Source organism: Haliotis rubra, unplaced genomic scaffold, assembly GCF_003918875.1.
Source record: "Haliotis rubra isolate DU_JTF1 unplaced genomic scaffold, ASM391887v1 Scf462, whole genome shotgun sequence".
In the NCBI taxonomy this organism is placed as follows: Eukaryota; Metazoa; Mollusca; class Gastropoda; order Lepetellida; family Haliotidae; genus Haliotis; species Haliotis rubra.
Window position 1 is genome coordinate 570371 of NW_025767149.1, and position 143723 is coordinate 714093.

Below are 143723 nucleotides of genomic sequence, written 5' to 3' on the forward strand. Positions count from 1 at the left end.
GAGTTAGTTAGTGTTAGTGTGTTAGTTAGTTTGTGTTAGTTAGCGAGAGTTAGTTAGTTAGTTTCGGTAGTTAGGTAGGTAGGTAGTTTGGTAGGTTGGGTCTTTTTAGTTTTTTTAGTTGGTTGGTTGGTTGGATGGTTAGTTGAGCTATATGTTTAGTTCCTCCATGGCATGTTAGGATGTACAGAGAACGTTAAAGGATATACATAGAATGCACTTACATGGCCTTTCTTATTCCAAAGTGCTGATAACATGACGAAATCCATTACTCATTCGAAACTTATACCACGCCGTGAGACCCATATTCTGTGTAGCAACGAGCAATATTTACATGACGATGCATTTCTTATACCAGTTCATCTTAACATTAGACAGGATTTCTTAAGTGTAACTACAACATGAAGTCAAGTCTGTCTCTAAAAAATCACTTTCCTGTACTTTAAATGTGTGACATTGCTGTTAAAGGAAGTCGACCTGTAGAGAGCAAGGTATTCGTCTAATTCCTCCTATTTAGAAGCACTGATTGGTCCGTGGGAGTCCGTCGGGTGAACAGACTTTTTCACAGTTGGTTAAATATTGAGGCGACGTCGTCTTTCTGAGCGTGGTCACGTTCGCTGCTGGAGATTCCTGGTCGTCCCTCCCACGTTGCCGACTTTGCAAATGAGTGCAGGTGGACTGTAAGCAACACGTGATCTGTAAATAAGAAATATATTTTCAACCTGTGTATTTCGTTTCTGTGGAAGCGTATTAGCGCTGCAGTATAAATTTGTTTATTGACTTCGTTGGAGACACTATCACCTAGGTTTCCATACGTTGATGGTGATGATGATGATGATGATGATGATGATGATTATGTTTTACAGATTAAAAATAGTATGCAGCAGAGAGGGTTCGGGTGATTCTGGCACAGTCAGGCATATTCTGTATTTTGTCTGAAATCATTTCCAGGAATCTCCGTTAAAATGAAAAGTCAAATTATACATATTACTTTACCAAAACTTCGACACATTTGAATCAAGAGTTACATTATTGAATCTTCTGATATTACCTCAATAAAGACACATCAAGGTTGAAAGCGAAACAAACCGGTCATTATTAATTAAGCCAGAGGTTAAATAAGCAGGCCGGGAAATATTTGTCGATTTCTTGCAAAGTTGGTAATTCGATAATACTATTTGATATCTTTTCCGTAGGTTATAATATGTACGTAAATTTAAGTATAGTCTACGTAAATGAAAGTTTCAGCTACCTGGAAGTAAAGTACCACCTGCGTAGATGAAAGTACATGTATCTTCTACGCAAATGAAAGTATCGTCTGTGTCTCTGTGCGCTTTAGACCGTGGCACTATTAGGTTTCCATATTTTCCTTTTGTATTTTAACTTTACAAACCTTATACACTTTAACACAACCGTTTTACAGCAATGAACCGCCGTTGTTCGTATTTTTACGTCTTCTTGACGTTTCGGTAACATATTAACAAATTAAATTAAATTAAATTAATACAGACTTCACAGAAATTACCTGTAAAATTAAGTTTTAACACATACATAATTGTTGTTCAGTGCCACGATCACCAATACTCAAGCTATATGACGGTAATCAGTAAATAATCAAGACTGAACCAGACCTTCCAGTGACTGACTTCTTGTTGTCGGGTGTCACTATCATCAATATTCCAGCTATATACGTGGTCCGTAAATAATCGAGAGTGTACCAGAGTGAGAGAGTGAGTTTGGTTTTACGCCTCTTTTTAGCAATATTCCAGCAATATCACGGCGGGGGACACCAGAAATGGGCTTCACACATTGTACCCATGTGGGGAATCGAACCCGGGTCTTCGGCGTGACGAGCGAACGCTTTAACCACTATAGGCTACCCCACCGCCCCAGATCTGTACCAGACCTTCCAGTGACTGACTTCTTGTTGTCGGGTGTCACTATCATCAATATTCCAGCTATATACGTGGTCTGTAAATAATCAAGACTGAACCAGACCTTCCAGTGACTTACATCAACAGCATCGATCTACGCAACGGGAATACAATGTCAGCCTGACAACCCGGCTCCTCTAATTGTAGCAAAATAATGACGTCACTAATTAGTCTAAATGGAATCACATGCGATTTCAAATGCGATGCATTTGACGCATCGGTTGCAGTGTGCGTGGTCATAGTAAAATACACGGTGTGCGTTTTTTAACGCATCGAGTGAAGCATCGCATAGAAAATCGGACGTAGTGTGCATGCACCCTAAGCTAGCACTATACAACCAGCATAGGTCTGGGCTAGTACACGCAGCCACACATACACACGCATGCACGTCGTCATATGAGCAAAATATTCTTAAGTGCGAGGTTGAAACCCAATTTCACCTCACCTCCTGCAATAAAGGTACAGGACACTTAATCAAAAAGTAAAGGAACTTGTCTACATTATTTAATATAACAGATTCGAAATGTCCCCAAGACATTAAACAACACTAACGAATAGTAAGCCCTGCAAAACAAGGGTACATATGCCGAAAATGAAAAGTGGACAGGAAAGCAGAGTAATGGTTTAGTTCACGCTACGACCGTAGCTTCGTGTGTAACCTAAATTCTTCAGGACACCAAACACACGGTTCCACGGACATGTAAACGTCAGAGACCTGCATCACTGTCCCTCCACGCGCCATGACACCCGTGAACATCCGGGTTAGAATTGGTGTATACCAATCCATGATTGTCCTAAGAGGCGAATAAGGAGATCGGGTGGTCAGGCTCGCCGACTTGGTTGACACATGTCATCGGTTCCCAATTGCGTAGATCGATGCTCATGCTGTTGATCACTGCATTGTCTGGTCCAGACGCGACTATTTACAGACCGCCGCCATATAGTTGGAATATTGCTGAGTGTGGCGTTAAACAACAAACCAACAAGCCAATGTATATATGTATGGAAACCGCCTAAGTAAAGACCGCTTAACTAAACAGACCTGATAAGTAAACACTTTTCTTTGGTCCCGGCAAATTTCTTCATTAATTATCACTATTAGAGTCCGGTTAACTAAACTCGGATAAGTAAACAATACCGCTTAACTAAACGTCTTCTCACGGTCCCTGGAAGTAAATTACCTTAACAAAAGAGACTGGATAACTAAATTAGCGATCACCACATAATCCGACATGAGGGGCAGTTGTGTCAGTCTCCAGTCAAACAAACATCCTACTTACAGCTCGCTGGCGTCAAGCAGTTGACAATACACTGACAACTGGAGGCCAGCCCTGATAAGTTGTTCATTGTTACATATGCATACATATACATGCATATGGTTGTCATTTGCAGGTTTTATAAGTTTGGATAATTAAAATACCTGATAAGTAAACAATTTTGGCAAGTCCCTTGAAATTTTACTTATCAGGTTTCCACTGTACATATATCAGGAATATTTAGCTTGTCAGAAAAAATATGTCAGTAAGGATGTTTCTGCTTCGCTTATGCAAGCCCTAGTTATCTCACAGCTTGACTACTGTCATTCTCTCCTATAGGGATTACCATAACATCAACTTGAGAGACTTCAGCGAATACAAACACAACAGACAAGGTTAGGTTATTCATCGAGCTGGCAAACACGAACATGTCACTCCGCTCTTAAAGTCCCTGCATTGGTTGCCGAGAATCACTTTCAGTTGAGAGCAGAATCACTTATTGTCTACAAAGCAGTTAATCATCTTGCTCCAGCCTACATCTGTGACCTGGTTCAGCCATACGAACCTCCACTCACCATCTGCTTAAAGTACACAAGGCCAGAACCGCGAGTTATGGTGACAGATCTTTCACAATTGCTGGACCATTGCTGTGGAACAATTTGCCAGAGAAGATCAGAACAAGTCAGACACTTGATGTCTTCAAATCAAAACTAAAAACTCATCTGTTTTGTGCCCACTAAAACAAAACATAAATGCAGACTCGTGGACAACAGCGCTTTGGAGCAGTGTTACATTGGATACAAGCTCTATACAAATGAATAACATTATTATCATTATTATTATTATTATAACAACAACAACAAAACACGCTACGACGTAACTGACATTATTCCTAAAGAGGCATTCTACGATGACTTGAGTAATACTTTCTTGTGATTGGTTAATTATAGCCCATCAGAGGTGTATAATTACGTTATACAGATCTCTGATTTTCCGCTACACAATGTTCACTATTAATGCATTATTTTCAGGTGCTCGCCAATATGGTGGTGGGTGTGGGTGCGGGTGGGTTTTGACACAAAACAAACTACGATGCAACGATGGATTAGGGCGATTTTGCTGTGGGAAATCAGAAACAGGTTATTATATACAATATAGGACAACATGTCTAGTCTAACAAGGCCAATTGGTCGCCTGCTTTCCGATAAAAAAAACAAACAAGAAATAATATGTTCATGTAAACTCCATGTTATGCTAAAATAGATTAAACTGATGACTGTTAAGGGTTTTATTTTCCATATAAAATTGAGTTAAATACTAAATTTCGTTGCATAATGTATCAATTTATACAGTTCGGGTAATGAACCTAATCCGAACAAAACCGTAGTCTTAAATGTAGCAGTAGTATAAAGCAGTTATTGCAGCTGTAACCTTCACTTAAAACCGTACTAATATTTGGCTAAATATGATATCTTAGGGGGATCAGAAGTTTCTATAATTTCGTTTAAAATGATTAAATCCCATAGATCCAATACATTGGTTGAACTAAGGTAATCTGTTGAAGTATAGTATACACTATGATTCGTTTATTACTGGTAATATGTTCAATGAGGGAGAGGGCTGTGGGGTAGCCTAGTGGTTAAAGCGTTCGTTCGTCACGCCGAAGACCCGGGTTCGATTCCCCACATGGGCACAAAGTGTGAAGCCCGTTTCTGGTTTCCCCTCCGTTATATTGCTGGAATATTGCTAAAAGCGGCGTAAAACCACACTCACTCACTCAATTAGGGAGACGACTGAAACGACAAAGCCAGTAACTCCAAATTGGTTTCCAAACACTGACGAAGGAGATATAGGTTCCATTTTCCTCGAAGGGAGGCCTTCAACTACACTCGGGACTAGACATTTGGATGTTACGAGTATATGATGCCACCTACAGCTACCGTCCAAATGGGGCGGTGGGGTAGCCTAGTGGTTAAAGCGTTGGCTCGTCACGCCGAAGACCCGGGTTCGAATCCCCACAAGGGTACAATGTGTGAAGCCCATTTCTGGTGTTCCCCGCCGTGATGTTGCTGGAATATTGCTAAAGGCGGCGTAAAACCAAACTCAGTCAGTCAGTACTGTCCAAATGCCCACAATGCTAAATCAACAAATTAGTCAAATAAATCTTGGCGAATTGAATACAATTCAATGACTAAAGCTCAAAGCTTTAACTGAACAGAGTGATTTTTTGATTTTTTTTTGTTAATATATTTTATTCATTTCAACCATTTTACAATGTTTCATGACAGTAGGGGTAGGTTCTCTTTCCACAATAGACGTGATAGTTTATTGTAGCAGTTCTTTCGGCCATGCGCTTTTAAATGTTTAAATATTGTTGGTATGTTTGGAGATGCATTCTTCAATAGAGTGAGTGAGTTTAGTTTTACACCGGGGGACACCAGAATAGTGCCCATATGGGGAATAAAATCTGGGTCATCGGCGTGACGAGCGAACGCTTTAACCATTAGACTACCCCACCGTCCCAATTGAACGGAACTACGTAAACATTTACATGTATTTGCAATACCAACGATTTTGCGTAAAACATAATTACGATTCCTTCCTGAAGCCTGGTATGTATTAAGTCCTTCCGATTCAGAATGACTGAGCGAAAATGACAAATCCAGACTTCGAAACACCTCCTCCTGAAGAACTGAACAAACACCTATGGCACTACAGGATAAAGGACAGTCGAACCCCCACCCCCCTCCCAATTTATGCTTGAGGTACACCTTTACCTCCTAGTTTATCTTTTCAGAAATATTATTCAAAATTACACCCCTTGCTTTTTAAGCAATCAGGCCAGAGAACACACTTTCAAAAGGGTGGCAAACTATCCACAGAATCAAGTTTGAGCACAATGTACACAAATCACAGTGCAAGAGTTAGCAGAATCAAATGGAAAAGTTGGCACATAAATCAACAGTATCCAAATTGGTACGACACGGACTCCTCATCAGATTAAATCCCCCTCCACGATTTTGCAAGGAGCCTACAATGACAGATCGACGACTGTCATACAACCAGGTTAAAGCAACCTCACTATCATCAATATTCCAGCTATCTTCCTCTCTGTTGCTGCATCTTGCAATTTTTCAAACGTTACGGTAAACATTTACTTCCGTGAAAAGGTACCACTCATCAATATTCCAGCTATATGGCAGCAGTCTGTAATACATCGAGTCTGGACCAGACAATTCAGTGATCAACAGCATGAGCATCGATCTAAGCAATTGGGATATGTTGACATGTGTCGACCACGCCAGCGAACCTGACCACCCAACCCATGAGTCGCCTCTTACGGCAAGCATGGGTTACTGAAGATCAATTCTAGCCCGGATCTTCACGTGTCCACTTCAAGTATTAAGTATTGAAGCGTAACGAAAACAAGAGCCCCAGCTGAAAGCGTGCATTATCAAACGTCATGATAGTATGGAGATAAACCTACTGTGTTTTGAAACTAGAGATAGTATAACGGATTCATAACAGCTCTAAACTGAATGTAAAACTCATTCGATTTAAAATTACATTTAGAGCTATTATAAATCCAATATACTGCCTCGAATTTCAAAACAAAGTGGTTCATTTCATAACTGAACCAAACCCACTCACTGTTTTACAGCATGGCATCATTAAGTTATCAATAACCAAGGCAGTATTTGTAATAAAATAATTATCTTTATTTGAACAAGCAATTGAATGTGTTCATACATGTCACGGAGTCTACATCATCTGTACCGTTATATTCTTAAAGTCGTTGTTCAAAGGATCTTAGATATCAACCGCATGAATACAAGCAGCAGTGAACTGCTTAAATATCAGCAGATGTCAAACCTCATCTACTACACTAATGCTATGTAATCATGTCATGTCTACGAATACAACTGATTATAAACGATGAACGCTAGCATCTGCATTGACCGATTACTCTTCATATACTACACAAATTAAGTTACATCTCATCAGATCTATTTCTGAGTGACTATATGTGACCTGTCATTGGCACTGCAACACCCATGCTTCGGTTTTCTTAAATTAATTTCAGTAGTATTTATGAGGCCTGTTAGGTGGACATGCAAACTGACAACGTTCAAATCAAGCGTCAATTATTCAATGATGAAAACACTATCATCCGTCATGATGTTTGGTAGTAACTGTGTTCACGACAGTGAGTGGCACTGGGGTTCCTGGAAGACGTTAAAAGCTAAAGGAGTTTCCAGAATAATGGTTCGCGGATAACGTTGCTTTGTGAGAGACGTTCGATCAGCGGGATGTCCAGTCGATCCATTTGGTGTCAAGTCAATCACTGGGACCTGCAGACAATCTAACAAAGATGTCCAGTCAAACCCTGGGACGTCCACACAATCATTGGGGTGTACAGTCACTGACTGGGACGTCCACACAATCACTGGGACCTGCGGACAATCTTACAAAGATGTCCAGTCAATCCCTGGGACGTCCACATAATCATTGGGTTCTACAGACACTGACTTTGACGTCCACACAATCATTGGGGTGTACAGTCAGTTCCTGGGACGTCCACACAATCATTGGGGTGTACAGTCACTGACTGGGACGTCCACACAATCACTGGGACCTGCGGACAATCTTACAAAGATGTCCAGTCAATCCCTGGGACGTCCACAGAATCATTGGGTTCTACAGTCAGTGGTTTGAAGTCCAGACAATATCATAGGGACCTCCAGACAACCTTACAAAGATGTCCAGTCAGTTCAATGGGTTGTACAATCATTGACTTGGAAGTTCACACTATCACTGGGACCTCCAAAAAACCTCACGAACATGTCTTGTCAATGCCAGGAGCGTTCAGACAATCATTTGGGTTCTACAGCCTTTTGTTTGAAGTCCACACAATCATAGGGACCTCCAGACAACCTCAGAAAGACGCCCAGTCAGTTCCTGGGACGTCCAGACAATCGTTGGGTTGTACAGTCACTGACCTGGCAGTTCACACAATCATTGAGATGTTCAGTCAACCATCGGGATTTCCAGTGAGTCACTGGAATGTGAGTCAATCATCCGATGTCCAGTCCCTAAGACTTCCTCTCAATCATCGACTGTTCAACAACACTGGACATGGGTTTGCTTTCCGAAGGGACATAACTCATTCACATTTTCAAACGCCCATAAAATCATAATGACACGTTTACACTTCAGTCGTAATAACCCTAAAGGTGTCGTTGTCGGCACTGGTGCTACAGACATGTACCCCGGGTACGTTTCTGTAAAAGATACATATCCTAGCCATACAGAAACGCACCCTAGGACGAGTCCATTACGCACCGTTTTCTTGATCGGAACTGTCATACTGTTGTGAGATGCATTGGATAGCATTGTACAAGGAACAAATATTTCATAATGCACAGTATCACTCGTAATCAAGTATAACATGAACCGGTTTTGGTTTAGGGTGGAGAATATGGGCTCGTCAACCGCTTAGGGTAACTGGTATATTTGTGTATTATTAAACTGGACAAATATAGTTAGGGATATATGTAAATTTGAAATTATGAATAATGATCTATTTATTCATTGACACACTGATAAAATAACAATCATAAAAATGCCAATATCCCTAACTTATTTTGTCCAGTATATTTTGTTTATGTATTATGTATTATGACCTGGGCACATATCTGTAGTACACGTGCTGACAATGACCCCTTCAACCATAACAACATTGTAATTAGAAATTCAATTTTAAACTATGATAAATTCACTTTACACCTGTAAACTTCAATATGAATAACATTGTAAACTGAAATTCATGTCATGGCATTAGAAAACACAATGGTCAGGATAAACATAATAAAAAGTAGACACATAAAATAAAATAATGAGCCTAATATTCAAAATGACAGTGTAATAACTACAACTTAGCACTGAGCAAAATAACAGAATATCACATCAAGTCTAACCATATTTTGTATGAATATTGATTACTAAATGACATCATCATATAAAGCAGTACTTACGGCATCACCTGGAAGATTCAATACCAAAGCACTATTTGGCTTAGATTGTGTCCATACTTGATCGTAATAAATACTGATAATGTTCTAAAAATGACCTAAGTAAAAAACAATACATCTCAGTTGTTCAAGCCTATGAAGGTGAACAACATTTCCAAAAATCTAAAATACAAAATCTAAAGATCGTGTTGTATTCAGCATTAATCTGCCAACATAGATCCCTGTATAGGTGAACAACATTATACCTACCAGTGTTATCAACATATCTTTGTGAATTCAGGTGTATTCACTTCTCTGCAGCAATCCATAACCACCTACTGTATTTTATATTTACATACTTGAATATTTGTGCCAGCCCACCACATATAAGTAAGTGTTTTAAGTATGTGAATTCCATGTCATATCAAGATTTTTCCTGGGACAAACAGCCCTTCAAAACCTTCCACATACAAAGATATTAAATTACATTACTTGGCTTTATAAACAAACAACCAAAATAAACCATAACATCGAAAACATCATCCAGCAGCACTATCACAGCTCTCAGTTTAGCATACATATTTATTGTTTGTTGTTTAACAACACCTTCAGCATCGAAGATAATTGAGTCTGGACCAGAAAATCCAGAATCAGTATTATTAGCAAAGATTCACACCATTTCAGTAAAAGGACACAAAATGAACCTGGTCTCTGACTGACCACCCAATCTACTTGGCCACTTCTCAGGTAGAGATTAGGAATCACTTCCGCTAAACCAGAATCCCAGATGTGATACAAATGGACCATAACACCGATGGTACTCTTGAAAGTTCTGGAAAATTGTAGAAGAACTGTTCTGAGTGATCTTAGGCCATGCAGTAATGTCACCCATAGCAACCAGACAATGAAACATCTTGTCAGTCACTTAGATTTCGTTCCTCTGGGTTCAAAATAAGCATGAGACTCAGAAATATTAACAATTGTTGGATTCTCGAATTAAATTCAACACTTATATCAGTAAAACTAAAACTATCAATATCAATCTAAGAAGCATAAAAGCAAAATGAGAAAATTACCATGTGTAAAATTATACTGAGGGAAAAAATAACGGATGACTTGAAAGTGTTCCTGTATTTTTTTCCAGGTTTCTTCACAAGTTGTGCTTTCATGTGATCCCCTTATTTTTTCCCTCAGTATATCATGATATGAACTTTGATGAGATGTTAACTATCCAACTACCAATACATTTCTTGTGTATATCATAATTTGAGATGCTAAGTATATAGCAACATCCTATTATATACAAAGCAGGGGAGATAATTCTGTTTCAACGATTCATTGAACCGGAAGACTTCCTTGAGAACAGTACTGTTGAGAATGTTCACATATACAAGATCTGAACACATTGGGTATAACATTCAATCTCAAGCCATCCTAATGTTACCACATTGTTAGAAATAACAGTCATTCAAGATATTTACATCATATCATATTAAGTCTGTTTCCAACCATAAAGCAGGGATGGCCATGAACCCACATGCTGGTTTACAAACAAGACCTGGACAGAAGACATTTATCTTCAAGCAGTGTATGAAATAAGCCAAAAATCCAGCTAGACATTAGGGCTGGTAACTTCAAAATGTTACCAGCCCAAAATGGACTTAACCAGACCGAAATATGGTGACTTTACTCAGATGTATGGAACATCTAAAACTTTTACCAGACCATCGGGCTGGCTAGCTGTAAATTTATACCGGGTCCGTCAGAAATCTAGACCGTCTCGGCGGTCGGACGGGCCTTATTTCATACACTGCTTCAAGACAATGCCTTTTAGGCATATCTGAAAGCTCATTGGCCAGCACAAACTTTTGTAAGAAATAGATTTTGCAAAAAGATCATGTTAATTTCTTTGACAGTAACAATGACATAATATTAACTGATGACACTCATCTTTGTTGAAATGGACCTGATCCCATGTCTGTATTTCAAAACTTGATATTTGATAATCAGTTCAAAGATTTCTTGTAACAAGAGACAAGTCACTTGACAGCTTCTAGGGCTAAGATGAAATTCTACGTTCCCGCTGATAATTGTAAACCGTCTTCTAAAACCTGAAGAACATAATCCCTGAAAAGAGCATTTGATTGACACTGATGGTACATGCAATCTTAAACTAGTGGGAAACATTTTACATCAACAAAAATATTTGAAACATTCATTGTGAATCAGTCATCAGCTCTCTCATCTACGGTGTCATAATTTCATGAGTACATCATGTAGTGCATGAAGCATCAATATGAATCAGTAAATCCAAGTCTGACACAAGACCTACATGTTAGCCAGATGGTAGGATGAGATCAAAACCAGGGAGCAACTTATGAAGTCAGCAAAAATATTTGAAACAGTCATTGACAATGGTTAGTTACTGCTCTATCATCTACAGTATCATTATCACATGTGTACATCATGTAGCACGTGAAACATATGCATCAGTCATTCCAAGTCTAACACTAGGCTACATGAAAGCCAGCTAGTAGGATGAGATCCAAAAACAATGAGCAACTTATGAAGACTGCAAAAATATTTGAAACTACACCGACAACCGTTATTTTTTCTATTTCAAAATCTAAAGGATCATAATTATAGCAGCATATCACATACTGATCTTCAAAATAAATCATCAATGTAAATTAAGCAGTCCATGCCTGACACAGGACCTACCTTCCAACCAAACATTTACTGTTTATTGTGACCATTTTTCATTGGTTAAAGGTAGTCTAGTTCAGGCCCAAATCACTTACTCATCATATTTCATCAAACAAAAAGGGAGATCATATCTTTCATAAAGTCAAGGGACTGGTCCAGTGTTCGAAATATTACTGGGGTGGTGGTGGTATTATCAAACTTCTTACATGAAACAATATTTTTGTTGTAACAGAAAGTAGGGATGTCACGATACATAAGTTTTATGAATCGATACATATCACGATACCCATGTCACGATTCGATACACATCACGATACCTATTTTTGCAGCATTATTGTGTAAATTTACTTACATTTTGAACATTAACATTACATATTTTATAATTGTCAATGAAAAGATCAACATTTTTTATTCTCAGAGATCTAAAAGTTCTAATTTCCCATCTTTGTGCATGAAAAATAATCATTTATAACTCTCATAACATCAAAACACATGATACAATTGCAAAATGTAAATGATAAAGAAACATATTTAAACCGATACTTTCAAAACTAAATACTGATACAGTTTTGAATGTATCGATAATTGTATCATCTTAGAAAAAGTATCGATGTATCGATGTATCATGGCATCCCTAACAGAAAGCAACCATGGTAACAGTACAAACCAACAAGATTCGAACATAAAACATGACATCATTTTCTCAAGCACCGTTCATGCACATCACTTGATGATTTTACAAGACTCAGCCATGGGATCACACCCAGCATAAACCTTAAAGCGGGGATTGTCAAGGTCACCACGGTTTTTTATGATCCTTGAGGTCAGGGTCATCTGAAGGTGGACCAGTTGTCCGGACACATGCACATCTCATGTGTTGTCGGCCAGGTTCGTGAAACTCACGTGGAACACCCACCCAGTCCCTTTCAATGCCACCACTGAAATTTACAATAGTTTTTTAGTTACAACATTATTCTCTATGTTAAGCCTGATAATACCATAAGCAATGTATAAGTGCTGCTCTTCATCATACCAGCTTCTAAATGCCACTTGAACAAGTGAAGAAACTTCATACATAACATCAAAACAATATATCACCCTGTGCTCAGCAATATTCCAGCTATATGACAGTGGTGTGTAAATATTCGAGTCGGGGCCAGAAAATCCAGTGATCAACAACATGAGCATAAATCTACCGAATTAGGTTACGATGACAATTAACCAACTGGATTAACCAATATGCCTGACCACCCGATCCTTTTCGTCGCCGTTTATGACGAGCATGGGTTGCTACAGATCAATTCTAATCTAGATCTTCAGGTCAACCAAAACGTATAGTTAAGGCTAAATAAAAAATGTGTCAAAAAGGTTGATTGTAGGGATTTTCTAATATGTTTAATGTGTTTTGTAATATTTGTGAAACAATTTTTATGCTGCTTCTGGAAATATTACAGCAGGGGAAATGAGCTTTACACATTGTACTCAAGTGGGGAATCAAACCAAGATTTTCAGTGTGATGAGCAAACACTTTAACCACTTGGCTACCCTATCGCCCCCTTGTAATATTTGAGCAAGAAATTATTAATATGTTATTACCAATGGAATTTCTTAAGAACTGCATATAAATGTAGCTACAATATATAGTAAAATATCGTCTAGGGACTATGTGAATGGACATGCTGATTACTTCAACTGGAAACTGTGTATGTTAGATGTGAGTTTGTTATTTGTGTCCTTGGCATACTGAGAACTTCGTACCTTTGACTGGTGCACCACAACACAGTCCCTGTATCCTGGGCCCACTGGGAGTTGCAGGGAGGGAAGCGTTTTGTCTCAGCCTCTGTTTTAAGCTGGCTTTCTTTCGCTAAGTTAAGCTGTTCCTGATAATATTTTAGGTTCTCTGTAGGTTGGCCATTCCAGTCATAGAACTCTCCATGTACCTTGCCTGCAAACAGTCGGACAGGATAGATACCTCAATATTTATACTAAAAACTATATATCACTTAATGGTTAATCCGTTTCTTGAATATAATATCAGGGTGGTCTCTTGCAAATAAAGATTTCTAATTCCATTTAGAAATACAGGATTTCACATACATGTACTCTGCACTCTAAATGGAATTTGCAAACCCTGTGTAACTACGTCACTGATTCCCAACTACTGTTGTAAATCATCAACAATATTTATCTCATCAACAATATTTATCTCGATCATAAATTAAATTAACAGAAAAGGCATAAAATGAGTAAAAACAGACTTTGACATAATTGAACTCAAACGTTTTGTTTGTTTGTTGTTTCACGCCGCACTCAGCAATATTCCAGCTATATGGCGGCGGTCTGTAAATATTCAAGTCTGGACCAGACAATCCAGGGATCAACAATATGAGCATCGATCTATGTAGTTGGGATTCGATGACATGTGTCAACCAAGTCAGCCAGCATGACCACCCGATCCTGTTAGTCACCTCTTATGACAAGCATGGTCACAGGGATCTTCATAGGTCACAGGGATCTTCACAGGTCACAGAGAGTAACAAATACCAAGGTGTTGAAAAGTCACATAAACAAGAAGTCATTGAAACTGATAACCGAAGAAAATATATTCAAACAAAACTGCCACCAGAGAAATGCTCACCTATACATTTGTAATCTTTTTCATAGAAAGTCTGCCATCCATCAAGCCCCAGCAAATCAGGAAGTTTGAGGCCCTTTATGTCTTCCACTAGTCCATCTTCATTAAATTCTCCCGTGATGAACGCCCTGGTCCCATCACGACCTGAGTAAAACAAATGTAAAATACATTACCTATTCCTCCTTCACCATGGTTAAATGTTTAACAAAACAGACATGATCTACCCCAAATTTGTAAGTTTGGTTAACCACGGTATCATACCAAAGGTTGTTGAAAGCTACTCACTGTGCCCCTGCCTGGTTGGGAAATATTTTAAGATGTGTTTGTTGTTAAACACCTCACTCAGCAATATTACAGCTATATGATGGCAGTTGATAAATAATCAAATCTCAACCTGACATTCCAGTGATTGACATCATGAGCACCAATCTAAACAATTGGGAAACAAAGACATGCATCAACCTAGTCACCATCCAATGCTTTCAGTGACCTTTTAGGACAACATGGGTTGCTGAAGACCTAAGATGGTTATTACTTTTAAAATAAAATAGTGAAATTAGGCAACAGTGCCCTGCTTCTTCAGTCTTTGGGGTTAATTATGTAAGTGCAGGTTAACCCAAACCCTATCCATTAGGTACCCCGTGGAGTTAACAACCGCAGCTGCTTTGCAAGGCACTTGAGAGTAAACAGTAATATTACAAATGCATCATATCTGGGGCCAATGTTTATTGCAAAATGAACGGCACACTCCAGCACAGTGATGACTAACATAACATCACTGCCACAGGCTAATTTGCATATCACGTGACCAGACTTTTCTCTTGTTTGTAAAGTAACACACATATTCATAATAAGAAGAGACTGGACTCACGAAAGCTTTTCGGCGCTCTCTTCATAACGTTTTACATTGTTACATATATATTCTTCCACAACTGCGACAGTAAAGTCTATGATAGTACATATTTAGATATCAAACTGGCTGCATCGTTTGCTCTCCATCAGCTTCGATGACAGCACGTGGAGACGTACAACCTATGTAAACAAAGGATCGCTACGCAAAGCGAAAGAGTTACACGTTTTTGGATATTTTCTCAGTGAAACTAAACCATTCTGTTAAAGATGATTAGTTAGATGTGTAGACTCGTCAAAAATAAAAGAGCTAAGAAATCTGTACATTATATTGAATGGACATTGCAAGATGTGACGAATCGTCACATTTCTCTGGCCTGTGGCAGAGGTACTTCGCTGGCTTGCCGCACGAAACTCTGGGTAGGAGAGTGGGTGAACGGAGGCATATTTAATAGTCACTTGGCTAAGGATACGCCACATATCCTTACTATGGCCTGGAAATGCTCATGAGTCAAGCTGTCAAATGTGATCACTGTTACAACTGCTCTCAGTAACCAATGTTGCATCATTTTCACCTCATTGGTCACCTGTGCTACGCAAGGACCACATACCACCAGACAGCCTTACAATCCTTAGGATTAGTTGGGAGTTGGGTATGGGTTAGCTATATTTGTTCTTTTAATAATTTAATCTCAATTTAGGACCATCCATATATTTCTTTCTACTTTAGCCCAACAAAAATGGCTAATGCACATCAAGGTAAACAATCAGATACTGATCACTTTGGTACGAGCACTAAATATTTGAGATGGCACCAGTGATGGCTTTTTGAAAAACTCATTAGCCTAGCTTAACTTCAAGATTGCAACTTGGTAAAGTACAGCAGTGTAACAAAATCTACAACATTATCAAGAGGATCTTTCAGATGGATTATTTGAAATACTTGTGTTATTGCCATGTACACATTCACGACTTGACAACCAAGTTTAATGATTACCAGCAAATCCATGATAGCCTCCATCTGGACCATAATGTTTCTTTCCTTTTGTTACATCATATACTTTTCCCAAAACAGCCAGATAAATGTCGCTTCCGTCTTTTCCAACGTATTGATATAATTCGGATTTTGAAAATATTCTTTCAGACGTTTTTGATTTTCCGCTTGAGAAAACCTTTGACCTCACAAAAAATACACCAGATTCTACCGCATTTCTTGCATATTTGGGAAGGTATGATTTAACTAATTCTTGATATGGCGTTAGATGTTCAACTTCAAGCATCAAAAATACACTGAGGCAGCACGCCAACAACGAAAATATGAATATATATTTTCCCATTTTTCCTTAAAAATCGTCAGCAAATCAGGATGATTTGGGAGAAACACGCATACAGCCACAAACGGGTGTGAACCTGCAACAAATTCCCACAGCCTGTTTCTCAGATAAGCCTACTACAGAAAGTTTATGGAGGCCGCCATGATGAAAATGTAAAACTATAACTTCCGCTGGTTTGGATAATACGAAATACGAATGCAGTATTCTTTGGTAGTTTTCGTATGGTGAATAAGATTTACGAAATATGTATCCTGTAAATATTATATATCTATGGGAATTTACAGTTTTAAATGGTTGTGCGAATGAATGTCATTTGAATTCATATGGATCAGTTGAATTGAATTTTACTTGACCATTCAATGCTCGCACGCATAGCACCAATGCATTCCATAGAAACGACAACTTTAAACGGGTGCCAGTCAAATCGCCCCAGCGACAAAACGCCCCAGCAAATTTGGTCAAAATGCCCCAGATTTTTGGTCAAATCGCCCCAGGTTTGGTCAAATCGCCCCAGGGGGGTAGTCAAAATGCCCCAATTTATTTAAAATGGTTTAATATACGCCATAAATGCATAGTTTTTGTCAACTTCCATATTATATTCTTCACATAATATTATGTGTTATATTATTAGTAATATTCATGTATGGACAACACTTTAATACCAATTATTTGTTAAAGAATTACAAGAATAAAATAAAAGGTTTGTATAATATGTTTATTGTAAATGCTGTAAATGCATAGTTTTTTGTCAACAAATGGCATTGTGTAATCATAACAAGTTTGGTATAATACTTATAAAAACAATCTAGAGCTTTGTCCACTGGGATATTATAATCCTCATACAGAAGTTCCTCATACAGGAAATCATATGTCTTTCTTTTCATTTTAACTTTCGTCTGTATGACCGGCTGGTCCATGAATGCGGCTAACTTTTGACAAGAGCTGCTGGACTGTGATTTGGTCCTCCTTGAACTCTGCCCACAGAGCAAAGATCTCCTTCTGGGCTGTGGTTGATCGGTCCCTGATTCTTGCCCTCAATTTGCTCAACCAGTCTTCTCTTGCCCTTCTGTGTGCCTGTTTCTAGGACAGTCCATATGTTTCCTGCATCTTCGGGGATGTCATCTACGTCAGAAGTGATGCTGTCTTCTGCCACTGACCTTTACATACAAAGAAATATTTAGTGGTTTGTTACTAGACTGTTGCAACTATTTCATAATTAGTGATGTACCACAGGTAAATGAAGTAATAGATATTGAATGTTTTTTTTTTACCTTTCTTGAATGTCTTCTTCAATTATGTCCGAGAGGTTTTGCGTGTCTCCACTGTGAAGGGTATCTTCATCGGGGACACTGTCGATTGCAGATAGATTGACATCAAAAGTAACCATCCCCACTATCTCTGTCATCATGCTTTCCACACGTCCATGAAATGAGTGGTCAATGGGTCTGCTTTCCCTCGGTGTCTCTTTACAGATGGTGCATGTAAAGGGTATAGGGGAACCTGTCCTCTCCGCTTCCTCATACTTCTTCTTGGACACTATAGTCTGTGTGTCCAGCCTTCACATTTGTCACACGAGATTGCCCCTTGGCCCTCACTTACTACCTAAAAACTTTTCCTGCAGTTGGTGGTCATCTTGTCAGTTGGAAGAAGTGAATGGCTTACCCTTAGTCCAAAATCAATTTATACAATGCAGAGCCTCAACATTTCCTTTAACTAAACACAGCATTGTATGTCAATTAGTGAACATGTTTTGATAGCCTGTTTTTATCCACACTATTTGACAAGACTAATAAACAAAAGCTCTAAATTGTTTTGATAAGTATTATACCATACTTGTTGACCAAACCTATGCATTTACGGCCTCACATTTTGACAAGCGTAATTAACAAAAGCTTTAAGTTGTTTTCATAAGTATTATACCATACTTGTTGACAAAACCTATGTATTTACGGCCTCACCTTTTGACAACAACAGCTGTAGATTGTTTTAATAAGTATTATACCATACATGCTGACAAAAACTATGCATTTACGGCCAATAAACATTTTATACAAACCTTTCATTTCATTCAAAAGCATTGATAACATGCAAATAATTGGTATTACATTGTTGTCTATACATGAACATTATTTTTGCTCTTATCAGTTTACTAATAGAAAATTTATCAGAAATATTACTACATAATATTATGTGAAGAATATAATATGGAAGTTGACAAAAACTATGCATTTATGGCGTATATTAAACCATTTTAAATAAATTGGGGCATTTTGACTACCCCCCTGGGGCGATTTGACCAAGCCTGGGGCGATTTGACCAAAAATCTGGGGCATTTTGACCTGGGGCGATTTGCTGGGGCTGTTTTGTAAACAAAGGCAAAGGTGGACAATAATTTAATATGCACCATGTTTTTTCACATATTACAGCTTATCTTGTTGTATTTACCTTTTTGATTTTATGTTGATTTATCCGTAAAGCATTTTCTAGTTATTGATAAAGAGATTCCTAGATGTCAAATGTATGGTGCCAATGTTATAGATACGACATTTATCAGCCTTTGTGAAAAGAAATTAGAAGATATTTGGGCCAAAAAATCACACGAAAGCACACGAAGAACCGATCCGTACAGTGTTGAATGGATGAAAGAAAATATACGTGTCAATGATCTTCAGTCAGAAAAAAATGTGAAGAAAGTAAAGATTAGTCATATGTCTGTTAACTATCATAAAACTAAAACCAAACACAATAACATTGAACCGGTTCAAGATTTTGCATTGGTTGCCATTTCATCTCCGGTGTCAAGGCCTTGCATAACACTGCTCCAACATAACACTGCTCCAACATAACACTGCTCCAACATAACAAGGGCGGTGGGGTAGCCTAGTGGTTAAAGCGTTCGCTCGTCACGCCGAAGACCCGGGTTCGATTCCCCACATGGGTACAATGTGTGAAGCCCATTTATGGTGTCCCCCGCCGTGATATTGCTGGAATATTGCTTAAAAAGCGGCGTAAAACCATACTCACTCACTCACTCCAACATAACACTGCTTCAACATAACACTGCTCCAACATATCTCTAGGAGCACGCCATTCCTTATGAGCCAACGCGATCTCTTCAATCACAATCTGCATCTCTGATCACTATGTCCAAAACACGAAGTGTAATGTATGGTGACAGATGCTTCAACAAGATTGCAGCAACACTATGGAACGATCTACCATCTACCCTGAGAAATTCAACATTTTGTCACATTTCAAGATAGACGTAAAAACCCATCTCTTTAAATCAGCCCACTCTCAGTAGCGTTTGTGACTCTCTCTGTAAAGCGCCTTTGTGTTTTAGTTCCTAAGTCATATACACATATTGTATATTATCGTTATTATTATCAAGGACTGTCGAACAATCTTCGATTACTTCGTTTTTGTTTATTTCATACCACACAGTCTGTAACACACACAGTCAACCACATCTGAAACGTTACACAGCTTTTTCTTCAACGTAAGATTTATTGCTTCTCTCACACGTAAAGATCCGGGTTAGAATTTGTCTCGAGCAACGCATGCTTGTAATAAGAGGCAACTATAGGCATCGGGTGGTCAGGCTCAACTTTTTCCCTTGTTTTAGAAGTGTTTGAAGAAATATTCGCCAAAACGTCACCAAGAAAACATGCAAAGCAAAATGCACGTGCAAGTATGCGGAAAAGCATCACTATCGATCACTATAAAAAGGCAAACGTTGTATTTAATTTTGTCATTCGTTTTTGCCCAGAAAAGAGGAAATCATCGACTGAGTGCCGCCAATCGAAACATCGCAATAGGCCGCCTTGAAGCTGGGGAGTCGCAGTCTGCAGTTGCCCAACATTTCAACGTTCATCAGAACACCATATCTCGCCTTTGGGATCGTTTCCTGCAGACCAATTCCGCCCAATATCGCCCGAATAACGGCCGTCCAGGAGTTACCACACAAGTCCAGGACCGCTACATCTGAGTTGCTCACTTGCGTCATCGTCCTGGCACATGGAGACAGTGTCATGGTGTGGAGTACGAAATCCAGCACATAAAGATCTGATTTAGAGGTGGTTGAGGGCAAATTGACAGCAAATCGGTACATCAACGTTCGAGTCCTTGCACGTCACATGCTTCCGATTATGGAAGCACGCATCACGGTCCGCTACCTTGCCAATTCTAACGTCAATGTCTTGCCATGGTCTTCCCGATCACCAGATCTAAACCCGATAGAACACCTATGGGATTAACTCTATCGACGTGTACGTCAATGTCAAAACACGCCTCAGACACTTACACAACTGACCGTCGCATTGCAGGAAGAGCGGGGAAGAATTCCGCAAGAGCGACTGCGTCGACTTGTCCAGTCTGTGCCAAGACGGTGCCGAGCAGTAATTGCTGCCAATGGTGGCCATACAAATTTCTGATTTTTGACGCCATCTTGTGGACTCAGGTAAACAGAAACACAATAATAAAGGCTGATGTTGTGACGGCGAAGTCTTTGTCTATAGACGTGTGTATTTTCACAAGTTCTTCTAAGAATGGCTCATAAAAAGTTTCTTTTTTTAAAAAAGTGTATGTACATTAAGTCAATTTCTGAGAGAGCAAACTTCCTAATTTACTCCTCACAAAAAAGTTAAGCAACACAAATTTGTAGTCTCATTACATTTTCATTTATTGAAATTGCAAATCATGGAATGATGCAATAGAAAGGTGAAGCATGTGTACACACGATTAAAAAATGAAATGAAATGGTATTGAACAATAATAAGACTTACAAATCATCAAAAGCATGTGCCCGCGAAACAGTCGTGCAAAATGTGCTGCATTGATGGAACAAAGTGTTAACATTAAGGTTTAAGTCAGTTTTGGTCAGTGAAGCAGTGTTCGGTAACGCTCATGACCACCATGAGCACAAATGCAAGCTTCTGCACGTCTTTGCATTGACCAAATGAGCCTTTAAAGTTGCTGGAATGTTCTGCCATTATCTCTGTAATGCCTGCTCAAGGTCATCCAGAGTCTGGGGGTGAACATGGAGACTGTTAACACGACTTCCAATAATGTCCCAAGCATGTTCAATGGGATTAAGGTCAAGTGACCTTGCAGGCCAGTCCATATGTGTGATGTTGTTGATCTAACAACATCGCTAAAAACTCTCAAGTTTCTCGGGCATTGTCATCCATGGACGGGTATTATCATCAATAAAAATGAAGTTAGGACCCGCATGTTGTGCCAGAGGAATGATTACAGGTAGGTTTACACCGATTAGGGTGCATGTGTGAAGAGTGGAGGACATTCATGCCACACATTTTGCATGTTGTTTCTGAGGGTGGTTGGGTTCGGGTGATGTTGTCAATGTTATCAGATAAATCAATTTGACAGTCACTAAAGGTTATGTATTCTTTGAATATTTACCTTTCAGTAACATGTCGGCAAACATCGCTATCGAGATTGATAAAGATATTACACTGAAAATACTTGTTGCTTAATTTTTTGTGAGTAGTATATTTGAAGAAAGTATGCAAAAGTTGAAAGTGCTGAAATAACACGCCCCGGAATCGGCTTCCAAAAAAGCATGTACACAGGGGCGCGGCCTAAAGTTTCCAGGTGGGGGTAGCCTTGTGGGTAAAACCTTCGCTCGGCACTCCCTACAGCCGGGTTGTGACACATGATAACGATTTACGAAATATGCATTTAGAATACTTGCGTTTTACCACAGTTCATATTTATATAATTCATAATCAAACTAAAAGTAAAACCGTGTTGTGATAACTGTTAGCTTTGATGACTGTGACAACTGTTCATTGAGTTCAGGCTGACAAGAGGTTGACTCTCCTCAGTCTCAAGGGCAAGGTTCCTATAGCTTTCGTTGGTGGCATGAAACTACTTGCAGTATGATCTCAGTATTGTAGTGCTGAGCCTCCAGTATCAATGAATTTGTATAGATTTGGTCGCAATCCCGAAATGATTCGCTTGCTTCGACTCAGTGACATATCATTGTGCTTCATGACAAAGTCATATTTGGTGTTCACTGTTATCTTCGCTTCCCCAAACCTTTACTGTGGCAAATACCAGCTTCGAGATGAAGGTACAATTTTCTGAAGTAAGACAAAGTTGGGACTGAAGCCAAGGTTCGATATAATGCTGTAGATTTATATCTCGAATTCGAGGAAGGCAGGTAATATACTGAAGACACCACATGGTTGATGATATGCATGTTTGACCTTGTTTTGTCGACAAAAGATTAGGCAATCTGAGGTATAGCGTTACCGGTTCTGATCCTGTTGTAGGCGTCGATCCATCTCTTCCAAGACATGTCATGTGGGCGAGAGGTCTAAAGGACAGCCGGACAAGGCAGTACAGCAAATGTTAAGGTGCTGGTCAAAAGGAATATACACCATGTGAGCGGACACTATCCTGATGCAACGTGACGTTCCAACACTAGCGGGGCGGCGGGTAGCCTAGTGGTTAAAGCGTTCGCTCATCACGCCGAAGACCCAGGTTCGATTTCCCACATAGGTAAAATGTGTGAAGCCCATTTCTGGTTTTCCCGCCGTGAAATTCTTGGAATATTGCTAAAAACGGCGTAAAACTAAACTCATTCCAACACTAGCACAAAGAACATTACTTCGACCCACGTCATCCGGTTCGCCATTGCAATTGCTATTTACAAATATGTAGCTTCTATTATAGTTGGGATGACCTTTACAAGCGCAAATATCACTTTATACAACGACACCCTGGGTATAACGGGAACGCAAAATTGTGTGAATGGCTCTACCTCGGTGCCGGAAGTAGTGCTCCCTCAATCGGTTGCGTTCGATCAGTTCTGTCACCAAGTAGTCCTGATCCAAGAAATGTCCAAGTTGTTCATACGACTTTGTCATGCCAAGTCCGAATGTGGACAGATGAACAATAATTTCGTTTAGTGCTTTTCCTGTTTGCAGCATACCCACGGTACACAGGCGCTTATTTTCAGCAAGGGCGTTACATTAATAACGTTTAAGGAAGTGTTTCAAGATCCGGGCTAGGATTGGTCTTCAGCAACCAATGCTTGTTGTAAAAGGCCACTAACGGGATCTGGTGGTCAGTAGTGGTGATCTGATTAAATAAAATAATCGAAGATTGGTCGCAGTGACCAAACGACCAAGCAGTCGATCACATTTTCTCATAATCGAACACAAACGATTTTGGAACTTCTGTTTTAGTCTTTGAAACACTTGTCGATGGAACATATCTTCGAGGTTGTCAGGGCCTGAAAACGTGTTTAATTCTTAGAAAACTCAATTCACTAACTGAAAAGTCATGACTGGATATTTGTTGAAGACTCTGGGAAGTTTATGTTCATTATACATTAGTCACTAGTCACATTAGCAAGTTGCATCATGTTATACTTATCTACAATAACAACCTGAATAGGAAAATCTGAGAAATGACGCTAACCAATCTTTTTCGATGATTTCTCGTTGGTTAATGAAGCAATCATCAATTGTGAGATTTCAAACAATTCCCAACACTAGTGGTCTGGCTCGGTTGACACATGTCATCGTATCCCAGTTGTGTAGATCGATGCACAGGGGCTTGTATTGCTGAAAATAATAGGTCCTTGCAAAACAAGCTCCTGTGGATCGATGCTGATGCTGTTGATCACTGGATTGTCTGGTACAGACTCGATCATTTACAGACCACCGCCATATAGCTGGAATATTGCTGAGTGCGGCGTTAAACAACCAACCAACCAACAATCATGAGCAATAATAATTCATACGTTCACATTTAAAAATAAATCTTTTACGAGTATCAAGACCCCAACAAACAGGCAAGCATCCAAAGAGTGCGCCGTACATCAACATGCTCATGCTTATTGTGAATCACGACCTTAAAGTCTAGGATATGCCTTCACGAATATGTACTGAAAGATGCATATTTTAATATCACAATAAATGTACTAGTATTTTTATTTAGTTTTCACGGTTACTTTTTTCGTTATCATATTTCAGTGTCGTTGAATTTAGGTACCTGCGATCAGTTCTGTATATGAATTGGATAGTAGTATTTCTTGTAGCTTTTACTTTACATGTAGATTTTTCTTTTCTATTTTCTTCTTGGATAGTTTTAACGTGCACCATCAGACGATAATACAATGAATTATTATCATTCATCTCTCACAACACTAACAAACATTACGGTACATTTCCTTCCAAACCTTTATCCGAAGAGAATTACGCCTTTGTTGGCCTTGTTTCTAAACTTGAATAAAGTAGTAATGGTACAGTCAATCGTGGGTATGGCAACTTCGAGACTGAGACTGTCATGTTTGTGGGACTAACCCCTCACACACCCTGCAACACACCCTGCAAAAACATTAACTTCAATGTGGCTTTAGTCAAATATTCAAGGTTGGGGCGTCGGTACAATGAGTAAAGTCCTTTTCTGCTGTACCCCGCTGTGGTCTTGCTGGACTAATGCTAAAAGTGGCGTAAAACTAAACTCACTCACAATTTTTAACTGACTCTGAAGTCCTGCTTTCTTTGCTACTCACTTACATATATTCAGTATATATTCATGAAGTCAGAAGTGAAGGAAAAGTTGCAGTGACTTTTTTAAAAGTTTGGTAAATCTAGTTATTTATCTTTCATATTTTAATGAACATTTGACTTATAGGGACCGTTCATAATTTATGGCTAGGGGGAGTGATGATGATTTTAAGGGGGGTCACCTATTTTGTTCTGGGGAGCTAGGGGGTTATCAATTTTGTACACATGTACTAGGAGGGTCAGCAATTTTGTACTTTAAGATATGTTTAAAATATGCTTAGAAATTTTGGGAAGGGGAGGGGGGGTCATTGATTTTGTACATGGCATGCAGGGGGGTCACTTAATTTGTACATACATTTTAGGGGGGTAATTCACATTGTACATGCTTCTTCATAAAAATTATCATCCCCTCACCCCCCACCCCCCGCCATAAATTATGAACGGTCCTTTACTGGCTCGTTTGGAGAATGGTGTAAAATTGGTGAATTAACTCCCAAGATCAAAGGTCAATATGACACTCAGTCGTCTCACATAAGGTCGCTTAATTACCAGATACCACTTGGTGGTGAAATCGACCAGTCGCCATTGTAGCCCATATTAAGCAAATTTGCATGCGTGAAGAGAAAACCCATATTCCTATACTTTCAAAGTTAGAATACATATGTGCCTGGGGCGACATAGCGGTATTTGGAACAGGACTTACCTCCCTTTCAGTGACGTCACTGGTCAAGGTATCCATCATGGCGTCTGCCTGTGCGTTGCATTGGGTACCTGATTCGTTGTATAACACAGCCGTTTCAGCTATCGTAGCTTCATATCCAAGGGGCAGAAGGGATTTAAAGGTTCTACCAGAAAATGTGCAGTTTGATATTTATTATAAGGTAAGGCATATTTTGGTAAATATATAATATAAAATGGCAGCCTACATTCGGTTTCGTATACCTGAATTTCCTGGTATCAGGTGTCAGTTTAAGTCAACTCTTTCGTCAACAACAGCCAGTTTGTAAACTACATATGCAGATGCTATCCGATTCATCAGATATAAACCACATGTCTCTTAATTCAGTCAGTCTAAGGACCTTCACAGCCCCTGTTTACCAAGATCACAGTTTAAGAGAGATAGACAGTGAATGAGTGAGACTCAACTGGTTACTTATAGTTTCATGGTAATAACATGAATACAATTATGACCAATGTTCTAACACCAACAGATACCTTATTACTGTATCTATACAATAATTATGGTATGTTTTGATTGATACAGAGATGCGAACCACTCCGATTTTGGCAGAGTTACTCGATTTTCAAATACAAAATCTGCTCTCCGATTTCTGTTAAAAAAAATTATTTTGCAGTATTCAATTTCGTAAGTAATCGGTGATTTATTTGAGTGAACACTGGTTCAAGCATTCAGAAGCTTAGCGTGTGGATCCTTTGGGTGTTGATTGTGTATATTGCGTGTTATTGACAATGAAGTTTCACAAAGTTTTTCCAAATGCATATCATAGTCCGTATGAAAGTGAAACAAAATGGCAGAGTCAACCACGCACGCTCACCCCCAACTTTCACCTTTGGTGCTAATGGCTGGGTTTCAGCCAGTCATGACTCCGTTTTCCTTAGATTCAGAGTTGGCATCTCTGTTGATATAGTTGTGTGTCACTCTTAGTTTTTGCATGTATGTATCATAATTTAGTAAATTTACAACTTCTATTTTCCAGCTCTACAGTAAGGGAAGGCTGTGTCAGTTGGGAATGGAATTTAGTGATTTAGATACATTTGCCAAAGTTTTAAAGGTCAATGACAAAAGGTTTGTATTACTATTTTCTTATTTGTAAGGGGTGAAACAGTTTATCGCGGTATTAGTAGAACTGTGGTATTTTACCTTTGGATTGGTAATACCTTAATGCAAAAATTTGGTATTTTCGGTTTTTGTACCATTATTTTATTAACCTTTTTAAAGCTTTTCTAAAATGTCAAAATATCGAATCATTTTGTCAAAATATATGCATTTCTTTCTGCTCATAAGTTCTCATATACCGAACCGAAACAGACCAAACTGAAGGCCTTGTACTGCAATATATACCATACCGTGGTAAGAGCATACTGTTTCACTCCTAATATTTGTATAAATTATGCTTCAATCTACAGTGGTTCTGTTGTCCTTATGTGCTGCAGAAATTACAATTAAGAAATGCTTTTCATATCACAGATTGCTTCACAGTACTTAAAAGTACTTCAGATGAACCAAACATTGCAAATCATAATTGATTGATAATGATATAGCAAGTAAAAAACATGTGTCTTTCAAATTCTTAGATCTATGTTTTAGCAATGATGGGACTGGTATGTTTTAGTTGTAACCAGTATTTTCATTTACTGTTGACCCACCTGACCAGCAAGTAAAAGTGCCACGAAAGTACTGTCGAAAAAAGGAAAAACCCTGTTTTTTCGCATTTATATCTACAATTTATGTAGTTAATATGTGAAAGAGTGAAATACCTGTTAAATTTAGTTCGACCTAACTACAGTCTCAGTGGTAGGGACATAGAAAACGTAGAAAAAGGACTTTACTGAAGAGAGATTAGTGCAGAAATGAGCAATATGTCCCCCCACCCCCCAAGTCCAAAGTGACTTATTTGGAACTGACCATGGCTTTATGCCAATAAGTGGGTGATGATATTGTATTACAAAGGACACTTTTAAATGCCCATTTTGAAATTAAACTTAGCTTCATAATAAACAATAGCTGACATTAATTTTTTAATTTTACTGAAACTATGAAGGATGTAGCTACCATGGTGTCTCACTATCACTGTAATAAGAAACAAGTGAGGTCGTCTCAAAAGAACAGGACGGGTGTCGAAGACGGTGGTTGGGGTCAGGCTGGGGGACAGAGATATCACCTGAGATAAGACAATCTTTTAGGGGAATTAAACTGGGGAAGCAAACAGCATGTCATAACAATTTACAAATAATATCCAGTCCTGTCGATCTTTCGGGTGATCATGCCACCTATATATTTTGAGACATTTTATACGTTGGCAGATTTAAGCTTTTCTATGGGTATAATACTCCTTTACATATCTCAACATAAACCTTTTGAAAGAAAGACACGTAAGATGTTATTCAATCGATGAGACATATTCAACCCACATGAAAAAGCATAAAATGTCATTGAGATAACCCTTTGTGCCTGTTGGCAGCACATGCATTTCATGCCAGGTGAGTCGACGATCCGTCGTCATACTTGGCTGAGCGACCTAATTCCCATCTATAGTCTGATCTATTGTTTTCAGCAGCTATTCATACTTTTTTAAGTTTTGCCCGATTTTACGAGTAAACATGCTTTTCTGGATATCCTATTATGCATCTCACTGAACACCCAGTTAGGCTGATGTGGATTTTTTCGACATGTGCTATTTGCAATTGTGTAAATTTTAAGGGTACAGATTAACAGCCTTAAAACAGTTAATTTTTAAACTTATCCTATCTCACGACTTGCTCCAGGCCTACCTTGTCCCCATGCTGTGCATGCCTTCCTGCCTTAGCCATGCTCACTATTCTGTGACAGCACGTGGCATGCGCAGTCCTCACCCACGTGATCACCTTACATACTCATTCTCTTTCTTGTCGCTCGACAGAGTGTATGTGGAATTTTTTCGTCTGAGAATTGCTCAACATGGATAAGCCTGTTCAGGCCAGAAAACGAAAGTTTTCAGCTGCAGCAGTTCGCCTACACAGCTTCCAGTTGTTTTTCTGGGACAGGTGGCGACCTCATCTTCAAGCCAACAACCCTCAGGAGTTGATTCTGTTACCCAGGGAACTGCGCCTCGACCCTTCAAGCGCTGGTGGCCCAACGACAGTTCTGTTGGTATGGAATGTTTGTGCCGGGCATCTCTTTGGTGCCCTTCAGTCCCTTTGGTGCCCTTCAGTCGACCCATTTTTCAGACGATAATTTACCCGCTATCTCGACCAAGTGTGGACCTGTTTGCCAATCGGTTCAACTCCCAACTGCCGAGATTCGTGTCTCCAATACCGGATCCACTAGCTTGGGATCACGACGCCTTAGCCATTCCCTGGCAGGGTCTCAACGCGTATGCATTTCCGCCCCCGGCTCTGCTTCACAAGGTCATTCAGAAAATTCTGTTAACCAACAAAGTGCAACTGCTTTTGGTAGCGCCCTTCTGGCCGGCAAGAAGCTGGTTCGTCGGACTAAAAAGTCAAGTCTGTCGAAGCAGTATTCCTCTTCCCGTGCGGGACGACCTACTAGTTCATCCGCGACTGGTGTATCACGAGTCAGCACAGACGTTCAATCTTCATGTATGGCACATTTGCAGAAATCACTAATGGCAAAAGGTTATTCTCACAGAGTGGCCTCAGCTATCACTGCAGCTCATCGCACGTCTACACGCTCTTTATATCACGATAAGTGGAAGAAATTTTAATGTCATTGTCGGGTCAGAGGGATCACTTCCCCTACTACTGCTTCGCCCCAGGTTGTTGAGGAATATTTACAACATTTGCGGGCTACAAGGAAACTCTAGGGTTCCACTTTAGCTACTTACTTGGCGGCTATTAATTTGGTCTAAGCTACGACTTTCTGTACGAAGGTTTCCACGGTACCGGAACTGCAGTACTTGCTTCGATCTTTTAAGCTAGCCGACCAATCCAGGAAATTTCGTCCACCAGCTTGGGACTTATCTTGGTCCTTCGCTACTTATTGTCCAAGTTTTATGAACCCTTACAGGACAAGGATTTTGAACAGGTTTTGTTCAAGACCTTTTTTCTGATTGCCTTGGCCACGGCGGCACGAGTATCAGAACTTTATGCTCTAGATGTCAATCGTGTCCGTTTTGAACAGGGTAGACAGAGCAAGGTATTTTTTTGATTGCGCTGGCATTTTGTCGCTAAAACCAGTTGCCGGGTCAACCTGATCGCCTTTTTACAATCCCACCTTTGTCTACTATTTTGGGTCCAGAAGATGTGAGGATCTGTCTCTCTGTCCAGCTAGAGTGCTTTGCATTTAAAGCATCGCAAGAGCGCCGCCACTTGCGTAAGTGACTGTTTATACCCTTGTCTACTGCTTCCAAGGCAGAAGTCTCTCGCACAATTCTCTCATATTGGCTACGATCTACAATTCTACGAGCCTACACTTTTGCCGGTTTGCCACCACCTACGGCAGTCAACCCTCATGAAACCAGGGCATTGGCTTCTACTATGGCGTTGCATAGTAGCTGCTTGTTAACTGCTATAATGGAGGGTTGTTTTTGGCGTTCTGACACTGTATTTTCGTCTCATTACCTCAGAGATGTGTCGGTGACGGATATTCAAGGCCTTCATCAGTTTGGACCACTCATCCTTGTCCAACAGTTGTCAGCAGCGCAACATCGCAGATACTGAACTTCCTTGTGCTACGATGCTATATGGATACCCATTAGTGCAGATGATCACCAGTCGCGATCGTTTCTGCTTGTGTACAATCTGAATAAATCTGAAACGTATTTTCTGTTTTGCGTCTTTGATTCTTCCGGGATTTAGATTTCTCCTCCCATTTTGTTTTGAGACTCTGGAGAGTCGCCACCTCACTTACTGTCCTCTGCTCCACGGAGTAATTACCTCAGTGAAGTGAGTCATTCCCGAAGTGTTACACTTCGTAGCGTTCATGCTCCTAAGTACGTATACACATCTATATGATCTTACTGTGGTAAGTAGTGGCAGTCAGAAGATGTTGTTGTGGTACTGAACGTTAAAATTGTGAGTTTTCCGATTCAATTACCCTTTCACCCTCCATGTGGGTGTGTCTGTGGGGGTTGTTTCGAAGCAGGGGCTGGCCCAATACTAGTCGTTAGACTTTTATTACGGGGGTACCTTGGAAATCGTGGCGATGCGACTGATTACACTCGCTAAGCTGCGTCCTTTCACTTTCGTGAAGGTAGTGATTGAACACCACATTGCTCGGGAATCCCGGTCCCTGGGAGCGCTTGTCCTTAGTAAGTCAATGGGTTCGAACTAACCCTCGCACGTAGTAACTTTGGTAGTTATTGGCCTGCCTTGTTGTTGCTTCCTACGTTTTTTTCGGCATAACGCTTAGCTGTTATCGCTTGAACTTCGGGTAATCTATGACCCACCTTCCTACCGTTGGATAAGTGCAAGTCGTGAGATAGGATAAGTATTAAAATTTCCAAATTTTTAAACTTATCCTATCTCACGCGATAAAGTCCCACCCTACCTCCCCACTACTTAGATTACTACCGTTCTGGTTTTGTCCTTTTATGGCTCCAAGATCGAGAATGAGTATGTAAGGTGATCACGTGGGTGAGGACTGCGCATGCCACGTGCTGTCACGGACTAGTGAGCATGGCTAAGGCATGCACAGCACAGGGACAGGGACAAGGTAGGCCTGGAGTAAAGTTTAATTCGTTTCCACTCATGGTCGAATGAAGAGAGAGAGGTGCAAGTCGTGAGATAGGATAAGTATATAAATATACAATTTATAGTTAAAATTTCCAATTTTCTATTTCCGACAGTACTTAAAAAAGCACTGGTTTTGTCATAATAGTGATTTGTTTTGCTAAACCACTTATTTATCTAATCAATCCAACATCATACTTGGGTCCCCTTTCTGATTTTGTTCCCCAATATGAAGACATAGGTTAGGCACCCATTTCAGTTCAAACATATGTTAACAAAGCTTACCAAGACAATTCTTTGTAATCATTTACACCTTCACAGTACTAAGGGTTGAGAACCCCTTTCTGTTCCTCTTGGTTACATTTAGGTTAGGCTTAGGACTACATGTTTGTTTTAAGTTTTAATATAAGTTATGTTAAGAACATTCACCCTTAATTTTGAACACTTCTGAGTCTTTAGATTAGTATTTATTCTTCATCATTCATGATAAGGTACATGATGTCCGCTACATGGGGTAGTCAGGTGTGTAGCAACAATGTTGGAGGATTTTCATTTTACAGCATGGTAATGAACATTAACAATGAACAGTTGTAGTAGCAGATCACCAGTTAGCCAGTCAGCCATTAACCCTGACAAATAGATACTTCTGTCTTGATCTGTCAGTCATCATATATAGCATGTATAGTGCTGGAGCGATTGATCAAATGATCAGTCAATTGATTGATCTCACTTGCATCGGTGATCATCAGTGGGCTCAAGAGACTATTTGATATTCGTAAATTATAAAGCATCGAATTATACTTTAGAAAGTATGTTTCTATTTTTGTGTTTGTTAATTCAAGACATATACAATTGTTTCCTGACTCTTAAATCTGCTATGTAAACATACTTGTGTGCGTGTCTCAACAGGAAGTATCCTCGTGTCTGTTTTGTTTGCACAATGTTATGATTGTGTACCGTTATTGCCCACATAAGTTCTGTGGTGGGGTTTACGATTACAATTATTATTGATCAATTACTAACCTTGATGATCAATCTGCATATTGTGAGCGATAACCAGCTCTAGTATGAATGCAGATTGACCTTGGTACTTGACATTAGTCAGTGATTTATGCTTAGTGGCCTTGTAATGTGTCTGAGTGGGGTACTCATGCTTCACTGTGGCATTGTATCTCAGTGGGCTAGCACTATAAACCAGCTTAAGTCTGGGCTAGTACAAGCAGCCGCACATACACATACACACGCATGCACGTCGTCATATTAGCGAAATATTCTCAAGCACGACTTTAAACCCAATTTCACCTCACCTTGTAAGACAGTCATACTGACTGTCACAGCAGGTCATTGTATGCTATTCCGATGAGGTAAATCGCTAATTTAATCAATGTAAATACATAATAGCATTGGTTCTTTCATTCTCTTGCAACAGGGGTTACTTGTCATATCTTGGTAGGAAGATATGACAAGTAACCTCTGTGGGAAGAGAATGTGGTACTTTAGCAACCAGGGAACTTGGTGGAGACTAATGACTTTAGGACATTTTCGTGATTTTGTTAACTTTCAATTTGACATTTTGTCAGTATCTCTTTGAAATTTGAAAACCATCTATAGGACATTTTGGATGTATGCTTATAAATTAACCTGTTAAACCCGGCTGCAACACATTAATATTACCAAGATTACATCATGTGTACAGATGTACACACAAGTGTTTCTTTGTTTGTGAATCAGTCCTCAGTCATTAAACACACTTGCCATCTATGAAGTCTTCTTTTGGTTATGAAGCCTGAGAATCTGCCTTAGAAAGACAACTGTGTCTCCAGTGCACATGACTTTAAAGCTCTGTATGTTTCTGTGTTTTTTGCCCAAATGCATGAAAAGCCTGGTTTGATGGATGGCATTGAAAATTAAGATATTCAGGAGGCCAGCCTTACTGTGAAAGGAAAGACATTTTTCTGTTTTGATTGAGAATATAATTTTTGGTGTCCTTATCATACACCTCCAACATCAGCACCAGGAACGGTCCAAACCCCCTTTGAACCCCTTCAGGGGTGGAAATAACTTTAAAAGTGCTAGTGTACTCCGGAACAGTGACACATGCAAAATCACTTGCCCTGATAATTTTTCCACTATACCAGACGTTTTCTTGTTGACTTTTTTAAATAAACATCATAATTAACATTGGAAAGTCAACTGGACACTGGTACAGTGTGATATACAAATTTGCTTGCCCGACAGAAAAAAACACTGGACTCGGACGTCGGGCAATGGGTTATTTCCACCCCTGCCCTTGACCCTGGTGTATGTATGATCAGAAGTGAGAGATCTCCACAAACCAAATGATTGTGCCAGTTCACTGTATGTTTTCACCTTGTTTTACAGACACCTGCTACACCACTGTTTTCAAGCCTTGATGGATCATGGTTTACGGGCATCAGGAATCCTGGCTGATTCTTTTGTTGTCCGTGTGTCAGAAATAATGAAGAAAGATCAGTACACAAAAATAAGATATCTACAGCTTGGATTTAATTTAGGTAGGTTTGTTCATACTGTATATTTGCATCTGCCAAATGTCGAATGACAGCAGTCTGGTTCAGATCTACATGAAAGTTGTTGGCTACACGTTGAAGCCATTATTGTAGCAGTTGATTACTGTTTGTAGAAATATTAAGATGGGTGTTCAAATATCTGGTCACATCTTTACCAACTGACACCATCATTTCCTAAATATTTTAGGGAACAGATTCACCATTAATGTCACTGGCTGTTAACGGAATGAGGGGCCAGTTGTCTATGCGTTATCTCTTTAGATGTGCCACATGGTGCCAGAAAACTAAAATCATGGTTTAGATCTCGTAGTTCACCATGGTTATGTTCTGAGGTTTGCACCATGTACACACTTGTAGGTTTCACTGAAGTAGGAGATGACCAGGACCTACATCCCTTCAGTCTTTCAGTCAGTGACCCATGCTTGTCGTAAGAGGCGACTAACGGGATCGGGGTTCAGGCTCGCTGACCTGGTTGACACACGTCATCGCTTCCCAATTGCGCAGATCGATGATTACAGGATTGTCTGGTCCAGACTCGATTATTTACAGACCATCGCCATATAGCTGGAATATTGCTGAGTGCGGCGTAAAACTAAACTCACTCACTCTCTCTCAGACTCACTGACTTGGTTGACACACGTAATCATATCCCAATTGCTTTGATGCCTATGGTGTCTATCCATGGGTTGTCTAGGCCAGACTCGGTTATTTTTTTATGGCTACCAGATAGATGGACTATTGCTGAGTTTGGCGTTAAACAAAAACTTTCCTCCCACACCATTATGTCACTGAAATACTGTTCAAAGCAGCATTGAACCCAACTTACTTGTTTTAGTGTCATATCACATTAAAATAACTAACATGTTAAGATCAACTCTCTGTTGTTATTCTCTATTATTATTCAAGAGATGTTTCCTGCTTCCAGGTGGTTTTCTGAGTGATGCAGGCTGGTTTCAAGACAGTGAACGTGTGTACAAAGCTTGTGCCGAAGTGTGTCAGGCAGAGACGGATACTGGCAGTCTGTGTAGAGCTCTGGAATGCAGTGTCAGGTGTGTTAAAACAAAATACACGTTTCTTAGTTATGTATTGGGCGGTGGGGTAGCCTAGTGGTTAAAGTGCTCGTTTGTCATGCTGAAGGTCTGGGTTTGATTCCGCACATGGGTACAATGTGTGACGCCCAGTTTACAGTTTAGGTGTCCCCTGATGTAATATTGCTGGAATATTGCTAAAGCGGCGTAAAACTAAACTCACTCACTCACTTATTTATGTATGCTAGATGAATGGAAAACTGTTAACTTGGAGAAATTTCAGAAACTAAAAATTGACACTGATCAATAACTCACCCATGAAGATCCGGGCTAGAATCGGTCTTCAGTAACCCATGCTTTTCATCATAGGGAACTAATGGAATTGGGTGGTCAGGCCGCTGACTTGGTTGACTCATTGTAGATAGATACTCATGTTGTTGATCACTGGATTGTCTGGTCCAGATTCAATTTTTTATAGCAATATAAGTAACAAACAAACAAATGGTCAATTAATTTTAAAGTTACACTTATTTGATGCTTGAAAAATGTTGTAGAATTCTGAGCACATATGCTCAAGACACCTGTGGCACCGTTTGTTGTAAGCAATGCTATTTTTGTAAGCAATACTATTTTGTGCAAGTCGTCCTTGAACATGTTAAACTTGCGTAATGTGCTACTGTAAATGTGTGTATATACTTTCTCTCATGATAATCATATGTACATTGCAAGTCATTGAGATAATAAATACTTAACCAATAACCACTTCAGTTTCTAAGCACTTATCAGTCACAAGTCTGCAATGAAAACTAGTGCAAGAAATATGTTTCTTAAACTCGTCTTTTGACATTTATCACAATTTTGTGTTTCAAATGAAAACATCATGCAACAGCCTTCTATATAATCAAGGTCACATTCGTACATTCCAAGTGACAAATGACCAAGGAATGAACGGTCGACCAGGAAGTGATGCACTGCTATATTATGAATGGCCAGGGCCATAAAACGGGTACCCGGTGGAAAAAGTCATATGACTATAACCTTCTAGCGCCTAACAGGCAGCTTGGGTTATCCGGGGTAATAATGTGCTGTGCCTTAATTGTTAGCGCTATGAGCATACCTAGAGGTGAATGTGAAGCTCGACCCCTGAATTGAAAGTTGCTCAGCTCAGAAGAACAATGGCAGTAAATACTAAGTCTGTGGTGTTATCTTATATTTTCTGGTGTTACAGATTACTGCATGTACAGAATGCCAACTGTAAGTACAGAGAGGCAGACCAGACCTGCAGGGAAGCATTCCGACTGATGGAGATTCTAGCCCAGCATGGGATAACAGTCAGCAAGTCAGCTCTCTACACAGAATGCTGTGCTTTGCTGTTTGCAGAAAGTCAGTACGATGAGGTCAGTACTCGGTTTGCTTTGAGCGAGTGATTTTATGCTACTTTCTGCATTTCATTTCAAGAAATATCTTGGTTGGGAATTCTAGAAATGGCTTGCACACATTGTATCGGTGTTGGATATGGAACCAGGGTATTCAGGATCAAGGTACATTATTACCACAAGGCTTCTTTACTACCACTTGTGAAGATCCAGGTTAGAATTGGTCTGCAGTAACCCACGCTTGTTGTTAGAGGCGACTAACGGGATCGGGTGGTCAGGCTCGCTGACTTGGTTGTCTGGTCCAGGCTCGATTATTTACAGACCGCCATCATATAGCTGGCATATTACTGAGTGGAGAGTTAAACAACAAACAAATCTAAACTTCGGTACTTCACCTTGCTTGCAACTGGAACCTATCAACAACTCTTTACTCTACAGAAGAATGCATGTATGATGATAAAAATTTGGTTGAAAGAGTCATGTTTGTTGTATCTCTGTAAAGTACTGGGACATCAATGATGGAACAATGTCACGCTTTCACTGTTACTATATCTAGGCTGATAATGGTTTATTATGGATGACAAAACTTCTGATCATTGTTGTCTTGTGTGTATCAGTATTGTATTTTTATTGCATATTTCATTTCCAGGCTTACAAGTATTGTACACTTGCTCTGCATGAACTGGCTCCCTCTTTGTCTCATAAGGTAAGAATACAAATCACATCAGTATTCTTTGATACAATAATATTAACTGACTGACATGTTGTTAATATTTTTCCAAGGCCTGTTTTTGCAGTGTCTATCCCAAAATAGCTCCGTTATATAGGAGATAATAAAAAAATATTAAAGTTATAATTACGTTTGCTGGCACAGAAATGGTATAATCATCCAAGTTCAGTGCATGGATTTTGATGAAGAACTCAGTATTTTTGTTTGTTAATTGAAATTGGTGTAGTTCAACAAATATATGTAACATGACAGGGTATCCCCAATGATAATTTCGAGTGACTTTTACAGGAAATATGAGGGTTCTGAAAGTAATGAAATGACGTAGTGTAATTTGCTTTTGAATATGATTTAATCACTTTACATATCTTGTCAAGAATTTGGTACGAGTATTTCTGAGTCATGTAAAACCATGCTGTGTCTCTTAGAGGTGATTCTTTGCAACATATTTCATGTTCTGATAAATGAAATATATACTACCAATCAAAAGTTTAGACTCACTTAAAACATTCACTATTTGTTATGTATGTATATAATATGGTTACAACGAAGATGAATTTCTCCACTAACTTGGGGGAAACACCTGCAAACCTTGTGCAGATTAATTGCACGAGGATTATGCATCAAACTGCTGAAAAGTATATGCAAGTATCGTGCATGTGAACAGCTGCGTTTTGGTGTAAAGTTTTGATAAGAATTCGCCATTTTTAACCGAGTTTCATCATTTATTGAATGCATGACAATAATCTTTTCAACGTTATGAATTTGTTTTACAATACATCAGTTCATTTATAAACAGCACCTTTAAACGGTATGGAATATTTTGCAAAATTTAGTTTAGAACAGTTGCGTGAAGTAAGTGGCTACATGTACACTATTGAGTGTAAACTTTTGATAGTTAGTATCTATGTCTCCCTGTTCGTGTACCAGGCTGTGGTGGATGTGTTGCGGCAGTGTTCCAAGGCGTGTGTCGTAAAGAGAGAGTTTGAAAAGGCAGAAGTGCTTATCAAACAAGCAGTTGCATATGCAAGGTAACTTGTACATTTTACTTTCCAATGAAATTTCTGATGTAATATAGTGAACCCACACAGTTAGCTTGATTCTGATGTAAAGAGATTATTAGTATATTACATTAGCCTCAGGGGTGGAAATAACCCATAGCTAATTTGTATATCACACTGTACTGGTGTCAAGTTGACTTTCCAATGTTAATTATGTTGTTTATTTAAAAATCAACAAGAAAACGGCTGGTACAGTGGAAAAATTATCAGGGCAAGTGATTTTACATGTGCCACTGTACCGGAGTACACTAGCAATTTTAAAGTTATTTCCACCCCTGAGCCTGTGTGTTACATTAGCCTGTGAGTTCTTATATTTCCTCTGTGAAGGCAAGGTTAACCCACGATGGCAGAGTGGGTTAGATTACTTTGACTTTGGGTGCTTGCAAATCCCTTATGGGATTCCGCCCCATGAAGTTCAAGTATTTCAAGTATTAAATTCCTTGAGTGGCGTTAAAAGTTGATGTGATGAACAAAGGGGGTAGTTGTATGGATATTACAACATCTTTATTAAAATATATGCAATATTTTGGTGTAGATTGCTTGCTTGAAAATGGTGTTGGCATCTTCACTAAAATGTTGCATATGTTATAATGATCCAGTTGTGCATCCATAGAACTAAAAAAAACCTTGTTTATTTTGACTTTGTTAGTGTACCAGTTATTACATTTGACAACGTTCAAAAGGCAGTGTGTTTCAGCAGTGCCACACTTTTTAGTATGTCATTCCGACATCGTCACAGTAATATTTGAAACATGTCAGCATTAGCATGCGGATGACGTAAGTGCTCATAATTGTCCCGAACAATGTGTATCGCCCAATGGTTTGTCCAGTAGAGACTGTTCCTTAGTATGCAAACTTTAGAAGTGTTTTTCCAAAAGTCTGGTGTATCATCAAATTTTTATTTTCATTTTCCAGGGAGCATTTTGGAAGCCATCACCCGAAGTATTCTGATGCTCTTCTGGACTATGGTTTCTATCTCCTCAATGTAGATTCTATACCTGGGTCTGTGTGTGTGTACCAGGTAAGCTCTGTTTGTTGTGTTGAATTTATGTCCAAAGTCAGTCTGAGACAGGCACACATATAAACCCGTGACATCCAGGTTAGAATTGATCTTCAGTAACCCATGCTTGTCGTGAGAGGCGACTAATGGAATCGGGTGGTCAGACTTGCTGACTTGGTTGACGCATGTCACTGTATCCCAATTGCATAGTTTGGTGCTCACGATGTTGATCGCTGGATTGTCTGATCCAGACTCAATTGTTTACTGATAGCAACTATATACAAGTGTAGCTGGAATATTGCTGAGTATCATTAAACAAACAAACAAACAAGGTGCATCGGTCTTGACAGCAGTTTGTATGTTTATATCTCTAGGAAGGTTTCCTCTACATTTCTTGTAATGTAAAATCACAAGGATTAGGACCCCTCACTATTAAACATGTATCTGCCATGCCCCCCCGATTGTAGTAGCAATGGTTCCTGGGGGTCATGTTCTTACCCCAATTCCCAAAGGCTGTCATGCTTGTCTGCTTGCCCATCAGGAATGCAATCTCAGAGTAATCAATACAATACTGGTAGTAGCAGTATTTCCGGACAACTTTATCAGCCTGATGTATTTCTCCTGTTAGATTGCCCTCGACATCCGACAGGCTGTGTTTGGAGGTAACAATCTGTATGTGGCCATTGCCCATGAGGACCTAGCATATGCATCGTATGTGGAGCAGTACAGTTCGGGCAGATTCCAGAAGGCCAAGTGAGTATAACTGCAATAAATGTTTACCATTACCATTGCCATTACCGGGAATAGACAAATGTAAATTTAACCTATGTCACCCTGAGCCTTTCACCTTTCTGGTTCTATTCCTAGTGGAATCTGTTGCCAGTTTATTAAAACACTTCACTCAAACACATCCCAGCTGTCACCTTGGCAACCATTGTTTTACTGGTAACACAGCATGTGCTTGGGTATGTGGAGCCTTTGTCTACATGGCTTGCTTTATCAATCATCCAATCATACTCTGATGTGCGTTTAGCTTTCATGCCATGACTAAATAATAGTAAATATATACTCTCCAGTGTGTTCTGTGGCAACTTTAATTGTGCAGTTTTCCTTTTTGCAGGGATCATGCTGAAAAGGCGATAGAGATTTTGTGCAATATTCTTCCAGTAGATCACTTATTACTTTCCTCTTCGAAAAGAGTCAAAGGTGAGTATTTTGAAATCAGTATTATTTCCACAGAACTGGCAAAACAAGTAATGGCCTTTCTTACACCAATGTGTGATGTGCTTTGTCTCAACCGAAAGTGCCCCTGTGGTATAGTGGGTATAGTATTTGCATGTAGAGCTTGGTTCAGTCCCATGTGGACGGTGGGGTAGCCTAGTGGTTAAGGCGTTAGCTCATCACCCTGAAGACCCGGGTACGATTCCCCACATGGGCACATTATGTGAAGCCCATTTCAGGTGTCCCGTGCCCAGATATTGCTGGAATATTGCTAAAAGTGTAAAACCAAACTCACTCACTCTAGATGTCTCTATTGGCAGTATAAAATAAGTGTAAAGTCTGAAAAATATATGTTCCTCTTACATTATTTCAGGGTGGATTTGAGAAATAATAAATCTTGTTCCATTGTCTATAGTTAAAGACTATCATTGTCGTCCTTCATATTGAATTAATTATCATGCTTGGTTTTGCTTTCTTAGCATTGAGGTATGGGACTTCTATTTGTGTACACATATACCTTCAAATAGGCATGAGCTGTGTTAGATGCCCACAAAATATCATATATTTGTAATGTCTTATTAGGACGGAATAGAATGATACTAAATAGCTGCAGCAATACATATTTCCCCGAAACAGTGAACACTCAAGTTGTGTGAAGCCATGCTGATACACTGGAGAGATGCTTCAGCCAGCTTTAACATTACCATAATTTCAGCATGTTAGAAACAGAAAGTGACTGTAAATTTGGTATCTGGTTGCTTCTTTGATAAGGAAACAAGACTGCTTGTTCTGAATACTTGTGACAAGAGAAGCCATGTATGACAATCTTTCTTTGTTGATAGTTTTCTGATCTTGAAGGGGAAGAATGAACAGAGTGGTAAAAAAGTCAGAGAAAATCTACAGTTATCAGTGTGGGTGTTAGTTCATATTAATATCACTGATTTCTCCAGTGTAGAATCAAAATGGTTTTTGGTTTTTGTTGTTTAACGCTGCACTCAGCAATATTCCAGCTATATGGCTGTGTTCTGTAAATATTTGAGTCTGGATCAGTCAATTCAGTGATCAACAGCATGAGCATCAATCTATGCAAGTGGGATGTAATGACTTGTGTCAACCAAGGTGGCAAGCATGATCATAAGATCCCGTTAGTCGCCTCTTACAAGGCATGGGATGCTGAAGACCAATTCTTACCCGGATCTTCTTGGGCCACATATACAGCTGCAACAAATTCCTTTATGAGGTGAAAATGATAATGATATATGTCACAAATACTGGGGTACTGTATGTTGTAGGCTAGGAAAAGAATAGACTGGGTTGTGACTTGGGGCTTTTTATAGTCTTGTATAGCCTGGTATGTTTGATTGTCAGCTCTGATCCTGGAGGAGATAGCCATTGACAGCCACAACAAGAAGATGGAGGACCAGCTACTGCATGAAGCCCAGGACCTTCACCTTCAGTCCCTAGAACTGGCCAAAAAGGCCTTCGGGGAGAACAATGTTCAGACAGCCAAACACTATGGCAACCTAGGCAGACTGTATCAGTCCATGCACAGATACAAGGTGAGTTGATGCATATATTTGTGCAAGTGACCTGTGCGTGTTGTCAGCAGCAACTTAATGGATTGTATGCTCATTGGTTCATCATAATATGTGACTATGTGTCCCAGTCCACCCAGCTGTTAATGTGTACCTCGTAATGGGAAAGCCACATTTACTAGTGGCCTAGTGGCTGCAAGAGTTGTATGATTCCCAGGGAGTTGAGATTGATAATACAATGTGCTGTTTGAGATTGTTATCTAATGATAGAGGGGAAAGCAACTTGTAAAGGGCCTTACAGTGATCTGGAAGTAGTTCAAATAGGGCGCTGTAGAAATGTGGCATATAATGATAATAAATAATAATAATCTGACAATGTGGGTTTTTGTTCATATCAATATCACTGATTTCTCCAGTGTAGACTCAAATGATTTTTGGTTTTTGTTGTTTAACGCTGCACTCAGCAATATTCCAGCTATATGGCTGTGTTCTGTAAATAATTGAGTCTGGATCAGTCAATTCAGTGATCAACAGCATGAGCATCAATCTATGCAAGTGGGATGTAATGACTTGTGTCAACCAAGGTGGCAAGCATAAGATCCCGTTAGTCGCTTCTTACAAGGCGACAAGCCTCACCAAGCATGGGTTGCTGAAGACCAATTTTTACCCGGAACTTCATGGGTTCTCAACTGTGTGCAGACTGCCTTTATACAGCTGAAGTGTGTGCAGCTAAAACAACTCTGATGAACAATACACATATATCATGAGGATTCAGTGGCAGAGCATTACAAACTGTTTGTTTTTGGAAGCTGCCTGAAATGAGGATCGGCTACAATATTTGGCATAGTTAATTGTGATATCAGAGCAACCTCCTTGGCTTGTCTCTTTTGTACATTACAAGTAATTGGTAAGCTAGTAAAGTTAGCTATTTTGTCGTGTGTGTTTTGCAAGTGATCAATATTTGTTGATGTTGCGGTGTTGCAGGAAGCGGAAGAGATGCACCTGAAGGCGATAGAGATCAAAGAACGACTGCTGGGGCCTGAGGACTATGAAGTGGCTCTATCTGTCGGACATCTTGCCTCATTGTACAACTACGATATGGAGAAATTTGATGAGGCAGAAAAACTTTATCTACGTTCAATAGCAATAGGTAGGCACTGTTTGATAAAAACGACACAACTGTGTATGATTATTGTTACTGTGAATTTGTAAGTTTACATTGATTTATTCATTTAACCCTGAGTATGATTTATTCATTTAACCTGTGAGTAATGTCTCCACTGAGTCACAGGAAGGGACTCAACCCCAGAAAGTACCCGAATTGAAGTACTTTACTGTGAAAGTGTAATCCCAAACATAACATGCCTTACATTTTGACCACTTTCTTAAAGGCATTGTGTATTCATAGCTTTCTGCCATGGGAGCCATTAACAATTTACCCTTGTCAGAGAGGTACAGCAAGTATGTGATCTTGCTACCAGTTGTCCGACTTCAATTCTTGTAGACGCCACTGTGGCTGAGCAGGTTATATGGCTGACTTTGTGCTGGCAATTTGGTGCCTTACACTGACAGTGTGAGTTTGGATCCCATAAGAAGTACTGGAATCTGTACTCAACTGAGAAAGTGTAATCTCAAATATAACATGCGTTAAACTGAAGTGTTGTTTACACTGGTGTTTAACCAAGGTCACTGAGAGTCTAATGGACACCGATATTGTTCCACTGACATTTAATTTCAAGGTCACCACGACACTTTGACCACTTTTCAAACTCTTGTTAGCGTGATATCTCATGAACTGTTGTACCCAATGTCTTGAAATTTGGTGACAGCCTACATTAGGGGATTATGCAGACATCAGTCGATTTGGGTGACCTTGACCTTATTTTCAAGGTCACCACGACACTGACCACTTTTCAAACTGTTGATAACGTGATATCTCATGCACTGTTGTACCCAGTGTCTTTGAATTTGGTGACAGCCTACATTGGGGGATTACGCAGACACCAGTTTATTTTGGTGACCTTGACCTTATTGTCAAGGTCACCACGACACTTTGCACACTTTTAACTCTTGTTAACACGGCATCTCATGGACTGTTGTACCCAATGTCTTAAAATTTGGTGACAGTTTACATTGGGGTATTCCTAAACACCAGTTTATTTGGGTGACCTTGACTTTATCTTTAAGGTCACCACGATACTTTGACTGCTTTTTAAAGGCGATATCTCATAAAACATTGCACCCAATGTTTTCAAGTATGTTCACAGCCTACATTGGGTAATTATGCAGACACCAGTCATTTCAGGCATCTTGTATGTGACCAAAAATTAAAAGTAGGAAATATAGATATTCAATCTTTTAGCGGCGGGGGACATTGCCATATCAGTGGCAAACACTTGTCTTTTTTATGTCTGCAGTGATTTGATCAGGATGTGCCTATATATACTCATTTGTGTGTCCTTTAGCATTATTTCTGTTTTAGGTTTTACATTTGTGGAGTGAAATATTCCTTAGTAATCATGCCCATTCAGTATTTGGGTATTGTAATCACAGTCCAGAGTGTTTTCAGTTAACTAAATGTTTTGTATGCTTGTAGGTCAGAAATTATTTGGCGAGGGCTACAGTGGTTTGGAATACGACTACCGTGGGCTGCTGCGCCTGTACCACAATGTAGGCAAACAACAGCTGGCTTTACATTATAGTAACATCCTACAGCGATGGAACCACATACGAGACTCACACAACATGGAGGAAGTGAAACCTCTGGACTACACTGTCACACAGTCTATACACCAGATTATCGATGCCTACTTCTGATGTGACGTGTAGTTGATGTTTTCTGTCAGTCACTGCCAGGACTCAAACAATGTTAGTTACAGGAATCATTGAGCTGGCAGCATGTTTCTGTGATATACAGGATGGTGAGCCAAGATTTGTTTCTGAAGCCTCACCCACACTGCTCATAGCAAAGTGGGAGACCTTGTGATAGAAACCGTACAGAGGATCAGAAAGCTGGGGAGTGATTTCTTTGCAGACTGTCAGTTGGAATTGAGTGGATAAAGGATCCCTGTAGCTATGAATTCTGTATTGGTAATGGTTGGTTGTGGTGGTAGCTGCAGTTTATCAGTGGGACACAAGGTGGCAGGACCTCTTTATCAACCTCGTCAGTGATGCTGTGTGTTGTAGAGCTCACGAACCGTGATTCTAGTTACAACGAATGGAAGTCATGAGGGTGCGACATCACAATGTTGACACTGCTGGAATTACAGGATCTAAAACTATCTTGTTACTGGGAACATACATTGTGATATGACACATGTATTTATTGACTGTAGTGTTCCGTGTTACATATATTATCACAGAACTAATGAAGATGAAGCTCAAGGGGAGATAACTCAAGACACCGAGGTATAGACGATGGAGACAACCTTATCTGAAATATATGGGCATTGATATATGTTCAATTTCACACTGTACTTGCAGCTATGTGTGTTTGTGTGGAAGCTGTTAGAAAGACAATTTTGATATGTTCACACTCTGAGCATATTTCAGCTATATTTTCTAATGGTGGACAGTCATGGACAATGTATAAAAATCATAATATGATGTTCATTTACAGAAGACAGGAGTTAAGAAATGTGCTACAACATGTTACTTGAATCATGTACATTACGATCACAAATAATCAAATATTGCCAATGAATGGACTGCATGAATCTTGCAGTCATACATTATCTTAATGTAATGTTCCCTGTATTTTCTCTTGTCTATGCTTTTTATTTATAATTTATTCTTTGTTTTATGTTACTTATGATTTGTCATGCAATCTGCCCAATGTTTTGTGCTGAGGTTTTGACAACATCAAAACTGCTGAGTAGTCAAGAATGTGGGTGTAAGAACGGCTGCAGGGCATGCATAGTAGTGCTGTAGTCTTTGTTGATTATCATATTTTCCATTGTTTATACCATAATGTCCAAACACATCAATCATTTCACCATGTCGGCACTTTCATTCATCATGGTCATGTTCCTGTATTGTTCCGTTGTCCTGACTGTATGTTCAGTTGATATTGCATTTGAGTCACAGCAGCATTGATTAAATTAAAATGTTTAGAACAGCATCTGGGCATGCTGTGTTAAGTCAGTTCTTAGGATAGTACATGCATCAGAGCCAATATTCATATTTTAATGACTGTAGTTGTTTCTTGATAAATGCTGAGGAACCTTGAACCATGTGGATTTGCCTATCATCTTTGGGTCAATGGTCATCAAAGGCATTGCAATTCGTATCCTTATGATCATGAATTGCAGTTACCAGCTGATTAGGCTTGTTGGCTTGACAGTACAATACCATTGATTATCAGTTTCACAAACATAACCATGGTAACTGTACAAGACATACATCACCATGATGGCTTTCTCCCAGGTGAACCTGATGTGATATAAATTAAACGCTGTTCATAGGGGTGTTAAACCAATCTCACACACTGAAACTGTGTCAGTAACCCGTTCAGAAGCAGTGGGGTGGCCTAGTGGTTAAAGTGTTAGCTTGCCACAAAAGTCATAGGTTTGATTCACACATGGGTACAGAGCGCAGCCTATTTCCAGGTGTCCCCTGTTCAAATACTGCTCATCACACCATTAAATTAAACTATTGGATACTTCTGAATAAGATTCCTCATGTGCTCCCAGGCTTCTCCATCAGTTTTCCTGAGAGCCCCTCTTGTAAATGAACTCACACAAGATTAAAACCATGTTTGTTTTACAGACTGAAAACTGACCCAGTCTGCTTCCAAATGATGTATGTTTTGTTTGTCCTTGGAATGTTACAAGTTGAAGCAAGAAACTGTTTGTTGAAACAACACGCTAAAATAAAGTTGTCCCCAAGTCATGCAGTTAATTCTTATGTTGTACTTATTATCCAAATGGAATTTCATGATGACGTCATTAGTTTTCCACTCAGAAACTACTGAATATGTAAATGACAGCATTTGACAAGGATGTTTTGAACCATATTTATTGAAGATATGTAGCTTCTACAAAGTGTTTTCTTCAAGATAATCCACAATATTCTGTGGCAACTGCAGGTACTTCCATCAGTACTGATGGCAGATGCTTATTTAAGAACTTCCTGAAAGATTAAAACTCCATTACCTGTTGTAAAACACTAGACAATGTCAGAAGGCTACGGTTTTGATCCAGTAACTGAAAAATCTTCTGAACATCTCAGAAGTGGCAAATCTTTACCATGCAACATCTGCCACAGGCTTTCAGTAATCTTGGCTACAAAATGCTGGCTAAAAAGATCGATAATCCGAAATATTGTCAGTAGGAAGTATCATCAATGATTGTCATCAATATGTATATTGTGTCATCGATATTATCATACATAAACTATTGCAAAGAAATATAGAAAGAAACATTTACCGACACAATACACCAAGCTACATTTTTATTCTGGACTGCTAAATTAAGTTCAGAACACTGTTTTGTTCATAATAAGTCACCACTCACCAGTGATGTGAAGTATGGTGATTTCTTTCAGACATTTTTTTTCAAAGTTATTTCTATGATATTTATAGATAATCAATCAATATTTAGTTAACGATTGTCAATCTCTCTGATCTATGTCGATGGACAGCCCTAGTCTTCTCTCCACGTTCCTTTGACTATGATAGTTTCTAATTGATCGGCCATCTTGTTTACTGGTTTGCTCTCCTAAAGGGAGGTAATTATCAACGAAAAAACTTCCTTCAACCTATGTTGATTATTTTAGGGTTTGCTCAAAGTTTGCCAACTGTGTAGAACTTAATTGACTTCCATGAGTTGGACACAGCCTCATTCTATTACTTGACTTGGACTAGATACAGACCACAATTACAGCTCGTATCAACTGTAGATGCTATGTATTCACTGGTGATGGAGGTGAGTTGTGAATACATACAAATCTGTGAAGTAGTGACAATGATGTTTCAGTCCAATCATCTGTACAATACAGATTGTGATGGCAATGCCACAGGTAACCAGGTCTAGGTCAAGTCTAAGGTCAAGTCACCTTGGTGAGTGGGTTCATTGTCTGTGTGACGAGTTGACTTCTCATCCTGCAAAATGTGATCTGTCATATAGATTTATTTGTCTTTGAAAATAACAATGCATCTGAATAGAGAGATTGTAAAATGTGCCATTGAATTCAACTCCATGGTAACTGTCAACATGGGAATTTCACCAGTTGCTTCAGAAGGTTATAATGCAAATTTCCTGTTCATGTTACATAAGACAAGAGGGGATTTCAGTGTTCAAAATAATAAGTGGTTTGAGATCCTTTGGTATTTGAATTGAGGGACCACTAAATCTCGAAAACTCACATCAGGATTACCACAATGCTCCCTTGATTTTCAAACATCGAAGGTTTAGCTGTTACTTAACATGCATGGTGCTACCAAATTGATGGCTGGCATCGGCAAACCATTATAATGATTCCTGTGATGTGTTCAGTCAGTTTCTTAAAAACATGCCATGGGAGAACAATATGCAGAAGCTTTGGTTGCAGAGAGTATTTTATTGATGTTCACCGCCTTGACATGTCTACCAACATATCTTAAATGAATTTTTATTCCCCAAAATTTGTCATAGTTTATACGCTTAACCAGAATTTCTGCATGGCTTGAATTGAAGAATGATGAGTTTTATTTCATAATTTAAAAAATTCATTGTACATAAGATATGTTTGTCAGAGGAGAATGGAACAAATTGCATTGTTCTTTCTGTGGGTTTGTGGTTTTAAAGTGGAATATCATCTCAGGGCAACAACTGACATATCATCTGAAAGAATTAGTAAGTTTGTTCAATGACAAGAGTCTTGGTGTTTGTATGGCTTCCAGTACAGAGCTTACAGTGGCAACTTGTAAAGTAAAGTTGCAGTGCTTCCCAAGTGTTTTGTATCATGTATTATCTTCTCTAGTTTAATACCCTCTGTCATAAGATGAAAAACAGCCAAATGAATTCCTCATATAAAGGTTTTTTTTATGTTTAATTGCATGTGAAAAAAGCAAATAGAACTTATCCAGTGCTGATTGTCATGTGTTGTGTATTTTTCCTTGATTTTCCATCTTAAACCTACTGTTTGTGTTCTTATGTGATGTGTTACTGATTCAGTGCCATTGAATCTTAAGGCAACTAGCCTCTACACATAGTATCAGCTAATATAATCAGTCCCTACTAGTTTCATGATCCTGTTGACCTTCATTTGTTGAAGATTGTTGAGTGCTGTTACGATACACATTATCATTATATTATCTCCTGTTCTCAGAATACATGATGTGTATGAAACAGGAAACTTGTCACATAGAACTAAATATGAATAAAAGATCTGACAAGAACAGTATGTGAAATGAGTTAATTGGACAAGTTTAGCCTTGAGATATATACAAGCCATCAGAAAACCTGTACTTTGCCTTGTAACTGCCCTCAGAGTATGCTCGAATTTGAGTGAACACATGTCATCATACATAAACATGCCATTGTACTGCAAGATTTCCACTGTGCAGCTGCATAAGAGAATTGATCCTGTGTCAATGTGGATGTGATCATAAACACCTGTTGTCAGAGATAACTGTAACTTGTAGCATTGGGATGAGGGTTATGCCACAGGTCCTAGTGTCTGCGAGCATTAAAGATTAAAAATATAATTTTTATAGATGACCATTGACTCTGAAATGCATCACAGTGCAACACATCATGACATGGTCATTATATATTGTAGTGTGAAGCATTTCGAGTCAGGGGGTCATTTCAATTTTTTATATATTTTTAAATCTTTAATCCTCGCAAAGACCTGTGGGATATACAGTTTTATGCATCCTGTGTTAGGTTTTATCCATCGGGCCGGTGGTGAGGTGGATAAAACCTAACGAGGGACTCATAAAAGCCTGTATACCCTGAGATGATAATGCTACAATGAATTTTTCTTACTGAATGTTTGAATCTCTCATTATGTAAATATATAACATTAAAACAAACTGAAATTCAATCATATATTTTACTAACATGGTACTGACTAGTCGATCCAAACCATTGGTTCACGGTGCCCTGACTGCCGTGGATGCATGCTTTTTCCATGGGGTGGGGTATAAATGGTTTATTCTCCTTCACAAAGATTTATACCCCGCTTGGGCGGTGTACAGCCATGCACGGGGCATACATGGTAATTTGTTCAAGGTCATGTGAACCAATCAGGGATGAACATTCTTACATGAGGTAGGATAAAGGTGCTTGCCATAAGTGTAAAGGCAGTTCAGACACATGTTGTCAGAGGTTACAGGTGCTTGCCATGCGTGTCAGGGCAGTTCAGACACAAGTTGTCAGAGGTTACAGGTGCTTGCCATGAGTGTAAGGGCAGTTCAGACACAAGTTGTCAGAGGTTGAAGGTGCTTGCCATGAGTGTAAGGGCAGTTCAGACACAAGTTGTCAGAGGTTGAAGGTGCTTGCCATGAGTGTAAGGGCAGTTCAGACACAAGTTGTCAGAGGTTACAGGTGCTTGCCATGAGTGTAAGGGCAGTTCATGAGTGTAAGGGCAGTTCAAGTTGTCAGAGGTTGAAGGTGCTTGCCATGAGTGTAAAGGCTGTTCAGACACAAGTTGTCAGAGGTTACAGGTGCTTGCCATGAGTGTAAAGGCTGTTCAGACACAAGTTGTCAGAGGTTGAAGGTGCTTGCCATGAGTGTAAGGGCAGCCTGTGTTTAGACACCTTTGATTTAAGGTTCATAAAGGGATGAGAGAAAGCCTGCAAATTATATTGAAAAATGGCAAAGCTGGGAATAAAGTTGGTCACATGTTCTGGAGAATAAGTTCTCACTGTAATATTACTATATATATTGTACATTGTAGTATGAACAGGCACTTGTGATCACAGCAAACGTTGGACAAGACATGCAGAACTGACAACACAGGTTCTGAACAGCCCAGAACTGTGCCATTGTCTCAGCTGAGTCGGGGCATTGGGTGGCCAAGTCTTTTAAGATGTCAAAAGTTGTTCTGCAGAGTTGCAACCTTCAAGCATGTCAGTTCACATGACTTCCTATCAGCTACCAGACAACTGGTTTGTCTGACTGTTTTCTTTGACGAATCACATCAAAACTACAGGACACACAGCTTTCTTATGCAGCCATTTTGTTTTCACTGAGTAGACAGGCAAGCATGCTATCTGCCAAAGCTGAGATCTTGTTCTCCTATCCTGAGCATTGATATTAGTGAAATGCCATGTGTAACAAGTTACAGAAGTGGAATGTTCACTGTTGCCCTTTCTGTAATAAAAGCGTCATGGAATTACATAGTGTTTTGTTGATATGAAATCAGCCTTTGCATGAATATGTCACTTATGACAAAGAATGCACAAGAGTGAGTAAGGCTTTACATTGCTTTAAGTAATATTCCAGCAATGTCATGGTGGGGGAACACCTTAAATGGACCAATGCAGGAGAAATTTAGATATGATCACTTCAAGTAATTATAGTTTGATTACATTTAGATATATGATATTCTTGAACTTCAAACAGTTTACACGAGTCATTATTCCAGTTGTGTCCGGCAAATTAGGCAAACAGGTGGTTGATAGCATGACCAACATCTCAACCTGTTCTGGATCCAAGGACCAGCTTGACAAGCAGCACCAGTAAAATGACTGATCTAGAAGAGTGAGTTTAGTTTTACGCTGCTTTTAGCAATATTCCAGCAAAATCACAGCTTGGGACACCAGAAATGGTCTTCATAGATTGTACCCATGTGGGAAATCGAACCCAGGTACGAACTCTATAACCACAAGGCTAACCCACCGCCCCTTGATCTAGAAAGAGATATATCACAAACAAATGGTGCTCTGTGAATAAAACTGAAACATCTGGAGATTATGCCAACCGCATGTCCAGTGCACCATCTTAATATTCAAATTACAAGACATGAACTGCACTGAAGGTTTTAATATCTGTTTCTGCACTTGACACTGTTGCACGACTACTGCCTTTTGATTGCTTCAGGATGCTATTGTGATACAGGGCGACAGGTGATTCATGTTTATGGTCAAAATTAGAGTGCAGAGTTACATCCCTTTGGCACACAAGAACACCCAAACACATTCATCACTTTGGGCTTTCCCCTGACACCCGTGAAGATCCGGGTTAGAATTGATCTTCAGTAACCCATGCTTGTCGTAAGAGGCGACTAACGGGATTGGGTGGTCAGGCTTGCTGACTTGGTTGATACATCATCGATTCCCAATTGCGCAGATCGATGTTCATGCTGTTGATCACTGGATTGTCTGGTCCAGACTTGATTATTTACAGACTGCCGCCATATAGCTGGTATATTGCTGAGTGTGGTGTAAAACTAAACTCACTCACTTTCCTCTGACATCAAGTTGATACGCTGTGATAAAACTGGAACTTGTTCGGCTCAGCGTGGAGCCAAACTGTCCAATATCAAGTCAGTTGTCAAGAAACAGATGTTTCATCAGTAGTAATTTTATTTACAAACATTACACTTCATCTTGAGTAACATTACAAAGACAGCTCATTGACACTCAGAATTGGGATTACCAGTCCCTCATGAAATAATGTGCTATTATATTTTTCAGTGTTAGTTCGTGCCTAAATGCATACAATTGCATGTACTGTTTACAGCTGATAGTGACATGTTACAATGAGTGGGTTATGTTCAATGTGCAAAATAACAGCAATATGATACTTACATCAACAATCCAACAGAGCACATTGCTGACACTGCCATGACTTGGACATTCATCCTAACTTTTATAAACCACTGAAAAATATATTTCAGGTTTTATTGTCTCCTAAACCAACAAAAAAAATACTATAAGGCCTTGTTTCAGTATTCACTACTGATCATTTCCTAGGGTTACCCAATTACTGTAAAGGGGCGGTGGGGTAGCCTAGTGGGTAAAGCGTTCACTTGTAATGCCGAAGACCCAGGTCCGATTCCCTACATGGGTGCAATGTGTGAAGCCCATTTCTGGTGTTCCCCACTGTGATATTTCTGGAATATTGCTAAAAGCGGCGTAAAACTAAACTCTTACACACAATTGCTGTAGACTGGGACTTGTCTCATTTCTTCTGAATATTGTCATGCAAATAGGAACTAGTACTTCATACAGATTGGAACTGACAAATTTCCCCACATTTAAATTTAAAATTGATATAGTCCACAGATGTTATCACGCAAGTGATGTCATGTTTAGAATACAAAAAAACAATCCAAAACAAACAATAAACACACAACCATGTGTTCTTTTGCTCTTAATGTCATTCTTTAAACATATTAAAAAAGTATTCTCATCAAGGTATGGGCATTAAAAATTTCTTCAGATGGCCAAAGATTAGTCACTTGGTCTGTGTTAACTCGGACACAATGGCTAATAGATAAAGATGATGCAGTGCTTATTTGGAAACTCTAGAAGTATTTTCCATTATCTGACATTAAATATTTGCATAGTTATCTGCATATGACCCAAAAGAATACCGTTTCATCCACTGGCTTTATCCCGCCACAGAACCCACCCATTACATGAACAGTTTCATAGTGGAAGCTGTTTCTTAATGAGTGCATAATATATAAGCATAATAAATATGAATGATAAACTGAGCTCATTGTGTTTGGAAATGTGAACCTTTACTCAAGCATCAAAATAGACCCTGCCTCCACAGAAAACAATACTGACATTCCATCCAGTCATTGCAGTGCTAAATAAACAAGGACAAGACAAGAAAAGTAATAATAACAGTAATTACAGAAACATAATTTTGGTTAATCTGCTGAGAATATAAGTTACCTTACCTATATACAAGCCACAATAGAATATGAACACAATTATCAATTTATCCCATAAATCGGAAGAAAGGTTTCTGTTTCATACAGAAAATGTATTGTAAAAGTACTTCTGTCAGTCAACCTTATATCATGTATACAGTCACACACACTCAGACCTTGCACAAATACCCAACCACACAAACATCTATGAATTGGTTTTAAATTATGCATGAGATTTTGGCATCAGTTATCAACAGATTTTATGTAAATGCACGATTGTACTGTTGATAAAATATCTTAACACAACAATGTGTTATAACCGTGGAAACTAAGAACCTTTTGTTTGCAGCTTCGCCGTCACCAAACAACCTGTTTATCGTGTAACTGCAGCCTTTGTTCTTCGAACATTGACAAATATTTTCCAATCAATCCATCCTCATTACCTCAGGGCTTGCATTTCAATAAAGCTACACAAATCTCTGGATCCATTCCTGTAGTTCATGTGATTGAAAGTTACCTGCCATGATTTCCAATAACATTTTATGACCAATCAATCTGTGAGAAACTTAACACGTTGATTGCCACCACAAGTATACTCGTAGTATCAATGTCTGTTCGAATTTGCCACTACGAGTTATCTTGTAGCTACATCAGTGGTATTTACTCGTAATGACAAATTCGAACACAATTGATACAAGTATACCCGTGATAGGCAGTCAACGTGTTACAGGTACATGCAGCAAAGGAAGACTAGCCACTGCATTTGTTAATGGACTTGAAGACATCCTTTCCATTAAAAAGATTCTTGAGCACCTTCAGTTGTGTGTCAGTCTGATTTTCAATGTTTCCAAACTCTATCATGATTAAAGGGACTGGGCACCATGTTGTAAATACCATGAATCCAACATTTAGGTTGGTCGTTACTTACACTCTGATGGACTGAGTAGTGTAGCAAATTAAAGTGGCTAATGAAATTCAAGGCAGGTAATTTGAAGTCACAAGAACCCAAGGGAATGGATCTTGGGGTTAGTTTCGGATTGCTGGAATGTGTCCCCTTCAAATTCGGAGGATGTGACAGATCCCTCAACTATAAATATGTTACAACAATAATGCCTGAAGTGTTATATGTCAATTATCAATGCGCTCATCATTTTCACAGATAAATGTTCCTGCTTACAATGTTCCATATTCTGTGATGTTTGAAGATTTTAATTTACATTCAGTTTTGTGTGACCCAGTGTCAAAATCAAGCCAGTAAGAGCCACACAATAAATACAATGGCCACCCACAGGAAAACTCTCGACAGGAACTGTTCTTCTGCATGCTGTGGGGAGTTGGCTGTTGCTGAAAAGAAACACATACAGCATATGAAAAAGGCATAAATTTGATAATAAATTGGGACACTATTGTGAGTAATTAATATTCTGTTTTTAAGTACACTTTAATAGATTTTATTTCCACATTTTTAACACCATGGGTTGTGTTTTCATGGTGTTTGTTGTTTAAACTACAGAGCAAAACTCTGGCTGATCATTATTGTAAACAACAATCCACAATGTTGGGTAAGATGGCATGCAATCGACCATGTCATGTCAAAGATACACTCAGGACCAATTTGAACCAGGAATATTTACATGCTTTAGTTTAACTCTGCAGGGCAAACGGTTCCTCCTTAGTTGACTGGGTTCCCAACATACAGAGGATACATTGCTGAATCATTAAAACAAACTAGCCACAGTAATATGAATGGAGATAAACACCTGCTTACAAGCATCTGTACATGATGGTAATACTCACGGGGACCAGGTCGGCCATCATTGAAGTTAAAGGTTGAGGCAAAAATGCCAAAGGGAAAGGCACCAATACCAAATGAGAACTGAAATCCTCCATCACCGAGGCCAAAGCCACCAAATCCCTGAAACAAAAGAACAGGAAGATATATTACTGACAAGTCGAACAAGGTTGTACTATATGTACTGGGTACATGATGTCTTCAAAGACAGTGTGAGTGAGCTTGCTTTCATATCATTTTAGCAATATTATGGCAGGGGACACCAGAAATGGGCTTCACACATTCTAGGTTAACATTCATCCTAAATCTCTATTGATTTATTTGTCTCATAAGGCAGCTCAGTGGATTTGGTGGTCAGACTTGACTCTCACTGTTAGCATGGGACTCCAAGCACCTGCCTCTTCCAATATCCTCATCTGTCATACTTGCCATTCATCCATCCACATCAGGGAGACATTAACAACAGGTTCACACAGTATGAATGCATAATGTCATTTGGAAAATGAAAACTGCTTTTTCATAATCACAGCAATCATGGTCACCGATGATTTGGTATCACTTAAATTTTACTTCTGTGCACAATCACTTCAAACTTACAATACACAAGTCAAATGCTTTGTAGTCTTTGAGCATCAGCATGTGTTGGTTCGTTTCAGCTCTGACACTCTACATCCAGTTTTATATCATGACTCATGGGCATTCACAATCTCATGTCACTTGTGGTAGTGTACTCTGCTCAATTTGATACCGTATACCGGGAAATTTTCGAGGTATCTAATTTTCGAGGTTTTCGAGGTTAGAAACGCAACCTCTAAAATATTATACCACAACATTTTTTGAACCGTACCTTTGGGGATTTCCTATCGATAAGCATTTCAACTGCTGGCAAACAATGACTTCCTGACATGCGCATTAACTCCGTAATGCCTGTCAACAACCACGCTATTAGACTCATTTTGTCTCGTCAAAATGTAACGACATCGACTGAAACAAACTTTTATTCGATGCGATGGTACGTTTGAGTCAAGCTACTTACATGTATAAACTATCGTAAACAAAGAGTTCAACTTCTCAGCTTTCTAACAACAACATAGTTTCAGCAGAGACCCATGCTTATAATTGGTTGTTAAGAAAACAATATCGTCTGAGAAAAATGGCGTCATGTTTGAACTCTGCAATCAGAGAAGTTTAGGTGGGCCATTTATTATAACAAAGGATCAAACGTTTGTTTTCATTACTATTATTGCTGTCATGGACTGGTATACCAGTTGTTATAACAGTCAGACAGCAGTTATCACTGGCTACTGGGAGTTTTGCCGATAGCTCAGTGAGTATTGGTCCGTTAAGTGACGTTTCTGGCCACTTTCTTCTAACCTCGAAATTAACATTGTCTAAAATATTTACATATTTTAGGTCCCCAAACCTCGAAATTTAAATCACCTCGAAAGCTCTGGGGGTCTAAAACCTCGAAATTTTAATACCTTGAAAATTTCCCGGTATACGGTATATCTCTGGGGCCTCATATTTCTAGCTTGAAACCCCTACAATTCAGGTCTTTGAGTCCCAAGGACCCCCACAATAAAATGAAATACCTATGACATGATAAATAACCACCTACCCCAGAACTTGTGAAGATCTGGGTTAAATTGATCTTCAACAAACCATACTTGTGTCGTTAAGAGTCGACTAATGGGCTGGTCAAGCTGACTGACTTGGTTGACACGTCATCCCATCCCAGTTGGGTAGATCAATGCTCATGCTGTTGATCACTGGATTGTCTGGTCCAGACTTGATTATTTACAGACCACTGCCATAAAACTGGAATATTGCTGATTGCAGGATTAAACAACAAACAAACCTACCCCTGATCCTTCTGGTTCTGACCGCTGACCAGGTGGGCGTGGGGGAAGCTTCTCCCTGTAAATAGTCATAGTTCAACACACTCATACATTCATAACAGCACCAAAGATTGAGATGATGAAAAATAAGCACTGTTAGTGTTAGAAATTAACAAGCATCTCAGGGATTAATGGTTTTAACCTGTACCCCAATCAATGTATTTCTTTTAGCATGAGAAGTTCATGACAAGGATTCCTTGACTTTCCGTGCTTAATTTCAAACCTGGATAAACCTAAGATTACACTTGGAAGCATTTTTGAAGAGAGATAACCCTAACTTGCAACCAACCCTTGGATTGGAAGTGGTATCTATTTCTAACGATCATGAAAAGGTGCTTGATTTACAGTAAGGCTAAAGACAGTATTGGTTTTATCTATTGGAACTAAACTGTAAAAACTCCGAGTGTGACAACCATGATAACAACTCACGTAAGTGTGAAGCCAGATAAATGAAACCTTAGCAACATATGGAGTTAATTAGATTCTGTACATCATAGTCGTGCCACTGTGCTAGTATAAACATAATATAGGTAGGTCCTGAAAATTTCAGCCATGAACACATATCTATGACATAAAGACCCTTGACATGCTTAACTAGCTATCAATGTAAAGAGTAATCATTCCCTTGACTTTTCCAACTAAAACATGCTTCATACCTGGGATCCTGTGGATTTGGGTTTCCTCTTCCATAAATAGGAATAACTTTGTCTTTACTTATTCCTGCCTTACAAACAGGGCAGGTCTGCCGATTCGGGCGTGTTTCTATCCACTGGTGGAGACACGCCCAACTGGGGGGAAAAAATCAATAAGTGTCACTTGACATAAAAAGCTGGTGACTTCCTCTCCATATGATCACAAACATTACGCCAAGGATATGATACATTGAGACACCTGTTTGATAAATATATTACATTACATGAATGATAATAAAATATAGGAAGTAAGCCATTGAAGCTGAATGACTATGTGTTGCGTCTTAGCTATCACTAACGTAAGCTGAGATTTGGGGACTTGTTTCAGCTGAGCTACAAAATATGGCACTTGTGATCAAACATTTTAGGACTTGACGCTATTCATATTTTAGTAACGGGATACATCGTTCCATATTTTTGGTTTCTTTTTACGGAATACAAAACAACATACGTACCAAAATAAATGACCGCACATACTGACAACTGGGTCGTGGGCAGTGTCCAGGCATATGTTGCACTCGTAAACAGAACCATCATTATCTTCATTTTGATTAGAGGAGCCTGCCCCACCACCTCCTGTGTTTGGTGTTTCAGTTGTGCCACTCATTGTTAACCGGTAAATTCTACAATAATTCTACATCATCAACAACATTTGTCACGGCTTCTTCTGCAGGAAGCGGAATTAATGATGTGTCTTACGCATGCGCTCAGTGGTAAATACAAAACATGTATTGACCAGTAGAAACGAAATCAAACCTGAAATCAATATACTGGTTCACGTGTTAAGTTTTGAATATCAAATAAGTGGCTAAATATGTTAATTCAAGTTGCCGCTGTTTATTGAGGTCGCACATCTATCCATTACACGCGCCCGGTAAATGGTTGAATATTTTTTCTGGTCTAATGCATTGATCAGAGAATGTGTAAATAGTCGAAAAATTCCACGACCATTAACCGGTTATACCATACATACATACAAATATTTATATAGCGCTAGTTTCTGACATGTGCCACTCAAAAGCGCTGGAAATGAGTCTGGAAAGACATGGGTCAAGTTCGGTAGGCAGTACTGAGCAAATGAGTTTTCAGTTGTGACTTAAATGCTGGTAGATTCTCTTGCGATCTCAGGTGCATAGGTAGATTGTTCCACATTACTGGACCGGCTTTTGCGAATGAACGGTCGCCAAATGTCTTTGTTCGGGTAGTTGGTACGTCCAGGAAATACTGGGAACCAGACCGTAAGGATCTGGGAGGGTAGTGTTTTTTAAGAAGATTTGAAAGGTATCTGGGGGCAAGTCCATTCACACACTTGAACACTAACAACAGTACTTTGTACTGGATCCTGTATCTGACTGGCAACCAGTGTAGACGGTGGAGTACAGGGGTGATGTGGTCGTATTTCTGGTGACGGGCTATCACCCACGCAGCAGTGTTCTGCACACGCTGAAGCTTGCCAAGTATAGATGCTCAGATGTTCCAAACAGCAGCGAGTTGCAGTCTCGACGTGATGAAGGCTTGGATAAGAGCTGAGGTGGTCTTGACATCGAGATACCTCCTGATCATGCTGATGTTGTGAATATGGAAAGTACACACGCCTGCAGACGCTATTAATATGCGACTCCATGTCCAGGCACGAGTCGAATATCACACCTAGATTCCGGTCTTCCTTGCTTACAGGGATCGCACACAATCACCAATGCGGAACTCTGGAAGGGAGAGAGAATTTATACTTCGTTTGGAACAGAATACTAGAAGCTCTGTTTTTTCCTCATTCAGTTTCAGGAAGTTAGAAGTCATCCATGTCTTGAGGCTACCGACGCACTACTGACCTGACTCAAATGTGAGTTTGACTGAGTGACCAGTGGTTTAAATGCCATGTAAACCTGTGTGTCATCAGCATACAAGTGCAGGCCCAGCTTGTAAGATCTCACAATAGCACCAAGAGAGGAAGTGTCGATTGTGAAGAGGAGAGGACCTAGTACGGATCCCCGTGGGACACCATATGTAAGGTCCTTGGCAGTTGACATCTCTCCATCTATCATGACGGTCTGTTGTCTTCCAGATATGTAAGATTCCAGCCATTTCAATGCGACTCCATTGATGCCAAACGTACCTTCCAAAGTTGAAAGGAGTATCCTGTGGTCGATGGTATCGACAGCAGCATAGAGATCTAGTAGCACTAGAATAGCAGCCCCATCCTGATCTATTCCTATGAGAAGATCATTCTGAACCTTTGTCAATGCTGTTTCTGTGATGTGGAAGTTACGATAAGCAGATTGAAATTCTTCCTGGAAATCATTTAGGGAAAGGTGATACTTGAGTCTTGTAACAACTGCACGCTCTATCAGCTTTGAGACAAATGTCAGGTTCGATACCGGTCTATAGTTTTTAAGTTGTTCAGGATCTAAGCTCTTCTTCTTAAGGAGAGGAGTGATAGCTGCACGCTTCAGCTGTTCTGGCATAACACCTTCACGTAGAGATGTATTGACAATATGTGTCAGCACTGGCAACGACGAGACCAAAGTTTTCTTTAAGAGCCATGTTGGAATTGGATCTAGCCTGCATGATTTGGTTGGTGACTTCATTACAAGGTTGAATACTTCTTCTTCAGTTGCTGGTTTGAATTTCGAGAGGGGTTGAAAGGTGTAGTTTGCTGATCCCTGGATGTGACCATCTGTTGAAGCGAAAGATTGCCTGATTCCTGCTATCTTCTCAGAAGAATGTGGAGAACCGGTTGGCGAGTTCAACCACAGACGAATGAGAAGGGAGTGTTGCACATTTTTGCTTATTAAACAGAAGTTTATTTGCAATTGCGAACACCTCTTTCTGTCCGGTCACAGTTTCCAATGTCTGCTTGTAAAAATATGGTCTTTGACTGCACCAAAATGTCTTGGATACAAGCCCATCTCCATTTCAAAAATAAATATCACGAGTGTCAAAACTGGCACTACCATATGTTTTATAGTTATTTCTTCGAGCAACTAGTTATTTCTGTGATTCTACAATTAAGCAACCAAGCAAAGGTCAAATTATCTTGGACGCCTTGCCTGCACGTGTATTAACTTTATTCCTTTTAATAAGGAAAAAAACCCAAAAAGGAACAAAGCCCATGGATATTCCAAAGTCCACAAAAGGCACAATGATTACTTGAAGTGAATGTTCAAGCCCTGAAGGTTGGGGCAGGGCAAGGTTATGATTAGTACATCATACTTGATAACTTTTGAAATACCTCTATTAAAATTTTATCGAATCATGTGGAGGAAAGGTTTATATATTGTTTGATTTGCCTAAAAATCAATAAATGAAAAAATAATAGCTTCAGAAAGAAAACTAAAATCTGTATTCATTTGTTTTACACTTCTAAAATTTGATTAACCAAGATGTCAGCTTACAGCAGACGATGCATGTTGTGATTGCAACATCTGCTCCAGTCGTTTCCAGCAGCTTCTCGAACGTTGGGATCCACGCGGACGAATTTAATTGGAAGGTTGTTGTATATCTGTGTATATATTACAGTATTTGCATTTGCAAAGTTCCGAAATTATCATGCAGTCAGTGCACTTTCGTATGTTTTACATATTCGTTATCAATCATGCTCGGAGTCGGATGGAAATACAGATAGAGCAATTTTGAGCAATTTTGATGTAGCTGGGTTAGGAGTCATCCCAAAGATAGCACCCATACCTTGTCAGGGCCAGACAATCCAGTAATCAACAGCACGAGCATCGATCTACCCAACTAGGAGTAGGATGCGATGACATGTGTCAACCTAGTCAGCCAGCCTGACTAGCCCATTAGTCGACCCTTACGACAAGTTTGGGTTGCTGAAGACCAATTCAACCCAGATCTCCACGGCAACCTTGCGAATAAATCTAATGGTTTAATGTTATTCTAACCACACTGAGATAATGTAACAATTTCACAATAGTCACTAATTTCCACATATAGCCTTGAAACAGGCAACACTTCGGGGCATAGTCTCCATTTCATGTGTTTGATTCAGTGAGTCACAAAGTTCCAAAATAAAGAAATTCTTATGGTTTCCGATTTGCAGAATGTAGCAAGGTCTCAGCTACATGCACTACAATGGCAAATACAATAGAACTTGACTCAATAGCAACTATATTCTCAAGATAAGTAAATGAAAATGACCAATAGAAGCATTGTCTATTTAAATGCAAAGACTATGCATGATCATATTTGTGCATAGGTCCATTGTAATTTTACTATTGGAGTAATAGACCAAAGTAAGGGATCAACAACTTGTAGTAAAGACTGTGATAACAAATGAACCTTTCCATGTGCCTGTATATTATGTATGTGATATCCTTAATATATTTCAGTGTACAACATTGAACACAAGATGCTGTCACCAGTTTTTGGAAAAGGAACTAAATTTTTAGCATTTGGAAGGATGTGCCCAAGGTGTTTGAGAGAATCTTGGAAGAGTATATCTTTCATGAGATACTTCAGCAATTCATCATCCAACAAGTTTTATCCACCAAAATCCATTCACCAAATACAAGTGGTCCATGTTTCTTCAAAGACCAGACTCCTTACATCTGGCAAGATTTTCATAAAAAAGTCATATCCTAATTTTTCCTATGGCATATTACCAATGAGTCTGTCAACAGGCCTGACTCGTTCTTATGTGACAAGTGCTGGCATTCAAAAAGCTGTGACTGGCCTGGTTGCCAAGAGACCAGCTAGAAAAAAAGTAACTCCTTCTAAAGAAGCTAAGGTAAATATGTTTTTGGTTTTCCTTTTTTGAGGTATTATTTTTTTCACAACAAACCCCATATTTTGACTGTCATTGTATCTTCATATCATGGGAGTCAAGTATATAACTGATATACAAGGATTAACCATTGAACTTGGTTTATGCTTTGAACAGTACATGTGTATTTTAGTTATAGCAAAGGTTGTCAAGTTATGGTTTGGTAAGCTCGTTAAATTGTTCACTCGTCCGCTTCAGAACTGGGTTCCATTCCCCTCATGGATACAACGGGCGGTGGGGTAGCCTAGTGGTTAAAGCGTTGGCTCGTCACGGCGAAGACCCGGGTTCGAATCCCCACATGGGTAAAATGTGTGAAGCCCATTTCTGGTGTCCCCCGCCGTGATGTTGCTGGAATATTGCTAAAAGCTACGTAAAACCAAACTCAGTCAGTCAGTCAGTCACATGGATACAACGTGTAAAGTACTTAAGACCATTTCTGATGTTCCCTGATATTGCAGGTATATTGTTACAAGCAGGGTAAAACTGCACTCACTCACTCATTTCCATGTGGGAGGAAAGCCCACAGTGACACATTTGGAAGTTGGTTTTTATCATAAACATTGGTAATAAGCAGTCTGTTGAACAATCCCTGGACCATTTTGTTTTCATTCTTCAAGGGCATATAGAAGTTGGTGTAGTAATACAAGACAAATCTTATAGATAACAACTTCTTGATGTATTTTTCACAACATTTCTGGGCTGATCCACCTGAAGATGGGGCAAGAACTAGCCCAGAAACGTGTAAAATAAATCAAGAAGTTGTTATCCATAAGATTTGTCTTGTATCATTTTATTTTCCCTCCGTCCAGCACTGACAGCTATGTCGTGGCACTGGGTCTTCTCAGTGGTTGTTCCAGAGACTAAGCATAAGTCAAGGATAATGAGGATCATACTGAGGGCAATTGTGGGATTAGAACCCAGTATTCTGCCAAGGTTACTACAGTGGAAACCTGATAAGTAAAATTTCAAGGGACTCGCCAAAATTGTTTACTTATCAGGTATTTTACTTATCCAAACTTATAAAAACCTGCAAATGGCAACCATATGCATGTATATGTATGCATATGTAACAATAACAATGAACAACTTATCAGGGCTGGCCTCCAGTTGTCAGTGTATTGTCAACTGCTTGACGCAGCGATCTGTAAGTAGGATGTTTGTTTGACTGGAGACTGACACGACTGCCCCTCATGTCAGATTATGTGGTGATCGCTAATTTAGTTATCCAGTCTCTTTTGTTAAGTAATTTACTTCCAGGGACCGTGAGAAGACGTTAGTTAAGGGGTATTTACTTATCCGAGTTCAGTTAACCGGACTCTAATAGTGATAATTAATTAATGCAGAAATTTGCTGGGACCAAAGAAAAGTGTTTACTTATCAGGTCTGTTTAGTTAAACGGTCTTTACTTAGGCGGTTTCCACTGTATGTGTCATTTTATAGAAAAAAAAGATAATTGCTCACAGAAAAATACTTTTAAAATTTACCTCTTGATAATAATTCACTCACAAAGTTATCTGAATGTGGTCATCCGTGTTATAGGATGGCAAGATGATGGTGACAGCATATGCCATGGCTGAAGAGTTGAACTTAAGTCAGCTGAGGAAAGCCCTAGAAGCTCAAGGATTGTATGTGATACACGAACTCCCTGTCGGTGAGACACTTTCAGTGATTCAGATTTCTACAACACCCCTGAAGTAGGCAAATAACACACCATTTATGAGCAATATTGGTGCTCCTATCTCCATATTGTATCCCCGATAAGCATGATAATTGTTTGACTGGCATTCTAAAGGTTGGTGAGTAAATAACGAACCATATAACTTTATGGATAAGAACTTTGTATTATTGCACAACTTCAATGTTCAGATGGAGATTCCTACGCTGTATCCAGCTTAAATTGCGTGCTAGTGGGCTACCTTATCCCTTTTCAAAGGATTGCTGAAGAGCCACTGGAATCTGAATAATTATAACAGATGTTATATTTGAGATTACACTTTCTCAGTAAAGTACAGATTCTAGTACATTTTGCGTTGAGCCCCATCTGGGATTCAAAACCACACTCTCAAAGTCAGGCACCTAATGGCCAGCACACAAACTCAGCAATCTAAGCCACTCAGCCATCATTGCTACCACAAAAATGGACAGACAACTGGTAGTCTTGATCACATATTTTGTGTCACCCTCTGACAAGTGTAAATTTACATATGTTACATTTGACCATTTTCTAAACAGCATTGTGTATTCTAAAGAAACATTACTCTTCAAAGGAGCAGCTTATACCAGTACAAAAATCATTTAATTTTAACTATCTCCTCAACCAAGCTCCAGTTTTGATTACTGGCTGTCTCTTCTTGTCCACAGATGTGACAGGAGGCCTGTATGCAAAGGCCAAGTACAAGGTGGATGAAGAACTTAGAGAAATGTTTTTCTTCAAGTAAGTTTCCATACTCCATTAGAAAATCAATGACAAAACAGTCTTGCAATTTAACAAGAAGTTACAAGTATCTTACAAGTGTATCCATTCAAAATCACATTCCAGCTGCAGGTTGGTGTCCTGTAATCAGATTTATATCATGGACAACAATGCCAGCAACCTATTTTAACCTTGTTTTGTTATTTTGTTTAATGACCCTTTAAGGTCCGGGTTAGTATATTGATCTTCAGTAACCCATGCCTGTCGTAAGAGGCAACTAACGGGATCGGGTGGTCAGGCTCACTGACTTTGTTGACACATGTCATCGGTTCCCAATTGCATAGATCGATGCTCATGCTGTTGATCCCTGGATTGTCTGGTCCAGACTCAATTATTTACAGACTGCCGCCATATAGCTGGAATATTGCTGAGTGTGGCGTAAAACTAAACTCACTCACTCATTATGTTTAATGACCAAACAAAACTGGGTCGCTTGCATTGTTGTTCATGATCTAAATCAGTTTGATTATTTTAACCCAGAGTCCTCACAGGGATATATTTGGGTGCACAGAATTGCAGGGGTTCCTACCTTCTCCCTTGCATTCAAGCAGTGCATTCTCCACATTGAAGATGGACTACTGGTCGAGGCTTTTGCTCATTATGCTAACTATTTCATGATAATGTGTGAAATCCCTTTTCTAGTCTTCCTTGCCATGTTCAGCCTTACTCTGCACAAAGATGTGTTGCTGTTGAAACTTTCTAACCCTCCTTGCAAAATATGGCTTAAATTATACAGAGTGCCTACCGTTAATATTTAAGCAGAATCATACTGATATTTTATACAATATTCCATTCGTATGAACAAGTGAAATGCATGGTAATTTCATCAAAAGTTATTTAACTTAATTAACCATGTGGAGAATTAAACCCATGTGGATGAAGAATATGAAATGTGATAATTCAAAGTTTTTGTTTTCTCTAGGGAAGGATCTGTGGTATTTTGGAATACTCCAGAAGTTGAGGTATGTAGTTGTCAGTATGATCACAGTAATACTCAACCTTGGTAGAGAGGCCTTAGTACCTTAGTCATGCCCATGCCAGGTCATGTCAGGTCATTAGTACAATATAAAAACACAATGCCTTTCAGAGAGGGTCAAATGCAACATCTGTTATCTTGGGATTGCACTTCTCAGTAATGGAAGTCATGTACATGTTATACATGTATTTGGCCTTGGACATTTGTCGTGAGAACTCATTTAATTATATTATTTAATATCTCTGTTAAAACAGATGTATAACTTTCATGTACTAGATTGTATCATGCTATCAAGATATGTGTGATGTCCAGCGAAGTGTACCATAACAGTACAGTTAGCTAGTATGAAATTAAGGGGGGCTACTGGGTCGCAATGCCCGCTTGCACAAAGCGACCTTGGCACAAAGATGATCGTAACACTCATACCAGTACTCCAACATAGACATAGGACACACTTAGTGCTAAGAGTGGTTGTGCAGTGGTGATCTGGAGTTTTCTTTTGTGATATTTTAGGTGCGGAGGGGTAGTCTAGTGGTTAAAGCATTCACTTGTCATGCTGAAGACTTGGCTTACATTCCGTACATGGGTACTATGTGTGAATCCCATTATTGGTGTCCCCTGCTGTGATATTGCTGTAATACTGCTAAGAGTGGCATAAAGCTAAGCTCATTCACTCACTCATTTTGTGATTATTTAATGGAGGGGCCCTTGAGTCTTAAAGTTTTAAACTAAAGCGATGCTAAGGACACCTTGGTTGATGCTACCTGATCAGTTATGATCCAGTTGCCATGATAATTGTGCAAGACCTTGTTGTTCTGTGCAGAGAAGTGAAGTGCTGAAGTTCCTCATGAGGCACTGTGAGGCTCCGTATGACCGGAGTATCGTCATGCATGAAATGGAGGACATGCCGTTTATCATGACAAGGTTGGTAATGGGATGGTCATGTAGTTGGCCTTGGACACCTTTGACCAGTGACCACAGACCATTGAATGTTTGTTTTGTTAGTTATGAACAAATAATGGAGAAAACCCAGATTTTGATTCCCCACATGGATACAGTGGTTCAAGAGGTATTATTTTTTCAAAAGGAACACCTGGTAATTTGTATACATAAAACTAAAGTTCTGTTAATAATGCCTTGAATGTTTTCTTCTAGACAGAACTCAGTTATTTATGCGGATCAGATCAGTCTCCATCGCCCTCGTTGACAACGGACAAGCTGAGCCAATTAACTCTTGTCCTATGATGGTTGTCCTCACTGATGGGGAGCATTTGTGGGACATTTTAATGTTGAGTCAAGTTGAAAATGATGTAACAGGTGTTCTGATTGGATAAAGAAGGGAGATAATTTGTGTTGTTTCTTTTGCGCTGTTGATTTTAACGTTGCACTCAGCAATATTCCAGCTATATGGTGGTGGTCTGTAAATCATCTAGTCTGGACCAGACAATCCAGTGATCAAAATCATGAGCATCGATCTATGCAATTTGGATACAATGACATTAACCAAGACAGCGAGTCTCAGAGGTTGTTAATATGATTTGAAACCCGATTAAATTAGAATCCATGATTTGAATCAGAATTGAATATTGATGCATGGTAGAAAAAATTATTTAGGCATATTTTTTCAGTGAGGCAACAAACCTTGTTGGTGAGTTGATCAACATTCAGGAGAAGGAGGAAGAGGAGGGTCACCAGATTCTGGAGAAGTACACCTTCTCCAATGCCCTGTCTCAGGCTGGTAAGGGGATATCAGTCATAGCACAACTGGTACACTTCTCCAACTCTCCAACACTGGGGTGTGGGGGCAGGGTTGGCTCAGTCAAGTAAGATACAGCTATTTGCTGTGTGGAGTTGTGTCCCTTTGTCATGCAAGAAACATGGGATTGTGTGGGTTTGAATCCTGGTTGTTTCTAGGTTAGTCAGCACCTTGTCCATGCTCATGGTTTTCACCAAAGTGGTAACCATGTGAGATCTGGTGTTCCTTCCACATCAAGCTGATATAACAGGGAAACTGTCACAGTCACACCTCTGCTGCAGCATAACTGTAATTACACTGGGAATTTCAAATGCTGTTTGTGCAGACTTTGGTCGATTATGTGCCTGTAAACAGAAATAGATACAACATTTCATGTGTGGTTTCTGGCATCCACCATTATAAGAGGTAGTCAAATTTAAAATAATGTAAAGATGTAGGGGTCACAATTTTTATGAGTGAGTGAGTATAGTTGTACGCCACACTCAGCAATATTCCACAATTCTTATGGTGAAGGTCTCGTATCTTCTTGTTACAAGTGACATGACTGATTCTTGGCATATGAAACCATTTTATGGCAAACTAAGTCTCACAGCCCAACATTGATAATAGAGCTTATGAAAATGTCAGAAAATCGGAAAATATCAACAGTTTCCGATCTTGTCTCAAAACCATCCTCTTCAAACGAGCATTCGACTAAGAGCACATGAGCAGGACTCTGGATATGTAGCGCTATACAAATGTCTAATTTGATTTGATTTTTTATTTGAGAGCTTTCACTACATTTACACACCAGAACTTGGGTAATTAGATCAAGAATTGGTGACTATTAGCGACACAAGAAGATAGAGTTTCATCAAGTTAATGATTATGATGATTATGATGTTGTGTTCCTCCAGTGAACCTGGGTGTGTGGGAGGCAACTCTGGAGAAGTTTGTGGACCTCATAGAGCCAGTCACAGAGGTAAGTCTTTCTCTGGCTCCAATTACCAGTGTCATTTCAGTGACTTTCAGTATCCAATCTCTTAATAGTGAGATCTCATAAGGGTTGGGAAAGCCACATTAACTTGGTGCGCCTAAATGGCTGCAAGAGTTGTATGTTCCCCAGGGAGTTGAGATAAAAAAATATGATGTGCCGTTGAGATGGACATCCAATGATCGAGGGAAAAACAAATTGCCTTTAAGCAGCTGAGATGGATATTGGCGCTATAAAATATTAGTATGTGCTCACGTGCACTTCTCCAATATGGTACCTCTCTTCTTGAAGATCTAACTACCTTGCTGTAGAAGGTCCCGATATTTGGATCCAGCATTAACTTTGACTTCCCAGTCTAATATGACATTGATTTGAAAAAGTTGATTTAAACAAAGGGAAACCCACTTATATATTGGTATTTCCATCGAACAGTTAACTTGACAGTTATTCAATGTCTCAGTTTCACATGTAGGCCTTGCATGATTATGCCTATAGACTGGAAATGGGAACTGGGACATTTTGAGGGAGTTGAGCCCCTTATACATAATCTTGAAACTCCACAGGTGTGTACAAGTTAGTTCCTGCGCCATATGTCAGTACATATGGGTATATGTCAATGAAGACATCTGTAATAGATCTATGAAAACATAAACGAGTATATTTTTTACTACATCCATGAATACATTTGTGAGTACATCTGGGAATACATCCATGAATACATTTGAGAATACATCAATGAATACATTTGTGAGTACATCTGTGAATACATTTGTGAATACATACATGTAACGTTTACATCACAGGACTTGAGAGATGGGAAAAAGATCCGCATGTCACGACGTGAAGTTCTGCGAAGGACAGGAGAGCTGTTTTCTTTACGGTAACCATAATTTTGTACTTGTATTTTTTTATGTTATTCGATATTTGTTAAACTTAATTGCGAGATGACGCTGTGATGATCCACTGTTTGATATTCCATAATGGTAAACACCAGTGTATGAAATAATGTTTCAGGATCACTAGCAAACCGGGATGGAAGTTTTAAAAGTTACTAGCCCGAATGAAAATTTACTAGCCAAACTAAATAAAGATACAAAACTCTCAAAAGTAGTTATTTATTACAAAGTTGTCAGCACCATCATGATTGTCAGCACCAGATTTCAGTACAAATTTCAGGTTTATAACTATTCAAACAGTGACAGTCAAGTTAAGCACTCTTTATTTTCTATGACTCAAGGTCTGACTGACCAGGTTAATGAGATCATCATCACATTACAGAACATCTTTGATTTGTCTGAAATCAGCCAATTGAACTCGGCAGACCATTTCGATATAAAATTTCTTTCAGCTTCAATTTTTCAGATTCTTATCAGATTCTCTTTTTCTTCAAGCCTTTGCTTAGCAATCAGGAATTTTGCCTTCTTAATATCTGCCTGCTGTTTCAGCATGTTTGTTTACATGAAGGATTTACAAATGATGAAGGATGCGTTGGCTATTTTGTTTATATTTTGATTATGATTATGGTGTTTATTTCTTAACACTGACTAATCATGATGCGTCTTAGAAACAGGTTAGGATTTCAGCTTCAGGTGTAGTTTCACTAAGCTCAGGAATTGTTGTTTTGAAAACAAAACAATACTTACTAAAGAAGTAGGAACTTTTAATAAAAGGCCATGAAGAGAATATTTCACAGACTGAAATTTACACTAGCAAACCGGGCTACCGGCATTCTTTATTTACTAGGCCCGAAGTTTTACCTAGCATCGGGCTACGGGCTAGTGGTTATTTCGAGCTGGTTAACTTCGCAGAACTTCATCGTGTCAGACATCGCGGATCTTATAAACAGGTTAATTACAAGGGCCAATGAAATAAATGTTTATGATTTCATCTATGACCATTCTGTTCATTCCGACCATGTTGGTTTACTCTGCTCCACAAATCTTCACAATCCCCAACGATCAATCATTCGAAGCAAGTCCTGAAAATGGAAGGATATGAAAATGTCAGAAAATCGGAAAATATCAACAGTTTCCGATCTTGTCTCAAAACCATCCTCTTCAAACAAGCATTCGACTAAGCACACATGAGCAGGACTCTGGATATGTAGTGCTATGCAAATGTCTAGTTTGATTTGATTTGATTTTTGATGGTTGTTGCATGTCTTTGTATTGTATTTTCTAGATCAAGGCTCATGATTTTAATTAATGAATTGTAGGATCCAAATTTGATTATGTATATAAAGAGTCTGGTAAAAAAGTTAGTGGGGTGACACAACATAATAGTACAAAGTCCAGAAGAATTTTTGCAATGTATGTCAATCCTAGTGTTGGGAATCCGAAACCAAATCCACTATCGATTATCGGAGGACTTGTGGTGAACGATTATCGACTATAATCGAAATATATACATTTTTAATGTAATCACCAATTTTAAGGGGTTTTCCCCAGTCTTTTTCTAATTAATGTTTTTTATAACTAATACTGTCATGTAATGAAATGCATGCATGCAAGAAAGACACTGAAATTGTAATTAAACAATGAAAGTAATTTATTGGTTAGTTTACTTCATTCAAGTTTGTAATACTAAATCAACAACATTCCGTTTAATCACAAATATATTTTTTACAATCGATAATTATTTTTAGTCCTTCTTTCGATCGATTTTTTATTATTTTTGATCATCTGAACACCACTGGTCAATCCAGAGCTGTATACATTTTATGTTGATTGTCCATGTTTTGTCCAGGCATGTGATAAATCTGAGTTCTGACCTGCTGGATACGCCAGACTTCTACTGGGACAGGGACATGCTGGAATCGTTGTACCAGAAGGCCTGCAACCACCTTAACATCAGCAGAAGGACCAGGGTAGGCAGCCCCACCACCCCACCCACTGGCCCAGTCACACCCCACAGGCACACCTCCTGGCCCAGTCAGCCCCACAGCCCCACCCTCCTGGCTCAGTCACAGCCCCACCTCCTGGTACAGTCACAGCCCCACAGCTCCACCCACTGGCCTAGTCACACCCCACATCCCCACCCCCTGGCTCAGTCACAGCCCCACCTCCTGGTCCAGTCACAGCCCCACCCACTGGCCCAGTCACATCCCACCTGGTCCAGTCAGCCCACAGCCCCACAGCTCCACCCACTGGCCTAGTCACACCCCCCAGCCCAACATCCCCACAGGCTCCGTCCAGTCCCACAGCCCCACACCTCCCCACATCTCCACCCCCTGGCTCAGTCACAGCCCCACCTCCTGGTCCAGTCACAGCCCCACAGCCCCACCCACTGGCCCAGTCACATCCCCACCTCCTGGTCCAGTCAGCCCCATAGCCCCACCCCTCTGGCTCAGTCACAGCCCCACCTCCTGGTCCAGTCACAGCCCCACCCTCCTGGTCCAGTCACAAGCCCCACCCTGGCCCAGTCACATCCCACAGGCCCACATCCTGGTCCAGTCAGCCCCACAGCCCCCACCCCCACCCCTGGCTCAGTCACAGCCCCCACCTCACTGGTCCAGTCACAGCCCCACAGCCCCACCTCCTGGTCCAGTCACAGCCCCACCTCCTGGTCCAGTCACATCCCCACAGCCCCACATCTCCACCCACTGGCCCAGTCACAGCCCCACCTCCTGGTCCAGTCACAGCCAGCCCTCCAGCCCCACATCCCCACCCACTGGCCCAGTCACATCCCCACAGCCCCACAGCCCCACATCTCCACCCACTGGTCACAACCCCAAGCCCACATCCCCAGCCACCCCCATCCCCATCACGCCCCACAGCCCCACCTCCTCGTCCACAGCTCCACCACTGGCACAGTCACATCAGGCAGTGCAGTACTCTTAACAGGGTTGCTTCCCTTAGGCTGGCAAGGACTGGCTCCGAATGTGTATTTTTATAGACTTATCCAGAGGACCAGTGGAAGCCTTATTTCCCAAGCTCTCTAAGTTTGTAGCAGGCCCTGCCTGAATATGACAGAATTTGTTACCATGTTTGTATTGCCTATAAGTTACAGTCAGACCCATTTTTGTTGAAAATCAACTGAAGTATTGCGAACTCACTCAGAACTGTAGCTACTACTCATCATTGGGTTTTCATTTATCCTCTGAACTTCTTAGTGGTTCTTGCCCAGCTGAATTTCAAACTCTACAGAATACTATAATGGGTTAGAATCCCTGTTCAGCTGTGATTTTGATTCTTGGGTTTGTCTGCATCCACTTGGTTTTATGTAGGTGGTAACTATCTACCACCTGCATCATTCTGGATTTTCATGCTGGTGTTAACCAACTCTGACACTGAAATACTGAATGACCCAAAAAGTTATCTGTAGCTCTGTGGAGCTGACCAATTATGAATAATTTACTATTACAACTCCCAGTTTCACCAAAACAAAGTGTCTTTTGCATCTAAGCCATAATTATCACTCCAGCAGATACTGTTCTCCACACCACAGAGGACATTCATTCTCAAAGCATGTGGAAATATATCCCTGATAAGTGGATCATTATGCACAGTAACTGTGTCCCCTGGCCATGCCAGAGCCTATGGTAGTGGGTTTGAATCCCAGTTTCTCCCAGTGATGTTTCAATGTTTCTGGGTTTGTTGGCACCATACTGGCTCATGGATTTCTCTAAAATGGTAAAAGTCTGAGACCTGCATTGTTTTCATCCTACATTAACCCAACACACCTTACTCAGGTGAATACTGTTTGGAGCAGTGTTAAACCCAATGCAATCTAAGCTCATTGTCCCTTCTTAAAGCCTCCAATTATAGTCTGTGACTGTAACCAAAGCCCAAGTCCTGTAATAACAAATTTCATCTTGTGACATCAACAAATAATTGTCCTTATTATGTTTAAACTCTACTTTTAAATGTAGTTCCAGACTGTTTCTTGCTAGTTGATGAAGTAGTTATTGACTAGACTGCAGTTAGATAAGTCCGCGTTGATGTAAACATTTTAGGGGCAGTTGAGTAGCCTAGTGGTATTGGCTTTGATTTATTCCACTAGAGTCCAGTTTTGATCCCAATATGGTTCAGTGTGTGAAGCCTACTACTGTTATCTCCTTGATTTCTGACATGACATTACAGGAGTATTGCTAAAAGCTGCTTAGAATGAGTGAGTGAGTTGGGTTGTACCAATATTCCAGCAATATCATGGTGGGGGATACCAGAAATGGGATTCACACATTGTACCCATGAGGGGAATAGAACCTGGGTCTTCAGCATGATAGGCTGACACATTAACCGTTATGCTACCCCACAGCCCCAAAGCTTTGTGGAACTGTAGAACTATACTCACGCTCTGTGTATGTTTGAAGGTGATGAATGAGAGACTGAGCCACCTGTGTGAGCTGATGGAGCTGTTGAGTACTCACCTGAATGACACACACCACACACGGTTGGAGTGGATGATCATCATCCTCATCCTGGTGGAGGTAAGGCTGTCCCAGTCACTGTAACTCTGTCATCAACCATTCTTGGTTTGCATATGTCATTCCTACCTAGGCTTAGGGACCGTTTATAATTTATGGCTGGGGTGGGGTGGGTGGGAATGATTTTATGGAGAAGCATGTACAATGTGAGTGACCCTCTCCCCCTCCCCTACAATTTTTGTACAAAGTAAGTGACCCCCTCCCCATTCCTGTATTTCTTAAATAATGTTTTAATATTTTGATGTACAAAATTGCTGAACCCCCACATCAGTCTGTATATAATCTAGCCTGGACCAGACAATCCAGTGATTGACATTATTAGTATCGATCCACACAATTGGGATATGATGGCATGTATCAACCAAGACAGCGATCCTGACCACCTCATCCCATTAGTTGCCTCTTGGGACAAGCATGGGTTGCTGAAGACCATTTTCTACTTTAAAATACTAACACGTTTCCACATGGGAACTGATGCACTGAGGTAAATCAAAACAAGAGGGACTACTTGTTTTCTCCCCAAATCTAACCATTTTTAAATCAAACTTTTGACTTTGGATATGACAAATATTTGTTTTGTTGTTTTTTCTTATAACAAATGGTGTCTATCCAAGATAAAAGCATAAACTTATCAGCAATGTTTTCCCAGATTTCTATTTTCACCTTCTGACCTTAACACGAATGTAAGATATCCAGCATTTTATATGTGAAAGTTATCAAAGTACTTTTGTTTCAGACAGATATTTTTCCAAACAATCTATCTTCTGACCATCCCAAATCTGTATTTATATCTCTTTGTTGCAGGTTGTGTTTGAGATTGTGCACTACATAGAGCGTTACCTGTCTGCTAAGGAACAGTATGAACAGGACACCATTGTACAAGAAAGTCAACCATCTTCATGAGCTGTGTCATGTATATATTGCCAGTTATTAGCCAGAGGTTCAAACATTACAGTGTTCAAGTCAGTTTTGCTCTGGTGCAGATATAATTTTGAGCACATGTCATTTAGTGTATTGCTTATGTCATCCAGTCCGCATTTTGCATGATGGGAATATTAATGTGAAGTGAGGTTCAAACCATGTCACACTAAACATGACTTCATACCGGAAGATTTCTTACTGTGACACAACTGTCATGATCAGTGCATATTTCTTAAGGGGAACTTAAACAGATTAAGTGAAAATGAAAAAGAATTTTTTGGCTGTTGCATGAGTGTTATACTGATTTATTTAAATGAATTCATGTATTAACCTTGCTCTAAATTCAAGAATTGTGACATATTTTATAACATGAGTTTTTTCAAACAAATTAGAAAAATGTTGTGTATGTATTCCTGTACCTAAAAAAAATATACAAGCACATTGATATGTAACATGCAATAATGATATATTTATGTAATGTATTCGGTGTATATAACCCATGTTTGAAGATGGGCCTGTTTTTGTTAATCTGTGACAACACCTTAATCTTTTGGTCAGGAAATTGTCATATTTTGTAAGGGTGACGTAGGGTTGCGGAGATGGTGTTATATTATATATTATATTGTGTAATATATTTACATTTTTCCATGACCCACCCCTCCCAAGAATAATGACCAACACATAATGTTTAAATTTACCACATTTATCTGAAAATATAGAACTGTGACGTTTTTTTAGGGGGCTGTTGTGCAGAGCAACCTTGGCGCTATGCCAGTCGTAAGTCTATGTTAAGGTATAGGAGTTCATTCACCTTAGCGCTAAGATCGCTTTGTACAACAGCTTCCTGAACACCTTCAGCATGCAGTGTCATTTTACTATGACCTCATCTGTAATCTCAAAGCCCTTCCCCCAACCTTTCTGGTAAACGAAGTGAGTCCTTAACTCAAGACTTAGTGATGTCACAGTGTCTGATCTCCCTAATTGTGCACTGTTTGATGTGAAGAGTTCTTGGATGGGTGACCGTGTTCGGCAGCTTGATTTCTGAGAGTTTCTAGGACTTCAGTTCTGCTCCACAATGAAGCACATGTGATACATGTGGTCTCACCTTAAGCAAGTGAGTTTGTTCAAACATGTGTTTGTTCACCCAGCAGAAAATGGGTACCCAGTGGGATAAGTCATGTGACTATAACCTTCTAGCGCCTCACAGGCAGCTTGGGTTATACGGGGTAATAATGAACAATCTGTTTGTATGCACTTCGCGCATGCACTTGGTGTATGGAATTTGGCGCTACAGAAGTACACATTATTATTATTATTAATTGAACTCACTTTTTACAGCACTGCTTGTAATGTCCCTAGATGTGTTTATGATATACCACGGTTTGTGCCTTGAGATGTGGGGAATGGCTGCTGTATATTGCTGTATGTGATTGTCTTGATGCAGTCATAGCCATCATGTATCATCAGGATAATATAGGAACAGTATTCACAACGTGTTTGTTTGCTTTTTTGTGTAATATGTTTCTGTTTAAAGCAGAGGTACAGATAAGCTGCGTATCTGCGTAAATTTACGCAAATATTTATGTGAAAACTCAATTTCTATTAAGTCTATTGCGTACAAGTACGCTTGAATTTTTGTAAATACTCAATAAATGTGATCTTACATGCATACACTAAACTATGTCAAATCCTAGCTTGGGTACCAGTAGATAGATAAAATAACTGAGGTATACTGAGAGGTTCTATTTCAGCACATGAACTTGGCAGCTTGCAGTCTTTCTTATCGTTTTTCATATTACAGATCAAATATAAATAACAAACACTAACATTTAAACTTTATGATATTTTCAAAATTAATGGAAAATGGCAAAATACCCAATTGAGTTTGAGTGAGGTGAGTACAATATATTTGGTTACTCAAAGGAAAATTAGGATACCCAACTGAGATGAACACAAGTGAGTACATAACTCAATGACCCCAAAAGTTATCTGTAGCTCTGTTAAAAAAGGCTGTAATATGAATCAGAATAGATAAACAACATATATTCAGATGCAGTAAGATGTAAATATAAAAGAGATCTTCTGGATTTATGTGCTACCTTTTGTAATTTATATATCTTTGCCACATGGTATGTTAGAAGCAGCGGTCTGGGGATATTTGAGTAATACATTCATCCATTAACACCCCCGCAAAGCAGGTAAACTTGATAAGACAAAGTTATACAGCATCAAATGCATATACTGAGAAGTCATCAATAACTTTAGAATGGACTGTCTTGCAATCGTGGGTTAGTTAAATAACCGCAAGACTTACATTATTGACAAGTGTGCGATTTTTGTTTTGTTTTGTTTGTTTGTTGTTTAACGCCACACTCAGCAGTATTCAGGCTATATGATGGCAGCCTGTACATGATCGAGTCTGTACCAGACAATCCAGTGATCAACAGCATGAACATCGATCTATGTAATTGGGATAGATGACATTTGTCAACCAAGTCCACAAGCCTGACCACCCGATCCCATAAGATCGGGTGTTAAGACAAGCATAGATTGGGAACACCATTTCTACCCCAGATCTTCCCGGGTGACATGAGTGACTACACAGGAGCTATATCAACCAAGAACTTAATGACACAATCATTTTAGTATTAATAAGTCGAACGTAATGATTTCGTTTTCTCGGCCGGCCGGCTGCCCTCATGAGGGCCCAGACATGTTCTCAGACCATATGAAACACACAAAATGAGTCCGGGAGAATGGATGATAAGCCTATACAATAAAGAGAATGGCACAAAGGGCCAGTATAACACTTGTAATGTACACTCACGAACTGACACTTGCAGTAAACTACACTTATAACTCTAAGAAACATGCTAATACCAAATTGGTGGTTATAGGGAACATGCTGTATATTTAAGGGGAAATCCGCCTTGAAATGTTACGAATTACTTTTATAACAACACAAATTAATAAATTTAATAGTTCAAATACTCCATTGATGCTTAAATGTCATTTCCAATATTACGACATTTATTTGCCTTTCAGTATATATGAAACAAGGATGGTCGGTTATGGGAATACTGTTATGATTTCTAAACGCGTGCCTCTCGACCCGCCATAGCTTCAGTTGAGGGTGGGAAACAACTTCAAGTAAACCAACTGATAATATGAAAGAAGATTTTCAAATGTGTACTTTTATTAAATGACTGACTGACTGACTGAGTTTGGTTTTACGCCGCTTTTAGCAATATTCCAGCAACATCACGGCGGGGGACAACAGAAATCAACTTCACAGTAAACCAACTGATTAATATTGGCGTGACGAGCCAACTCTTCAAAGGTACCCCACCGCCCCTTTATTAAATGACGTTTTAATGACATATAGGTATGAAAAAGGACATCTGTTTAGAAAATACTAAAGAAAAGAAAATAATAAAATAATATGTCTGTTCTGTTCCTTGCCAAATGATATAAAATGGTGTAACTTCAACTGGAACAGCATCTTTGGACATTTAAACACAACAAACAATTAAACTTCGACCAAACTTTGTATTTTATGAATAAGAACATCTGTTTCTCAAATACTAATATAGAGAACAAACTAATAAAATAATATGGCTGCTCTGCCCCTTGCCTTCTCTCTTTCTCACTGTACCATTGCTCTGGACCACTTTCTCTCTCTCTTTGACCTGAACTTGCCCATTGTCTATCTGCCCATTCTATTCTTACATTAAATTGATCAGTTGGATTTAGACTCATGTAGTGCTCCCTTCATTTCCAGGAAAGTAGCCAAGATATATCACTGGACTGTCCTGGTAGAATCTCTTTGGGGAGAACTTGCGTCACTGCTCCGTTTACATCAAAGATTCTGAACTCTACTCCAAAGATTCTTTATACAACCGTGAGAACCAGGTGATCGGCATATGGCCCGAAAGTGAGTGAGTGAGTGAGTTAATATGGTTAAATACTTTTTCAGCAATGTTTCAGCTATTCAAAACATTAATTATACTGAGATGTTTGATGCTACGTCAATTCATCACATGAATGTCGATTTACGATTTTAATTTCTTTGCCGTGGTTTGTGATTTTGCAATTCTATGCAGGTGTCATTGATCTTGGCATTGACATTTTTGATGGATTTAGTTTTCTGATACCTTGAACAGCGAGTCATGTTACCAATTTACATCACTATTCCATATTACTTACATTGCATTAAATACAATAAATTTGAGCGATCAACATCGGGAACCAATCTCAAATGTCTCTGGTATTGCTCGATTTCATTGACAGCAATATCACTGACTGACTGACTGAGTTTGGTTTTACGCCGCTTTTAGCAATATTCCAGCAACATCACGGCGGGGGACACCAGAAATGGGCTTCACACATTGTACCCATGTGGGGATTCGAACCCGGGTCTTCGGCGTGACGAGCGAACGCTTTAACCATTAGGCTACCCCACCGCCCGACAGCAATATCAGCTGTGACTAGATTGAAGGAAATCAGATATGATTAGAATGGAAATACCCAAATCCCTGCGATGCTCCTTGCATGTCCTTATTACCTTAAACTGTAGGATGGATTTACCACTTCTAAATCAAAGATATTTGTGTCCAGCGACATATTTATACTTATACAGTAATTTCCACATTTTGGAGTAATATAATATAAGTAAATACATGATGATAAATATGATATTTTCTCTAGAATTCATTCAAAGTGTTGGGATTTTTAATTTTGAGGTGGGATTAAAAGCAACAACTGTTTGTCTGTCTACCAAGAAAAGTAACTAATGCATTAATTTCCAAAAAGGAAAATAATTTGTTATTATTTCACCACTAAATAGGACAAATCTGAACAAACTGTTCTCTCAACCGTAACATTGAAAAGGAAAAGATGAAAAATAAAATAAAACCCTGATATCTGCAGAATTTGAAGTTGAACCTTGGTTATCGTATCAAATATCATTAAAAATTGACGAACTACTTCTTGAGATATCGCGCTAACCAGTTGTTTGGACGGACAGATTGACGGATGGTAATTTTATATCCCCAACTTTGCGCTACATGCGCGTTGTGGAATAAGAAAAGGACAAATGGTAAATTCTCCTTGAAAAGGACATAATAAATACAACCCATATGACCATTTACGTAAAAATACTATGAAGAATAAAATGATTTCCTTGAATACTGTCGAATATAGATTATGATATCAAGTATCTCTGTACATGTATATTATACTATTATCGGCTTTACTTTGATGTTTAATGACCCTGTAGATCAGATTTCAATTAAATTAGAAATGAGGTTAAGTTTGAGAGAAATATTGCAATATCTTAGTTATTTTGAAAAACAATAATGTAAAGTTTCTAAAAAAAATGAATTTCAGTCACCAAGACTTAAAAACAACAAAAATGCTGGATTTAAAATATTCTGTTAATCTTTTACATATTGCGTCAAAAGTTGTTTTTACATTTTGCCTTAAGTTTTTACATATTGCGTTATTTTTTACGTTTGCGTTAGGTTTTTACTTTTTGCGTCAGTTTTTACATATTGTCTTGATTTTATATATTGGGGGTTGTACAAGGTCCCTGTTGATACCCAGTGGAGCTTGATTCTTTTGGACCCCAAATGGCTTGGCCAGAGAATAATCAGTCTCAGGTACCTCCCCAAACAGATGCCACTGTATGGGTGTATAAGACGAAATATGAATGGATAACTGGATATCAGTGACGACACCCGGTGTTCCACAATAAATACATGTGGTGCTTTCACACAAAGGGGAACGCAGAATAACGGAGTGAGTATGGTTTTACGCCGGTTTTAGCAATATTCCAGCAATATCACGGCGGGGACACCAGAAAAGGGCTTCACACATTGTGATTATAATAATTGGTTTATTCAAGAAAAGGGGCCACAGGCCCATTATACAGTTGCATAAGTGGAAATGGAAACCGAACTCGGGCCTTCGAGCGACGTGCGAACGCCTTAACCACTAGGCTACTCGCCTTTAAACCGATGTATTTTAAACTGAGATGTGTTATAGACTTAACGAGTAATTTATACGTGTGTACATATATATATACTGAGGGGAAAGAATAAGGGATCACATGATAGCACAAGTGTTCCCTTATTTTTTTTACAGGTTTCTTCACTAGCTATGCGATACAAAGCTTGTGAAGAAACCTTGGAAAAACATAAAGGAACACTTGTTCTTTCATGTGATCCCTTATTTTTTCCCTCAGTATATTAGATTCTGTCTTTTTTCGTTATGTTCTTTCAGCCCATCTCACGGTTGAAATAAACGTTTGGCCTCACACCCCTACTGCCGCTTGTATTCTTTTGAGTACTATAAACATAGCGCTGTTTTGTTGACCTGAAAATATTAGGGAACGTATGGTACAAGTCGATATACACATGCATCATTTCTGTCGCTGAGGCATCAAATATTAAAATGTTCCCCACGTCAGTTAAAGATCACATATATACTCAAGGGGGGTACAAATACATAAATCATTTATTGGCATCGTTATAAATGAAACCCCGTCATTAAAACTATTCATTTAATTAACTTAAATCGACCTTTTTGACAAGAGTGCACAATTCTCTCCCGCGAACGAAATTTCAACGAATCAGAGGGGCGCGTCTCCTTGACGTAATGTGAGGTATGCATGTGAGGGGCGCTGTAGAATTCATGCACATTTCTGGGGATAAATTATCTTGTTTACAGGTTTGCCTAAACCTGAAATCGTGACAATTGTTGTGAAAAGTGAAAGCTTTATGTTTTCACAATCTACTGTCAGTTTGCAGTTATGACGGTTTGTCACTATAGTCATCAGTCTATTGTCTTCTCAAAAGGCTCCTACATACTTAAAGAGAGAACAGTCCTTGTGTGATGTTCCAAAACGTTACACACTACGGAAGAATGGCACCTAATGGGAGTTGATACTAAGCAAAGTGTTCTACGTGACTGCACAATTGATATTCTAAATAAAATCCTAAGGTCACAGGCTGTTAACTATTGGTTTCAAAAGCATTCATTATAGTTAGGCTGCTGAGCTAGACATTTCTTAAGAATTGTGCATTTTGTGATAAAAGCACCATATTTGGCTCAGATGATTGCTTAGGTGTGGGAAGTATTTTAAGATAAGGAGGCATTCAATATTTCTTCAAATTGGCACATGTGCATCAAAATAAAATAGCATGTCTAATATAGATCTTTAAGTGTTCAAAATATCGAAAAATAGATATTTTTATGATACTTGTTTCTTTTCCTGTTTAAAAGCATTCATTGAAAAATATTATCTACTTCAAATGACCGCCAGCAGACGTTGCAACAGAGAAATGGACTCGTGACAAAAAGGTATGTATTTGCATAAACATACAATAGAAGTAAAATTGTATTGTAAAAGATGCCACTATTCCAAAAAAGAACACTTCACTTCTGAAGGAAACTGACTTGGGTGCAAACTTAGATAACGAATATATGTGGCTAAAGCACCCCCAACAGTTTCTGGAAAACTCCCATCGAAGTGAAACATTGAACTCTACTTGAGCTGCATATCATGCACAAAACCAAAGTTCAAAGGATATCTTCTTGACATCTTCTGTTCTTCTTCCTTTATTCCATGAAAGTGCTCACTCAGTTACCATGATCAAACACTCCATGGACGTTGTTCGAGATGTTGTTCTTCTCTTGAATGAAGGTCAGATACCAATCATTACCTTCGATCAACCTTTGTTTACATTTGCAAAACAGATTCAGTGGAAGTGGCCCGAAGCAGGTGATGGGATTTGATGGTTGTGATGTTGGGTGGTCTACATTGAGATGGCAGTATTGAAAACCATTGGAGACGGCCAAGTGGAAGTGGTTGGACACAAGCTCTTGTACTGGCAGGGATTGCTGCTGCTTTGTACAACCTGCAAGCTTTATGAGAAGTACACCGAAACAGCTGACAATGGTGAAAATCCTCTGGTATTTTGTACCTGGGGCGCGTTGTTTAGCCGATACGCTGTGCAGCGCTGCGCTTCTATTGGCTGAACAACGCCTCGCTGCATGCATCGCAGCGCTTCGGCGTGCAGCGACTGAGAGAGGTGCTTCCTGCGTAAGCGAGCGACATTCAAAATGGCGTCACGGCATGTCATTCTGCAAGGTAACAGAGAAAACTTGTCTGCTCTTCTGTGACCAATAGGGACAAGTTTTTAATGTTGCGCATACAATTCAAAATCATTGCATGGAATATCTTCTGCAGCTTCGTGTGCCAAAAGTGTGGCTAGTATCGGTGATGTGTTTATATTGGACGACGCCATATTGAATGAAGCGCTCACACAGCAGTCCGTTGCACGGGAAAGCAGGCAGCGTAGCGCAGCGAAGCTTGCAAACTTTTGCTGAACAACGCGCCCCTGGTGTCTAGCTAGCAACAGAACACGAACATCCAGTGTTTCATTACAAGGACACGGCATTGGAATTGGAGCTCTGCATGTTATCCTTTGTGCGGTCTTTGAGGGAAGCCAACTTTTATTTGTACTTTGAATCTCTGACAAAAGCTTGTTCCACTGTTTTTTGCTTTGGACCACACAAACTATGCTCTATAGACACCTGTGTATTTGCGAGGCATGTGTGAACATGGAAACAAACATCCTGCTGTGGCAGAAGCATTCCGTTCTGGTCACTTTACTGTGCAAAATACTAAGCGGTTCTTTTCTGCAATACCTTTATATCAAGGTCATTTAGAAAACAACGCTTGCATCAAAGGATAGGAACAACACCGAATGAAGGCATATGTTAAACCCACCTTCGTCGATATGCTTTACATCTATTTAAGTGAGTTACAATAGTTAGGTTTACCGACGCTCTAAATAACATGTCAGTTCGATTATATTTTGTCAGCTGAAAAAAGCCCAAAACGATCCATGTTTTAGGCATTTATCAAACTGATTAAATAACCCGAGTGTGCTCATTATATAGGTAGCTCATATGTCTCATTACGTCCTCGAAATTCGAGATTCTACACAACACGAACATGCAACATCAAAAAGACGCCAAAACATAAGAGCAGTTTTACTCACTGCAAGACAATTGTTGCTAAACCTTAAAGTCACACTGGCCACGGTATGTTCTTGAGTAGATGTCCAAGAAAGCATACCTTTTCATTGAGACTTAGATTCCCACATTCCCCCTGATTTCAGTCTTGGCTTGTTGGTAACATTGCCAATGGCGTACAAGTATGTTTCTTGTCCCTGTGCTACACAGAGCGCTCGCTCCTCCATGGAGCTGACATCGAGTGATATAAAAGGACTTTAAGAACGGTTTATATAAAAACAGTAATAATAACTTGATATCTCTGAGAATAACTTGATATGTCTGAACACCCAGACGTCCTTTCAAAATGAAAACCATATTTTCTCTACAAATTCGATATTCTACACAACACGAAAATGCAACATCAAAAAGACGCTAAAACATAAGAGCAGTTTTACTCAATGCAAGATAGTTGTAGCAAAATATTAAAAGTAACATATGTTACATTTGGGATTACACTTTCTTCGTAAAGTACAGATTCTAGTACTTTTTGGGTTGAGTCCCATCCGGGATTCGAACTAACACCCTCAGAGTCAGGCACCTAATCTCCAGCACACAAAGTCAGACGCGAGGACCGCTCAGCCACCGCGGCTTCCACAAAAATGGAAGTCGGACAACTGGTAGTCTAGACTGCGGACTTTGTGTACCCCTCTGATAAGTGTTAATTGGCACGGCTCCCACGGCCGAAAGCTATGTAATACACAATGCCATTTTAGAAAGTGGTCAAATGTAACATATGTACTAGAATCTGTACTTTACGAAGAAAGCGTAATCCCAAATATAACATATGTTACATTTGACCACTTTCTAAAATGGCATTGTGTATTACAAAAATATTAAACGCCACACTGGACACGGTGTGTCCTTCACTAAATTTAGATGTCCAAGAAAGCATTACTTTTCATAGAGAGCTAGGTTCCCACATTCGCTCTGATTTTCAGTCTTGGTTTGTTGGTGACATTGCCAGTGGCGTACAAGTATATTTCTTGGCCCTATGCTACTTCGAGACCTCCTCCAGATTTTCATTAATACAGAAATATTCGTAACGTTGAACCAAAACCCACTTCTTCACCCGCCTATACATGTCTGAATCGCACTGAAGAAACAGAAAGTCTGCAAGTTTCAACTCACAACTTGAACTGAGCCAGACGTAATTACTTGTTTATTACACCAATGCATATTCACAAAATAATATTCTAAGCTGTAAATATGTTTCGAGTTTTATTTGTGTTATCAATGTCACAAAACACTGTGTTATTTCAAAGTACAAATTAAATAACCGTTTATGTTTCATGTCAAATATAGCAGCCACGTCAACAGTTTTCAAACAGTAAACCATGACAACAACAATAAAACCCCAAAATACGGCAAAAATCGAAACATATGTAGAGCATTTGTCAGAATCATCTTTCAACACATAAATGTAATAATTAATATGGTTAACTTTAAGGTTCAAACATCTGAAACATGCACAATCAAAACAAAGAAAATTCATATAAACTCAAAATACGCATATGATATATCATACATGAAACAAACGTTTTCGCCCTGACACAAATTTGTATTCACAAGAAATGAACGAGATTCGGGGAACTGGTTTTGCATAATTCATAATTACATTTTTGAAATCATAAGACGTTGCAGGTGATGTAGAGGTCACGTGACAAACATGTTAATATTAGTGATACTCTGGTATCAATGTATTTTAATCAGCTATGTTCTAAATGTCTTCCATGCAAATGCTAATATCCGCTGAAGGCACCTTTGATTAAACACATAAAACCTTTCCTAAAGTATGACAAAATGTTAAGGCAATTATTATAAACGTGCTTTCAAATATTAATAGAAATACATAACTGTACATTGCCACGGTAACTGAGAAAAATGGGATCACAATCGATAAATAAAAAATGACATCTTCTGTTGAAGTTGTTAAGAGAAAAACAACGGTGGGTATGATCATCGTTTGACGTTTGCATTTCCCCTACAGACCCTCTGAAAATTGACCATGTTTTGGTCTTTATTGGGGCACGGATATGGTTTAGAATGATCAATTAATTGAACGTTTAACGTATTTCATTTCGCCAGTTACATTGGTACTTGACAACTGATATTTCAGTGATATTGTCCAGCACATTCGGTACTAACGCCAACTTGCCCTTGGGAATACAACCTCCTACAAAACCGCCACATTTGAGATGAATAACAGCTCCCTCCGAACTCCTTGATAAAGTCTCCATAGCAGATTTAAAGCCTTTAACTTCCCACTGCTGGTCTCTTGAGATGATCCATCCTGTTCCTCGGAGATCGATGATGAATTCCCCTTTTGTTCCACAAGACCTGACCTTCAAATCTTCATGGGTACCATAACAATCCCTCGCATATCCGTACTTTGGAGGTGTTTGTGAAATGTTTGCATACTTGGTGTCATCAACAGAAACGTACATTGTGACAGGATCAACTTTAATTTTAGAGAACCATACTTCACCTTGACGCCCTTCACAAGTGTGATACAAATTTCTTTCTCCCATGCAACGTAGGTTCGTCTTACTGGGGAAAATACCATAATTTTCATGGTGAAGTGTCAGGAATTCCTCAGGCTCCCCACTTGTCATATTGTGACAGTAGATGCGAGTTGGATAGAAATCGAAGTTAGGCAACCTGATCCAGTACTCCCCATCAACACTGGCCGGCCCACACTGCTTCACCTCAAGACAGGATGATGGTACAGCTAAACGACAACCTGTGTACGACCAATTTCCACTCAGTCCACATGACGCAGTGGCTTCTGGGTAGAAATCGGATTCACATACATACTTCACAACAGTTCCTATAGGAAGCTCCCGAGCCGATACTGTGGTATTTAAAACTGCATGGGGAATGGCAGGGAGATCAGACATTAAACAACCAGAAACCTTACAAACTGGTTCTCCTTCAGGAATGCAAATGGTATTGAGAGGACACACATGATTGGAGCACATAGCAGACAGTCGCTGTGGCCAATGTTGAATGTCCGAGAACAGAAAGCTTGAAAAACTTCCCATGTGTGCGTCTGTGCTATCAGATGACTTATAGTTGAGATCACACTGATGGTTTTCTGGATCATAGTTAAATGACACACAATATCTTTTCCCAAGGCAGTAGCGTCCACAGGTTATGAGCCCACTTGCGTGTGTGGACAGGATTTCAGCATTTGACAATTTAACCCCCTTTTCAACAAAGGATAAACTGTCAGTGCACATTTTCTCTGCTGTTTCGGTAAAATCCAAGAGCATAAGCCCATGTAACACAAAACAACAAACGATCCAAACGTAATTCCTCGATTTGATTCGTCATGTCTAACCTGAAACGTGTACACCCGACCAAATGTTCTTTCAAATACCAGATTATGTACAAATGTGAACAGCGGTCACATGCACTTATTAAACCCGACCCGAATGAATAATTCAACAAGCCAACAAAGTCATTAAGTGTAACTTCAACTAACGTTCTTATAAACATTTCAATTCTGAAACATTGTTTTGTTGAATTTACAAAGGTTCTGAAAGTCACCAGCTGCCCTCTATCTATCCATGAAGTTTGACTAAGTGGTTAGGCGAGTATTATAAACGTTTCCACATGAGCGACTAAGCGAATCACAATTCAAAACAAAGTGGACTAAAACTAGACGTGCAGTTCAGATAGAATTCTTTACAACCAAGACAAGCTGTCACAAAAGTTAAACCCTAACTTCACTTTGATCCCTTAACAACCAGAAATTATTGAGAATTTAAAGATTGTAATTTTTTAATTTTTCTAATCATTACTCACGTAGTAAATGTGAATATTAGCAGAACATAACCCCAGATTCAAAGACAGGTGAACAGTTAGTATTTTGTCAAGTCACCATGGGCAGCCATGCAGGCTTCAATGCGGCGGGGCATACTACTGATCAAAGAAGTTAGAAAGTCGTGGTCCATGCTGTCCCAATATCGGACCACCTCTGATTTCATTTCAGCAATATTTGTCAGATTTTTCTTATTGACACTTTCCTTCATAAGTCCCCAAACATTTTCTATTGGATTTAGGTCAGGGCTATAGCTTGGCCAATCTAATAATGTCATATTTTGGGTCCCGAAACCAGGCCTGTGAATGCTTTGAACGATGTTTTGGGTCGTTGTCCTGCTGGAAAATCAAAAACTTTCCATAGAACACGTGAGCAGATGGAAGTAAATATCCCTCGAGAATATCTGTGTACCACTCACTGTTCATACTCCTTCAAATACACACAGAGGTGCGTTGCCCCTAACACAGATATGCCACCCCACACGTTAAATTTCGGACTGTACTTTGGGCGCTGATACAAAGGTTTTTCAGTTTGTTTGGTCCAGAATTTCAGTGTATTAGGAAACAGCCACACAGAACTTTCATCTGAGAAAATCACATTGTCCCAGTTAAAATTTCTATGCTGTAAGCACCAGTACAACCTTCGCTCCTTTTGTTCGGGTTTCATGATCGGTGATGGAATTCCTCGACTTTTCTGCCAACCCATTGCATGCAGCACAGTTCTAATTGTCTCCTTACAGACAGCCACAGTTCCTCTATCAATCATATCCAGCCTTAAGTTTTCTAAACTCCTTCGTTTGTTTTTTGCAACAAGAATACCAGCCGCCTCCTGTCACCGACAGTCAATTTTCTGGGCCTACCTGCGCCTCCCTGGTGCTCAATGCCATATCCATTTGCAATATTTTTCAAAACACGATAAACAGTGGACAAAGGGATGCCTGTTCTACTTGAAATCACTTTAGCTGATCTGATGTCCTTGTTATGATACTCTAAAATCAACTTCCTCTTCACTGAAATTGTCGTCTGCTAGCAAGTAAACAAAGGGGGATAACTCTTCACAAACTAATGAAAAAGGATTAAGGGAGTTGTCACTCTTGAATGAAACCAAGCACTTGATAGCTGGTCAAGGTTGTTTAAACTAGAAATCCAATTAAACATATTCCTAAAATTCTCAATAATTTCTGGTCATACTATAACACAGAGGGATACGAATTTGTACTTATGAAATTACACTCCAATGGATTCACAAGAAGTGGACGTCAGTTCTAATTGTGTAAACGAACAGTCATCAAGAAATGTACATGATATCAGTGGCCTCCTCAAAATGTGTTGGGTGGTTGTTTAACGCCACACTCGGCAATATTCTAGCTTTATGGAAATAATCGAGTCTGGACCAGACAATCCAGTGACCTACAGCATGAACATCAATCTACACAACAGGGATACGGTGACATTTGTCAACCAAGTTAGCGATCCTGACAAGCTGATCCCGTTAGTTAGTTTAAAAATTGAGCCCTGGGAAGTCCCTCATCCCGTGCCCCCATGGTGTATACTACTGGTGGAAGGTGCATGCCAAATTTCACGAAATTCGGTGGAATAGTTTAGGAGCTGTTCCGAAACATTGTACAATATGGATGAATGGCACTTCATGGGTGAAATGCCGACTGAGGATGGATTTAACGAGCAATGTTTTCTACTTGACTGCCCAATCGATATTCCTCATAAAATCTTAAACGTCACAGGGTGCGAACTGTCATTTTCAATTCGCATTTACACAAGACACAGCAATGACTGAAGTCCCATCTTGAACCAACCTCCATCGATTATGTTTCATTTCTATAACAACGTGTCAGCTGAAGGGAAGTGGTGCAGGTTCCATGGCCAGGCATTTATCTCATTGATTAAATAACCTGACTGAACTCCATATATTGTAGCTGATATTTCTCATTTCATCTTGGGAGCATAACATGATTTTACTAAACGCCCAGGATGCTGTTTTAAATAAGAAACATAGTTTATCTAAAATTGCGTGCTTCTACACCAAATTTTATAAGAAAAATGATTTCAAAATCACAAATGTGTTTCGAATGTTATTTTTAATTTCAATGCCACTACCCCACTTCACAGACCCAATATGTGATGTTAATATTAAAACCATAGTTTAGTATATATTCATACAAAACTGTAAATATTATCCAGACTACGCCGTCGTCGCAATCTGTTTATATTTTCTTGTTTATATATACTCATTTTTGTAACTTTTCTTCATGTTATTCTTGTATCTTTACTGTTTCCAAAGTTGTCCTCTGTCTGCAAAACACTTCTACTCTACACCAGGTCTTCCCTAAATACAGGCATCGAAATGTGTAGTACAATGTAATGTTACTGTTTACTGCCTTCATATAATGTAAATGCTGCACGGATAATATCACTACATGTTGTTGTCAACCCTTGTCATATACGTAATGATCTAACACAATACCGTGTGGCGATAGGGAGTTCCAATTGTTTTATTTGTTGTTTTTGTTATGTTTATCAAAACGTCGGTCTATCAATGCTTCATGCAATTATATATCCAAGGTTTCTTTGTAACGAATTTAGAAAGCTGTACGTTTTGTGTAAAACTGAATGCAATTCGTGTTGTGTGTATGCTTGTATTTGCTTCCTGCAATACCAGTTGCATAATTCCAACAGTTTTCTCTCTCTTATTGAACCATGACTGATCAAGCACTAAATATATTCCAAATAATACATAAAGTATGTTCTACAAGCTAAGTGACGTGAGTAAATATCACATAATATGTTTTACTTAAACACACCTTAGTGAGATTGTGAACGACACCGATCTTTTATGGGATAATTCCCGCGAACCGGTCAGAAAAAACAAAATTGTTTTGGGGAAGGGGTCATGACATTTGTCAGTCAACAATTTCCCTTTAAAAAGATGGTGGACCAAGAAAATTATTCATGACGAATATTATTCATTTGAAGATATTTCTTCCACGAAAACCCTTAATATTATGTTGAAACACATGAGTATAAGAACTACAGCAACCTTTAGACCAAAGTGTAGAAAGAGCTCCAGATACTTCTAGTACGATAACGATTGTTGTTATTAATTGTTAATGAAAATAACCTTTACTTAACCTTTCAAGTAAACATTAACAAACTCCAAATCATCTTTTTAAAAGGAAATAAATAATCAGAATTTTGTTATTAAAGACCAAACTTGAGTGACTCGCACCTTTGCTAAGCTAATATACTCTGTAATAGTAATTGATGACATATCTGTTTCAAGACTTTGATAAGACCGTTAGCGATCACAGGGATACTTATATTTCGACAGACATAATTGCCACCACTAAAATGTGCTGAGACAGGAATGCAGAAAACGGGACAGAATGAGAAAGAAAGCTTCAAGAACTGAGAAATTCAGTTGTATAAGAAACAGAGCAATAAATAACATGAAATACCATATCAGAGAGAACGTTTATTCCATTCTAGAAGACTTTATTACTGATTTGAGTAATAACAATAGACCCTCTTACTGAAAAATAAACAATTCAGGAGCAACCGCGCTTGCATTCCCGTGTTCAAACAGAACAAATTCGGGTTAGCATTCGTCTTCACTGACTGACTGACTGAGTTTGGTTTTACGCCGCTTTTAGCAATATTCCAGCAACATCACGGCGGGGGACACCAGAAATGGGCTTCACACATTTTACCAATGTGGGGATTCGAACCCGGGTTTTCGGCGTGACGAGCCAACACGTTAACCACTAGGCTACCCCACCGCCCCTGCATTCGTCTTCAGCAACCCATACTTGACGCAAGAGGCAATCAATGTGATCGGGTGGTCAGGCATCGTATCCCCATTGCGTAGATCGATCTCATGATGTAGATCATTGTATGTTCTGGTTCAGACTTGAATATTTACAGACCGCCGCCATATAGTTAGAATTTTGCTAAGAGCGGTGTTAACAAACAAACCAACAAAACATTTGAACAGTTCAGGTGACCATTGATACCAATTCTGTTTAAATTATAATCGCAGGTTTGTGTATGTGTTATTGCCACGCCCAATGTGGTCGGGCATTTGTAATGAAACCCTTATACATTAAAGGCCTGCATGTTATCTCATATATATAGCAGTGCAATCACATCTAACAAATCTGATTCACGTAAACAACGATATGTTCACGAATCGCATAAACGTACATACAACGACAATGCCAGAGAATAAACGATCGCAAGCATGCACCGAAAGATATTTCAATATAGAAAATTACTTGTAATCAGTGATGACACCAGGTGTCTGTAAAAGGGGGAAGCATGTCCTGCCCTACTGGTAACACCCATCAGTCAAACAGTTCCTGGGGCGGTGGGGTAGCCTAGTGGTAAAAGCGTTGGCTCGTCACGCCTAAGGCCCGGGTTCGATTCCCCACATGGGTTCAATGTGTGAAGCCCATATCTGGTGTTCCCCCGCCGTGATATTGATTGAAATATTGCTAAACGCGGCGTAAAACTAAACTCACTCACTCACTCACTCAAACAGTTCCTGACAAAAAAGATGTCACAGGTAAACAAGACAATCAAGTGATGAACATGGAATCAAGTGTATTTAGTGATTAAAATAAAAATAACTTTCAACTTTCCAATAGTCGAACAGAACTTTATGCATGTATGACCTACTATCTATGAAAGAGTGGTAATTTGTAGGTACTGTTTATTGGGTGTACCAAAGCTTAGACTGTGTTCAGTGAGAGATGACCAAACTTTATGGATGATCACTTCTGATATATCCGGTATAGCTTCTTACACCGTGAACATAGTATACGAATAAAGAACATCAATCAATTTTGTTATGTGGATTAAAAAGTGAAAGCTTGTGTACCAAAAATGGAATAATATGAAAATTGTTTACAAGTGCTGTTTGATCACGATATAGGTGTTTATCATCCAAAGCTGTGTTCCACAGGAGATATCGCTTGTGTGAGATCAGACGATATCTCCTAGGAGACATCGTTTTGACAGCAGATTTTGCACAATGCCCTTACAATGCTGTGATGTCACAATGCTATGACATAGCTGCACTGCAAATCTAATGGCAGTACTGTATTCAGAGATGTACATTTGTCATTGAAAACTAATGAAGAGTGATTTTTTATGATAAATAGAATCTCACCCTCGTGTCTTCTGATATCAAATATATCAACACTCGTCGATAAAAGTAAAAATATCCTCGGCAAGCCTTGGATATTTGTTACTTTATCAACTCGTGGTGATATATTTGATATCAAAAGACACTCGGGTGAGATTCTCTATATATTAAGTTTACGGTTCATCTTTATGTAAATGTTAATAGTCCCGACAGCATGAGAAGAATGGTTGGGTGTTTACCTTAAGTGGGAATGTCATGTTTTCAGATGCTGAGATTAGAGTTGTACAACAAGCACGTGGCCAACTAATATGTCAAACAAGATGTTGTACCTGGATCTGTGTATCGTATGTGGTACTTTGTCCATATTCACTAACGTACATATAGATTTTTCATGTTAGGGCACAGCTTACATGATATTTGTAAAGTGGACGAATGTTCACAAAGGTTCATTTTTATTGCTGTTTTAAGATTTATATTTACTAAAGCTTTGCAGCTACCATCATCGTGGATTAATGAAGATGTATATTTAGTAATTAATAATCATATTTCATTCCTCTGGTATCAGTGTATTTTTAATTCGTTATGTTCTTAATGTGTTCCCTACAAAAATGCTTAAAATTGCAAAAGGAACATCTGTTACTTGATTAAACAGACACAACTTACCATAAAGTACCTACACCGTAACTCTACCTTGATCTTGTAACCGAGACCCTGGGATCACCCATGGTCCTAGTATGGTGATCTACCTTCAGTTGTTGGCAATCTATAGCCTGTTTTTATATTGTATTGTCATTTACAGTCAAAATATTTTAGATTTAATTACTAGTTTTAAATTTATTTCTGTTATAATCCAGTTGTATTACTGCCTTCGCAGACAGGTGAGTATATTAGCTAACTTTGTTTCTATTCATTTATAAATTTACAACTTTCTTAGTCACGATATGGCTGAAATACCGCCGATGTGACTTTACATTTTCACTCACTCACTCACTGGGATCACAAACAAATGGCATCTGCTGGTAGCAGTATCAAAAGTATAATAAGACTGGAACGGCTATTGTTTGAGTTGAGTACTTTCAAAGAGACTCTCTGAAAATTGATAATGTTTCAGTCTTTACCGGGGAAAGGGAATTGTTTACGATGATCAATTAATCGAACGTTTACGGTATTTGAATTCGTCAGTTACACTGGTACTTGACAGCTGAGCTTTTAGTGACCTTGTCCAATACATTCGGTACTAACGCCAACTTGCCCTTGGGAATACAACCTCCTGCAAAACCTCCACATTTGAGATGAATAACAGCCCCCTCCAAACTTCTTGACAAAGTCTCTATAGCAGATTTGTAGCCTACAATTTTCCACTGTTGGTCTTTGGACACTATCCACCCTGTTCCTCGGAGATCGATGATGAATTCCCCTCTTGTTCCACAAGACCTGACCTTCAAATCTTCATGGGTACCATAACAATCCATCGCATATCCATACTTTGGAGGTGTTTGTGAAATGTTTGCATACGTGGTGTCATCAACAGAAACGTACATGGTGACTGGGTCAACTTTAATTTTAGAGAACCATACTTCACCTTGACGCCCTTCACAAGTGTGATACAAATTTCTTTCTCCCATGCAATGTTGGTTCGTCTTACTGGGGTAAATACCATAATTTTCATGGTGAAGTGTCAGGAATTCCTCAGGCTGCCCACTTGTCATATTGTGACAGTAGATGCGAGTTGGATAGAAATCGAAGTTAGGCAACCTGATCCAGTACTCCCCATCAACACTGGCCGGCCCACACTGCTTCACCTCAAGACAGGATGATGGTACAGCTAAACGGCAACCTGTGTACGACCAATTTCCACTCAGTCCACATGACGCAGTGGCTTCTGGGTAGAAATCGGATTCACACATATACTTCACAATAGTTCCTATAGGAAGCTCCCGAGCCGATACTGTGGTATTCAAAACTGCATGGGGAATGGCAGGGAAATCAGTCGTTAAACAACCAGAAACCTTACAAACTGGAGCTTCTTCTTCGGGAATGCAAATGGTATTGAGAGGACACACATGGTTGGTGCACATAGCAGACAGTCGCTGTGGCCAATGTCGAATGTCCGAGAACAGAAAGCTTGAAAACTTCCCATGTGTGCGTCGTTGCTATCAGATGACTTATAGTTGAGATCACACTGATGGTTTTCTGGATCATAGTTAAATGACAAACAGTACTTTTTCCCAAGACAGTAGCGTGCGCAGATCATCAGTCCACTGGCGTTTGTGGACAGGATTTCAGCATGTGACATTTTTATCCCCTTTTCCACAAATGGTACACTGTCAGTGCACATTTTCTCTGCTGTTTCTGCAAAATCCAAGAGAGTAAGCCCATGCAATACAAGACAGCAAACGACCCAAACATGACTGCCGATTTCATTCCTCATGTCTAACCTGAAAAGCGAACAGCAAACGCCCGACCAGCCGCTCAAATGTTCTTTTAAATACCTGATGTCTGGACGCGCGTGAGCAAATGTCAAAAGCACGTCTTAAATCCCACCGGAAATTCTGGATAACTAATTACACAGTCAATACAATTCAGTTCAACCTAACGCCCTCACAACTGTATTTACTGCGTACTTCTGTGAAGCATTATTCTATTGATTTAATGGCACCAGATAAGTCATTAAACACCCTACCACCATCGCATGTCCGTTATCAAAGATATATAAATTGTGTGTTTCACGCCACTTTTCGCAATGCTCCGGCAATATCACCAAGAACACCAGAAATGAGATGTCACCCAGAAACAGCAAACATTATTGTGTTGTGAATCTGCTTGAAATTTGTCGATTTATCAGAGGATTGAACTGGAATGCTTGCCATTCCTGCATGTAAAGGTCCTCTATAATATCTTCCTTGAAACAAAAGGGGATCATGAAATTCACTACTAAGTATTCGAACACAAAATATGACGTCAAGCATCTCTTGCAACAATATTTATGTCTGTAAAACTCTAAAGCCCAAGCACGTTGTAGCACAATTTATGTGCGTGACGTTGCATTCACGATTTTGACATTTTCAAAGACGGTCCATATGACTGTCTGCTGTCAGTAATATTGATTATACTTATCATGCAGTTGTTGTTCCCTTGATGTCATCAATGTGTATCAACAAGCAATGCTGGATCTGCGTTGCGCGGAGCGTCTTCAGGCTGATGGTATGCTGGAAACTATGATCAAGAGCACATGGTCGATCGATCTACCATGCTTTACGAGTGAGTGAGATAGTGAGTGAGTTAATATTTCAGCCGTATCGTGACGGGAATAGTCATTCATCATACTAAAGATCAATAAAATTATAAATTAAAACCTGTTGACGATGAACAGTAAAAATACTAGAGTATCACAGATAACGTAAAACTAGCATGTAATCATAAAACGATATCATGAAGAGAACAGTACAATATAAAAGGTGGCTAGAGATCGCTAGCAACGGAAGTTATGCCACCAAACAAGGGACCGTGGGGACTATCAATACTTCTGCTTCCTGCACGGTTCCCCAGCTGGATTTATACCATCCCTTCAGCTGCTAGCGATTGTATGTAATGTTAGCCATTTATCTAAAAAATACAAATATTCCACGATTAAAAATGATGGTAGATGTTATTAACATAAATGCCCTTCTTGTCAAGGAGGCCCTCAACTCAGCAGTACAACATATTAGTAGTACACAGCTTCTAATCAGTCATGTTAAAGAACGAATAAACTTTGTTTTTGTACACTACCGAGCGATGAAACGTTGCCAAAAAGCCGTCTGCTTCACTCTAGCCCGCCAACGAAACCACAGAGAGGTTACGAACTCTGTCGCCAGAGCAATGCAGCGAACCGGAAGTGACGTTATGTTAGGAAGGATTTTCAGTCAGTTGTATATAAAGTGTGTAATAAGCTCGTCATTTTGCTGATTTCTCGACGTTTTCATCGTGTAAAAAAATCAAAACTACTTACCAGTTGTAGTAAAATACTAGTATGTATATGATTGATGACCAAAAGGATTTTGCATGGCATAACTTGTAATATAACGATTTCTTCCTCGGAAGCGAGGTTGTGGTCGAAGTGACAATAATATTGTAAGTAGTATTATATTGACACCCACCTCGCTTCCAAGAGAGAAATTGTTATAAGCTATGTCATGCAAAGTCCTATTGGCCATCAATCAAATACATATTTTACTACCAGTACAAAGTAGTTTTGATTTTGTAACTCGGTAAAAAGAAACCTAAACAGCATTTATTCTCAGACTGGCGGATGTTCGCGACAGGACGCCGCCATTTTTAAAAATCGTACGTCACGGGCAAAAGTCTGTTCGAGAATAAATGAGATTATGGTTTGTTTTCATCAAGTCAGAAAATCAAAACTACTTTCTACTCGTAGTTAAATATGTATTTGAACCATGACCCAAAGGATTTTGCATGACACTTGTAACATAACGATTTCTTCCACGGAAGCGAGGTGGGAGTCGAAGTGACAAGTGCGATAAATTTCTTGCTACATTCACGTAGTTAACGTCCACTCACCACTACATATATGTATGTATAATTCACTCTGTGCCTGCGTTAGAACCCTGAGGGACTTTCTAAGCAATTTTCTTGTAATGTGGGTACCCACCAGGGATGCATTTTAAGCCCTCAGATATTTATAATATTTATTAATCATTTATGCACAATTATGCAAAATGAAGGTGGTAAGGAATATTTGTCAATGCTGTTTTCAACAATGTGTATGCCCTTATGTTTGCTGATGATGTTTCGGCTCTTTCGGACACTTGTATTCAACTGCAGAAAAGATAAATGCCCTCGAATTATTTTGCGAGGAAACAGGAATGAAAGTAAACCTTAAGAAAACAAAAGTGGTTGTTTTCAGAAATGGTGGGCCTCTTAGATCTTATGAAAAGTGGTATTTTAATGGGGAACAAATAGAAACTTATCTTTTATAAATATCTTGGCATCATATTTACACCAAAACTTGTTTGGTCCAGGGCACAATTATGTTTAGCTTCTCAAGCTAGAAAGGCAAATTTATCAATTAATCACTTTCAAAGGAAATTCGGAAACATTAACTGTACAGATCTATTCAAAATTTTTGATGCACTGATCACACCAATATTATGCTGTGGATCAGAAATATGGGGAACTTCCTATTGTAAAAGTATTGAATCGGTACAGCTTGATTTTTGTAAAAGTATCTGAAAATAAATAGGTCATCTTGTAATTCCATGGCCCTGGGTGAATGTGGCAGATTGCCCCTGTAGCTTAATTATATGACCCGTGTAATCATAATATTGGTGTAGATTGTTACAACTTCCTCATGACAGATTACCTTTTCAAAGCTACCTTATGCTCAAGTCTTTAGATGATAGTGGTAGAACTACATGGGCATCAAAAGTTACAAATCTTCTGTTTAATTTTTGTTTTGGATATGTTTGGTTGAGCCAAGATGTTGGTGATGTAAAGATGTTTATACTCTTATTTAAACAAAGATTATCAGATAATTTAAAACAGTCCTGGTACTCTTCCCTGAGTAATTCTTCCAAATGCAACTATTATCAGTATTTTAAATCAGCGTTAAATGTTGAATGTTATTTATCGTTTAACCTTTCTACACATTTGAGAGCTGTTTTAGCACAATTTAGGTGTAGTAATTTTAAAATAGCTGTAGAAACTGGGCGTTATAACAACACTGATTATAATCAAAGATTTTGTATATCATGCAAATCTAAAGGTCTTACCTATATTACTAGTCGATTGTGATGAGCGAGGCTGATCATCGTTTTCACTATCACTAGGGTCTGGCTCGAACAAATAAGGCCAAGCGATTGTTTCTTCATTGAAGATTGAATGGAAAGATTGTCACTGTCTGAATTACATCCGGACATGTTAGAAGGAGAAGATAAGAAGGAGAAAAAGAAGACGTCAAGGAGATATATTTACCAACTCAATGCCAGCAGCAGAAAGGAAATGTTTGATTCTTATTCTAAGAGGTGGGATAAGAGAAGTCATTTTATCATAAAGATCCACATTAAGAGGATTAAAAACACTGTTATAAGCAGGGATGGACGCATTAGAATAAAGTTTTGTGACATATTGCAACGATAATTTGATGCGGCGATGCTTCAAAGATGGTCCATCGGCATAAAGACAGGAGACAGGAGAGGTTCGGAAAGATTTAAGACATAGTCTCAGACCTTGATGGTGGACAGAAGCTAAAACTTTAATGTTGCTTTTGCAGGCTCCACTGTAGACGACGGAGCGATAATCAGGCTTTGAGCGTATGAGTGCTCGGTACAGTTGGAGGAGGGTTTTCTGATCCACTCCACACTTTGTATTAGAGACAACTTTCAGCTAATCAAGGTCCTTCAGGCATTTATTTTTTAAATAATTAATATGAAGTCGAAAGGTCAAATGCTCATCAAAAATTAAAAATATGAATTTCGCTTCTTTTACTACTTTAATAGGTGTGTTATCTACTTATTATTCTGGGTCTTTTTTAAAGTTTATGCTTTCGGCAAAAATGGATACAATTAGTTTTCGATTTTGAAAATTTGAATCCATTTTCCAAACACCATTTATCAATCTTGTTTAAACAAAGCTGCAGCTGCCTTACAATACTATGCATAATTTTGCCGCAAGAAATATTAACATCAACCACAAAAGGTGATCCATCGTTAGAATCATTTAAAACTTTATATTCATGCTAAATAAAGTGACACACAAAATACCATGCTTTACGAAATCGCAGTCAAATGGCTAATTAACAATAAACAAAACCCCAAAACAAAAAAACAAAACAACTGGAGTCAAGTTATGGGTCTGACGTTTAGAATTCGTTTAGATGCAGCTCATTTTTATGCTCGGTGGCCACATTTTGTGCCGCCCTTTACAAATCGTCATATTGCCAACAGAAGTTGTGTACACAACGTCAAAACTGGGGTCATTGTCGCTGGTCATGTCATCAGATGAGTCCCGATTCAGTTTGTATTTCCTAAGAGGCGAGGTCGTCTCTGGCAACGTCGAAATGAACGTCAAGTAACCTGATTTGGCGATTGTGTGGAGATGATATCACTATGACTGAGCGAACACTAGGCAAGGCGCGTGGGTTGACGTTTTGTCTTTCAGGACAGCAACGCCCGTGCTCACTGTACACAGATCTCGAATCCTCATAGAAGAGATAGTGTGCGTCAACATCATAGTTGAAGTTGTTCATGCGCTGCAAGGGGAGTGAGAGAAACTACCCCAGGATACTCATACACAATATACCTTTTTGAGTAAATGAGTGTTTAGCAAATCGTCTCGCGATTATATTACTCACCGTTGATCCAAAATCGTCAAGACTAAAATTTTCCATCTTATATCTATCGTCCTTGAAGAACAAAGGCGTAATGACATCCACTGTCACACTTCACTACCGGTTGTACTTATTTTATCATTTTATTCATTATCATTGTCACCAGAAATTAATACGTCTTACTAAATATATTTAGAAATTATACTTTAGTTCCGAGTATGCCAGACTATTTTTATGAATATATACCCTCCCCACACAAAATACATCAAATGATACTGAAGGTTGAATGAAGATGAATGACTGTACAATTCATTTCGTACGTGCACATCAATATCTGGCACCCATGAAGATCCGGGTCAGAATCGGTCTTCAGCAACTCATGCTTGTCGTGAGAGGCGAATTACGGCTTCGGGTGGCCAGGCTCGCTGACTTGGTTGACACGTCATCGTATCCCAATTGAATAGACCATCATGCTTGTGATGTTGATGACTGGATTGTTTACAGACCAGAATAGCTGGAATATTGCGTCGAGTCCATGGATGGGTGACTGTGTTTGGGTACTTGACTCCAGAGAGTTCTAGGACTTCAGTCCTGCCCCACAATGGAGCACGCATGTGACATATGTGGTCTCACCTTAGGCAAGTGAGTTTGTTCAAAATGACCTCTGTTCACAAAGCAGAAAAATGGGTACCCGGTGGGACAGGTCATGTGACTATAACCTTCTAGCGCCTCACAGGCAGCATGGTTTATCCGGGGTAATAATAATCAAATTGTTTGGGAGCTTCCAGCATGCATTAAGAGTGGAGAAATGCGCATGATAAATGGACTATCATTATCATGTTTTACAGATTAAAAATAGTATGGAGCAGAGAGAGTTTTAAGATATGCAGTTTCTGACAAGGAAGGGTATCCACTGACAATGTGCTGGACAGTCTCTGTAAATTCATTACACAGTCGAAATGTCATGTTAATATTTGTTTTAAGAATCACATTTAGGCGATTGTGAGCAGGAAGTGACTGGTCCTGGGCAGCCAAAAGGAAGCCCCCTGTTTCACATTTAGGCGAAGGAGTCGGTTCGATTACTGTTCTGTTCCTAACACTGCATGTGCACTTCTCAACAAATGACCGACTATGGGCAGAACTTCACCTGGTTTACTCCAATCGCTGTTCCTTCCGCCATTCAACTTAAAGCACTACTCCAAGCTCGGCTACTTAGATAAGTGATGGGTCTGTAGTGTACACTCTCCGCTCAGGATCCAAAATACATGGTTTTCCAGATATACTTCATACCAAATCCCAGATTCCCTCCCGCCAGAATATCAAACGGTCGATCAATGTTTTGCCAAGGTACATTGTTCTGCACATGGGTGTACGCATTGTTGAATTAGTACCCAGACTTAATTCACTACGAGTGTGGAAACATAATACACTGCCATGGTTTCGGTAAGCAGGAACGTGCTGAAACTGTGACTGTGGGAGAGATCTTAAAATGTTTCCACGAGTGTCTCAGTCGTCGGATTGGCCAATGACTGTTGCCTGGTTTGGGTTCTTGGTTTGCGCTGCCAGCATCATCTCCATCATAAACTCAATTTACTCAACCTGATCTACTCATTCTTGCAATGAACCGAAATGATGGTTGATTGTAACAAAAGATATTTGATGATGTTTGTATTGAAGTGTTAGAATTTCAACCAACCTCTGTTGCTGGAAGCAAGAAACATTGTGTATCATTTAAGGTGTTCAAATCATGCGGAGATAGTTTGGGGCACAAAATAGACGTTATATTTACAAGTTGATGACCAAAGTGATGCAACAACGAAGTCGATAAGGACACATTAGAAGCAGATTCAGATATCGAGATGGCGAATAAAATTGGCGATAAAGAATGCAATAAAATTGGCGGCCATTTTGATAGGTGAAAGCAACATAGCACATGACTGAATGGTGACGCTCTACCAAGATCTAAAGCCTTCATCCGCATTTAGAGGATGGCACAGACACCAATCATAATTGATTCTAATCGTTTGTCTGTAGGTTCGTCTCACGGTGACAGCTACGTATACCTGGTAACTAATGGAAAAACATAGAAATGCAAAGTCAAAGGGATGTAGTTAACTCGATTTGTTAAGACGCAGATCAGACAATCGATCAAGTGGAACAAAAGAGCCCCCAACAGATCTCTGCTTGATGAACCAGTCAGGGTAATTAGTCTAAACACTCAAGCAGAACAACAGTCGTCACGCAAGTAGCAAGGGACAGCTAAACAGCCTACTGTACAGTAATATACAGACAGACAACAATACAGACAGACAACAATACAGACAGACAACAATACAGACAGACAACAATACAGACAGACTGCAATGCAGTCAGAGACAATTAATTGTCAGAACAGTTGCAAATCACTCACAGGATAGAGTCTTTGAATGGCATGTAGAAGTGATACACGTAAAGGCAAGAATGTTATGGATGCCAACTTCTTTATTGTGACGGACACGACGTATCGAAGTATATTCTTGCTCCTTCATTCACCTGAGGAAGGAGCAAGAATATATTTCGAAACGTCGTGTCCATCACAATAAAGAAGTTGACACGCAGAACATTCTTACCTTTACTCATCTTCACTTGGTCAGTCAGAGATTGATGACGTGTGCCCTGCTGACGTGTGCCCTGATGACGTGTGCCCTGCTGACGTGTCCCCTGCTGACGTGTCCCCTGCTGACGTGTGCCCTGATGACGTGTCCCCTGCTGACGTGTGCCCTGATGACGTGTCCCCTGATGACGTGTGCCCTGATGACGTGTCCCCTGATGACGTGTGCCCTGATGACGTGTGCCCTGATGACGTGTGCCCTGATGACGTGTGCCCTGATGACGTGTGCCCTGATGACGTGTCCCCTGATGACGTGTGCCCTGATGACGTGTGCCCTGATGACGTGTGCCCTGATGACGTGTGCCCTGATGACGTGTGCCCTGATGACGTGTCCCCTGATGACGTGTGCCCTGATGACGTGTGCCCTGACGACGTGTGCCCTGATGACGTGTGCCCTAACTCCAGAATCATTAATTGACTCTTTATGGATTTTCTGAATGAAGTGTGATTTGTGTAATCATTAATTTTGACCCATTGACTCTTTCTAATGAAAGACCAGCATTGCAATGAATTTTCAGTCAAATTATTGGAAAATTAGTTCTGCTTGTAAAATAATTATCATAAATCTTACATATGTCTTTGTTTTTACTTTTGGTCATGTGAAGTCGGTGATAACTTTCTATTGCCCTGTAGTTTATAATAAGCTACAACAACCTTATAATAATATATTCAGTAGAGTATTACATATGTATAGAAAGAGAGTAGTAATTAGCTAAACAATGGCGAAGTTGAGGCAAAACACACAAGATTGATTGGTAGTAGAGCTGCGCAGAAATTGTGTGCACTGACAAAGGTAGAAAATGGGCACACGCGAACTCCGTGACGTTTGTCAGTATCATACCTGTGCTCGTTTGATTGCGAACGTTTGTGACGTCATCACTTCATCCTTCCCTCTAACATCAAGCTGACACGCCGTGGTGCAACTTGGAGTGTGTGAGTGAGTAAGTGAGTTTAGTTTTACGTCGCACTCAGCATTATTCCAGCTACATGGCGGCGGTCTGTAAATAATCGAGTCTGGACCAGACAATCCAGTGATCAACAGCATGAGCATCGATCTGCGCAATTGGGGACCAATGACATGTGTCAACCAAGTCAGCGAGCCTGACCACCCGATCCCGTTAGTCGCCTCCTACGGGTTACTGAAGATCAATATTCTTACCCGGACCTTCACGGGTAATGCAACTTGGAGAAAGTCCACAGTGGCGTTAAACCCAACTCACTCACCCACTATCATGTTATTGTAAATGAAGTTAGTTGTAATGAAGTTACAACCAAATGCTCGCGATCGTTTATCTAAGAATAAAATATTCATGGTCAGTGATAAAACGTACCCGAGGATCCAGCTGTTGCACATAGAGAACAATGAAAGTAACTTACAGAACTTGAGTAAGTGAGTATGGTTTTACGCCGCTTTTAGGTCTATTCCAGCAACATCATAGCGTCGGACACCAGAAATTGGCTTCACATTTTATACCCATATGGGAATTTGAACCCGGGTCTTCGGCTTGATGAACGGACGCTGTAACCACTAGGCTACCCCTTCACAGAACTTGAAGTGCTGGCTGACATTGCATATATATAAGAACGATGGGCGATACTAGTTGCTGGAAGAACCTCTGGCTCTGACACTGCACACATTTGGAGGTCAGGGTAACTCAGGTCGCTTTGGAGTTGACAGTTTCCAAATGGGGGTGACTATTGAGGGGGAAACAATTATTGGATAACTCAAAATCAAAGTGAACGAATCTGGTACTTCCTGTATTTTGCGCTGCGCATTTATCAACGGAAGTCAGTTACTGAACTATCGATAGTCACACATACTATCGATGCATCGATAGTTTTTCGTATCTACCACCGATTAATTGCTATCGGAGACTTTTTTGCAATCCATCGATAGTTCGATGCATCGTTACAACCCTAGTTGCCAACATGCACGTAACTGCGAAGTAAGGATCAGAGCCAACCAGACACGTAATATACCCTTGACCTCGAGATTCATAAACCACGTCTATATGAGAGGTGACTGATTCGGCAGAAATCAGCAAACTCAGGCAGTTACATCGGTTATGAAGGCTTCCAGGGCTTCGATGTTGCAGAAACACAGAAATGCTGGCGCACGTTTCTTCTGGTGAACGCGTTTGCGTCAAACAAACGAGTGATGAGGTGACATAGGTTTTATGACCGCTTCACAGATTGCCGACAATGAACGGAATCATTCCCAGGATTCCCATCTGTGGCCTCAATAAGGCGAAAGTGTCAGATCTGCATCAATGCACATGGTCGACACACTTGCTGTTGATCGTGTAAACTTGCATGTGATCCACCTGTTGTATTGTTGTTCATTTGTATGTACAAAGTGTGTTGATCTCATGGACTGTTGATCGTGACTACACCTTTCTTTCCATTTAATAATTCACGACATCTTGATTCTGTATATTATTTGTGTGCCACAATAACTTTTAACACTATTAAAATACCCTACTGAAATGTTCTATGGGCCAGGGGTCTCGAGTAACAGCAAGATACGGCAGTACAGCATGGCCATGCTGGTCTATTCTCATCTCGAAAGGCTCCTACATACTTAACGAGAGTCCTTGTGTGCTTTTCTAAAACATTATCCATTACGGATTGATGGCACCTAATGGAAGAAACTAAACTGAGTATGGGACGTTTTCTACGGGACTGCACAATCGATATTCTACCTTAAAACTTAAACGTTAATTGCCGTTTTCAAAAACATTCAGGACAGGAATAAAAATGATTGGATCGTAAACCAACCTCAATCGATAGGCATTACATCTGTTAGTAGGCATTTAATAACATTTCAGTTCTTTTACAATATGGCAGCTAAAGGAAAGTGATGCAGGCTCTAGGCATTTATCAAACTGCTAAACTCGATATTTATGCAGCTCATATTTCCCATTGTGTCCAAGAAAGCACACATTGTATACCTTTTTAGAGAGTTAGATTCCCACATTCACTCTGGTTATCAGTCTTGGTTCGTTGGCAACATTCCCGATGAAGTGCAAGTATGTATCTGAGCGCTGCGTCACTTCGCGGGGACGCTCATTTTTTGTAAGCCGTGGCATGACGTACGCGCAGTTTGGGTTGAAATTAACGTGTTCTCCACAACAGTTAAAGGCAAGAGAAAAATAAACCGTTCTTCAATTTTCAATATCAGGTGTTGGATCTTCAAGTGTCTAAAAGCATGCAAAAAGTTAGTAAGTTCACTGTGCACGTGCCACGCACGATGCATCAATATTTCATGCAAAGTGCTTTGCTGCATGTCTATTTAGGTTATTTTTATAACTTTTCGAACAACGTTTATTTTATGCAATTTTATGTTATGCACAGTTACTTTATTCCGTTAGTTACATATAAATATTTGTGGCGTTTACCAAAACTCACTACTCTCACACTTATATACGTGTCTGAAGTGCCTGAAAAACAGAAAGTCTGAAAGTTACAAGTTACTAACTTGAACTGAGCTACCCGTGTATACTTGCTTATCACACCTGTGGATATTCAGAAAATATGATTACAAAACTTTAAGTGTGTGTTTCGATTTATATTTGTGTTAATAATGTCACCACGCCCTATGATATTTCAACTACATACGCAAGAACGTCAAATATAGCAGCCACATCAACATGTTCAACAGTTCAAGCATAAACCATGACAAAAACAATATGGCAAAATCGAAACATCGGAAGAACATTGGTCAGATCCATCGCACAAGGCGTAAATGTGGCAATGAATATAATAAACTTTAAGGTTGAAACATTTAAAGCATGCACACAATAAACAATTTTCATGACCTCAAAATACTCATGTATTATATCATACATTATACAAACGTTTTCGCCCTGACACAAACAGATTTGTATTCACACGAAATGAACGAGATTTGGTTACACGGTCTTCCATCTATCGCCTAACTGGTATTTGCATATTTTGTTATTACATTTTGGAAATCCTGAGGCTTTGTAGGCAGTGTGCGAAATAGTTTCAAAATGTTGCTAGCCAGTCGGGCTAGCTATGCCTCAAAGTTACTATGGTACATTTGGCTCAAAAGCGGACCGATGAATTGCAATCTAAGTCGAAAACTAATAAACATATAATACTAAATGAAACGCTGATCTTAATTAAGACATCATACCATACAGAATTTATGTCCTAAAAATATAAAAGTTGTTTAATAAACTATCATTAAAATGATAAAGTTCACTATTTGTTACGAGGGAGGAGAGCATAGAGAGGAACAGGCAGGTGTGCGAGAAAGGATGGAGTGAGTAAGTTAATATTTAACGTCACATCGGCAATATTTCAGCCATATCGTGACGAGAACAATTTAATTTATATCAAGATTAAAATCAATAAATTTAGAACACAAAACTCTGCCATCGAAGGACAGTAGAACTACTAGAGTATCACAGCTCTAAAGATTAAAACTAGTACGTTATCATAAAATAGATATCACTATGGACAACAATACAATATAAACACGGGCTATAGATCACCAGCAACTGAAGGCTGGTCACCATAGTAGGGACCATGGGGGGAAATGATGGAGACGGTACAGCACAGGTAAACGATTCAACTTTGGCGACACTTGTGCACGTTCTTTACGTACACATGGCTGTTCCTCTCTTTGCACTCCTCCCTCGTAACAAATAGTGAACTGTGTCAAAATGTTAATGATAGTGTGTTAAACAACTTCTTTAATTTTAGGACATACATTCTACAAAATAATAATCACAGAGTTGGTCTGATGTTTTGATTAGGATCAGCGTTTCATTGAGTATTATGTGTTTATTAGTCCGCTTTTGAGCCAAACGGAGTATAGCCCACAAAATAATCCACAAGCCCAATATTTGATTGTAGACACGGGTTTCATCATTAAGCTGCTAATATGATGAACATTTTTATCAGGCCATAATCTTGCATGATTTAAGAGTGTATTATAACTTAACAAGTCGGAGAGAGTGATATATTTACAAAATGACCCTATGAAAATCAGTAGCCAGTCGGGCCAGTGACTGTGGAGATTTACTGGCCCGTCTGGTTGAAAATTCTAGAGTTCATATGCACTTTCTCTGAAAGAAACATTTAACAGACCATATAACCAAGCACAAATTCTTTGTACTTTGTTGGCACAGTTTTTTGTCACGTTGTGGTCTCGAACAGTTCATGTTCAACATGAGACACATCAGCATTTTCTGGCTTTCTGATATGCTTCTTCACATGCATCACATTTCTCTTTTAGAGCTGGCCATTTGCAGAACCAGCTTCTACAATGTTTCCATACTTATTCACAACAGTTCGTATTTTGTGAAATTTTGTGGTTCTTATGAGGCATTTAGAAATATTATGGATGACAACCTCTTCTTTATTGTATATCACAACGTTTCTTGGCTATTCCTTGCCCCTTCGTCAAGGGGCTATCACTTCAATTGTCACATTTTTGTCAAAATACCCCAAGACATCGGCACTAACGAGACACGGTTTCAGCTTGACGAACGATTCTTGCTGTTCTTGTTCTCACTCAAACTGTTCTTCTTGTTGATCTAAGCAAGGGCTCTGAAATCGTTGCTAGATTTTCGGCGAATCCTCCGGTTAAGTTGACAAGTCAAAGGAAACTGCGTACGTTTTTGGCGTTTGTTGGCTCCTTCATCTCCAGAACCGCTTTCACTTTTGCTTCAGCAGGACTGACTCCCTCTTCAGACAGTACATGTCCTAGAAACTGCAGCTTTTCCATCCGGAATTGACATTTCTCCGCATTCAAGGTCAATACTTTCTTCATCAGTACTCTAAGAACTTCTGCCATCCTCAGGTCGTGTTCTTCAACAGTAGCCACATGTACAATGATTTCCTCCATGCTATTTCTAACCCCTCGGCGTTCTTGCAACACCTGTTGTAGTATTTTCTGGAACATATCTGGTGCGCAGCAAATCCCGAATATCAGACGTTTATATTTGTAAAGACCTTTGTGCGTACTGAACGTAGTGATACGCCTCGATTTTGGTGAGAGTTCAATCTGGTGGTAAGCAAATTTCACATCTAGCTTGCTGAATTCAGAACATGGCATATGGTGTCTAATACGTTACACCGCTTCGTGTGCACTTCTCATGTCAATACATACACGCATGTCTTTACCTCCTGGCTTTGGGTGAGGTGAGGTGAGGTGAAATTGGGTTTAACGTCGTGCTTGAGAATATTTCGCTCATATGACGACGTGCATGCGTGGGGATGTGTATGTGCGACTGCTTGTAGTAGCCAAGACTGAAGCTGGTTTTATAGTTTCTAGCCCACTGAGATACCATGCCGCATTCAAGCATGAATACCTCACTCAGACACATTATACTGACTCCGACCAGTTCTTGATGCACCCATTAATGCCAAGCGCCAGACAGGGACCAACAAATACCATATGTTAACGTCTTTCGGTATGACGCAGTCGGGGATCGAACCCGCGACCTTCCGCTCTCCGGGCGGACACTCTAACCACTACACAATGGAGGCGGTCCCTGGCTTTGGGACTCTCACGATCTTGAAACCTGTCTGTTTAGCATCTCTCATTGCATTTCCTTCCAAAGGCTTCTCAATTGTTTTGGATTGACCTTCTCATTCTTTTTGAGCGCTCAAGTCACCACCTTTCTCTAACAACTTCATCCTCACTGTGTGTGAAGAACATTTCCCAATTACCTGGTCACGAATCAGTTCTTCAATCTGTTCAATATAACCAAATTCACAACTGTCCGAATGTTGAATTGAGAAACTGTGTCGTTGGTTCGACACATGACCCGAAACACGTGGCGTTCACTCTTGCTATGAGTATCATTTGGATAGCTGTAATAGTATCAGCAGACTGTGGGTTTTAATCCAAGGTTGATGATCCCTTAGCATCATGCCAAATCGGTAAATGCCTACCTCACTAGTCACTAATGCGTTGTCTCATGAGAAGAACAAAAAAATTATACTTCGAAACAGAGTTAAATAGTGAATATATGTAAATAGAGTGTGAATTTGGTTTGACTGCGCTTTTAGCAATGTTCCAGCAATATTACGGTGCGGGAAACCAGGGACGGGGTTTACACAAAGTACCCATGTGGGGAAACGAACCCTTATCTTAGGCGTGACGAGTGAACACTTTAACCACTAGGCTACCACACCACCCATGTAGGTCAAGAAATGGATAACTTCTATCAAACGACCAATAACATTTTGTTTCAGGTAAAACGATTGGGTAATCCAATCAGTCCAAATGATACTCACAGGCACAGGTAATTCTGCAAAACACAAATCTAGTTGAAGCAGATGTGGACAGCTTTTGAGTCAAGTGAGATTACTAAAGTTCGGGACACGCTTTTTCATCTTTTGGCAACGATACAAAACTGTATAGGTCTTTGGGAAAGCAGCCTATGTGTTAACGACGATCTGGCAAAAGCTTCCATCTGTAAATACATGCGCCCACATATATTCATTGCTTTTTTTTCCATTGCCTAGAGAGGCAGCTGTCACATTTACAACAATGAACTGAACACGGATTCCGGGCAAGAACGGTTTCCACGAAACCTAGGCTGATTATGAGAGGCAATTAAATATATAACAAAGAATCAAACAAAAGCGAAATACTTCCATGTATATACAGCGAGCTATACGTACGGGGAATGCTTTTATTTACGAGTCTCTTTGTAATGAGGGACACGACGGCATCAAGTATATATTAACGACCATCTTAATACAGGCATTGTTTACATTCCGTCCTAGGTCAAAATAAATGGATATGGTGCCCAGAAACATCAATCAGGACATTGTACAAGTCCTCCATATATCTTCTTAAACACAATAGGGCATCATAAAATACATAGTCTAATAAACAATATGACTTCAAACATCTCATGCAAGAATGCTTATGTCTGTAAAACTCTAAAACCCGCGCACTCAGTAGCACCAATTAAGATTGCATTCACGATATTGGAATCTTTAAAGACGGCCGATGTGTTCCATTAGTTCTGTCAGTATAATTGATTCTTCTTGTTTTTATTCAGGTGCTTTTAAGTTCGTGTGATCGATTTTATGTATACCAACCGTCATGCTGTTTCTGCAATGCGAGAAGCGTCTTCAGACTGTTGGCATACCGGAAACTCGAAGAAATGACCGAAATCAAGTGGCGAATACGTTAAAGGTCACATGCAATTAAAAAAACAAAAACATAATTAAAATACAATTCTCACTTATTCATGACAGAAGGAAATGGTGTACTGTGCTTATTGTCGCTGGTCATGTTTTCAGATGAGTTCCCATTCTCTTTGCATTTCCTAAGAGGCGTGGTCGTGTCTGGCAACGTCGAAATGAACGTCAATTAACCTAAGACCTCATGACACATTTGGCGGTTGGTGATTGTGTGGGATGGCATCACTGTGACTGGGCAAGCTCATGGGAAGCCATGAGTGTTGTCCTGTCGATCACGCTACCAAGGTGATGAGTATGAGGCAGTGGCAAAAATTGGGAAATCTTCAGAACGTCTATATGTTGGTAATCGTGATACTGACAAATCATGAGTTATTTCCCAATGTCATTACTGTCATTTTGTGGGAGGGATTACATAAGAAGGCATGTTTACAACCAGACAGTTTCAGTTTGAAAGTATAGGATTTAAACATATTTTTTCCAATGAAAGGAACCGGATTGGTAAACAAGCACAAGTTTATGTGAATATCGCTCCGGGATACAATGGAAGAGTATACATGTCATGATGAATGTACAGTGTGAATGATATATAAATGTTACTTTAAAAAAATAACGCCAATCATTGTTAAACATTACATGTCATATAAACTAATTATTTTGAATCAAATCTGTCTGTTAAATTTATAAACGAGTGAACTTCAATAAAAGTTCTTTGTTTACAATGAGGAACAGGTTTGATTTCCACACCAAATTGATTTTAGGTCAAACCCTTTCGTGTAAAAGTACATAGTTTGACATATATTGATGTAAAAAGCACATGAAAAGAAATAATGAACAGAGTCTTAAAAGTTATGGCCACAACAGCAAGATGATGTTGGAGATATAAATATGTCATATTTGTATGTATTAAGGCCATGGGGAGTTACAGTACATTTGCTTCCTGCATGGACTCTAGCTGGATATACATCATCCCTTCAGCTGTCAGCACTTTTAGCCATAAATTAAAATAACATATATTCTACGGTAAAAAATAATGGCAAGTTTAAATTTACTTTGAATGGTTTGGGACTTACATACCCCCACAGGAGGACAATAAGTTTACAATACCTCAACCCTTGTGAGAATACAGCTACTCACAATCTCAGCTGCTCAATTAAACTACCAATTTTAAAATATTTATCTATTTACAAATCATTTATCAAAATTTATGTAACAATTATATTTCTTTTTAAAATGCAATAATTAAATGATAATTGACGTTAAAAAGATCCCTTTGTGTTATGACTTTGAAATACTTAAGCCTTGTGATGGAAGAATCGTTTAGAATTACATTTTGGAATCTTCAAAGGGACGTGGTTTCTCTATGTTCGGCTGGTAATGAATTCCATAATTATACAGTATCTGGAAGAAAGGACCTCGCATAATTTAGTTTTACAGTTTATAGTCTGAAGATTTAAATCATCGTGCAGATTATAACCAATCGCATCTGATACTCAAGGCGGTACACGGTTACTAAGACAACTTGGCGTAGTGTTGTTGATCATTTTGTAAAACATAGTCATTTTATGATCGTATCTTCTGCGACACAAGGGGTGACAATTAGGTTCTTTGTATATTTTATTATGGCTGGTACCAAGAGCATCAAAATTGATCTTTTTAAGTATATCTGCTTGGTGTTTAGTACAATTGTCCTTTATATGACTGCAATAATCAAAAATGGTAATGTGAACTGTTTGTACATGGTTTCTAATGGGTTTTTTCGGTTTGAAAGATATTTGAGACTTCTTAGACAATTCACCATTCGTGCAACTTTTCTTGCAATGTCGTTAATGTGTTCATTCCACGGGCAATCATGCTGTAGTATAAGACCTACATGTTTATGGCTTTAAACGTTATTAATGACAGTACATTCAGCTTTGAGATTCTTTGCAATTTACGAGTAAAGCGTGTTGACTCGGTCTTATTGGAATTAAAAGATACTTGCCATATTTCTGCCCATTCAGCAATTCGCTGTAAATCATCGGTCATATCAATATCAGTTACCTTGGGTCATCAGAGAAGGAGTATCATCCACAAGAAGGTGTATACTACTAGTTATACCTTTAATTATATCATATACATACAATAAACAAGAGCGGCCCTAATACTGAACCCTGGAGTACACCCGCAAAGACAGCTCTATTATCAATCTAATTGTGATTGACTTTTCAATTGAAATTCTCCCGACTTGTTATGGTCTCATGATCCCTCCATTAAAGTTTATATGTACCTTTGACATTGTTATCGTACTTATCAACTGGGATAATATTTTGACAATGCACAGTTTCTTTATGTGGATAGTATATATACTGCTACACCTCCACCCCATCTCTGTCTATCTTTACTTAATGGCAAATGGAAACCTAGAATTGGTGTGTCAATGCTGTCTACACCATGATGCAACCATGATTCTTTAATACAAATGACATCATATTATTCCAGCTCAGCCTGGAATATATCTACCTTATCTCTGAAACTCCGTGCGTTTAAATGTATTATCTTAAGATCAGCATTTCCCAATGGTCCCAGATTTGGGTGAACATCACCACAGATCAAAAGAAAAAGAATGATAATAAGGGAAATTTGTTTGCTATTAAGACATAATATAGGAAATGGATACATTTACAGACAGATTTGCTATAAATATGACAAACAAATGAGCCCACCGCTTGTCTATATTGCATAACATAAATCATTTTCGAAAGTGGAAATACAAGTGTTATGTTGGGTAAGCTCATCCAAAGCTATACAAATTAAACTGAAAACTGTGTATACAAAATATACGCATGACGTCAAGTTATTTGGCATTAGGCGCAATGTTGACACACACAATACAAGTCATTTTAACTTCTGAAAAGCAATGTGTTTTTCCTTGTGTTAAGAAACAAGGTATGACAATAAGTGTCAACAATATAATAAACAACAAGTGTTTGCCACTAACATGGCAATGTTATATGTACGTTTGACAACTTTTATGAATGCTATTGTTGATTTTATTCATTAGTTTATTCAATATTTAATGATTTCCCCGAAACATCGTTACTTTGCTCTTTGACATTGTTACTGTGGACCCGCTGCCGAAGCATGTGTCCGAGAATCGTTGTTTTCAATAACATTGCGAAAAATAGTTTATAATTTTAATTCTGCCGATAATATATGATCATTGAAATTTGATAAGTGTTTTCAGACATTTTCATTTCACTGAATAAACATGAATGTGCATTCAGACACTGCCTTGTTTCTTATTCAAACATGTTGTTAATGCTAAAGTGACAGTACGACAGTGAACGTCCCGTGTGCGCCGGCGTCATAAGCTTGACAACGGTACAAGAATCTGTATCGAAACGTCGCACTCACGAAAAAAGTTCTTATCCATAAAGTTTGTTCTACAATGTACTTCCCAACCTCTAAAATGCACGAGCATCTGTCACGTGAGGGCATATGCTTGAAAACGGTACAAGAATCTATAACACGTCGCCATTGTCAAAATAAAGAAGTTGCTCATCCATAAAGTCTTGTCATCTCTATACCACTAACTTCTAGAATATCACTCAAGCAAATGATTTTGATATAATTTATTGTGCAGGCATATAATCAAAGAACGGAAATAGTAAGTAAGCAAAAGATGTTAGTCTAACCATGTTTGATCAAGATAAAGTGTGCTAATGTAGACATTCAGTACATGAACTTTGAATATCTTCATACACACCCAAGTTGAATAATCTGTGCATATGCCCAAACTGAATGAACAAAAATGTGAATATGTCCATCTGGAGTAAACACAAAATAATAAGTATATGCCCTAAGTGTTCTGAAAACTAATGGACACTTAGTATCTTTTATGACAGTTTGTCACTATTGTCAGCAGTCTATTCTCATCTCAAGAGACTCCTACATACAGTGAACAGTGACTATGTATTGTTCCTAAACCTTATACTCTACGGAAGAATGGCACCTAATGGAAGAAACGTAAACTGAGGATGAAGTTGATAAGGAACATTTTCTTCGTGACTGCACAATCGATATTCACAAACTGTCGTTTTCATTAGCATTCACGAGAGCAACAACAGCGAATGGAGGCATATGTTAAACCCACCTCCATCAAAATGCCTTACATTTGTTTTAGTGAGTTAGTTAGGTTTACTGACGCTCTAAATAATATGTCAGTTCGATTACATGTTGCTAGCTGATAACTAGCCAAAACTGATCCAGGTTAGTCACGTATCAAACTGATTAAATAACCTGAGTGTGGTTAATATTTATGTACCTCATAGTTCTCATTACGTCCTGGGAGAATGACTTGATATCTCTGAACATCCGGGAGGCTGTTCAAAATGACAACCATATTTTCTCTACAAATTTGTGACTCTAAATAACACGAAAAGGCAACATCAAAAGGACCCCAAAACATAAAATGCAAGACAGTTGTAGCAAAACCTTAAAGCCACACTGGCCACGGTATGTTCTTGACTAGATGTCCAAGAAAGCATACCTTTTCATAGAGACTTAGATTCCCACATTCCCCCTGATTTCAGTCTTGGCTTGTGGTAACATTGCCAATGGCGTACAAGTATGTTTCTTGTCCCTGTGCTACATAGAACGCTCCTCCTTCATGGAACTGACTGAGTTTTGGTTTTACGCCGCTTTTAGCAATATTCCAGCAACATCACGGCGGGGGACACCAAAATGGGCTTCACACATTGTACCCATGTGGGGATTCGAACCCGGGTCTTCGGCGTGACGCGCCAACGCTTTAACCACTAGGCTACCCCACCGCCCCTTCCTTCATGGAACTGACATCCAGTGATATAAAAGTACTTTAAGAAAGGTTTATATAAAACTAATATTCGTAGCTATAGCTGATCCATAATCCTGGATTATCCACAATTCCATGTTATTTTTAAAATAACACGATGTTTATTCACTCATAACATGGACAACAGTGAAGGTAAGCGTTAGAATATTGATCTTCAGTAACCCATGCTTGACACATGTCATCGGTTCCCAGTTGCGCAGATCGATGCTAATGCTGTTGATCACTGGATTGTCTGGTCCAGACTCGATTATTTACAGACCGCTGCCATATAGCTGGAATATTGCTGAGTGCGGCGTAAAACTAAACTAACTCACTCATAACATGGCGGAAGAGTCCGTAAAAGCACCGTGACGGACGCACGGACGGTAATCTGATCTAAAAACACACAGTGAATCGGACGTCGTTTCTCACACGTACAAAAACTCCAAGGGAGCTCACTCCCAGTCGTAAACCTAGTCGAACTGTCGTAAATCGGTTTGATTGTCGTTGCAGTAGCGTTGACCCTAGACTAACAACTAGTTTCTGAAATGAACATATTTTACTTAAAAAAGTTCATAGTAAAAAAAATAAAATATAATGAAAAGGAGCCATGAGACTTTCTTCATTTTCAGAAGCTGAGGAAATCTAGACTTGCCACATTTTCTAGACTTGCGTGGTCTTTCTTGGATATCTTTGCTTCAGGGTCTGTACCACACACTACGTTGACCCTAGCTCTATACATGTCTGAAGCGCCAAACAAAACCCAGAAACACTGAAAGTTACAAGTCACTAACTTGAACTGAGCCATCCGTCTATACTTGTTTAACACGCCTATGTATATTTAGAAAATACGATTATAAAAGTACAAATGCGTGTTTTTGGTTTTATTTGTTTTTGATTAATCATGCCACAACTGTGTTATTCTAAAATACATATTAAAAACACCCTTACAGTTGAATGTCAAACATAACAATCACGTCCACCTTTCAACAGCTCAAGAATAAAAACAGGACAACACAACAAACGACAAAAATCGAAACACCTGCAGAACATTTGTGAGAATTATCTTTCAGTGAGTGTGTGATTGAGATTAGTTTTACGCCGTTTTTAGCATATTCCAGCAATATCACGGCAGGGGACACCAGAAATGGGCTTCACATATTGTACCCATGTGGGAATCGAACCCAGGTCTTCAGCGTGACGAGCGAACGCTTTAACCACTAGGCTACCCCACCGCCCCAATTATCTTTCAAGGCATAAATGAAGAAATTAATATAATTAACCGTAAAGGTTTAAAACATATAAGCATGCACAATCAAACAAATAGAAGCGTAAAAAGCCTTTCCACATTCATAAGAAATCCCTGCTAAAAGCAGAGTCGATTGTACAATTGTGACCATATCATGAGCAGTTATTTATTTCAGCTGCATTACAGCTGTATGATGTTGTTTGTAAATGAATCGTGTCTAGACCAGAAGATCCAGTGATTGTCAAAATGCAATACGATGACAGAGCATGTGTTTATGAATCACTATGAAATAGTGATGACACCAGGTGTTCACAAGAAGGTGAGCGTATCCTGCTCCACCGGTGGCACCCGTCATAAACATGTGCTAAGTCTAGTCAATTGGACACCTGAAATACGTATGGTATACGTCAAAATAGGGAATTGCATCGGGCATCGTTTTTGTCCTTCATATGTCAACCATAAAACCCCCTGAAAGCTCTACTGAGGCCTTGAATGTTGTAACCTTGATCAAACAACATTTGAGCAAGAGTGGTATGACCCTCTTTGAAATCCTGATAAAAAGAGCACGCTCGATTGTACCTCAAACGTTGTGAAATGTATACATCAAAGGCATCAACAATCCTGAAGCTAAAAATATCTAAAACATGTTGATGATGTGGTCAGAGATATCGTCAACTTTCCTAATCACAACATCAAGTGGGATACTGTAGAAATATTTTCAAAATCACTCCAGGACCAAAACAAAATTGACAAAAGCAGTTCAAATCCCAATCATCAGAGACTAAGGAAACCTCATCCCATCCTATAATGAATTGATAAATACAACAGAACAGAGCACACCAGTCATCATTGCTAATGAATCCGATCTCATATTTTGTTCCGTCTTTTCAACAGTTAGCTTCCTCCTACTTTACTGCATTATTGCCAATATCCATTGTTTATCCCTTTGATACATACCCCCATGTTGTCTTAATTAATCCCTAACCAGTGGTCCGGGTTAGAATAGGTCTTCTGCAACCCATGCTTGTGGTAAGAGGCGAATAACGGGATCGAGTGGTCAGACTCGCCGACTTGGTTGACACATGTCATCGTATCCAAATTGCATAGATAGATGCTTATGCTGTTGATCACGGGATTGTCTGATCCAGACTCGATTATTTACAGTCCGCCGCCATACAGCTGGAATATTGCTGAGCACGGCGTTAAACAACAAACAAACAAACAAAACGTAATCCCTGTTAGATAAACATAAGTTAGTTTGGTGCAGTATTACTTCACTCTTGTTTTACAACAGCATAAGAATTTATGCCGCAACGTCGCATCATCATATGATTAAGAAGTTGTTATCCATAAAGTATCATACCTTTCATGTTATTTATCAACTCCTACATTGTTCATAGTTACTAGCGTACCTGCCGTTTTTTCAATCCAAATGCACTGCAGACATAGGTGATGCCATGGGTAAGCGACAAACATAAAAATATTTGTGGTTGTAAAATCATCTTTCATTTCTCTGGTATAAATGCGTTTTTATCTACATCTACTTGGCCATGTTTTAAAATGAGCGATCAATTCATCATATATGACAGTCGTCAGTTACACTGGTACTTGACAGCTGAACTTTCAGTGATATTGTCCAACACATTCGGTACTAACGCCAACCATCCCTTGGGAATACAACCTCCGTCAAATCCGCCACATTTGAGATGAATAACAGCTCCCTCCGAACTTCTTGACAAAGTCTGTATAGCAGATTTGTAGCCTACAGTTGTCCACTGTTGGTCTTTTGACACGATCCATCCTGTTCCTCGCAGATCGATGGTAAATTCCCCTTTTGTTCCACAAGACCTGACCTTCAAATCTTCATTGGTACCATAACAATCTCTCGCATATCCGTACTTTGGAGGTCTTTGTGAAATGTTTGCATACGTGGTGTCACCAACTGAAACGTACATTGTGACTGGATCAACTTTAATTTTAGAGAACCATACTTCACCTTGACGCCCTTTACAAGTGTAATACAAATTTCCTTCTCCCAAGCAGTGTCGGTTAGTCTTACTGGGGTAAATACCATAATTTTCATGGTGAAGTGTCAGGAATTCCTCAGGCTCCCCGCTTGTCATATTGCGACAGTAGACGCGAGTTGGATAGAAATCGAAGTTAGGCAACCTGATCCAGTACTCCCCATCAACACTGGCCGGCCCACACTGCTTCACCTCAAGACAGGATGATGGTACAGCTAAACGACAACCTGTGTACGACCAATTTCCACTCAGTCCACATGCCGCAGAGGCTGCGGCGTAGAAATCGGATTCACATACATACTTCACAATAGTTCCTATAGGAAGCTCCCGAGCCGATACTGTGGTATTTAAAACTGCATGGGGAATGACAGGGAGATCAGACATTAAACAACCAGAAACCTTACAAACTGGTTCTAATTCAGGAATGCAAATGGTATTGAGAGGACACACATGGTTGGTGCACATAGCAGACAGTCGCTGTGGCCAATGTTGAATGTCCGAGAAGAGAAAGCTTGAAAAAGAAATAATGTGTGCGCCTGTGCTATCAGATGACTCATAGTTGAGATCACACTGATGATTTTCTGGATCATAGTTAAATGACACACAATATTTTTTCCCAAGACAGTAGCGTGCACAGGTCATAAGTCCACTTGCGTTTGTGGACAGGATTACAGCATTTGTTAACTTATATTCCCTTTGAACAAAGGGTACATTGTCGGTGCACACTTTCACTGCTGTTTCGGTAAAATCCAAGAGAGTAAGCCCTGTAATACAAGACGAAAAACGACCCAAACATGACTGCCGATTTCAGTCTTCATGTCTAACCTGAAAACGAACAGCAAACGCCTGACCAGCCGCTCAAATGTTCTTTTAAATACCTGATGTTTGTACACGTGTGAGCAAATATCGAAAGCACTTATTACATCCTATAAGTCTTGAAACTTGAAAATTAATTACATAGTTCAATACAGTCCATAAAAACGCACTCTCAAATATATTTACATTTCCTTTCTGATGCATCATTCAATTGATTGACAAAGGTACTGCTCAACGTCAAACATTAAACTAACAGCCTTAGAATGGGTCAATAGTATCTTGAGGCTGGGGTTACTCCACAACACTATCCGAACAGAACAACAGTCTAGGAGTAACCAGGGAGAAAATAATCTGTTTGAGACATCGATGGCAGTTGTTTGTATTTCTAACGTCATTATTTCTAGAAAACGAACAAATTAGTGAGTGAGTATGGTTTTACGCCGCTTTTAGCAATATTCCAGCAACATCACGGTGGTACAATTTAGTCAGTATGAAACTGTAGAATACATATTTAAGTTTTATTCCGGACTGCTTTAAAGCAAGCACATGTTCTGAGAGACATGACACATTCATAGTTGCCACACTTCTGTCAGTATATTCAGTGACCGGATACAGACTTCTGCGCATGCGTTGATGCCGGTTTATCAAAATGCGTATTCAAATACGGAATGTGGATCGGTTCGCAATATAATAATGGTACAAACACAACATCCATCTTTACCTTTCAGTAAATAAAGAAAAATAGAATTACATTTATTTATAATAAGGAAACCTTACTTTTATTACAAAGAGAATTACTTTTTTTCAGAATCAAAAGTGTTTTTCTGTGAAAACATATATAAAACACATATAATCATGAAAATACATTCTGTAAAGAAATACTCCTATTCTTTAGCTAGGCCAAAGTGACCTTATCATTATCCTTATTCCAAAACATGTTATGTTGTTAAATCATATATATAAAACAGGGATGTCCCTACGTGTTTTCAACACTGTTATAAACTCAGGAACATACTTTGTTCCAAACACCATCGTAATTGAATATTCTAGAGTTCATATGCACTTTCTCTGAAAGAAACATTAAACCATATAACCAAGCACAAAATCTTTGTACTTTGTTGGCACATTATTTAGTCACGTTGTGGTCTCGAACAGTTCATGTTCAACATCAGACACATCAGCATTTTGTGGCTTTCTGATATGCTTCTTCACATGCATCACATTTCTCTTTTAAAGCTGGCCATCTACATAACCAACTTCTACAATGTTTCCATACTTATTCACAACAGTTCGTATTTTGTGAAATTTCGTCGTTCTTGAGAGGCATTTAGAAGTTGGTATTCAAGGAAACGGCAAATAGTATGGATGACAACTTCTTCTTTATAGTATCACAACGTTTCTTGGCTATTCCTTGCCCCTTCGTCAAGGGGCTATCACTTAAGTTGTCACATTTTTGTCAAAATACCCCAAGACATCGGCACTGACGAGACACTGTATCAGCTTGACGAACGATTCTTGTGGTTCTTGTTCTCATTCAAACTGTTCTTCTTGCTGATCTAAGCAAAGGCTCTGAAATCGTTGCTAGACTTTCGGTGAATCCTCCAGTTAAGTACGTTTTACGTTTTTGGCGTTTGTTGGCTCCTTCATCTCCAGAAACGCTTTCACTTTTGCTTCTGCAGGACTGACTCCCTCTTCAGACAGTACATGTCCTAGAAACTGCAGCTTTTCCATCCGGAATTGACATTTCTCCGCATTCAAGGTCAATCCTTTCTTCATCAGTACTCTAAGAACTTCTGCCATCCTCAGGTCGTGTTCTTCAACAGTAGCCACATGTACAATGATTTCCTCCATGCTATTTCTAACCCCTCGGCGTTCTTGCAACACCTGTTGTAGTATTTTCTGGAACATATCTGGTGCGCAGCAAATCCCGAATATCAGACGTTTATATTTGTAAAGACCTTTGTGCGTACTGAACGTAGTAATACACCTCGATTTTGGTGAGAGTTCAATCTGGTGGTAAGCAAATTTCACATCTAGCTTGCTGAATTCAGAACATGGCATTTGGTGTCTAATACGTTACACCGCTTCGTGTGCACTTCTCATGTCAACACATACACGCATGTCTTTACCTCCTGGCTTTGGGGTGAGGTGAGGTGAGGTGAGGTGAAATTGGGTTTAACGTCGTGCTTGAGAATATTTCGCTCATATGACGACGTGCATGCGTGGGGATGTGTATGTGCGACTGCTTGTAGTAGCCAAGACTGAAGCTGGTTTTATAGTTTCTAGCCCACTGAGATACCATGCCGCATTCAAGCATGAATACCTCACTCAGACACATTATACTGACTCCGACCAGTTCTTGATGCACCCATTAATGCCAAGCGCCAGACAGGGACCAACAAATACCATATGTTAACGTCTTTCGGTATGACGCAGTCGGGGATCGAACCCGCGACCTTCCGCTCTCCGGGCGGACACTCTAACCACTACACAATGGAGGCGGTCCCTGGCTTTGGGACTCTCACGATCTTGAAACCTGTCTGTTTAGCATCTCTCATTGCATTTCCTTCCAAAGGCTTCTCAATTGTTTTGGATTGACCTTCTCATTCTTTTTGAGCGCTCAAGTCACCACCTTTCTCTAACAACTTCATCCTCACTGTGTGTGAAGAACATTTCCCAATTACCTGGTCACGAATCAGTTCTTCAATCTGTTCAGTATAACCAAATTCACAACTGTCCGAATGGTGAATTGAGAAACTGTGTCGTTGGTTCGACACATGACCCGAAACAAGTCGCGTTCACTCTTGCTATGAGTATCATTTGGATAGCTGTAATAGTATCAGCAGACTGTGGGTTTTAATCCAAGGTTGATGATCCCATAGCGTCATGCCAAATCGGTAAATGCCTACCTCACTAGTCACTAATGCGTTGTCTCATGAGAAGAACAAAAAAATTATACTTCGAAACAGAGTTAAATAGTGAATATATGTAAATAGAGTGTGAATTTGGTTTGACTGCGCTTTTAGCAATGTTCCAGCAATATTACGGTGCGGGAAACCAGGGACGGGGTTTACACAAAGTACCCATGTGGGGAAACGAACCCTTATCTTAGGCGTGACGAGTGAACACTTTAACCACTAGGCTACCACACCACCCATGTAGGTCAAGAAATGGATAACTTCTATCAAACGACCAATAACATTTTGTTTCAGGTAAAACGATTGGGTAATCCAATCAGTCCAAATGATACTCACAGGCACAGGTAATTCTGCAAAACACAAATCTAGTTGAAGCAGATGTGGACAGCTTTTGAGTCAAGTGAGATTACTAAAGTTCGGGACACGCTTTTTCATCTTTTGGCAACGATACAAAACTGTATAGGTCTTTGGGAAAGCAGCCTATGTGTTAACGACGATCTGGCAAAAGCTTCCATCTGTAAATACATGCGCCCACATATATTCATTGCTTTTTTATCCATTGCCTAGAGAGGCAGCTGTCACATTTACAACAATGAACTGAACACGGATTCCGGGCAAGAACGGTTTCCACGAAACCTAGGCTGATTATGAGAGGCAATCAAATATATAACAAAGAATCAAACAAAAGCGAAATACTTCCATGAATATACAGTGAGCTATGTGTACAGGGAATGCTTTCATTTACGAGTCTCTTTGTAATGAGGGACACGACGGCATCAAGTATATATTAACGACCATCTTAATACAGGCATTGTTTACACTCCGTCCTAGGACAAAATAAATGGATATGGTGCCCAGAAACATCAATCAGGGCATTGTACAAGTCCTCCATATATCTTCTTAAACACAATAGGGCATCATAATATACATAGTCCAATAAACAATATGACTTCAAACATCTCATGCAAGGATGCTTATGTCTGTAAAACTCTAAAACCCGCGCACTCAGTAGCACCAATTAAGATTGCATTCACGATATTGACATCTTTAAAGACGGCCGATGTGTTCCATTAGTTCTGTCAGTATAATTGATTCTTCTTGTTTTTATTCAGGTGCTTTTAAGTTCGTGTGATCGATTTTATGTATACCAACGGTCATGCTGTTTCTGCAATGCGAGAAGCGTCTTCAGACTGTTGGCATACCGGAAACTCGAAGAAATGACCGAAATCAAGTGGCGAATACGTTAAAGGTCACATGCAATTAAAAAAACCAAAACATAATTAAAATACAATTCTCACTTATTCATGACAGAAGGAAATGGTGTACTGTGCTTATTGTCGCTGGTCATGTTTTCAGATGAGTTCCCATTCTCTTTGCATTTCCTAAGAGGCGTGGTCGTGTCTGGCAACGTCGAAATGAACGTCAATTAACCTAAGACCTCATGACACATTTGGCGGTTGGTGATTGTGTGGGATGGCATCACTGTGACTGGGCAAGCTCATGGGAAGCCATGAGTGTTGTCCTGTCGATCACGCTACCAAGGTCATGAGTATGAGGCAGTGGGGAAAATTGGGAAATCTTCAGAACGTCTATATGTTGGTAATCTTGATACTGACAAATCATGAGTTATTTCCCAATATCATTACTGTCATTTTGTGGGAGGGATTACATAAGAAGGCATGTTTACAACCAGACAGTTTCAGTTTGAAAGTATAGGATTTAAACATATTTTTTCCAATGAAAGGAACCGGATTGGTAAACAAGCACAAGTTTATGTGAATATCGCTCCGGGATACAATGGAAGAGTATACATGTCATGATGAATGTACAGTGTGAATGATATATAAATGTTACTTTAAAAAAAATAACGCCAATCATTGTTAAACATTACATGTCATATAAACAAATTATTTTGAATCAAATCTGCCTGTTAAATTTATAAACGAGTTAACTTCAATAAAAGTTCTTTGTTTACAATGAGGAACAGGTTTGATTTCCGCACCAAATTGATTTTAGGTCAAACCCTTTCGTGTAAAAGTACATAGTTTGACATATATTGATGTAAAGAAATATGAAAAGAAATAATGAACAGAGTCTTAAAAGTTATGGCCACAACAGCAAGATGATGTTGGAGATATAAATATGTCATTGTACATTTGCTTCCTGCATGGACTCTAGCTGGATTTACATCATCCCTTCAGCTGTCAGCACGTTTAGACAATTTAGCCATAAATTAAAATAACATATATTCTACGGTAAAAAATAATGGCAAGTTTAAATTTACTTTGAATGTTTTGGGACTTACATACCCCCACTGGAGGACAATAAGTTTACAATACCTCAACCCTTGTGAGAATACAGCTACTCACAATCTCAGCTGCTCAATTAAACTACCAATTTTAAAATATTTATCTATTTACAAATCATTTATCAAAATTTATGTAACAATTATATTTCTTTTTAAAATGCAATAATTAAATGATAATTGACGTTAAAAAGATCCCTTGGTGTTATGACTTTGAAATACTTAAGCCTTGTGATGGAAGAATCGTTTAGAATTACATTTTGGAATCTTCAAAGGGACGTGGTTTCTCTATGTTCGGCTGGTAATGAATTCCATAATTATACAGTGTCTGGAAGAAAGGACCTCGCATAATTTAGTTTTACAGTTTATAGTCTGAAGATTTAAATCATCGTGCAGATTATAACCAATCGCATCTGATACTCAAGGCGGTACACGGTTACTAAGACAACTTGGCGTAGTGTTATTGACCATTTTGTAAAACATAGTCATTTTATGATCGTATCTTCTGCGACACAAGGGGTGACAATTAGGTTCTTTGTATATTTTATTATGGCTGGTACCAAGAGCATCAAAATTGATCTTTTTAAGTATATCTGCTTGGTGTTTAGTACAATTGTCCTTTATATGACTGCAATAATCAAAAAATGGTAATGTGAACTGTTTGTACATGGTTTCTAATGGGTTTTTTCGGTTTGAAAGATATTTGAGACTTCTTAGACAATTCACCATTCGTGCAACTTTTCTTGCAATGTCGTTAATGTGTTCATTCCACGGGCAATCATGCTGTAGTATAAGACCTACATGTTTATGGCTTTAAACGTTATTAATGACAGTACATTCAGCTTTGAGATTCTTTGCAATTTACGAGTAAAGCGTGTTGACTCGGTCTTATTGGAATTAAAAGATACTTGCCATATTTCTGCCCATTCAGCAATTCGCTGTAAATCATCGGTCATATCAATATCAGTTACCTTGGGTCATCAGAGAAGGAGTATCATCCACAAGAAGGTGTATACTACTAGTTATACCTTTAATTATATCATATACATACAATAAACAAGAGCAGCCCTAATACTGAACCCTGGAGTACACCCGCAAAGACAGCTCTATTATCAATCTAATTGTGATTGACTTTTCAATTGAAATTCTCCCGACTTGTTATGGTCTCATGATCCCTCCATTAAAGTTTATATGTACCTTTGACATTGTTATCGTACTTATCAACTGGGATAATATTTTGACAATGCACAGTTTGGATACAGTTTATGTGGATAGTATATATACTGCTACACCTCCACCCCATCTCTGTCTATCTTTACTTAATGGCAAATGGAAACCTAGAATTGGTGTGTCAATGCTGTCTACACCATGATGCAACCCTGATTCTTTAATACAAATGACATCATATTATTCCAGCTCAGCCTGGAATATATCTACCTTATCTCTGAGACTCCGTGCGTTTAAATGTATTATCTTAAGATCAGCATTTCCCAATGGTCCCAGATTTGGGTGAACATCACCACAGATCAAAAGAAAAAGAATGATAATAAGGGAAATTTGTTTGCTATTAAGACATAATATAGGAAATGGATACATTTACAGACAGATTTGCTATAAATATGACAAACAAATGAGCCCACCGCTTGTCTTTATTGCATAACATAAATCATTTTCGAAAGTGGAAATACAAGTGTTATGTTGGGTAAGCTCATCCAAAGCTATACAAATTAAACTGAAAACTGTGTATACAAAATATACGCATGACGTCAAGTTATTTGGCATTAGGCGCAATGTTGACACACACAATACAAGTCATTTTAACTTCTGAAAAGCAATGTGTTTTTCCTTGTGTTAAGAAACAAGTTATGACAATAGGTGTCAACAATATAATAAACAACAAGTGTTTGCCACTAACATGGCAATGTTATATGTACGTTTGACAACTTTTATGAATGCTATTGTTGATTTTATTCATTAGTTTATTCAATATTTAATGATTTCCCCGAAACATCGTTACTTTGCTCATTGACAATGTTACTGTGGACCTGCTGCCGAAGCCTGTGTCCGAGAATCATTGTTTTCAATAACATTGCGAAAAATAGTTTACAATTTTAATTCTACCGATAATATATGATCAATTGAAATTTGATAAGTGTTTTCAGACATTTTTATTTGAATGAATAAACATGAATGTGCAATGAGACACTGCCTTGTTTCTTATTCAAACATGTTGTTAATGCTAAAGTGACAGTACGACAGTGAACGTCCCGTGTGCGCCGGCGTCATAAGCTTGACAACGGTACAAGAATCTGTATCGAAACGTTGCACTCACTCAGAAAAAGATGTTGTTATCCATAAAGTTTGTTCTACAATGTACTTCCCAACCTCTAAAATGCCACTCAAAGAAGTCATAAGCGAACTTGCAACCTGCCTAAACCGGCAATCTGTCAAAACCGGCATTTTTATTTGGTCCCGAGTGATGCCGGTATTGACAGAGTACACTGTGCTAGTTTTTATCTTTCGGCCAAGTAGAAGATTACCTTTTGTGTGATGTTAGTTTTAGTCATGGTCAATTCTCAGAATCTGCTCCTATCTCTGAAGATATTTCAGAAATATAGTAGATTTGAATGTACAGATGCAGATGCACATATCCACTGTCAGTAACGGACTGGGACGGGTCCAAATTTTCTACCCGGGTACCCAACCCCCTATTACCCTACCCTACCCTGATACCCGTTATGTTAAATCCTGACAACAAATTAGTAAGAAATGGCAATATATTTTTCAGCTCGGAGGCTTAAATTGGGTGCAACGTCTTATGAAATATCACGTTTACACAAGTTTGAAAAATAGCCAAAGTGTCATGGTGACCTTGAAAATAAGGTCAAGGCAATCTGACGTACGTTTGAATAACTCACGTGCTGCATGAGCATCTGTCACGTGGGGGCATATGCTTGAAACGGTACAAGTATCTATACCGACACGTTGCCATTGTCAAAATAAAGAAGTTGATCATCCATATAGTCTTGTCATCTCTATACCACCAACTTCTAGAATATCACTCAAGCAAATGATTTTGATATAATTTATTGTGCAGGCATATAATCAAAGAACGGAAATATTTCCATAGTAAGTAAGCAAAAGATGTTAGTCTAACCATGTTTGATCAAGATAAAGTGTGCTAATGTAGACATTCAATACATGAACTTTGAATATCTTCATACACACCCAAGATGAATAAACTGTGTATATGCCCAAACTGAATGAACAGAAATGTGAATATGTCCATCTGGAGTAAACACAAAATATTAAGTATATGCCCTAAGTGTTCTGAAAACTAATGGACACTTAGTATCTTTTATGACAGTTTGTCACTATTGTCAGCAGTCTATTCTCATCTCAAGAGACTCCTACATACAGTGAACAGTGACTATGTATTGTTCCTAAACCTTATACTCTACGGAAGAATGGCACCTAATGGAAGAAACGTAAACTGAGGATGGAGTTGATAAGGAACGTTTTCTTTGTGACTGCACAATCGATATTTACAAACTGTCGTTTTCATTAGCATTCACGAGAGCAACAACAGCGAATGGAGGCATATGTTAAACCCACCTACATCAAAATGCCTTACATCTGTTTTAGTGAGTTAGTTAGGTTTACTGACGCTCTAAATAATATGTCAGTTCGATTACATGTTGCCAGCTGATAACTAGCCAAAACTGATCCAGGTTAGTCACGTATCAAACTGATTAAATAACCTGAGTGTGGTTAATATTTATGTACCTCATAGTTCTCATTACGTCCTGGGAGAATGACTTAATATCTCTGAACATCCGGGAGGCTGTTCAAAATGACAACCATATTTTCTCTACAAATTTGTGACTCTAAATAACACGAAAAGGCAACATCAAAAGGACCCCAAAACATAAAATGCAAGAAAGTTGTAGCAAAACCTTAAAGCCACACTGGCCACGGTATGTTCTTGACTAGATGTCCAAGAAAGCATACCTTTTCATAGAGACTTAGATTCCCACATTCCCCCTGATTTCAGTCTTGGCTTGTGGTAACATTGCCAATGGCGTACAAGTATGTTTCTTGTCCCTGTGCTACATAGAACGCTCCTCCTTCATGGAACTGACTGAGTTTTGGTTTTACGCCGCTTTTAGCAATATTCCAGCAACATCACGGCGGGGGACACCAAAAATGGGCTTCACACATTGTACCCATGTGGGGATTCGAACCCGGGTCTTCGGCGTGACGAGCCAACGCTTTAACCAATAGGCTACCCCACCGCCCCTTCCTTCATGGAACTGACATCCAGTGATATAAAAGTACTTTAAGAAAGGTTTATATAAAACTAATATTCGTAGCTATAGCTGATCCATAATCCTGGATTATCCACAATTCAATGTTATTTTAAAATAACACGATGTTTATTCACTCATAACATGGACAACAGTGAAGGTAAGCGTTAGAATATTGATCTTCAGTAACCCATGCTTGACACATGTCATCGGTTCCCAGTTGCGCAGATCGATGCTCATGCTGTTGATCACTGGATTGTCTGGTCCAGACTCGATTATTTACAGACCGCTGCCATATAGCTGGAATATTGCTGAGTGCAGCGTAAAACTAAACTAACTCACTCATAACATGGCGGAAAAGTCCGTAAAAGCACCGTGACGTACACACGGACGGTAAACTGATCTAAAAACACACAGTGAGACGGACGTGGTTTCTCACACGCCAAAAACCCCAAGGGAGCTCACTCCCAGTCGTAAACCTAGTCGAACTGTCGTAAATCGGTTTGATTGTCGTTGCAGTAGCGTTGACCATAGCTCTATACTTGTCTGAAGCGCCCAATAAAACCTAGAAACACTGAACGTTATAAGTCGTCTATACTTGTTTAACACGCTTATGTATATTTAGAAAATAGGATTACAAAAGTACAAATGTGTGTTTTTGTTTTTAATTGTTTTTGAATAATCATGCCACAACTGTGTTATTCTAAAATACATATTAAAACACAGTTACAGTTGAATGTCAAACATAGCAATCACGTCCACCTTTCAACAGCTCAAGAATAAAAACAAGACAACACAACAAACGACAAAAATCGAAACACCTATAAAACATTTGTGAGAGTTATCTTTCAGTGAGTGTGTGAGTGAGATTAGTTTTATGTCACTTTAAGCAATATTCCAGCAATATCACGGCAGGGGACACCAGAAATGGGCTTCACACATTGTACCCATGTGGGAATCGAACCCGGGTCTTCAGCATGACGAGCGAACGCTTTACCCACTAGGCGACCCCACCGCCCCAATTATCTTTCAAGACATAAATGAAGAAATTAATATAATTAACCGTAAAGGTTTAAAACATATAAAGCATGCACACATGAAACAAACAGAAGCGACAAAAGCCTTTCCACATTCATAGGAAATCCCTGCTAAAAGCAGAGTCGATTGTACAATTGTGACCATATCATGAGCAGATATTTGTTTCAGCTGCATTACAGCTGTATGATGTTGTTTGTAAATAAATAGTGTCTGGACCAGAAGATTCAGTTATTGTCAAAATGCAATTTGGTGACAGAGCGTGTGTTTATGAATCACTATGAAATAGTGATGACACCAGGTGTTCGCGAAAAGGTGAGCGTATCCTGCTCCACCGGTGGCACCCGTCATAAACATATGCTAAGTGTAGTCAATTGTTCACCTGAAATAATTCAAGAACGTATGGTATAAGTCAAAATAGGGAATTACATCGGACATAATTTTTGTCCTCCATATGTCAACCATAAACCCCCCTCAAAGCAACAACAAGCCCGCAGCTAAAAAATATCTAAAACATGTTGATGATGTGGTTAGAGATGTCGGCAACCTTCCTAATCACATCAAGTAGGATACTGTAGAAATATTATCAAAATCACTCCAGGACCAAAAGAAAATTGGCAGAAGCAGTTCAAATCCCAATCATCAGAGACTAATGATATCTCATCCCATCCTATAATGAACTGATAAATACAACAGAATACAGAGTACTCCAGTCATCATTGCTAATGAATCCTATCTCATATTTTGTTCCGTCTTTTACTGCATTATTACCAATATCCATTGTTAATCCCTTTGATACATACCCCCATGTTGTCTTAATTAATCCCTAATCCGTGGTCCGTGTTAGAATTGGTCTTCATCAACCCATGCTTGTGGTAAGAGGCGACTAGCGGGATCGAGTGGTCAGACTCACTGACTTGGTTGACATATGCCATCACATCCAAATTGCATAGATTGATGCTCATGCTGTTGGTCACGGGATTGTCTGGTCCAGACTCGATTATTTACAGACCGCCGCCATACAGCTGGAATATTGCTGAGTGCGGCGTTAAACAACAAACAAACAAAACGTAATCCCTGTTAGATAAACATAACTTAGTTTGGTGCAGTATTACTTCACTCTTGTTTTACAACAGCATAAGAATGTATGCCGCAACGTCGCATCATCATATGAAAAAGAAGTTGTTATCCATAAAGTATCATACCTTTCATGTTATTCATCGACTCCTACAGTGTTCATATTTACTAGCGTACCTGCCGTTTTTTCAATTCTAATGCATTGCTGACATAGGTGAGGTGAGGTGAGGTGAGGTGAGGTGAAATTGGGTTTAACGTCGTGCTTAAGAATATTTCGCTCATATGACGACGTCCATGCGTGTGTATGTGTACGTGCGGCTGCTTGTACTAGCCCAGACTGAAGCTGGTTTATAGTGCTAGCCCACTGAGATGCCATGCTGCAGTGAAGCATGAATACCCCACTCAGACACATTATACTGACTCCGAGCCGATGCCATGGGTAAGTGACAAACATACAAATATTAGTGGTTGTAAAATCATCTTTCATTCCTCTGGTATAAATGTGTATTTATCACCTTTTTTCTGAATGCCTTCCATGCAAATATTTCTACCTGCGAAAGACACATTTGAGTAAACACATAAAACTTTGCATGATGTATTAACAAATGCTAAGGCAATTATCAATATGTTTTCAAAGAATAGATAATGTATAACGCTAATGGAACAGGTACTGATGGGAGATTAGTTGGTGCATTACTAAAACAGAAACTTACATTGATACGGTAGCTGAGACCAAGGGACCACAATCTATAAATAACAAAAATAACATCTACTATTAAAGAGAAAGAGAATGTTTTAGAATGAGCGATCAATTCATCATTTATGACAGTCGTCAGTTACACTGGTACTTGACAGCTGAACTTTCAGTGATATTGTCCAGCACATTCGGTACTAACGCCAACCAGCCCTTCGGAATACAACCTCCGTCAAATCCGCCACATTTGAGATGAATAACAGCCCCCTCCGAACTTCTTGACAAAGTCTCTATAGCAACTTTGTAGCCTACAGTTGTCCACTGTTGGTCTTTTGACACGATCCATCCTGTTCCTCGCAGATCGATGATGAATTCCCCTCTTGTTCCACAAGATCTGACCTTCAAATCTTCGTTGCTACCATAACAATCTTTCGCATATCCATACTTTGGAGGTGTTTGTGAAGTATTTGCATACGTGGTGTCACCAACTGAAACGTACATTGTGGCTGGATAAACCTTAATTTTAGAAAACCATACTTCACCTTGACGCCCTTCACAAGTGTGATACAAATTTCCTTCTCCCGTGCAATGTTGGTTCGTCGTTACTGGGGTAAATACCATAATTTTCATGGTGAAGTGTCAGGAATTCCTCAGGCTCCCGCTTGTCATATTGTGACAGTAGATGCGAGTTGGATAGAAATCGAAGTTAGGCAACCTGATCCAGTACTCCCCATCAACACTGGTCGGCCCACACTGCTTCACCTCAAGACAGGATGATGGTACAGCTAAACGGCAACCTGTGTACGACCAATTTCCACTCAGTCCACATGCCGCATAGGCTTCGGGGTAGAAATCGGATTCACATACATACTTCACAATAGTTCCTATTGGAAGCTCCCAAGCCGATACTGTGGTATTTAAAACTGCATGAGGAATGGCAGGAAGATCCGTCGTTAAACAACCAGAAACCTTACAAACTGGAGCTTCCTCGGGAATGCAAATGGTATTGAGAGGACACACATGATTGGTACACACAGTAGACAGTCGCTGCGGCCAATGTTGAATGTCCGAGAACAGAAAACTTGCAAAACTTCCCATGTGTGCGTCTGTGCTATCAGATGACTTATAGTTGAGATCACACTGATGGTTTTCTGGATCATAGTTAAATGACAAACAGTATTTTTTCCCCAGACAGTAGCGTCCACAGATCATCAGTCCACTTGCGTTTGTGGACAGGATTTCAAGCATTTGACATTTTATACCCTTTTTCACAAATGGTACACTGCCAGTGCACATATTCTCTGCTGTTTCGGCAAACTCCAAGACAGTAAGCCCATGCAATACAAGACAGCAAACGATCCAAACATGACTGTCGATTTCATTCCTCATGTCTAACCTGAAAAGCGAACAGCAAACGCCCGACCAGCCGCTCAAATGTTCTTTTAAATACCTGATGTCTGGACACGCGTGAGCAAATGAAAGCACCTCTTACATCCCACCGTACATTCTGGTCAAGTAATGACGCAGGTCTATACTGTCAATACAATTCAGTTGAACCTGATGCCCTCGCAAATGCATTTACTGCGTATACTTCTTCTCTGAAGCATTAGTCTATTTCCTTAAAGGTACCAGCAGAGACGCTAAAGCCCACCACCATTGTTATGGAATATATATAAATGGTGTATGAGTTGGGCTTCACGCCGCTTTAACAATGTTCCAGCAATATCCGGTTGGGAATACCAGAAATGGACTTCACACAGAGGACCCATGAGAGGCGTGATGAGTGAACTAACAGCCTTAAAATGGGTTAATGGTAAATTCTGAGACTGGGTCTTCTCTTAACTACGAAGTTCAGAACAACTGACGTGAACCATCAAAGAGTAGCCAGAGAGAGGCTAAGTAATCTGCTTGAGACAGGGATGGGAGTTGTTTGTATTTCTAATGTCATTCTTTAAAGAAAACGTCCCCTTTTTACCAGTTGATACTCTTGAAATATAATTACATAGATCAATACAGTTCATAAAACACCCTCTCAAATATATTTACATTTCTTTTCTGAAGCATTATTCAGTTCATTGACAATGGTAATGCACAACGTCAAAAATTAAACTAACAGCCTTAGAATGGGGGATTCAAACCCACACCCTCAGAGTCAGGCACCTAATCGCCAGCACACAAAGTCAGCCGCCTAACCGACATCAAGTATGTATTCACGACCATCTTAATACAGGTATTGTTTACACACCGTCCTTGGGCAAAATAATAGAAATGTTGCCCAGAAACAACAACCATTATTGTGTTTGAAAATGCATAAACTTTGCCAATCAGAGCATTGAACTGGAATGGTTGCTATTCGTTTATGTAACAGTCCTCCATATATCTTCCTAAACACAATATGGGATCATGAAATTACATAGTACCTAGTAGTCTAAAAACAATATGACGTCAAACATCTCATGCAAGAATGTATACGACTATATCATCTGTCCACAGTTTTTTCCCAAGTTTATTGAGATGTTTAACAATTGAGATTGCATTGACACAGACCATTTCCCACTTGATTTGACTTGTGAATTTCCATATTTACACAATGAAAATGAACTGACCGATGGTTGTTATGATAAAGAAAAAATGTTTAGAATGATTCTCTGTGTAAATACTTTGTGGATAAGTTATCTGATAAAATGTTGTCTTGTCGTCAACATTTGCTTAAAATCTTGATTTGTACATATGATTTTAACCTCGTCCGACTGTATAAAGAAAAAGGTCAATGCTAAAGATGTTAACAGTAATAGGACGCCCCAATTGAATGCGGAATGTCAATCAGCGAGGCGTGATGCCTGTAAGGCTCTTAGAGCATTTCGGTGTAAACGCACAGATTCGAATAGAACGCAATATTGCAAAATGAGAAATAAGTATAAGAATTGCTACAGGCGATTTATATACAAACTTTGTAAACAAAAGCAAAACAGACTCAACAGTTCGATCAAATGTCCTTTTAAATTCTGGAAAGAAATACGCTCCTTACAAAGCCAACGGCACCATCAAAATTCTATTCCCAAAACTAAATGGTTAATACACTTTAAGAAAGTCTTTTCGAACGAGTCCGTATTTGATATCAATGAAGATAACGATGTTTTAAATGGCATGCTTAGTTCACCATCAAAATGTTACATGGATGTGGATAAATTTATTCTAGAATCACCAATATCAGAAAATGAAATATCCAATGCTATGTCACAATGAATTCGTAATCATGCCATTTCTGATAAAATGTTTTAATAGACTATTTGATAATGGTATGTTTCCAACTAGCTGGTCTTCTTCAAGTATTGTTCCTCTACATAAGAAGGGAAACTTGATGATCCTGATAACTATAGACGCTTTTCACTTATCAGTATTCTGGGCAAAATATTCACAACTGTATTAAATAACATAATAACAAATAGGGTAAATATGCGGGACTTAATCGCAGAAACTCAGGCCGGTTTTCGAAAAAAGTATTCTACTTCAGATCACATTTTTACACCACATGCAATGAATTCAAAAATGTCTGTCACGCCGAAAACAAAAATTGTATGCAGCGTTCGTCGATTTTAAAAAAAGCATTCGATTCTGTTGATCGTTCTAAATCATGGCAAATGTATTCTATTTTAAAGTCTATGTATTCTAATATAAAATCATGTGTGCGGTGTGGTGATGATTTTACAGATCAGTTTGATTGTCCAGTCGGATTAAGACAAGTATGTATTTTAAGCCCAATGTTATTTTCATTTTTCGTTAATGAATTGTATTACGTTATGGTATTAAGATGTTCCCGGATGTGATTGAAATACTAATGCTACTTTTTGCTGATGATGTCATTTTAGTTTCAGACACTATCGTAGGATTACAAAATCAACTTACACAAAAAACGTTACACAAAGAATGGAAGTTATCGGTTAATATTGTCATATTCAGAAGGGGTGGGTCGTTATCCGTAGATAAAAAGGGGGTACTAAATGGGATGCATCTTAAGATTAACGTCATTTATAAATATCTTGGTCTTTTGTTTACCCATACAATGACTTTTCTAAAAGCATAGAAGATCTGGTTGGAATCAAGAACAACGAAAGCCTTACCCAACGTTATGTCAGATTCATATAAAATTGGAATTACCTAATCTAAAATATTTTTAAAACTCTTTGATTAGCAAATACGGACAATAATGTTACATGGATCTGATATTTGGGGTTACCAAAGATATGATTGTTTAGAAAAAATTCACCTTTTATCATGTAAAAGATGTTTATCCTTTGGATTATCTACACCAGACTGTATGATTTACAGCGAATGGAAGGCACCCATTATATATAAATTCTCAGATTAGATGCTTGAAATATTGGATTAAACTTATTAGTATGCATGAAAATAGAATTCCAAAGCTGGGGTATAATATGCTTTTACATTTAGACAACATCGGTAAATTTACACGGGCATCCCATGAAAGAAACATTTTATTCTCTCATGGTTTGGTTATATTTGGATGAACCAAACCATTGGAAATATCAATCTCTTTCATATAATTTTAAATACCAAGCTATCGATATGTCCTATCAGAAATGACATTCTACCCTTCAAGACAGCTCAAGGTACAGGATATTAAAAGTTTACTTCAGCCTGAAAAATATTTGTTTGTTTTATATTCTAAAGATTTAAAAATATATTTATCAAAGTTAGACTTGGTTTGTTAGATTTAACTATAAACGAAGGCAGGGAATTGTCCATAGATACGAACAGGAGAATTTGTCCGTTATGTAAATCCGCAGTTGAGAACGAAATCCTACTCCATTCTAAGAAACAAATACATTCCACACCAGTTTTTGTCAAAACCACCTGCTCTAGCTTTCACAATCTTAATGTCTTCCCAAAATAATAATGATAATGATATTCTTAATCTGTCATTATTTATCAACCATAGTATGAGACCAAGAAATGTTAAACAATTTAAAACGCTAGAACGAAATTTTACACAACAGCCTGTCAGTTTGTTCTCTCCATTATATGTATTGTACATTACCTGCAAAGTGTATATTATTTACAAATGTAAATTTGTATGTGGGCTGGAGGCCTTAAATACAATAAACTCTTTTTGACTTTGACTTGACACACCGTCCATGGGCAAAATAAATGGAAATGTTGCTTAGAAACAACAATCATTATTAATTTGTCAATTAGAGCATTGAACTAGAATGGTTGCTGTACGTTTATGTACAAGTCCTCCAGATATCTTCCTTAGCACAATAGGGATCATGAAAGTAAAACAATATGACGTCAAACATCTCATGCAAGAATGTTTATGTCTGTAAAACTCTAAAACCCGCGCACTCAGTAGCACCAATTAAGACTGCATTCACGATATTGACATCCTTTAAAGACGGTGCATATGGAACATAAGCTCTGTCAGTATAATTGTTTCTACTAGGTTTTATTCAGCTGCTTTTAAGTTGATGTCATTGGTTTTATTATTGTATCAACTATAGGGGGTCCATATATAGTTGCTGTTTCGGCTGATGGCATAAAGGAAACTGGAAAGGAATGAGGCGAAATGAAGTGGCGAATACGTTCAATATCTCACAGTCTGAGATTAGTCTTGGTAGCTGCGAGTTTTTTCATTCTTTTGCCATGTATATACAGTGAGCTATATATACAGGGAATGCTTTCATTTACGAGTCTCTTTGTAATGAGGGTCACAGCGGCATCAAGTATATATTAACGACCATCTTAATACATGCATTGTTTTACACTCCGTCTAGGACAAAATAAATGGATATGGTGCCCAGAAACAACAATCATTATTGTGTGGTGAATATGCTTAAAATGCGCCAATCAGGGCATTGTACAAGTCCTCCATATATCTTCTTAAACACAATAGGGCATCATAAAATACATAGTCTAATAAACAATATGACTTCAAACATCTCCTCATGTCTTTAAAACTCTAAAACCCGCGCACTCAGTAGAACCAATTAAGACTGCATTCACGATATTGACATCTTTAAAGACGGCCCATGTGTTCCATTATTTCTGTCAGTATATTTGATTCTATTTGTTTTTATTCAGCTGCTTTTAAGTTGATGTCATTGATTTTATTGTGTATCAACTATGGGGTCCATATATAGTTGCTGTTTCGGCTGATGGCATAATGGAAACTGGAAGGAATGAGCGGAATGAAGTGGCGAATACGTTCAATATCTCACAGCCTGAGATTACCACATTGTGTAACCCATTACGAAACCCAAACGCCGTTTCGGGCATTTCAGATCATCAAGAGCACGTAAACAGTTGAACAGGCTCTACGAAATCGAGGACAACTGACGAATCAAACTTTTGTCCGTCAAATGTAGTCAAGTTATGGGAAAGATAATTAGAAATTATCGTCCAGGTGTATCTGAACTTATGATAGGTGGCCCCAAAAACTATGTTTTGTCTCTACGAAGTGTCATATTGCCAGCAGAGGTTAATGGTGTACACAACTGGGGGTATTGTCGCTGGTCATGTTTTCAGATGAGTCCAGATTCGTTGTGCATTTCCAAAGAGGCGTGGTCAAGTCTGGCAACGTCAAAATGAACGTCAGTCCGATGACAACCTGAGACCTCCTGGCACATTTGGCTTTGTGGGAGAGCATCACTGTGACTGAGCGAACCCAAGGCAAAAAGCGCGAGTCGACGATTTATCTTTCAGGATGGCAAGGCCCGTGCTCACCGTACTGGGTTCTCCAATCCTCACCTTTAACAGTATCTCATCCAGAGAACAGATGCATCAACGTCATAGCTGACCCTGCCCAGTGCCTCATGGCATTTGTGACCATCGAAAGTTTCTTTATTAGCGACTCACTTTCAAAAACTTTCCAGTGAATGCTTGACAAAATATGCCTCAGAATACTGAAAAAACTGACAGCTACAAATAATACATTGTTTCCAGATACATAAAAAATTATCATGCTCAAAGAATCAAAATACCTGTCTTTCTTAGATGTACTCCCACCAGGATATTGCATTTTATAACAACAGTGGGCAATGGAAGTGCTCTCAGACTGCTCACGTTTGAAGGTTACGGTGACTCATGTTTTTTAGCAGTTGACACTTGTCAAAATCCACCCATAGCATCAGTGTCTCAACGTTCATCGACGACGTCAGTTGGAGAGGTGGCAGTTCAAGGCAAAGCAGTAACATCGGTTATCAAAGTGTCCAGGGCGATGTTGAGAACAGAGACGCCACAGCAGAATTTCGGCTACAGAAATGATGACGCATGTTTCTTCAGGTGAACCAAGTGGCGCCAAAAAAAACACGACATAAATTTTGCGGCCGCTGCTCTGTTTTGCCGCCGATGAACTGAAAGGTATGTGTGCGATAATTCGTCATGTTTCATTATTTCAAATGGGGTAGTGTATTGTATCTTATTTTATTTATTTAAATATTTATTTATTTTATTTTTATTTTTTTATTATTTTTTATTTATTTATTTATTATTGTTTTGGGGGAAGGGGGTTTGTAGTGTTACGTGTTCAGATAACAACAACAACCTTAATTGCCTCGACTTTTCGGTCTGGTTGTTCCAAACCGGTACTTTTAACGAGTGAATGATTGGTTTTGTTTTCAGACTGCCTTCAACAGTCTTCCGGACGCATGTCAACTTGAGTGGTTTGGTTTGGTTGTTGTTTAACACTCCGCTATATTCCAGCTTTATGGCGGCGGTATGTAAATAATCGCGTATGGACCAGACAATCCAGTGATTAACAGTATGAGCTTCCATCTACGCAAGTGGGATACGTGGTTAAGGCGTTCGCTCGTCACGCCGAAAGCCCGGCTCCGATTCCCTACATGTGTACAATATGTGAAGCCCATTTCTGGTGTCCCTTGCCGTGGTATTGCTGGAATATTGCTAAAAGCGGCGTGATACCCAAATAACTCACTCGCTCACATACTCCTCGTTACTGGTCTTTTCAAGCGCTCAAAGTGATGGCAGCTGCAAAGGTGCAAGGGCACTGAGTTGATGATGATCTTAACCAGCCTGACAGTGGCAGGACCACCCAACCCCTCTTTGCGGCATTTATCTATATAAATCTGTAAAATAAAACATATTGTATAAACTCACAACACAGACAGGCACTTTTACTCGTTGTAACTGGAAAAGTCATCACAAGATGTGTACTCAGTTCATATGTCAGATGAGTCACAATTATAAGGATGCTTCATTTCCTTTCTGTATATACATCCTGGTATATATCTCCTGGCATAGAAATAACTCTCATAAGTGGAACAAACGCCACTAACAGGATATGTCACTTAACATTTCCCAGAAGCTCAGTGACGGCAGTATACTTGATGGTGGCTTGAATGCAGCTTCAGGCCCCTGAATATAACTGATAACCCCAATACTATTGATCTCTTATTATTGGCGGGGCAGTGGGTAGCCTAGTAGTTACAGCGTTACAGACCTGTGGGTTCGATTCCACATGGGTACAACGTGAAGTCCATTTCTGGTGTCCCCCGCCCTAATTTATTATTTGGGAGAGGGATTTTGTCATTTCTATTTAAATACAGTATTAGTTGCTTTCAACAATCACTACCTCGGACCAGTGTGGCATACAGTAATGTACGTTTATAACGAACGCTCTTATACCGAACTGACGGATATCACGAACTGTATTTGGTCCCTTCCACTTGCATATTTCCGTCCGAATTCGTATAACGAGTTATGCTTACAACTAACTACAATAGTGGTCCCTTTGAGTTCGGCCTAACCCTAGTGAACTGTATGTCATAGCTATAGGGTATTATCCACACAGCAATGTTAAAGTCGACAGCTTTTGTGACTGGAACAAGGCATTAACATTGGAGAAAATATCATTTTTGTAAACCTCACTTTCATGTTGTAACCAAGATGAAACAAGTAAGCGGCGTCTCTCTACAGCAATTTTCATGTAATATAGCCCCAAATAGTTCACTGGGCCATTAATAATCGTGCTTAGATAAGGTATAATAGTTGTATGTAGCATAAACATTCAGCTAACAATTCAAGCTGTTGGTGTGAGAGGAAGATGAAAAGCGTTTAAGCTGAGCGTGTAAATGTAGGGAGCAAAGGCACGCATTAAATTTAAATAAACTCTGTTCTAAGCAACATTGAACCCATTTGTAGAGGATAGAACATAGGCGGGCCTTTATCTTGAACACGTATTATAGGGCCGGAGGCGAGGCGAGGCGAGGCGCTACTTCCGGTACTAAGCTGGTTCCCGGCCCTTTACACTCACTGAAGTTATGCGATATGCGAGATGGGGCCCAGCTTACTCTCCGGTACCATATTTCCGGCAGACAAGCGTATATTCAAGAACCAGTTCTGGTTCCAAATTGTGCGACCGCCAAATGTGACTTTGTTGGTGTACAACCATGCTTTGGTTGTCAGCATGGGTCACTGAAGATCAATTTAACCCGGATCTTTACGGATCATTTCAGATCAACTCTAAAAATACCACGACTGTATTGATTTTTCCATCACAAGGGATAAATATTTCAGTGTTCAAACAGTTAAGAATATTTTAATAATGTTAATTTCCGTTATATTCTCGAATTTTAAAAGAACTTGAAATGCTTGATAAATTTGGAGTCATATGTTTTGTAGATAGATGTATTATTTGGAAGTTTAAATCAGTAACTAAGATTGTTAGTGGCCGTATCCTCCTCAAAGGGGGTTAAAGTATTGTAAAATTATTGTCCTCCTGAGAGGATACGTAAGTCCCAAACCATTCAAAGTCTATTTAAATCTATCCACTCTTTTTAATCGTATAATATGTGTCTTTCTAATGTATGGCTAGGTGTGTCTAAATTGCTAACATCTAAAGGGAGGGTGTAAATCCAACTAGGGTCCATGCAGGAAACAAATGTACTGTAAGTCCCCATGGTCCCTAGTATGGTGATCTACCTTCAGTTGTTGGCGATCTATAGCCTGTTTTTACATTGTCTCGTCATGTCTAGTTAAACTGTTTTACATGTAATTTCTAGTTTTAAATAAATATCTGTGATACACTAGTAGTTATACTGTTTTCCGTCAACAGGTTTTCATTTTCTAATTTTATTGATCTATAATATAATTATTAATTTTCTCGTTACAATATGGCTGAAATAGTGCCGATGTGACGATAAATATTAACTCACTCACTCACTTTAAGACCCGTGAAGATCTGGGACAGAATAGGTCTTCAGCAGCCCATGTGCTTGCCATGAAAGGCGACTATGCTTGTCGTAAGAGGCGACTAACGGGATCGGGTGGTCAGTTTCGCTGACTTGGTTGACACATGTCATCGGTTCCCAATTGCGCAGATCGATGCTCATGCTGTTGATCACTGGGTTGTCTGGTCCAGACTCGATTATTTACAGACCGCCGCCATATAGCTGGGATATTGCGAAGTGCGGCGTAAAACTAAACTCACTCACTCACTCTAAATACAAAACAAAAACATGATACATAAACCCACGTGTCTGACATGACAAAAATCAAATACAGATTTAACAGAGTTAA

The 143723-nt window shown here is 39.2% G+C and overlaps 5 protein-coding genes and 2 long non-coding RNA genes across 11 annotated transcripts; 2 read left to right on the forward strand and 5 right to left on the reverse strand.

The window, feature by feature from the left end:
* Window positions 1–6884: 6884 nt before the first annotated feature.
* LOC124290339 lies at window positions 6885–12232 on the reverse strand. Its single transcript, XR_006901897.1, has 2 exons — window positions 8021–12232; window positions 6885–7937 (listed from the first exon to the last, which is right to left on the reverse strand). It is a non-coding gene; the product is annotated as an uncharacterized LOC124290339 (long non-coding RNA).
* A 370-nt stretch (window positions 12233–12602) lies between these two features.
* Window positions 12603–16867, reverse strand: LOC124290338 (neuferricin-like). The gene is given in 5 exon segments (XM_046727046.1): window positions 12603–12714; window positions 12716–12842; window positions 13663–13849; window positions 14543–14683; window positions 16386–16867. Coding segments are annotated over 5 exon segments (882 nt in total). The 5' UTR covers window positions 16726–16867; the 3' UTR covers window positions 12603–12627.
* Window positions 16868–25983: 9116 nt separating this feature from the next.
* On the forward strand, window positions 25984–51497 carry LOC124290341 (amyloid protein-binding protein 2-like). 5 transcript variants are annotated; one of them, XM_046727050.1, is made up of 15 exons: window positions 25984–26146; window positions 26984–27072; window positions 34059–34210; window positions 35151–35274; window positions 36482–36650; window positions 37279–37335; window positions 38287–38387; window positions 39333–39438; window positions 40046–40170; window positions 40523–40623; window positions 42007–42197; window positions 43158–43323; window positions 44770–50492; window positions 50771–50816; window positions 50870–51497. In XM_046727050.1, exons 1-13 carry the CDS (start codon window positions 26006–26008, stop codon window positions 44988–44990), a joined length of 1743 nt encoding a protein of 580 aa, XP_046583006.1. In that variant the 5' UTR covers window positions 25984–26005; the 3' UTR covers window positions 44991–50492; window positions 50771–50816; window positions 50870–51497. The 5 variants fall into 5 exon arrangements, with proteins under 5 accessions (XP_046583006.1, XP_046583005.1, XP_046583004.1 ...); XM_046727049.1 differs by having other exon boundaries at window positions 44770–50545; window positions 50771–51497; XM_046727048.1 differs by having other exon boundaries at window positions 44770–50538; window positions 50764–51497.
* A 1171-nt stretch (window positions 51498–52668) lies between these two features.
* LOC124290342 (E3 ubiquitin-protein ligase RNF185-like) lies at window positions 52669–59057 on the reverse strand. Its single transcript, XM_046727053.1, has 5 exons — window positions 58825–59057; window positions 58334–58465; window positions 57642–57696; window positions 55785–55902; window positions 52669–55331 (listed from the first exon to the last, which is right to left on the reverse strand). The coding sequence occupies exons 1-5, from the start codon at window positions 58974–58976 to the stop codon at window positions 55234–55236; spliced, it is 555 nt and encodes a 184-aa protein (XP_046583009.1). The 5' UTR covers window positions 58977–59057; the 3' UTR covers window positions 52669–55233.
* Window positions 59058–61750: 2693 nt separating this feature from the next.
* Window positions 61751–76338, forward strand: LOC124290353 (required for meiotic nuclear division protein 1 homolog). The gene is made up of 12 exons (XM_046727061.1): window positions 61751–61856; window positions 62713–63110; window positions 64686–64797; window positions 65508–65580; window positions 66542–66581; window positions 67419–67519; window positions 68224–68333; window positions 69248–69312; window positions 70128–70204; window positions 72070–72190; window positions 74636–74752; window positions 75554–76338. Exons 2-12 carry the CDS (start codon window positions 62733–62735, stop codon window positions 75650–75652), a joined length of 1293 nt encoding a protein of 430 aa, XP_046583017.1. The 5' UTR covers window positions 61751–61856; window positions 62713–62732; the 3' UTR covers window positions 75653–76338.
* Window positions 76339–86634: 10296 nt separating this feature from the next.
* Window positions 86635–87957, reverse strand: LOC124290358 (A disintegrin and metalloproteinase with thrombospondin motifs 20-like). The gene has a single exon (XM_046727065.1). The coding sequence runs from the start codon at window positions 87793–87795 to the stop codon at window positions 86818–86820; it is 978 nt and encodes a 325-aa protein (XP_046583021.1). The 5' UTR covers window positions 87796–87957; the 3' UTR covers window positions 86635–86817.
* Window positions 87958–120410: 32453 nt separating this feature from the next.
* LOC124290352 lies at window positions 120411–125058 on the reverse strand. The gene is made up of 3 exons (XR_006901903.1): window positions 124991–125058; window positions 123093–123097; window positions 120411–120421 (listed from the first exon to the last, which is right to left on the reverse strand). It is a non-coding gene; the product is annotated as an uncharacterized LOC124290352 (long non-coding RNA).
* Window positions 125059–143723: the final 18665 nt, after the last annotated feature.

Coding starts and splice junctions, on each gene's coding strand:
- LOC124290341 (XM_046727049.1), top strand. CDS start 26,006: ATGGCGTCTGCCTGTGCGTTGCATTGGGTACCTGATTCGTTGTATAAC. Junction 26,147..26,983: donor AGTTTGATATTTATTATAAG/GTAAGGCATATT, acceptor TCTATTTTCCAG/CTCTACAGTAAGGGAAGGCT. Junction 43,324..44,769: donor TCTACGTTCAATAGCAATAG/GTAGGCACTGTT, acceptor GTATGCTTGTAG/GTCAGAAATTATTTGGCGAG.
- LOC124290342 (XM_046727053.1), bottom strand. CDS start 58,976: ATGAGTGGCACAACTGAAACACCAAACACAGGAGGTGGTGGGGCAGGC. Junction 57,697..58,333: donor CCAAATCCACAGGATCCCAG/GTATGAAGCATG, acceptor GACTATTTACAG/GGAGAAGCTTCCCCCACGCC. Junction 55,332..55,784: donor TGATGGCCGACCTGGTCCCC/GTGAGTATTACC, acceptor GTTTCTTTTCAG/CAACAGCCAACTCCCCACAG.
- LOC124290353 (XM_046727061.1), top strand. CDS start 62,733: ATGCTGTCACCAGTTTTTGGAAAAGGAACTAAATTTTTAGCATTTGGA. Junction 65,581..66,541: donor AGAGAAATGTTTTTCTTCAA/GTAAGTTTCCAT, acceptor TGTTTTCTCTAG/GGAAGGATCTGTGGTATTTT. Junction 72,191..74,635: donor ACATCAGCAGAAGGACCAGG/GTAGGCAGCCCC, acceptor GTATGTTTGAAG/GTGATGAATGAGAGACTGAG.
- LOC124290358 (XM_046727065.1), bottom strand. CDS start 87,795: ATGGGAAGTTTTTCAAGCTTTCTGTTCTCGGACATTCAACATTGGCCA.